The sequence below is a fragment of the Lithobates pipiens genome, unplaced genomic scaffold (assembly GCF_037356315.1).
Source record: "Lithobates pipiens isolate NorthernLeopardFrog02 unplaced genomic scaffold, aLitPip1_a1.2 Scaffold_13, whole genome shotgun sequence".
Taxonomy (NCBI): domain Eukaryota; kingdom Metazoa; phylum Chordata; class Amphibia; order Anura; family Ranidae; genus Lithobates; species Lithobates pipiens.
The window spans coordinates 189,119,944-189,264,122 of NW_027507718.1; the positions used below are offsets into that span (position 1 = coordinate 189,119,944).

General features: G+C 44.5%; 1 protein-coding gene and 1 long non-coding RNA gene across 3 annotated transcripts; one reads left to right on the forward strand and one right to left on the reverse strand.

The window, feature by feature from the left end:
- Positions 1-10,778: 10,778 nt before the first annotated feature.
- On the forward strand, positions 10,779-58,008 carry LOC143974526 (uncharacterized). The gene is made up of 3 exons (XR_013272238.1): positions 10,779-10,898; positions 50,045-50,133; positions 57,817-58,008. It is a non-coding gene; the product is annotated as an uncharacterized LOC143974526 (long non-coding RNA).
- LOC143974525 (calcium/calmodulin-dependent protein kinase type IV-like) lies at positions 21,969-103,141 on the reverse strand. 2 transcript variants are annotated; one of them, XM_077476025.1, is made up of 12 exons: positions 102,897-103,141; positions 89,930-90,064; positions 76,736-76,814; positions 62,295-62,357; positions 54,740-54,822; positions 50,043-50,115; positions 47,006-47,096; positions 40,129-40,203; positions 35,955-36,030; positions 30,630-30,756; positions 26,489-26,641; positions 21,969-23,934 (listed from the first exon to the last, which is right to left on the reverse strand). In XM_077476025.1, the coding sequence occupies exons 2-12, from the start codon at positions 90,025-90,027 to the stop codon at positions 23,707-23,709; spliced, it is 1,146 nt and encodes a 381-aa protein (XP_077332151.1). In that variant the 5' UTR covers positions 90,028-90,064; positions 102,897-103,141; the 3' UTR covers positions 21,969-23,706. The 2 variants fall into 2 exon arrangements, with proteins under 2 accessions (XP_077332151.1, XP_077332152.1); XM_077476026.1 differs by lacking the exon at positions 26,489-26,641.
- Positions 103,142-144,179: the final 41,038 nt, after the last annotated feature.

A 144,179-nucleotide genomic window follows, 5' to 3' on the forward strand; every position in this document is an offset into this window, starting at 1 on the left:
ACCTGGTGGTGCAGCGGTTCTTGGGCAGATACCCGGGCTTACAGGATGTCCTGAAGCAGGCCAGGAAAGTCTGTGTGCATTTCCGCCGATCATTTAATGCCTGTGCTCGGCTGGCTGAGCTCCAAAAGGAGTTGAACCTGCCCAAGAACCGCCTTATATGTGACATGCCCACCAGATGGAACTCAACATTGGCCATGCTGCAGCGGCTGCACATGCAGCAGAGGGCCATCAATGAGTACCTGTGCGACTACGGCACCAGGACAGGGTCAGGGGAGCTTGGTTTTTTCTCACCACGCCAGTGGGGCATGATCAGGGATGCATGCACTGTCCTGTCACCGTTTGAGGAGGCCACAAGGATGGTGAGCAGTGACAGTGCATGCATCAGTGACACTGTACCTCTTGTCCACGTCTTGGAGCATACGCTGCGTGGAATAATGGACAGGGCACTTGAGGCAGAACAGAGGCAGGAAGAGGAGGACTTCCTTGCCTCTCAAGGCCCCCTTTATCCAGACAGTGTTCCTGCTGTGCCACCCATCACACAGGAAGAGGGTGAGGAGGAGGAAGAGGAGGAGGAGGATGATTGTGTCAGCATGGAGGTGGAGGCTGGCACTCAGCATCAGCATCAGCAGCAGCAGTCTTATAGGGATGATTTACAGTCCCAAGAAACACGTGGACTTGTACGTGGCTGGGAGGAGGTAGCTGCGGATCATGTTGTCCTTAGTGACCCAGAGGACTCCGGACCAAATGCCTCAGCTAACCTACGCTGCATGGCCTCCCTGATCCTGCAAAGCCTGCGGAAGGATCCTCGTATTCTTCGGATCAAGGAGAGGGACCATTACTGGCTGGCCACTCTCCTTGATCCACGGTACAAGGGTAAGGTTGCCGACCTTATCTTGCCATCGCAGAGGGAGCAGAGGATGAGACATCTCCGGGAGGCCTTGCAGAAAGCTCTGTGCAACGCGTTCCCAGAGACTGGGAGGTCACAAACTCCTGGTCCTGGACAACGTGTTGCTGAGGCATCAGTCAGAAGGAGCGGTGGAGAAGGTGGCCGTCTGACTGATGCTTTCAGACAATTTTTTAGTCCGCAGCCCCAAGGTATGATTGGTTCCAGCACCCATCGCCAGCGTCTAATTTACATGGTGCAGGAATACCTAGGGGCAAGGTCAGACTTGGACACCTTTCCCACTGAAAATCCTCTGGCTTACTGGGTCTTGAGGATGGATCACTGGCCAGAGCTTGCACAGTATGCAATTGAGCTACTGGCCTGTCCTGCATCCAGCGTTCTTTCGGAACGCACCTTCAGTGCTGCTGGTGGCTTTGTTACCGATCACAGGGTGCGCCTGTCCACCGAATCAGTTGATCGACTGACCTTCATCAAGATGAATCAGTCTTGGATCACCCACAGCTACCAAGCACCTGAAGCTGATGTAACCAAATATTTTTTTTTGAAATACCACATCCCTTCAAGACTGCCTATGCTGATGCTGAGTGACTGTCCTGTTATGTTGATTGTCTATCCTCTTCCTCCTCCGCTGATATGTTGGAAGAACATTTTTGGTTCTGGGTGATGCCAGCAGCCCAATTTTTCTGCCCCTGTTTAACAGGGGCGTTTAATTACAATTTTTGATGCAATGCTTTGCAGCAGGACTAATTCCTGCAATAAAACTAGAGTATATGGCAGAGGTTGCAGTGTGATGGCACCAGTGCCTAAGGCCCAATTTTTCTGCCCCTGTTTAACAGGGGCGTTTAAGTACAATTTTTGATGCAATGCTTTGCAGCAGGGCTAATTCCTGCAATAAAACTAGAGTATATGGCAGAGGTTGCAGTGTGATGGCACCAGCACCAGTGCCTAAGGCCCAATTTTTCTGCCCCTGTTTAACAGGGGCGTTTAAGTACAATTTTTGATGCAATGCTTTGCAGCAGGGCTAATTCCTGCAATAAAACTAGAGTATATGGCAGAGGTTGCAGTGTGATGGCACCAGTGCCTAAGGCCCAATTTTTCTGCCCCTGTTTAACAGGGACATGTAATTACAATTCTTGATATAATATTTCACAGGAGGGCCCCTTCCTGTGCCCACCGAGAGTAACGGTGAGGACTTATAGTGTTGTGGCACCAGCACCACAACCACCAAAGGTCAATTTTTCTACCACTGTTCAACAATGGCATGTAATTACAATTCTTGATATAATCGTTCACAGCAGGGCGCTCCAGCGCCCACCAAGAGTCACTTTCAGGGCTTACAATGTTGTGGCAAAACCAACACCTTGTTCCGCCATTTCTGCAGAGCATATAGGGCAGGCCCCTACTTACTAACATCCAACTTACAAACATCAGACAGCAGCAAGTGAGATGAAAAAAGATGGACGACAAAACAAATTATACAGGGGTGATAACCCTTCCCTATGTTTTCCAAAAAGCTTAAAAATAGTATTTTTTGACTGGAGCTACACTTTAAAAATGTACCAGTTGAAAATTACAAACAGATTCAACTTAACACAACAAACCTACACAGTCCCTGTCTTGTTTGCACCGCCTGTATACTGCTGTTCTGAGTATATAGGGCCTGGGGGCCACACGCATTTCCTTTTTTTAATATGGGTACAGGGTTTCCCTTAATATGCGTACAAGACCCAAATAGGCTGGTAATGGGCAGGGAGGGCTACCCATGCCATTTTTCTGAATGATTTTCAACCATATTGCAGGAACCAGATATAACATTAAAACCGCAAGCAGTTTTAAATGGTGTTATTTCCGTTTAATGTCATTTTGTGCAGGGACTGTTCTAAACACGGGAAACACGTGGCACTTCACAGGCATACTACAGACACCCCCCAGGCACCATATTTAAAGGAATATTTCACTTTTTTTTTTTCACTTTAATCGTCATTAAAATCAGTGCTCCCGCCAAAACGGCCGTTTTTAAAACCTTTTTTTGCATTGACCCATGTCCCCTGAGGCAGGAGTCAGGTCCCCAAACCCTTTTTAGGATAGTACCTTGCATATTAGCCGTTAAAATTAGCACTTTCCATTTCGAACGTTCGAGTCCCATAGACTTCAATGGGGTTCTAACGTTCGTTTCGAACGCGGGGGTCGTTCGCAAGTTCTCGTGCGAACCGAACCGGGGGGTGTTCGGCTCATCCCTAGTCAGGATAGGTCAGGCCAGCCCAATCTGCTAGTAAGGGATGAGCATGAAAAGCCAGACGGTTCCAGGGACAGGGGCAGAATAATGCACAGAGAGTGGACTCAGTGCCAATGGGGAGCCAAATATGGGCACCTACCCACTTGATAGTCCAAATATGAGACTGTCCACAATGTTTAGCAAAATTTTAATACTAAGACGATGATGTGTGGCCCCTGGGAGACAGCCTTATGCTAGTCACAACCTGTAAACAATGTTTATTTTCATACCTCTTTGTTGTTTCCTATGCCTTCAAAGTCAGACGTAGGTTTACTGTTATAGTACACCTTTTTCTTGTTTATTCCCTTAATTTACGGATGTGGCTATGTGAGTGCTCTTCTTTTTTGTTCAATATTTTCATGTGCATCATAATGTATCTCATCCAGGAATATCTTTATTTTTTTTTCTACCACCCAGGAAATTTATAGCTTAATTAAAGTGGAAGTAAACCCTGATGGGTTTACTACTTCTTTGTTTCCCTGCAAAGGTAAAGCATAATGGGCTACTATGCATCGCACAGTAGCCCATTATGTGTCACTTACCTGACACAGGAGCCAGAGATGACTCCGCTGTCCCCTGTAGTCCGGCGTGTCCATCTTCTTCCGTGTATCGCTGCTCCGGCCACTCACAGCGCTGGAGCAGCGATGATGTCACTCCCGCGCATGCGCATGGGAGCTGCCACTAACAGCATGCCGCTGCTAACGGCAATAGTGCGCCTGTGCGCCGCTGTCTACGGCGCATGCCCCTCTTTTTGTAAATATCTCCTAAACCGTGTAGGTTTAGGAGATATTTCTTGGACCTACAGGTAAGCCTTAATCCTGTAGGTCAAAGTGGTTTGTAAGGGTTTACAAACACTTTAAACATTTTCTATATAAACAAGATACTATGAGTGTCTAAGGTACTACACCCATATCATTGGGAAGGCAAGCATCAAAGAAATATGGCTCATACAGGCATTGTACACGTTACATTTAATTTATAACTAGGTATTAGGCAGGCCATAGATGTTGCATGGGTTTGCAAGAAAGATAATTGCTCTGTTCCCTCATTAACACAGTCTGTGTTGATGGGGAATCTCACAGAGCAATTGTGTTCTCCACGGGGTGTAGAAATCAAGCAGCGCGAATTATCGCAAGAACCTTAAGTTCTCCAATCCGGACCCAACCAGTAGCAACCAAAATTATAGCACAAACACACACTGGCACTATGTTTATCACATCCTGCAATACCACCATCTACCACTGAAGTGTTTTTGTATCTGCACTTTCTGTTTGGCAGATTATTGTGCTCTCTCCAGCCGATATCTTGCATTTTGCGTACCTACAGCTGTCCTTATTTCCACTGCTACTAGCTACTGAACTTTGGATTGTTCCTTGACTATGCATCCGCTTGATTCCAAACTGCAACCACTTGTTAACGACCTTCGGTTTGTATACTGACTGTTTCTGCTTGATCCCTTCCTGCTTTATCTGCTACTGGACCCCGGCTTGCTCACCTCCTGGTGGGGCAATCCTGAGGACCACGACCTGGTACTGACTTGCAGCAAAACCCATCTCCACCATCAGGAGCTCTGGTGACCCCACGTAATCCGCCGGGGTAACTTCCTTTTTTCTTATCCTGCTGGTTGGTGGAATCCCCTCTACTGCTATAGCTACTGGTCTCCAACCCTGACCATGACACATTCACAAATGCGAATAGGGCTGGCACCAGATTCCTGCGTCAGAAATCTGTGGATCCCTGGAATCACAGGTGAGTGTGGACCACTGAGTCTATTCAGCCTGTACAAAGTAATGATAGGCTTACAGGTGCTGCAGCTGTCTCCTGCTCAATGTACATATCCTGCAGTTACCTTTGGTTAGGGACAAATGATCAATGATCAATCTTGAATGCAAGGCTGAGGGGCCGTAGATGGTCACAAACAACTGTGATCTAGCAGTAGGAATCTGCAGCTTCCTGCACCATAAATTCGCTGATGGCCCTCTTTGAAAGTTTGAATGGGGCCTGAAAGGCATTGCAGGATCACCAGGGTGTAGAAGAAAATGTGCTGGATGCTGTAGAGATTGCATCCTCATTGCCAATCTTGTGTTCTGTAGCCTGGAAGGCATAGTAGGTATTTAGTGCTTTGCAAATTCAGGCTTTCATACTACACCTGCAGTATTCTGAGAATAGCATAACAAGAATAAACCTGTACTGATTACAGAAAGTATAATACATGTAGCTACTGTAAATAGTGACATCTAGAGGCAAGAAATGTAAACACCACACCTATTAGCATAAATAGAAATGAAAAGTTATAGCATGCAAATGGCTTTCTGATAGACTGCCTTCTATACAAGGTGTTGAAGCCGGATATTAAAATAATAATGTTCTGAGAGAATATGGATTCTGAAATTCAGAATGGCATGCAAATTATAATAAATATATCCAACAGACAATGGGAAACAGTATTATACACATCTTCACAAACAGGGATTACAATTATGATGTCCTTACCATTATGTGTGTAAGAGGATTCTAAAGGCACATCAGAGTAGTGAAAATTTGACCCATAATTGTAACTGCACTGTAAGGCCGCGTACACACGCGGGGACTGTTCGCCCAACTTTGTCCGTCAAACAGTTTCGGCAAACAGTCCGCTCAAAATTAGCATGGACGGACATGCCCACACACGACGAACGAACAGTTTGCTGAAACCGTGCGCGATGACGTGAACGGCACGTACGACGGGACGAAAAATACGACGTCCTATACACTGCATTATAACTTTCGGCGTGTAAATCCTTTCTGAGCATGCGCGGAACTTAGTTTGACGAATAAGCCTACACACGGGCGGACTGTTCGCTCAAACAAGGTTTCAGCGGACAGTTTTACGGAATTTCCGAAAAACCTTGTTCGTCAAACTGTCCGCTGCAACTGTCCGCTGAAAGCCCACACACGAGCGGACTGTCCGCCCAAACACTGTTCAGCGGACAAAGTTGGGCGAACAGTCCGCGCGTGTGTACGCGGCCTTAAAGTAATTGTAAAGGCAATAAAAAAATAAAATTAAAAAAATAACAAACATGTCTGTGCTCTGTGTAAAAGAATTGCAAAGAGTGTCCCCTGATCCTCCCCTTCTCGGGTCCCCCCGCCAGCACTCCTGGCCCCTTCCTCTCTTACAAATGGGGCCTGCAACAGCATTAAGAGTCGGTTCACACTGAGGCAGCACGACTTACAGCGCGACTGCCTCAGGCGACCTGGACGCGACCGCTGCGGCGACTTGCAAAATGTCTTCTGTATAGAAGTCAATGCAAGTCGCCCCCAAAGTCGTACAGGAACCTTTTTCTAAGTCGGAGCGACTTGTGTCGCTCCGATTAGAACGGTTCCATTGACAGTCACCTGACAAGTCGTCCTATTGTGAACCGACACTCATGGCATGTGATTTGCACCGCATTGCTGTGCAGATCACATGTAAGGTCTGTGTGATGCAAATTCAGCCATACAGTTTGCATGGCTGAATTTGATCACATTAGGACCAAAATGCCAATGCCCCTTTTTTTGGTCCGCACTGGAATCAGTTAGCATGGGTGTGAACACCCATGCCATCCGATTCCTGTACCATTTAAACAGTTTGCACTGCAATCTGCGAACCGATTGGGGGTGTTATTAACTTCACAATGACATCCGCAGCAGGCAGTGTGAATTGCCTGCGAGTGACGTGATGCGGGCACTGGATCCGCACTGGAACCCGCACTGTGAACTCAGCTAAACCCTGACACAGTTTCTAGGGACACCATTATGCTGAGCAGGTATGCACAAATGCATGCAAAATCCACAAGAACTGTTACAGTTGTGCTTACAATTAATGCAACAATGTTCCTATAATATATGTTGCTTGTGCTACGAATACTATTTACAAATTATGATTGCAATATTGGTGATCTTATGAAGTTTAAAAAAAAAGTGTTTATTTCCAGTAACATTGCCGACATCAATAATGGGAGGCTTTAGAGAAGCACTGAAGTCAGGATTAGATTCCAGATTTTCTTAAATCCTAAGGATTGATTTCTGTAGGTTTTAGCATGCTGCAGATAATTATTTCTTCAACCAGCTAAAACCTTTTTTGTTGAGATACCCTGACAACTCATGGGGCCCCCGGGCAACAGAAGATCATGGGGCCCCCTTGGTCTCCACACTCAAGCCAAACCTGCACAGGGAGACACTGGAGAGAGAACATACACACAGGGGGACACCAGAGGGAGAACGCACACACACAGGGGGGGGACACTGGAGGGAGAATGCACACAGGACACTTACACAGCACACAGGGGGACATGCACACAGGACATGCACACAGCACACAGGGGGACATGCACACAGGGGAACATGCACACAGCACAGGGGGACATGTACACAGGGGGACACCAGAGGGAGAACACACACACACAGGGGGGGTCATTGGAGGGAGAATGCACACAGGACACTTACACAGCACACAGGGGGACATGCACACAGGACATGCACACAGCACACAGGGGTACATGCACACAGGGGGACATACACACAGCACAGGGGGACATGCACACAGGGGGACATGCACACAGCACAGGGGGACATGCACACAGCACAGGGGGACATGCACACAGGACATGCACACAGCACAGGGGGGCATGCATACAGCACAGGGGGACATGCACACAGCACAGGGGGACATGCACACAGCACAGGGGGACATGCACACAGGGGGACACACACAGCACAGGAGGACATACACACAGGACACTTACACAGCACAGGGGGACATGTACACAGGAGGACGTGCACACAGCACAGGGGGACATGCACACAGGAGGGACATGCACACAGGGGGACACATGCACACAGCACAGGGGGACATGCACACAGGAGGGACATGCACACAGGGGGACACATGCACACAGCACAGGGGGACATGCACACAGCACAGGGGGACATGCACACAGGACATGCACACAGCACAGGGGGACATGCACACAGCACAGGGGGACATGCACACAGGGGGACACACACAGCACAGGAGGACATGCACACAGGACACTTACACAGCACAGGGGGACATGCACACAGGGGGACACGCACACAGGACACTTACACAGCACAGGGGGACATGTACACAGGAGGACGTGCACACAGCACAGGGGGATATGCACACAGGAGGGACATGCACACAGGGGGACACATGCACACAGCACAGGGGGACACGCACACAGCACAGGGGGACATGCACACAGGGGGACACTCACACAGCACAGACGGACACGCACACAGGAGGGACACGCATATAGGAGGACATGCACACAGCACAGGAGGACATGCACACAGGACACGCACACAGGGGGACATGCACACAGGACACACACTTACACAGCACAGGACATGCACACAGGACACTTACACAGCACACAGGGGGACATGCACACAGCACAGGGGGACACGCACACAGGAGGACACACACACAGGACACACACTTACACAGCACAGGACATGCACACAGGACACTTACACAGCACACAGGGGGAATCACACACAGGAGGACATGCACACAGGGGGACATGCACACGGGAGGACACGCACACAGGGGGACATGCACACAGCACAGGGGGACATGCACACAGGAGGGGCATGCACACAGGGGGACACATGCACACAGCACAGGGGGACATGCACACGGGGACACGCACACAGGGACACTCACAAAGCACAGGCGGACATGCACACAGGAGGGACACGCACACAGGAGGACACGCACACAGCACAGGAGGACATGCACACAGGAGGACATGCAGACAGGAGGACATGCACACAGGGGGACATGCACACAGGGGGACATGCACACAGGACATGCACACAGCACATAGGGGGACATGCACACAGCACAGGGGGACATGCACATAGGGGGACATGCACACAGCACAGGGGGACATGCACACAGCACAGGAGGACATGCACACAGCACAGGAGGACATGCACACAGCACAGGGGGACATGCACACAGCACAGGGGGACATGCACACAGCACAGGGGGACATTCACACAGCACAGGAGGACATGCACACAGGACACTTACACAGCACAGGGGGACATGCACACAGAACACTTACACGGCACAGGGGGACATGTACACAGGAGGACGTGCACACAGCACAGGGGGACATGCACACAGGAGGGACATGCACACAGGGGGACACGTGCACACAGCACAGGGGGACATGCACACGGGGACACGCACACAGCACAGGGGGACATGCACACAGGGGGACACTCACACAGCACAGACGGACACGCACACAGGAGGGACACGCACACAGGAGGACACACACACAGCACAGGAGGACATGCACACAGGAGGACATGCACACAGGAGGACACGCACACAGGACACGCACACAGGGGGACATGCACACAGGGGGACATGCACACAGGACACACACTTACACAGCACAGAACATGCACACAGGACACTTACACAGCACACAGGGGGACATGCACACAGCACAGGAGGACACGCACACAGGACACTTACACAGCACAGGGGGACATGTACACAGGAGGACGTGCACACAGCACAGGGGGACATGCACACAGGAGGGACATGCACACAGGGGGACACATGCACACAGCACAGGGGGACATGCACACGGGGACACGCACACAGCACAGGGGGACATGCACACAGGGGGGACACTCACACAGCACAGACGGACACGCACACAGGAGGACACACACACAGCACAGGAGGACATGCACACAGGAGGACATGCACACAGGAGGACACGCACACAGGAGGACACGCACACAGGGGGACACGCACACAGGGGGACATGCACACAGGACACACACTTACACAGCACAGAACATGCACACAGGACACTTACACAGCACACAGGGGGACATGCACACAGCACAGGAGGACACGCACACAGGAGGACATGCACACAGCACAGGGGGACATGCACACAGCACAGGACATGCACACAGGACACTTACACAGCACACAGGGGGAATCGCACACAGCACAGGACATGCACACGGGAGGACATGCACACAGCACATGAGGACATGCACACAGGACACTTACACAGCACAGGGGGACATGTACACAGGAGGACGTGCACACAGCACAGGGGGACATGCACACAGGGGGACACATGCACACAGCACAGAGGGACATGCACACAGGGGGACACTCACACAGCACAGACGGACACGCACACAGGAGGGACACGCACACAGGAGGGACACGCACACAGGAGGGACATGCACACAGGACACACACTTACACAGCACAGGACATGCACACAGGACACTTCCACAGCACACAGGGGGACATGCACACAGCACAGGAGGACACGCACACAGGAGGACTTGCACACAGCACAGGGGGACATGCATACAGAGAGTCCCGGAGCAGAAGGAGAGAAAAGGATAAGCGTAGGGACGGCATGACAGGTGTGGACAGCACAGTCATGCTAGTAAGGGAAAAAATAATTTGTCTCCTTTAAGAAAAGGGGAGTGGCCGGAGCAGGGGAGGCGCTCGGGCTAGAAAACTATTAGGCAGGAAGGAGAGTGACGTCAGTAGTGAGCGGCGGAGGAAAAGATTCCACACACCCTCACCGCTCTTCCTCCTCGATCCATGGACGGCTGTGTTGGCGGCGGAGGAGTCATTCCTGCACAGCTACGAGCGGCTGCAGCGGTGGCACAGAGGTATGTCACGGCTGCAAGCACGGGCGGGGGGGCCTGTATGCGGAGGACGGGACGAATGGCAGACGGGGGGGGGGGGACCTGTGACTCCATGTGCTCGGCTGGCTCTCCAGCCGGAGCACCTCAGCCAGATACTTCAACGGGGCTCTGTGGCCAGCAGGGTCTCCACGTGCTCGGCGGTCGCTACAGCCGGAACACTTTAGCATGCCACCTCACCAGGGCTCGGTGCCAGCGAGTGCGGCTAGATGGGAACGCGAGAGAGAGCATCACACCTCTCCCCCCCTCCCCCACGGCGAACAGAAGCCCCGGGGTTTCAGGGGGGGTGTGAGACGCACGCAGTTGCAGGAGTGCGGGGGGGGAGCCCTACACTACTCATGGCTCCGTTCCGTTCCCCCATCCCCATTACTCGTCGCAGAGGCCTGGTGCACGCGGCCAGTTTTGACGGAGCAGGTCTGCACAGCGGCACGGGTGGTGGGTCAGGCGGCAGGGCAGGCCCGCTGTCCCACGCGACCTGAGGGAGGACAGGAAGAGCGCGGCGTTGGTGGGGAGCGTGGTCTGAGTTCGGACTGCTGTTGCGGAGACCGGGAGCCCAGCTATGCGGGCACCAAGCGGGTCGGTGTGACAGGACGGTGAGCAGGATGGGAGCGACATCACCGAACCCCAGCAACCTGAGTAGGACCCTCTGGGGGGTGCGGCCAGTGGCCTTTCGGACGGAGGAGGACGGCGGCTGATCGGAGGGAGAACCGTCCGGGTCGGAGAGGGACGAGGACCGGGGACATTCGGCAGCGGTGGATTCCAGAGTCGCGGCTGGTGGGCCCAGTCCTGGACAGCCCGGTGAGTGCAATTCTTCCTTTTCGGTTTTCTCTTTCTATACCTAGTGGTAGATCGGGGGTGGACAGCAGGGCCCCCCGTGGGGGGTAGTTTGTTAGGGGGCAGGCGGTGATAGGCCCCGCGCAGAACATCCCAGGCACCGCACACATAAGGAGCGTGCCACGGCGGCTACACAGCTGGCTTCGGGGGGGATACCAGGGGGGATGACCATCTAAAGACTAAGGTAACGGGACATGTGGAAAGGGGAATGGGTGGAGATCTTCTCATTGTTGCCGATAGGGAGATTCAGCCCCCTTCTTCGCGCTGGGTTGCAGGCGTTCGGCATCTAGGCGAGTGGGGGGGGCGGGAAGGAGGCCCCCCCCCAACACGGCTCGATGCGGTTCTGATACCTGGCAGCCTGTAGCGTCAGGCGTATGGCGGTAGGGCTGGGCTGCGGGACAGTTAATTTTTGACAACGATTGGGTGTCTGACAGACACTGCGATGGGATCACTCGGATCGTTGCCAGTGCATGCAGCTTATGACAGCGGAGCGGGCTCCTAATCCGTTTCAGGCATGGGACTGAGGTCCCGCAGCCTCGGGACAACCGACCACGAACAAGTGACTGCTGGGCGAGCTGTTGCTTTGGACGCTCGTGCTGGTCACGGGGGGTTCCCGGGCGCTGGAAGGTGGTTCGGATGTGGAGGGACGACGACGGTGGATGGTTTTGACGCTTCCTTTTTCCCAGCAGTACCCGACCGGTAATCGGCTCAGGTGTGGGAATCGGGTTTCGCGAGCGGTCACATTACCACGCGCCCCCTCCCTTCTTTAGGACGGTTCCGGTTGCTGATCGGTTGGTTTATCCATTGCTTGTGGTTCCCGGAAATGAGCCCACTATGTTGGGAGGGATTCACCACCTTTCCCATCCAGAGTGTGGTTTGATTAAGGCTTTGATGGCTCAGGGGGAGCATGCGGTTTTCAGGTACTTGTTGGGGTGCAGCGGTATCACGGGTGATGGGTGGGGGTCACGGGGTCAGACGCTGATAGTGAATCAGCTTTCCGGCTTTTGCCGGTTCATCCAGACAGTTTCCGTCTGCCAGACTGTACGTGGCAGGTGGTGTGCTTTGTGGATCATTGTCCCCCATGCGATGCTCCTTCCCATGCGTTTTCTTCACAACGTTCAGTTCCGTTTTTTGGGAACGGGTGGTGCGGGATATCACTGCGATCGACTGGGTCATTCAATATCTGGTGGACTTCAGATGCATTTGCCAACCGGGTTACACCATTTGCGCCGTCCCGTTGGGGACCGTGCGACATATAGCGGAACATTTCGGGGTCCCGCTAACAATGGGTAAGGCGGAGGGCCTCACGTCTGCCACGGTTTTTTTCAGGGCATGGACGTGGATTCAATGGGAAGGGAATGCGATTATCGAGGGACAAGTGGGGAACGTTTAAGGCTGACGGCGTGGACCATTGCTAAGCGAGAGTTATTGTTCATCAGCTACAAACGTTGTGGGTTGGACACATACATAATTAAACATATACATGAGAATTTGCTGGCTTGAATTTCCATGGGCAGGTTTTTGCCGCCGGCTGGCGGCAGACTCTGAGTTAGTCTAGGTCCCTCAGGATTTCGGAAGTCTCGACAGTGAGCCCAGGGGAGACTTGCAGGGGTGGCAGGACATCCTGGAGTCGTTTTATGGGGCATACTCTAATGTGGTCTGGGCCCATCGGTATATTCTAGGGGGATTGTCACGTAGGCTGTGGGCCCCGTGGGCTATGGGGGCCTGTTTTTCGGGAAAGGCAGCGCTGCCCTGGTCCCCCAGCGAGGGGGGAGGCTCGGTTCTGGAGGAACTTGGTTCATCTGGGACGGTTTCAGACTGTGGTAGCGAGGTAAATGTGGTGGGAATCCTTCCGTACCTAAAGGTGTGTCTCTGTTGTGACAACCTGGGGGGGGGGGGGGGGGTCTGGGTGGCATCTGCTTGTCGGTACAGTCTATGCGGGGGCCCGGTGGGGTGAGACATTGGGTGTTGGGCTGTTTCCAAGGGACTGCTTTCGTTATGCAGTGTATGTACCAAGGTTGGGTATCACCGTGGTGAATGCGTGGTCTCGTTTTCAACTGGTCGGTTGCCGGGAGTTAGCACCAGATGCGGAACAACACCGGTCATGGCTTGGGTGGGACATTGCCTTGTGGATCACGGCATGGGGGGATTCATTGATCCGTTAATAGGACAATTTGTGGGGGGCTACTTCAAGGTGAGGCGGGAATGTGCAGCATTTCGGTACAGGGTTGGTACCGCCTCCGAGGGTCGAGAGGTAACCCACGCGGGTCGCTATTGTATTATCAGGGGATTGGAGAGAGATATTTTGGCTGCCGCCATCGATCGGCATTGGCGGACTTGGAGTTTCTTTCAAACTATGAGGCGCCCGGTTTTCCGTTGACATGCTACACAGCCCATTTTGGTGGCTGAGCGACAGTTGTAATTCAGAGCATGAACGTGCCCTGTTCCGCACGGCCTTCTCGCCGGCTCTCGTGGGTGACATTACGGATACGCGAGATGGACAGCCTTTCTTAACGGTCATAAAGTAGGGCAGATGGTGTGGGTTTGTAGGTTATTTGCGGGATTCCGTCAGAAGGTGAGGAAGGCGGTCGAACTGATCGGACCGCTACGGACAGGCGTCTGGAGGGGTTCCGGATTCAGGGGTCACGCATAGGTGGCCGGTAAGAGGAGCACATTGTTTACGGAACAATTTTCGTAGCTGGGTTTCACTACTGGTTGACAGCGGTGGCTATGAGCCACGAAGTTATGCCTCCCAGTCGTTCTGAATTGGGGTGGTCACGGGGGGCTGCCAGGCCCAGCTCCAAGTGATGTTACAAATAAGTGCTTGGACAGGTGGGACTCAGGGATGGATTTGAGTTTTTTTATATTCACCCATATTCGTTGCAGATTTGGGTCTAAGGATGCGGCTTTCGGGCCTTTATCTTAGCATTACGGAAGGGGGAACTTACTGTTTTGGGTTGTCATTTTCTTGTTTGCATTGGGGAAGTTGGCCAGTGTTGATCCTGGGTCACTCATAGGTTTACTGGGGTGGGCCAGAGGATCAAATGTTCGGCTAATAGGTGCGCAATGGGGCAGCTCAGCCAGCATGGTCATGGCTTGGTCAGATATGGTGGGCAGTCATCTTGGCCTGCGGAAAAGGTTTATAGGACTCTGGGGGGTAAGAACATGGAAGTGAGTAGGCTTGTGAGCAGGAACGGGGGTATGGCTGTACGTCATGGTGAGCTGGAGGTGGATACTTGGAGGTATCTTGGGAACGATGGGGGTGCGCTGTAACGAAGTGATACCAGTCTTTGGGCTCTAGGTTTGCGGAAGGCATACATCGAGCGAGGAGGGTGTGGAGGTGCACGCAAGGGTAAGGTTTTACCCCTTTCGTGCTGTGGCAGTGGTTGGATCTTTGAAGGAGGAGAATATGGATGTTATATGCATATATAACATGGTTGGTACCCATCCGTGGGATGGGGGATTAACATGGTTGGTACCCATCTGTGGGATGGGGTTAGCATGGTCGGTACCCATCTGTGGTACGGGGTTAACATGCTTGGTACCCATCTGTGGTATGGGGTTAACATGGTTGGTACCCATCTGTGGCATGGGGGTTTAACATGGTTGGTACCCATCTGTGGTATGGGGTTAACATGGTTGGTACCCATCTGTGGTATGGGGATAACATGGTTGGTACCCATCTGTGGATGGGGTTATCAGGTACCTTCTGGTTAACAAGGGGTTAACCTGGAAGGGGTAAAAGGTGGGTCACTGCGAAAGTTGAGTACCGTCTCCGGGTCCGGGGATTTGCGACTGGAGGCCTAAAGTAAAAAGAAGTTTGTCGCAGTGACCAGTGGGGTGGGTTTCCCCTCAAAGACCCCAAAAGTACAAAAAGTTGGTTATGAGTTATTTTAAATGTTGTTTATTTAATCTCAAAGTAATTGTTAATAAAAGGCCATCAAGGCCATTTAATCCAAAATCTTGTCATGTCATTTGTGAAGGGATTTGGAGAGGGTTAGATATTATGGTTAACGGGTGGAGGAAGTGACTGTGGGTTAGGTCCTTCACATGTCAAGAGAGTCCCGGAGCAGAAGGAGAGAAAAGGATAAGCGTAGGGACGGCATGACAGGTGTGGACAGCACAGTCATGCTAGTAAGGAAAAAATAATTTGTCTCCTTTAAGAAAAGGGGAGTGGCCGGAGCAGGGGAGGCGCTCGGGCTAGAAAACTATTAGGCAGGAAGGAGAGTGACGTCAGTAGTGAGCGGCGGAGGAAAAGATTCCCACCCACCCTCCCGAGTATCGTTGATTATAATAGAGGCTGTACGGACAGCCCATGGCAGTGGTTGGATCTTTGAAGGAGGAGAATATGGATGTTATATGCATATATAACATGATTGGTACCCATCCGTGGGATGGGGGTTAACATGGTTGGTACCCATCTGTGGGATGGGGTTAGCATGGTCGGTACCCATCTGTGGTACGGGGTTAACATGCTTGGTACCCATCTGTGGTATGGGGTTAACATGGTTGGTACCCATCTGTGGCATGGGGGTTTAACATGTTGGTACCCATCTGTGGTATGGGGTTAACATGGTTGGTACCCATCTGTGGTATGGGGATAACATGGTTGGTACCCATCTGTGGTATGGGGATAACATGGTTGGTACCCATCTGTGGATGGGGTTATCAGGTACCTTCTGGTTAACAAGGGGTTAACCTGGAAGGGGTAAAAGGTGGGTCACTGCGAAAGTTGAGTACCGTCTCCGGGTCCGGGGATTTGCGACTGGAGGCCTAAAGTAAAAAGAAGTTTGTCGCAGTGACCAGTGGGGTGGGGTTCCCCTCAAAGACCCCAAAAGTACAAAAAGTTGGTTATGAGTTATTTTAAATGTTGTTTATTTAATCTCAAAGTAATTGTTAATAAAAGGCCATCAAGGCCATTTAATCCAAAATCTTGTCATGTCATTTGTGAAGGGATTTGGAGAGGGTTAGATATTATGGTTAACGGGTGGAGGAAGTGACTGTGGGTTAGGTCCTTCACATGTCAAGCACAGGGGGACATGCACACAGGACACACACTTACACAGCACAGGACATGCACACAGGACACTTACACAGCACACAGGGGGAATCGCACACAGCACAGGACATGCACACAGGAGGACATGCACACAGGAGGACATGCACACAGGGGGACATGCACACAGGAGGACACGCACACGGGAGGACATGCACACAGGGGGACATGCACACAGGACACACACTTACACAGCACACAGGGGGACATGCACACAGCACAGGTGGACATGCACATAGGGGGACATGCACACAGGACATGCACACAGCACAGGGGGACATGCACACAGGACATGCACACAGCACAGGGGGACATGCACACAGCACAGGGGGACATGCACACAGCACAGGGGGACATGCACACAGGACATGCACACAGCACAGGGGTACATGCACACAGCACAGGGGGACATGCACACAGCACAGGGGGACATGCACACAGGACATGCACACAGGACATGCACACAGCCAGGAGGACACTGTGGGATGGAGGGACCCGGGGCCCATGCATCTGTCTGTACCCCCCCCCATCACGTGTGGCGGCCCCCTGGTGTCTCGGCTTCACTCACCGAGTCACTGGATGCTGAGCCTGAGTCCTGAGACACTTCTAACAGCGCGCTGCTCCCCGCCGGCCCCTCCACTCTTTTCGTCGGCCCCAGGTCAGGTGATGTCACGATGCATACAGTACAAGCACCTGGCCTGGGATGGACGGGGGAAGGAGGGGCCGGCGGGGATCAGCGCACAGTTAGCATCTACATCTATTGGAAGGTGAACCTCTGGAGGTGAGTCTCAGGTCTTTTGCAGGTTTTCTTCTAAGACTGCCCTGTATTTGGCTCCATCCATCTTCCCATCGACTCTGACCAACTTCCCTGTCCCTGCTGAAGAAAAGCGTCCCCACAACATGATGCTGCCCAACACCATGTTTCACGGTGGGGATGGTTTGTTCACGGTGATGTGCAGTGTTAGTTGTCTGCCACACACACATATCGTTTTGCCTTTAGAAGGTCGAAAAGTTAAAATGTTCAATTTTGGTCTCATCTGACCAGAGCACCTTCTTCCACATGTTTGATGTGTCCCCCACATGGCTTCTCGCAAACTTCAAACGGGCCTTCTTATGGCTTTCTTTCAATAATGGCTTTTTTCTTGCCATTTTTCCATAAAGGCCATATTTGTGGATTACATGACTAAGCCCTTGTACACACGGTCGGAGATTCCGACAACCAAATCCGTCGGAGTAATTCCGACGGATTAATTCCGGAAGAGGTCCGGAAGTGATGTTGCATACACACGGTCGGACAAAGTTGTCGGAAAATCCGATTGTACATAACGTGATGACGTTATTTCGTTACGACGGGACTACGTTCAGGCTAGTAGCCAATAGCTTTGGTCTAGGAATTTGATCTGAGCATGCGTGGCACTTTGTCCGTCGGAGTAGGCTACAAATGATCAGAGTATGTCCGATTGGAGCATTTTGTCGGAAAATTTTACCGGCAAGTTGGAAAAGTTGGTCCGTCGGATATTCCGACAGAAACAGTCCGATGGAGACCACACACAGTCGGAATATCCGACAAAATGGTCCGATAGGACACATTCCATCGGAATCTCCGACTGTGTGTACAAGGGCTAATAGTTGTCCTGTGGACAAATTCTGCCACCTGTTGTGGATCTATACAGCCCTTCAGAGTTACCATGGGCTTCTTGGCTGCTTCTCTGATTAATGCTCTCCTTGCCCGGCCTGTCAGTTTAGGTGGACGGCCATGTCTTGGTAGGTTTGCAGTTGTGCCATACTCTTTCCATTTTCGCATGATAGATTGAACAGTGCTCTGTGAGATGTTTAAAACTTCAGATTTTTTTTATAACCTAAACTAACCCTGCTTTAAACTTCACAACTTTATCCCTGACCTGTCTGTTCCTTGGCCTTCGTGATGCTGTTTGTTCACTAAGGTTCTCTAATAAACCTCTGAGAGCTTCACAAAGCAGCTGTATTTATACTGAGATTAAATTACACAATAAAATACATTTACATTTTGGTTATAACATAAAAAGATGTGGAAAATTTTAAGGGGTATGAATACTTTTCAAGGCACTGTACAGACCGGAAGATTTTTCCCCCTTAATGACCAGGCCATTTTTTGTGATAAGGCACTGCGTCGCTTTAACTGACAATTGCGCAGTTGTGCGACGCTGTACCCAAACAAAATTTCCCCCACATATAGAGCTTTCTTTGGGTGGTATTTGATCACCCCTGTGCTTTTTATTTTTTATGCTTTAAACAAAAAAAGAGCGAAAATTTAGAAAAATGTTTTTTTTAAATAATATATATATATATAATACATATATGTGTATATATATATATATATATATATATACACACTTTTTACTATAATAAATATCCCAAAAAAAACAAAAAACAAACAAACATATTTCTTCATCAGTTTAGACCAATATGTATTCTTTTACATATTTTTGGTAAAAAAACGCAATAAGCGTATATTGATTGGTTTGTGCAAAAGTTATAGCGTCTACAAACTAAGGGATAGATTTATGGCATTTTTATTATTTATTTCTTTTTTACTAGTCCTGGCGGCGATCAGCGATTTTTAGTGGGATTGCGACGGACAGATCGGACACTTTTGACATGTTTTTGGGAACTCTGACATTTATACAGCAATCAGTGCTATAAAAATGCACTGATTACTGTGTAAATGTCACTGGCAGGCAAGGGGTTAACAAGGGGTTAAATGTGTTCCCCGGGAGGTGTTTCTAACTGTGGGGGGATAAGACTGACTAGGGGAGGAGAGAGATCGCTGTTCCTAATCACTAGGAACTGCAGATCACTCTCTCCTCCCCTGTCAGAACAGGGAACTGTCTATTTACATTGACAGATCCCCGTTCTGGCTCACTTTCCCACGATCGCGGGTGGCCGGTGGGCATTGCGGCCATCAGCCACACACATCGGGTCCCCCGCCTTGCAGCGGGCGCGTGCCTGCTATGCCTCTTAAAGGAGCCGACGTACACCTACAGCGGTTTGCAGGAACGAGCCAACTTGCCGCAGTATAATTACGACGGCTGGTCGGTAAGTGGTTAAAGGGTGGTTTTTGAGTAACAAACAGAAATTTATTTAAATTGTGCCGTCACATGAGGTTGTACAGTAGGGGCCATATGAAATACACCTATAAGAAAAGACAATGAATGGAAGACTAGTGACCTTTCTAGCATCTAACAGCAGAAAAATGTACTGTGGAGGAAATCTCTGGATTGAAGGGGAACATTGCAGCAAAAACTGGTTTTAATAATTTATCTTAATGGGCTATTCATTTTAATTTTGTAAAAACGAAGGCACATACAAAAACAAAGGCACATTCGATCATAATAATAAAAAGAGATTTTAATAATTGAAGAAAAACATATAAAACACTCATACATCACAAAGACCAATCTCTCATGGCATATTTTAAGCTTTTTTTTATAATACCAATACTAAATGTGGACATAAAATAAAAGAGATTAAGATTATTTTTTAGCATTATAGGTACATTGAAAAATATATCTGACACAAAACATCCCAAAGCAGACATGTCTCTATCAGGGTTTCTCAATATAAACTTTTTAATACATATGAAAAACTATAACCGATCCATATTATACAGAGTATACTATAGTACAGTCGTAAAACATCCCCTGCAGAGCACCTGTACATGGCTCATATTGCGCTTTCGCAATTTGTTTTTCATTATAGCAGTATGCATTGCACATTGATTTTGATGTTTCTGAAAGTTACCTCGCTTTCCTTTGTATACATGTAGTGCAGGGGTTGTGACCAAGATATCATGCTAAATAATGTGATGTTCTTTAACCACTTCAGCCCCGGACCATTTTGCTGGCCAAAGACCAGACCACTTTTTGCGATTCGGCACTGCATCGTTTTAACTGACAATTGCACGGTCATGTGATGTGGCTCCCAAACAAAATTGACGTCCTTTTTTTCACCCCCTCCTGCGTTTTTTTTTTTTGCGCTATAAACAAAAATAGAGCGACAATTTTGAAAAAAACACATTATTTTCTACTTTTTGTTATAATAAATACCCCCCAAAAATATATAAAAAAAACATTTTTTTCCCTCAGTTTAGGCTGATACGTATACTTCTACATATTTTTGGTAAAAAAAAATTGCAATAAGCGATTTATTGATTGGTTTGCGCAAAAGTTATAGCGTTTACAAAATAGTGGATGGTTTTATGGCATTTTTATTAATAATTTTTTTGGCAGCGATCAGCAATTTTTATTGTGACTGCGACATTATGGCGGACACATCGGACATTTTTGACACATTTTTGGGACCATTGTCATTTATACAGCAATCACTGCTATACAAATGCATTGATTCCTGTGTAAATGACACTGGCAGTGAAGGGGTTAACCAGTGGGTGGCAGTGTAGGGGTTAAGTGTTCCTAGGGGTGTGTCACTAACTGTTGGGGGCTGGGCTTTCATTTAGTGAACACTGATCTCTGCTCCAATCACATGGAGGGGGTCGAACTGTTCTTGGGATTGATAGGCAGGGTACAGGATTATACATACATCAGCAGCTCCTACGGGGGTAGTACTACATACATATTGCCCATTCTAATTTAATCCAGATTAGGTGCAAATGTAGGCAACTGTACTAAACAAACGCAAGCAAACACATGTGCAAAAGTGTGCTCATAGAGTCATGTTTTTAGGTATGACAGCTTTTTTAATATTGAGTTAGCAACATGAATTTGATGCAATTCAACATAATCCAGACTCCTTCAGCCAGTTTAGGAGTGATTAAATTATGCATATATATAACCAGGTACAAACTGAATAAAAAGGGACTAACACCTCCAAGATGGTGGCAGTTTGATCCTTATCATAGGTGACACATACGTGAACGACTTTATTCTATGAGCACACTCTTTTGCACTCAGTTGTTTTGCATTCATTCAGTTTGCTGTTTTGTGTTTGAAAACTGAAGTAAATATCTGAAATATCAAATCAATGTGCAATGCATACTGCTATATGAACAATAAATAGCAAAAGTGCAATATGATCAGCCCCCTGTGTGCTCCACCGCCCCCCCCCCCCCCATAGCTCTGCCAATTTCCCCCCTTCACTACCCCCCCCCCCGGATGCTGTAAAAGATGTGTCAGTATGGAGAGTGTGGCAGGGGCCAAAAATGTCATTTACTGGCCCCTTCCTTTTCACTGATCACTGACTCTATTCATTCATAACTGTAGCATATTTAAGTGTTATTCCACTGAAAAAATAAATCATAAATAAAAAAAACAAAAGTTGAATTTTTTTTTTAACTCACCTCTAAATATCTGTTGCTAGGGGGTTATTGTAGTCTGCCTCCTTCAGTGCCTGGGCTGGTGACATCACTTCCCCATTGGCGCAGGAAGGGCTTAGCTCTGCCCCCTCCCTGCTCCCAGATGACTGCACGGCCAATCACGGCCTCTCGTGCATGCGCAGGGGGTGCCCGGCTGTAAAGCCACAGCCGGGTGCCCACATTTAGCATGCCGGTGCCGCTGAGTGGAGGGGGGAGCAAGCAGGGCTTCGTTCCTCTGCATCGCTGGACCCTGGGACAGGTAAGTGTCCGATTATTAAAAGTCAGCAGCTGCAGTATTTGTAGCTGCTGGCTTTTATTTATTTTAGTTTTTTTAAGGGGAACACCTCTTTAAGATATGTTTACTATGCTTCAGTTTGTGAATGAAAGCAAAGCTCTGTACAGAGCTATTCCTGTCCATTCATTTTGTGTAGCTGAGGCTGCAGCGATGGAGATTGAGGGCTGTGTCTTCAATCTCTTCTCTCTGTCTCAAAGGTGAAACATCACAGGTCTGTTTAGACCCCTGATAGTTGACCAAAGCCCCCCAATGGGACTCCTAAAAAATAAATAATAAAATAGATTTGTAAAAATATAAAAAACAATGGTACAAAACAATTGAAAAAAATAACCAAAAAAAAACTGCTGACACCAGTGGTGGAACTTCCAGGGTCACAAAGGTCACACTTGCAACTGGGCCCTGGTATTCCACCATCGTGGGAGAGCCCCAAGACAGCAAGAAGGGGGCTCACTGCAGAACATGTAAAAGGGTCCTGCTTTGGGACTATAATAAAGGGGGTAAAGAGCCCTGGGATCAGTGGGAAGAGTCTCGGCTTGGGGTCAGGGGGCCCTTCATGGTTTCTTGCACTGGGGCCTCTGAAGTTTTAGTTACGCCTGTGATAGGAAATCTCCCCTTTGGGACATTTTTATGTCAAATATATTGGATTCTAAGCGTTTCGCCCTATCTTGGCTGGTATAGCAAGTAATACTCTAATCGTTATGTGGTTAGAGGATATCCAGTTCCAGTTGGTATTTGAAATTGTAGAATATACTCAGAATAAAGCTGATCCCTGTTTTTCAAGCTCAAATCCATAAAAAAGTTATGGTAAACCCAGGTATAACAACGTGGTTTTAACACAAGGAGATCTAATGAAACTATTACTTTAACTATATGAGCACAATAGAGCTCACTCATAAAACCTAAACTAAAGTTTCCACTTGAATAAATAACAGCTGGAAATTGATGCACTTTTACTTTCCTTTGCCCTGTTATCAGTTAGTGTAAAAGCTATTATAGTGTAGCCACCATAATTATTTAGGAAATAGCATTTCCTTCATTTAGAAGGATAGAACAGCTTTGATTTGCCCTACTGTAGTTGAAGCTTAACGGTGGCTATTAATATTTCTTGATGTATTTTTAAACAGATTACCAGTACATGATTCACACTTGGTTAATGAACATCCTTGGTATTTGACTGACCCTGCATTCATCTGCGTCATGAAAATTTAGAGCAGGAAAAGCTGGCAAAATAATGATAGTGTTAACGATCAGTTCCAATGGCTGTGACTATAGAATGCTCCTGTTGTACAGGTTCAGGAGATGGTTCTTGCAAGATACTTTGCTGTTTAGTTGTCAAATGGGGTTCTCCTGCATCAGAACCTGAACAAGTACATCTTTGTGGGACATCAGAGCTTTGCAGACTTCTTGTGGTCTCGACATGACTGTGGCTTCCTAAGCGGCTTGAAGCTACTACAGCTTTCATGGCTGCCTAAAGAGTATAAAATATTAGAAAAATACAATCATTTTGATACTTTCATTCAGAATGATTAAAAAATACACTTGCATCAGTGTTGCCAATTTACCAGATTGAAATTTGGCATTACACCCAAAATTTACTGGCTCAGCCAAGTTTTTACTGGCATTTCCAAAAATTACAAGATTACATTTTTAAGTGCAAATTTCAGTATTTAGGCTACAAGCAAGCACAATATGCAATTAGCAATGTGATTCATGGTAGATATTAATAAAAAAAAAACATGTTTCTTATTTTATTTTGTAAGTAGCTCAGGGACAGCACTCGGGAAGGCAAGACATTAGAAAGGGCAGGCACACATACAGTGACAGCAGTGTGCAGCAACACAGATGATGATGACACCTCACCGACACAACAGGTTCCTTCCTGAGTCACAGTGACAGTCTCTCTCCACGCCAGGTGGTCCCTTCAGTCCAAACAGTACTGACAGTCCCGCTCCTGGCTTGCCTTGCTCCCGTCCTGCAGACCTGTACACGAGGCTCCGCCTGCTTTGCTCGGCTCCCTTGCACCGTGACATCACATGACACGCTTAGACACTGCCTCCACTAGACCTGTCCCCTTGCCAGCGCTGCCTGAACACATTGTAGCAGGCACTCTGATGGTCTCGGTCTGCTCCACACCAGAACTGCACATGCGCAGTTCCGAGCTGAGCGTCATAGCCATATTTTTAACTGGCAACCTGTTTTTCCAGTCACAGGCATTTCCTGGCAGGAGAAAAGTGCCAGTTTTTCACTGGCTGCCAGTAAAAATACTGACGGTTGGCAACACTGACTTACATAAGAATAATTTCTTTAGCAAACCTAAGTGTTATGTGAATGTTCAGTAAGTTCACACAATTGTCTTTAGTATAAGACTTCTATGCTATGTTTAAGTTGGTGAATTCACTAGGTGTTAAAAAATCTTAAAGCGGAGCTCCACTCAAAAAGGGAAGCTCTGCTTGTCTGCCTCCTCCCCCCCTCCACTGCCACATTTGGCACCTTTTTTGGAGGGGAGGCGGAGCAGGTACCACATTTTGACAGTTTGCCACGGCTTTTAGTTTTTTTTTGGGGGGGGTGGAACTCCTCTTTAACATGTACAAAAATTTGAGTATTCTATTCATGAACTGTATTTTGGTAAACTGTATATTGCTCTCAACACAGGTTTTCTTTTAAATCTGAACAGGGCTGGAGCACAAAAATACTTTTTTAGTGGAGTCCCCCACACACCGCGAGGGTTACTTAGATGATAGCTATGTTTAGGGGGTAGAGAAAAAGACAGGATTACCCTATTCCCTGTTCTGGCAGACTCCATTGCTGCCCTCCTCACCTTGACACTCCAGCCTGTGGGCTGTCCCTCAGCATCATCACATACAATGCAGGGCTATCAAACCTGCATTGCATTTGGGGATGTGAGATGCGACCACAGTTATTAGAGAGAAGACAGAGCTGAACAGGTTGCATGGATGAAAGGAGCCAGCTGGAGTATGGAATACGGTATATATATATATATAAATATATATATATATATATCCTCATTTTGGGACCCCTAGACATAACAACCAATTTGTTCTAGCTAGGGGTTCATCTTTAAGCAAACTGACAACTAAAAGTAATGTCAATGTTAAAGCAGGTATATATAGAGATATACAGTATCTCTCAAAAGTGAGTACATCCCTCACATTTTTGTAACTATTTTATTATATCTTTTCATGTGATAACAATGAACAAATGAAAATATAGATGTTAAACTCAGCGCTGCTCCAATAAACAATAAACTAATTGCACTGAGCACTTTACATTGTTAATTAATGCTATGGGGGTTATTTATGAAAGGCAAATCCACTTTGCACTACAAGTGCAAACTACAAGTGCAAAGTCCACTTGAAATTGCACTGAAAGTGCACTTGGAAGTGCAGTCGCTGTAAATCTGAGGTATAGATCTGAAATGAGTGGAAGCTCTGCTGATTTTATCATCCAATCATGTGCAAGATAAAATGCTGTTCTTTATGTCCCTTGCATGTCCCTCTCAGATCTACAGCGACTGCACTTCCAAGTCCACTTTTAGTGCATTTTCAAGTGCACTTTGCACTTGTAGTTTGCACTTGTAGTGCAAACTGAATTTAACTGGATTTGCCTTTTCGTAAATAACCCCCTTTGTCATAGATTATACTGATGTAGGCACTTTATTATATATTACTTTATTTTGAGTATGTTTCAAAATTTTTCATTTTGGCAGGGTAAAAATCTTGTGAATAGATATAAACAAAGCAGATATGTTTGAAGTCCAGTCTGGGTGGAAACCATGGCTCCCTTCTCAGATACGCCTAAGGAGTGAATGTGTGTTTTTCGTAGATTACCAAATTAAAATGAAAGAAAAAAGGCTAAGAAAGAAAAGTGATGCTGCCATCAAAATTTAAGGATTAGTATGCTGCAATATATAATGTTTGTTTTTATGTTTATTTGTGTTTTAGGGATGCTGTATAAAACACATCTTTTAGCAGTTTGTGTAACCTCAATGGTGCACAACTCACCTTAAGTTTGCGCTTTGCATTAAATTCCTGAAGTTTCTTTTGTGTTTGATCCATATGAGAAACCTTAGCACCTCTTCCCGTTACCCAGGGATGCTGCAGAGCCTGAGGAACCGTTAGTCTTTTCTGTGGATCCAGCACAATCAGCTTCTTGACCTGCAATTATAATGTGTTTGTGAAGCTTAAAAAACATGAGAAACATACAGTATATTCTGTTAAGATTAGTTGCAGATTTGCACATCGGGATGTGTTCTTGCTTTGGCTTCTTGCTTGTTTCAACTATAGTTGCCACCTCCCTGTTTTTGAACCAAATAACTATGTATATGGCTTATGTTCTTTGGTGAAGTTTGAGTCTTGCTGACTGAAGTTTCACCCTGGCCTGGAAATTTACTCTGGGACCTTGGGGTCTAGTTGGGTTTCAAGATCATTGTTGGTGCTACAGTGTTTACAAAAATGGGAATTATAAATCTCATCACGCAGAATGTGAAAGAAATCAGTGTTAGTTGACGACCCAGTAAAGACTAAAGAAAAGGTAGTCCCCAGCAGTCTATTGGATGAGAATGCAGTCCATACAGTCTTGACCTTTCACAGTTGTCTAAGGACACCACCATTTGGTGAGATTAATATTATTCTCTACTATGCTGCCAATGACTTTGCAGACCGGTGTCTCTAACATATATCAGTAATGGCTCTAACAGCTCAGTCTCCAATATCATGTCAGTGTTTTTAATCTAATACAGCAATGTCTGTACTATGGCAGTATTGCTAACAGGGCATTCTGATGCATGCTGTCCAAAAGAGTAGTCTCTCCAACATGTTAATAGGCTCAATTCACAAAGCTAACACAGCAGGATAAGATCCCAATTTTCAATGGGATTTAAAAATTACAGTCATATGGCTGAAAAAAGGATCCTTACATAATGCAACTGCTGTTTAAGAGACAGCTCTGTCAAAGACTTTATTAGGCCCAATTCACAGAGCTTTATGAATACAGTGCCTTGCAAAAGTATTCGGCCCCCTTGAACTTTTCAACCTTTTGCCACATTTCAGGCTTCAAACATAATGATATAAAATTTTAATTTTTTGTGAAGAATCACCAACAAGTGGGACACAATTGTGAAGTGGAACGAAATCTATTGGATCATTTAAACTTTTTTAGCAAATAAAAAACTAAAAAAATTATTCGGCCCCTTTACTTTCAGTGCAGCAAACTCACTCCAGAAGTTCAGCGAGGATCTCTGAATGATCCAATGTTGTCCTAAATGACTGATGGTGATAAATAGAATCCACCTGTGTGTAATCAAGTCTCTGTATAAATGCACCTGCTCTGTGATAGTCTCAGGGTTCTGTTGAAAGTGCAGAGAGCATCATGAAGACCAAGGAACACACCAGGCAGGTCCGTAATACTGTTGTGGAGAAGTTTAAAGCCGGATTTGGATACAAAAAGATTTCCCAAGCTTTAAACATCCCAAGGAGCACTGTGCAAGCGATCATTTTGAAATTTAAGGAGTATCAGACCACTGCAAATCTACCAAGACCTGGCCGTCCCTCTAAACTTTCAGCTCAGACAAGGAGAAGACTGATCAGAGATGCAGCCAAGAGGCCCATGATCACTCTGGATGAACTGCAGAGAACTACAGCTGAGGTGGGAGAGTCTGTTCATAGGACAACAATCAGTCGTACACTGCACAAATCTGGCCTTTATGGAAGAGTGGCAAGAAGAAAGCCATTTCTCAAAGATATCCATAAAAAGTCTCGTCTAAAGTTTGCCACAAGCCACCTGGGAGACACACCAAACATGTGGAAGAAGGTGCTCTGGTCAGATGAAACCAAAATCAAACTTTTTGCCCACAATGCAAAACGATATGTTTGGCGTAAAAGCAACACAGCTCATCACCCTCAACACACCATCCCCACTGTCAAACATGGTGGTGGCAGCATCATGGTTTGGGCCTGCTTTTCTTCAGCAGGGACAGGGAAGATGGTTAAAATTGAGGGGAAGATGGATGCAGCCAAATACAGGACCATTCTGGATGAAAACCTGTTGGAGTCTGCAAAAGACCTGAAACTGGGACGGAGATTTATCTTCCAACAAGACAATGATCCCAAACATATAACAAAATCTACAAAGGAATGGTTCACAAATAAACGTATCCTGGTGTTAGAATGGCCAAGTCAAAGTCCAGACCTGAATCCAATCGAGAATCTGTGGAAAGAGCTGAAAACTGCTGTTCACAAACGCTCTCCATCCAACCTCACTGAGCTTGAGCTGTTTTGCAAGGAAGAATGGGCAAGAATTTCAGTCTCTCGATGTGCAAAACTGATAGAGACATACCCCAAGTGACTTGCAGCTGTAATCGCAGCAAAAGGTGGCTCTACAAAGTATTACCGCAAGGGGGCCGAATAATTTTGCACGCCCCACTTTTCATTTTTCATTAGTTACAAAAGTTTCAAAAATCCAATAGATTTCGTTCCACTTCACAATTGTGTCCCATTTGTTGGTGATTCTTCACAAAAAATAAAAATTTTATATCGTTATGTTTGAAGCCTGAAATGTGGCAAAAGGTTGAAAAGTTCAAGGGGGCCGAATACTTTCGCAAGACACTGTATGCGTAAAGCTCTGTGAATTGGGCCTAATAAAGTCTTTGACAGAGCTGTCTCTTAAACAGCAGTTGGTTCATATTTCTTTTTCTGTCAAGCAGTGGACAATCCATACACCCATAAATAGTGGAATGGAAACATTATGCACAAGGGGTCTTAAAAGCAGCAGCAACAGGAAAGTACTTCCTCAAGGCTGAAGGGCAGGAGAAGTAACGAAAAGCATGCACATGCAACACTCCACCTAGCAGATTCTGTTAGCACAGAATAGGATAATAATGTCAAAATTAAAATGGCTAGAAAGTGCTCTGCGGTAACTAACACAGTACACAAGGGTCCACAAAGTGCCACATTGCAAAACCCAGTGCCCAGAGGTCGCATCTTTTAGGTCTGCAGGCTCCATATGCAGCTTTTAAATGCAATTCACTTAAGTGACATGTTGCATCTGGCAGCAGGAGACAGTGGTAAGTGACATGTTGCATCTGGCGGCAGGTGACGGTGGCAAGTGTCATGTTGCATTTGGCATCAGGTGACTGTGGCAAGCGAGATTTTGCATCTGGCAGCAGGTGACGGTGGTAAGTGACATGTTGCATCTGGCAGCAGGTGACGGTGGCAAGTAACATGTTGCATCTGGCAGCAGGTGATTGTGGTAAGTGACATGTTGCATCTGGCAGCAGGTGACGGTGGCAAGTAACATGTTGCATCTGGCAGCAGGTGATTGTGGTAAGTGACATGTTGCATCTGGCAGCAGGTGACGGTGGTAAGTGACATGTTGCATCTGGCGGCAGGCGATGGTAGCAAGTGACATGCTGCATGTGGTGGTAGGCGACGGTAGCAAGTGACACGCTGCATCTGACAGCAGGTGAAGGTAGCAAGTGACACCCTACATCTGGCCATAGGTGGCGTTAGTAAGTGACACGATGCATCTGGCGGCAGGCGATGGTAGCAAGTGACATGCTGCATCTGGCGGCAGGCGACAAACTCACGGTTCAAGCATGGTGTCGGGATGATTAAAGTGCTAACACGTCCTTTAGAAGGATTATTTCATTTTCCTTGATCAGTGTTAGAAATGTTGAAGGAGCCAATGGGAGCTGCTGACTTTTACTGCATTCAAGTTCTATATTTCTTGTTTACAAATCCCTACATTGCTAAGTAGTAGAGCTGTGATTAGTTAATGCTGGTAAAAGTCAGGATGTGGTTGACATGGTTGCAGTTTAGGCTTACTGAAACAACTGTAAACTCAAAAGTTTAGAATTACCGCTGATAAGCTGATAAGCATTATCTACTCAGGTGGAGGAGGTTAGTAAGATGACCACTCCCATGTGGGGGTGCCAGAAATATATTGGTACCCTGGCGTCTGTGACCCTAGGACCCTAGGCCCTGCTTGTTTTATTTATTTACACATCACACCACCCATAGTAGCACAGAAGTTTTACCAATTTTTTTACTTAAGGTTGTATATATTGTTTAAATGCACCACTTCATAGGCATGTTCAGGGCAAAAATGTTGCATTTTTTAACATTGCCCTTATAGTATTTTTCTTACCAGGTCCTTGGCATTCAAAGAGATTTCATCCCACCAGGGAGAAATAAATTCGTAGTCACAAGTAAGGATCCTACTGTACATGTATTGATCACCCCGTAGATCAAAAAACGGTTCAAAGCCACATAACCTACAGAGAAAAGATAAAGTTTATAGTTATAGTGTCAGTATGAAACACAAAGATAGTCAAAATGAATGATTCTCTGTTTCAATTGTCTATGCATAGTACAACTGTGTAACATTTTGTACATGGGGAGGTCTAGCTCAAAGAAAATGTAATTTTGGGAAAAAAAAGAGGTCATCCAATTGGTTGCCTCCATTTTGTGTCTAATTATATCAACTCATTCATCATATTTTATAGACCAGTGGTTTTCAACCTTTATGAGACCAGAAGTGCTACATTCTTTTTAAAACCTTCCATGCACCAACAATAAAAAACAAAACAAAAAAAAAACCTCACATGCACATACAGAAAAAATTTATGTGAATGCAAAACATATACTTAAAATGTATAAAATGTCTAAAAAAAAGTGTATTCATTAAAAAATTTGAGTTACTGCAAAAAGCATGCAGAAAGCCATGCTGCACCTAACATGGCCATTCTCCACCTCCCATGTTCCAATTGCCCATAACTGAAATGTGCAGTGTATTTTGCATGGCAGTTACAGATAGTTGGAGCATGGGGGAGTGAAGAGAATTAGGTATGTAAGGGATTGGGGGTGGGTGAATGGGCATGTTGCATTGTGGTGTGTGGCCTAGGTGGAGGGAATCTGCAAACCGATGGTTGAGAACCACTGTTATAGATAATCAAATCTACATTCACTACGTTCACATACACAGCTGTAATGCTTTAAACCAAGGGTCAGCATCTGGTCAAACCTGATGCCACTTTACTGCCAGCTCCTGACCTGGGGCAATTACCAATCTGATCTGCCCAGTCCCTGGATACTGTATGCAACAACTTGATCAACACTTCAAGCAGGTTACATGATGCCCTGCCAGCATGATTGTCACAGATGGGAAATCTGTTCCCACTAAGAGCAGACTGGCTTACCAGGACTTGGTAGTTGCAGTTGGTTGCATAGGCCACAGAGAAGACACAAAGAGCCTCAGGGAGTCGCAGAGAGGCAAAGGGCACTGCAGAGGTGCTTGTTCATCAAAGGCAGGAGCCCTTAGAAGGACAGAGGAGCAGAGCCTAAGGAGCCGTCAGGTTTTCACCAGAGCAACCTGCAAGGGGAATTTTGCTGCTTATGACTCCACAGGTTGTGGTCCTCAAACTAACCCACACAGGAAGCTACTGGAGTCTCTTGTAGCACTAGGAGTAATAGCAATAGTTTCTCATAGCACTGGGATATTTGAACTCAGTGGTGAAATCTGAAGAGTGCAGGAGACACACACTTAAAGGGACACTGAAAGCAAGCTGGAGTGCTCAGAGAATCAAACAGGTTGCGGTGTGGAACATATAGGGAATCACACTGGTGCTGAGATGCAGGCTACTGGCTCAAATACAGAAGGAGTAACAGAGGAACACTGGAGTCAGGAACCTTGGGAACACACAGGAATGACTGAAGATCACTGAAGACAAACTCAAGGAGTCTCAAGGAAATACTGGGGGCTCAGTAGGTCACGGAAGACTGTAGCATGGAAGAGGTGATTGTGACAATGCCTCAGCCCAGGAATCTCATTGGCTGGTGGGTCTTCTAAATTAGCCCTTTTCAACCAGGGTGCCCAGGCTGCCTGTGGTGCCTTCAGGTTTCCTCAGGGGAGCCTTGGCAAAATCCCCAAAATTGGCCAAAATTGTATACAAGCCAGTGGGTGGATCAAGCATGCCTTTTAGTTAAACAAAGCCACAGGTTTTCATTCTGCACCATTAAAATCTTCTAGCCGTCGGCATCCTCATAACCAATGATGTCATTGGTTAACAAGGAGGATGTCAGGTGCTTGCACAGCATCCTTTTTTTGCCCCTCACCTCTAACGCTGTGTGTTCTACCTGTGTGGATATTGCTGTGTTATGTAAAACTATTACTTACATTTTTTAAATTTTAGAACAGGGTTTTCTCAACCAGGGTTCCTCCAGAGGTTGCCAGGGGTTCCTTGAGCAAGGAGCAATTTCTGCCTTTCACATAAGCTCTCATTGCACCCAAAGCACCCCCCCATGTTGAGGGCATGCGGCCTGCTAAGGCTCAGGAGGGGGGGGGCGGTCGCTCGTCCCCACCCCCTTTCCTGACTGGCCGTGCTGCGTACTCAGATAAGGGTCTGCTATGGACTTTGGGGGGAACTCCACGCCGTTTTTTCAGCATAGGGGTTCCCCTTTAGATCCATACCAGGTGACGGGGCTAGCGTGGTGTCAATCTCGCAGATGGAGGCAGCGACATTCAATTCCTTCGCTAGTTCCGTCTACCTGGAGCCACGTTCAAAATGAACAGACTTTTCTCCATGTATGCACAAGTCCGTTCATTTCAAAAGTCCGACGGACTAGCAAACAGACGGGCAGATTGTCCACCGGACTGCCGAGTCCGGCGGACAATTTTGAGTCAAGACTTCTTTCTAAGTCCGTCAGACTTTTGGGAAGAAAAAGTCAACTGGAGCCCACACACGGTCCAAGTCTGCCGGATAATCCGATCGTGTGTATGCGGCATTCCTCCCAGTGTCTATTGTGTATTGTTCAGAATTAACAACCAAGAATAGTCTTTGGGCATATAAAGGGTTCCCAGAGTCTGTGTGTCTTGGGGGGGACATGGACCTGAATCTAAAGTAACACCACCTCAAGGGTCCCCAGGCATACAGCTCACAAAGAGCACCGTTCCCCCAAATGCCAGGGCCCATAATCGCAAGGCAAGAGGATGGCATTCAGTCCTCTCCAAAAGCCTCTGCCCCAGCTAGGTCTGTCACAAAAGGTATTTTGTGGGCCCACATCCATAACCCCTTACACCTGTCCAGCAACAGTTCCCTTTCCAATATTGTTTCCCATTGTTCCATGTATAGAGGTTTTTGAAATGGCTTTTCTGAATTGAGGTTCAGAATGTCTGAATTAAGACCCCTAAGAGATGGGCTATCAACATAGGCCCATTTAAAAGGCATGAGTTCTGAAAGAATTTCCATCTGTGGTGAAAGATTTGTAAAAAGCTATAGAATGCTGTATGGGAAATTCAACATTTTCCTGTACAGCAGAAAGGGGGAGTAAAGATGTAGGTGGGTGATTGACCAAATAGCCAAATTTAAAAAAGGGACGTGTTTGACAGGTTTGAAGCAAGTGTGAGATGAGGCTGTCCCTGATCTAAGGTATGAATAAGAGTGAAGTTATCATAGATTGTGAGGTAGTCAAGTGGCATTTGCCTTGAGATCTGCACCAGAGATTTTTGGTAAAATCAACATCAGGGATTGTGCAGGATAAGCTTGACAGCATCGAGTTTGGGTACGCACGGGCTATCTATCATTTCTCAGATTCCATCCATCTGTTTTGAATTGTAGATTGGCCCATGATGTTAAGTATCACAAATGAACTGTGGGAAAATATTTTGTAGAGTCAGGTACTCCAAGGGACTTTATGCCTTCAGGGAGAACATCACATTTTTAGTTTGCCACTGGCATTTGTAGCCCCCAATGACGTTTAATATGTCAGGCTGGAGTTTTTAAGGACTCTGACTGAAACGGTCACAAAGTCTCAAAGGGGGTAGAGGGTTTTGATAGAATGGACATTTTATTCAGGGCTATGTATCCATAAAACAAGATGAAGTAGGTTTTCCATTTGTGTAACAAGGAACAGATTTCACTAAGTGTTTAGATAATATTTGATACGCGGGATTTATGAGTAATACCAGATAATTAAAAAAGTCAGTCTTCCAGCTGTAGCAATAGTTTGCTTTGAGTTGTCGGAGATGGGTTGGGTTAACATTAGCTGGAACGCTTAAGTTTTAGAGACTTATTTTACAACCCCAGTAGAGAGCAGTTTTTTTTCAAGACTTTGTGGAGATTTGGTAGGGACATACTTACCAAAGGATACATTACCAAAAATGTATACTGAATCAACACAGAAAAGAAATAACTTTTTGATCTACACATTTTATTACTGGCGGTGTAGATGCCAATTACAGGCTGGCTGGAGTCACATTCTTTTATATATATTTTTTGTGCTTAGGAGACCCCCACTATGGCCTTTGTTTTACATAGTTATATAGTAGGTGAGGTTGAAAAAAAAAAAGACACAAGTCTATCAAGTCCAACCTATGTGTGTGAAACCTGCATAGGTGTGAATCAGGCATAAATGAGAGGACAGTGTGACAAACATAAGAGTTTATTACTGTGCTGCTTCTCCTTTCACTGTTCAGTTACAGGCTCGGGTGAATCCAGGACAGCATGGGCTGTGAATGAATGGATGGGCACACTCACCATTCTAGTGAAGAAATATGAATGGCAAAAATGGTACCACGGTTCTCCTAAAAATGCTGCATTTGTAGCTGGTTGAGTGCAAACATCTTTAAGAAAGTCAAATTTGTTGATAAACTGATCAAAGTGCTTACAACTGAAACATAAAAAAGCATATTGGCATACAGAAAATAAATGTAATAAGCAGTCCGCAACACTAACACAATAAAGGGAAGGAACAAATTTAACTGGGCATTGGATAGTGAATAGATGAGAGTCATCACCCACTCTCCCACGACCAGACATGATCTATAGCGCAGTGCTTCTGCAGTGTAAAATGTCCCTTTCTATGTTGTAATATACCTGGTTGTTCATGTGTCCCCCTGTGTGCTGACCTTAGTAATCATGGTTGCTGATTCTATGATACCATGGTCAGTTTACCTGCCTCTGTCATCCAGCTCTATGCTCTGAGTTGCTCCCTCCCTGTTAGTTCCGAAGCCTGAGCATGGGAGACGATCTCCTCCCTGCCCCTCCTGTTGCTATTCCCTGTGCCTTGAACGTAACATCTACAAATAACATGCATTCCCTCTGTTTTATCAAGATACAAAGTACAATGTGTTAGTTTTTTTTTACAATTCTTATCCTAAATACCTCCTTGCACATCACATGACCCACTGCTGGCCCACTGATGTCAGAAAGCAATCTCAGCCCCTCTTGCCACTCTACTTAGATCGGGGAAAGAGAGCAGAGGAGGATACCTGACAGCAAATTGGTACTGCGAGAGAAGGTATTTAGGATTAGAGGTAAAAAAAAAAAGACACACATATCTTGATAAAACAGAGGGGGTGCAAGTTATTGACTCCTAATTTACAACCACTTTAATGCAGAAGCAATTAAACAAAATCACACTCTTCATGCTAGCATACAACACCAGTTATCTATCACATAACATACAAACTTACAAGATGTATGCAATGACTCCAACAGACCACATGTCAACTTCTGGACCATATGGGGAACCCTGAAGGATTTCTGGTGCTGAAAAGAAAATGAAATAGAAAAAAAATGTGAATGTGTAACATATAAGAAATAATATAAGTGCAACACAGCTTTAGCAAAATTAGTTCCAAATCCATAGCAGATTGGTTGAAATTGAAATTGTCATACTAAATACTGTAAATAGTGTGATGCTTAGGGGTACTAACAAAGGATGATTTTATTTAAACAATACTAAAATCAGGTAAAAATAAATCCTACGAGAGCATTATTTATGGAAAAATAATTCTATGATTCATAAATGCAGATACACATTACAAGAAAAATATATTGCAAAGTAAATGTGTGTTGGAGAACACATTTTTTTACACAGAATATACTATTTCTAAGTAATAATGTATGTGTACAGAGTTATCAGCTCAATCACCCTGAGCAATTTTATAGATGGGAAAACATTTTTGCATTCGAAGACTATCTCTATGAAAACACATTTGCTAACCTGTGAAAAATGGAAATGTGTAAGTATTAAAAAATACCAATTCTAATGACCAAATCACACCCTGTGTCTTGTTCATAAATTATATGCGAAGAACTTTCATTAACATCTTTCTATCGCCTCATACAAGACACATTTTTTTTACATTTTATTTTAACAGCTTATTGCATTTTAGATGCGGCAGTATATGTGGTAGTGTGTGGAAAACTGTCTATGTCTTTTTTACAGCTTCGACTTTAAAACTGATTTTTTTTTTCCACCTAAAACCACCTTAAAGAGATCCTGTCACCAACTTAATAAGAAATAAAGGTAAAAGCAAATAAAATTAAGTATTTTAAATGCTTACCGGCATTTTTTCCTTTACATATATGCTTTTTAATTCACTTTGTTTTAGAGAATATTGGTGAGATTATGTAAGTTGATTTATATTCAGCCCACTCAAGGTCAGTAGGTAGCTTTTGTAGAGCGTTCCTTCAGGAGGTCCAAATAGTATTTGGTGACCAGTTTAGTCAGTTTGTTTGCCTGAGAATTTGTTCTATGTGTTAGTACTCCAAAGCTACATTGTGTAAACTAAATTGTGCAAGAACCACATGTTAAAATGTGGATGGTACTTAGAATAGGCGCATGGGAAAAATTCAAAAGCCTCTTGGAATCATTAGATCGACCTAAATTCACCAAAATTGAATAGCTGTGATAGGTATTTTACCCCTGAGGAAGTCCAGTAGGTAACATTTGGTGGTGTGAGAAACTCAAGCAACAAAGTATTGAACCAAATAGAAGTATAGAAATTGGTAAATTCTAACACTGATTTATGAACAGGAAGCTAGAGGACTCCAGGGAGACATGAGGAGAGGACAGCAGCAGTAGAAATGAAATACAAATAGTGGTAAATTATGTAGAAATGATATGTGGGATCAAGCAGTGAGCATTAGCAAGAATTTTATTTTTTATGAGAAATATTATCTTCAATAAATTAATCTTGCCCATGAGTTTGATCCACTGGCTTTCTATTGAGGATTTACATTGTTGATGATATAGGTTTTTAAAGAATGTGGTATGACTACCTCTATATATTTGAATTGGTCATCTACCTGCAATTGGAAGGAGTATCTGTCTGGACTTTGTGTGGAAAAAGTGGAATTTTCCACATTCACACAGAAGATTGAGAAGGTGGCTTTGGATCAGAAACTTGACCCAAACCTATACAAGCCAGTTCTTTTCCTGATTTGGAATTTAGAAAAAGCAAGCTTGATATTTTTGAGATAGTGTTGTGAAATTAATTATTTATAGATTTAAGCATAATTCCTCTAGGGTGTGATGAGCAGTAGATTTATATAACTGTACATAAAAGCATGAAAAAAGCTCTGTAGGATTTATAGTGTTTAGGTATGTTCATGACCCAGATGGTCTAAGATTTTAGGTATAACTATTTAGATAAGCCTAAATAGCATTCCTGCTTTACTGCCAAATTAAAAAAATGTTTTGGATTAGTATAGAGCATATTTTTGTTAGTTTGTTTAAGTAGAAAGAGTTAACGTTCCCTCTTTTTTGCAAGCTAGTTTTGGTAGTTTTCTGGAGTGGGAGTCAAAGTATACAGAAATGCAGCTTGGATCATTGCTTTTTCTGTAGTTGCTATTAAGGCTTTTGCATTATTTCTAAATTTACATAATCATCACAGGGTGGCCTTGAATGCCTCCCACTTAGATTCTTGAAGGGAGGCTAAGGATATGTCTAGCCAGTAATCTGTGATGGCTCAAGAGCATTGAGCTGTTGTAATTCAATCAGTGGCGGCCCCCTATCTATGCGTCTGGCCCCCTAATCTACATGCAGGGCACCGGATGCATAGATTCCAATGGTTTTTTTTTAAGCACGTGATTAGAGCCAGAGACTTTAATAGGCTTAAAAAAAGGATGGGCTTGGGGCGCAGAGCACTGCATCCTGAGCCCACCCAGTTGTGTGACAACAGTGAATGACTATTCGCTTTTGTCACACTGATTCTTCTCTCGGCCAATCAGGAAGCGGTTCATGAGACCTGTTTATCGATTGGTTGTAAGGAGAAGCCATTCTATTAGCCTATGAGGAGGAGGAGGAGGAGTGAGGAGACGTATGGCCGCCGTGATATGGAGGAGTTGCATGGGAAGCCCGACCGATGGAGCCCGGACACGGGGGAGACTGAGGGGGGAAGACACTATCCCCGCAGTCTGGGGATAGCACAGGGTGAGTGAGCTGGTAATGGGGGGTGGTGTTTATGGTGCGCAGTGCGGGCTGGAGTGACGGGGGCCATGGTCAGGTCCGTCTGCCGCCCCCCCCAATGTAGCATCCAGTCACCACTGAGTTCAATAATTCAACAATAAAGGTTTAAAATGTACATGGGGGCATGCCAGCCAAGTTTAAAAATGTCTACCATAAGTAGTGTATGGTCTTAAATTCCTCTGGGGAGGTATGTTACCTCACCATCTGGAAGGAGGGCACGGTGTCAGTGGAGAAGCCAAGTCAATGCGAGTTAAGGTGTTATGAGAATCAGAGTGAGTATATACAGCTTCCTGGGTACCTCCATCTCCATATGTCGGTGCCATTAAATTTATTCTTCCAGTCATCAAAGCCACTGATCTAACATCCATGTGATAATAAGTGACTGCAGTAAAGTCTCAGTAGTAGTAGGGTGGAGGGGAGGGGGTCTAGTTTCCATTTATAAGACCTAAAGGGTAACTTTATCTAGGCAGTACATTTTTAATGGGGGGTGGAACATATACAGTTCATTGAGAACCATTGCGGTTTAGCCATGAAGTAACATTTGGAGCAGTACATTTTGGTCAAATTCGTTTGTTTTAACATCTAGGATCTCTGTTGATATGGACTTCGCTATTAGAATAGAGACTCCTTGGGAGTAGAAGGAATAATTATTTTATTTCCCTTTTATTGGTTGAACTAAATAGACTAAATCGACTAACTATGTAACTACCATTAAAGGATTCAGAAATCCAATAATTTTAGTGTGAAGACCTCAAGGCTTAACAAGTGTGTCTACTATGATACAAATAATATGGGTTTAATATCTTCTGAGAAGGGTGAGGACTAGAGATTGTTTAACCTTTGAGTTTAGACCTTTGTTCAAGGAAAAAATTTTGAAACAATATGAGGTGAGCCTGCACGTGGGGATTAGATGGCTGTGAGTGCTGTTGCATGGGTAGTTATGGCTGATCTTTGCCATCTCTGGTGGGTTGAACAGTATTGCTGTGGAAGGAGAGTGTTGAGCCATGTACAGATACCCAGAAATTCCTGAATATTCAGGATTATTGCAGGATCAGATGATGATATCGGAACTCCTGAGATCAATGTGCACCCATTCCAGCCACCAGCTCATGCCCCCTATAGTATTGCTGGGGTTGACATCACATTAAATATAGAGGTGCCCAGAAACAGTCTCATGGGTTTTAAAAGTCTGCACAGAGGCTTTTACAGGTAAATTCTATGCAAAGAATACATTAAATACACATACATTCTAATTGGAAGATTTGTTGAAATTAAAATTTTGGTGAGTGGGTCTCTTTAAAATTAGCTGATAGTATTAACTTATTGTAATACAACTGGATACAAGAGTTTCTCTAGCATTTGTGGAACACATGTCATGCACATAAACTTACCACAGTATCCTGGTGTTCCACAAACAGTCTTCATGGTTACATGGTCATCAACGATTTTTGACAGGCCAAAGTCCGCTTTAGTGTTTAAAAAAGTAACACATATTATCAATTCAAAATTTAGAGTGCCATAGCTAATTGTCAAAGTTACAGTTTAACTGCTCAAGTACCAGTCTGTCATTACTAGGCCATTTTTTAGTTTTTAGTGTTGTGATACTTTGATGTACAATAACTGTACCCAAATTAGAACATTTTAGTAGTTCATCGCAAAACACCTAATGAGTAAGGCACCACATCCCTAAGAATTGAAGCATGAATCTAAAACAAGGGAGGGAAATAGGGATTTTAACGGTGCAAATAATAACTAAATCATAATAGACATTATTAAACTGATAGCTATCTGCAGCCAAGGGTGACGCTTATCCTTAACCACTTCAGCCCCGGACCAATTGTCAGCCTAAGGACCAGAGGTCTTTTTACAATTTCGCACTGCACTGCTTTAACTGGTAATTGCGTGGTCATGCAATGTTGTACCCAAACAAAATTTGCGTCCTTTTCTTCCCACAAATAGAGCTTTCTTTTGATGGTATTTGATTGCCTCTGCGATTTTTATTTTTTGCGATATAAATGGAAAAAGACAGAAAATTTCAAGAAAAAAAGATATTTTCTACTTTTTGTTATAAGAAAAATCGAATAAACTCAATTTTAGTCATACATTTAGGGCAAAATTTATTCAGCCACATATCTTTAGTAAAAAAAATGTCAATAAGCGTATATTTATTGGTTTACGCAAAAGTTATAGCGTCTAGAAACTAGAGTACATTTTCTGGAATTTACACAGCTTTTAATTTATGACTGCCTATCTCATTTCTTGAGGTGCTAAAATGGCAGGGCAGTACAACCCCCCCAAATGACCCCATTTTGGAAAGTAGACACCCCAAGGAAATTGCTGAGGGGCATGTTGAGCCCATTGAATATTTTTTTTTGTCCCAAGTGATTGAATAATGACACAAAAAAAGTTTACAAAAAGTTGTCACTAAATGATATATTGCTCACACATGCCATAGTTATATGTGGAATTGCACCCCAAAATATATTCTGCTGCTTCTCCTGAGTATGGTGATACCACATATGTGGGACTTTTTGGGAGTCTAGCCACGTACGGCACCCCGAAATCCAATCACTGCCTTCAGGATTTCTAAGGGTGGAAAGTTTTGATTTCCCTCCTCACTACCTATCACAGTTTCGAAGGCCATAAAATGCCAAAATAACACAAAACCCCCCCCAAATGACCCCATTTTGGAAAGTAGACACCCCAAGGAAATTGCTGAGGGGCATGTTGAGCCCATTGAATATTTTTTTTTGTCCCAAGTGATTGAATAATGACACAAAAAAAAAACGTTTACAAAAAGTTGTCACTAAATGATATATTGCTCACACATGCCATAGTTATATGTGGAATTGCACCCCAAAATATATTCTGCTGCTTCACCTGAGTAAGGGGATACCACATATGTGGGACTTTTTGGGAGTCTAGCCGCGTACGGCACCCCGAAAACCAATCACTGCCTTCAGGATTTCTAAGGGTGCAAATTTTTGATTTCACTCCTCACTACCTATCACAGTTTCGAAGGCCATAAAATGCCAAAATAGCACAAAACCCCCCCAAATGACCCCATTTTGGCAAGTATACACCCCAAGCTATTTACTGAGAGGCATGTTGAGTCCATGAAATATTTTATATTTTGCCACAAGTTGCAGGAGTATTAAATTTTTTTTTTTTTTGCACAAAGTTGTCACTAAATGATATATTGCTCACACATGCTATTGGCATAAGTGAAATTACACCCCAAAATAAATTCTGCTGCTTCTCCCGAGTACGGGGATACCACATGTGGGGGACTTTTTGGGAGCCTAGCCACGTACGGGACCCCGAAAACCAAGCACTGCTTTCCGGATTTAAATATAAAACGCTAGCAAAAAAACCTGTTAGTGATCGCAGGGATCAGGCCTGACTCTGCGAACGCTGCAGTTATGTGTTTAGTGTTTTGTAAGTGACAGTGATCGATCGATACTGCACTTGGGTGGGCTGGGCGGAGGGGCAAAACGCAGGTGCTAGCAGGTATCTGGGCTGATCCCGCTAACAATGCGTTTTTTTGGAACCCTAAACTGCTGGGGACGCTAGTATAGATCTGATCAGTCAGATATTGATCTGTTCAGATTCTATACCACTGTGGGAGGTTTATGCTTTGCGCGTGGGTGTTAGCGGTACTGGCACTAACCTAGCGCTGCCTGGGGCGACGCAGACCCTGACCCTAAAACCTAATTGATATCACCCGCCGGGTGATCAGGGGGTTAAACCTTTATTGGGTAATAAATGGTGGGTGCCCTGATGCTATAAAAAGCAAACTAACTAACCAGAGTCACCCGTAACACTTATACGGTGATCACTGGTGAAAGGGTTAACTAGGGGCAATCAGGGGGTTAAAATCTCTATTAGGTAGTATATGGGGGTCCCTGGCGCTATATAAAAACCTGACGGGGAACCTAAATAACTAACTGGCTAACCAGTGTCACCAGTGACACTTATACTGTGATCTCTGGTGAAAGGGTTAACTAGGGGCAATCAGGGGGTTAAAACCATTATTGGGTAGTATATGGGGGTACCTAGCGCTATAAAAACCTGGTGGTGAACCTAAAAAAATAACTAGCTACTTAGCGGCACCAGTGACACTAATGCAGCGATCAGAAAAACGATCGCTTAGTGACACTGGCAAAAGGGGGTGAAAGGGTTAACTAGGGGCAATCAGGGGGTTAAAACCATTATTGGGTAGTATATCGGGGGTACCTAGTGCTATAAAAACCTGGCGGTGAACCTAAAAAAATAACTAGCTACTTAGCGGCACCAGTGACACTAATGCAGCCATCAGAAAAACGATTGCTTAGTGACACTGGCAAAAGGGGGTGAAAGAGTTAACTCTAGGGGCAATCAGGGGGTTAAACCTTTATTGGGGGGGTGGGGGCTACCCTGGACCTAACATTAACTGCCCTGACAGTTTTTCCTGTCACAACTGACACTAAATGCAGTGATCAATAAATAAATGATCACTGCAATCAGTGACACTGTGACTGGGAGGGGGGTTTGTGTGCCTATGTGTGCCTACATGTCAGTGTAGTGTTGGTGCACACTTACTTTCACTGTTCTCCTCGTAGTCCGGTCAATAAGACCGCCCCGAGGAGAATGACATCACTTCCTCCCTGCCTCTGTTTACTATACACAGTGGGGGAAGCTTCTCGTTCGCCAGGAGCGATCGAGAGGGGATGGCCAGAAACCAACGGCCATCCCCTCATCCCGGATCGCTCCTGAAGCGAAACGGACTGCTGCATCCAGCGGGAGGGGATCCGATCGGACCCCCCACCCGCTGGAAGGCGAGCACGTACATGTACGTGCTTGTGCCTGTTGGTGCCATTGCACCGACGCACATTGCCATGCGGCGGTCCTTAAGTGGTTAAGATCCCATTTACCACTGGTGTCCTTTTTGATATATTTGTTTTCTCGAGTATAAAACGTTAACGATTGCCCATATGGCTGTGGGTGACTCTTGAGGTGGACAAACTCCCTATAATATCACCTTTGTAGTGGCAAAAGATCTCTTTGAAATATCCACACATCCCCTGAAGAAGCAACCACTTTTGCGAAACGTGTTGGATAATGTGTGTTTAATGAGAACAACCACTGCATTGTATTGTCTACCGTTTGTTTTTACACTTCATTAATAATTGTTAATGAATTTTAATTTTGAATTTAATAAATATTTGTAATACAATCCGGTAATCAGTTTAATAATGTCTATTATGATTTAGTTATTATTTGCACCGTTAAAATCCCTATTTCCCTCCCTTGTTTTTGATTCATGTACCCAAATTAATTTTATATCTTTTTTGATAGAGATTATTTTGGTGGTATTTAATAACCCTTGGTTTTTCATTTTATACTATATAAAGTAAAAAAAAAACAAAAATAAAAAACAAAAAAACTTAACTGTTTCCTTTACTTTCTGTGAAAACAAAAGTGCTGCTAAGACAGTGAGAACACCCTCAGTGTTACATGGCTGCATTTTTTCTGACTGTGTAAGTGGTTACCAGATATCAACTACCTCTCAAAGTTGATATGCATACCTTTGTAATGTTGCTTGCATCCACCCTCTCTTGGTTCCAACATAACAAGGCCGGGAAGAAGACATTCCAAGGTGATTTAAATTTTTGCCACAATTTTTGGAAATGATAATACATTCTGGTACTGAGGGGATTTACATAATTTATTTGGGCCAAGTTGGTCCAAATTAACTTTTTCTTTCGCTAAGAAAATAGCAGCGCTGTTTTCCAGCAGCATTATGGAGACTTCCCGCTTGCTGCTAAGAGCTTCCCGCTTGCTGCTAAGTGCTAAGAGCTTCTCAACCATTCACGGAAGCCTTGTATTTGTTGTATCAATGAATACAAGGCTTCTTTGGATTGTCATCCTCTTCACCTCGGCCAACCAGAGGGCTTGTATTCATTTTTAAAAATACAATGCTTTATGTGAATGGCTGAGAAGGTCTCAGGCTGACTCGATTTTGTTCCAGCAGCAGACAGGAAGTTTCTATAATGCTGCGGAAACACATCACTGTATACTGTATGTAGCTGATGCTGCACGGTTTACAACAGTACAACAGTGACAACGGGCACATCTGTTACTAAAGGAGATAGTTCCTTTGGGCTAGCTTGGCACAAGCGAACTGTTTAAAGTAATACAAATTCTTTAGTTATGCTTTAAAGCATGAAGTTTGGTATCGGTCCACTAGATACAGAATATACAGATCATGTACAGAGTTAGGCAAAAAGAAATGGCTTCCTGTAAAGGTCACATATGTGACCAAAAGACAAGATTATCACTATCCCACTGTATATTTGTGAAGATCCTTATTTTCTTATGATTGCATGGTGGCACTATCTACCAATTCACTACAGCACCCTGCATGAACAGTAGGCAAGCTTGTTAGGAGTGCAACAGATACAATACAACTTCTATTTACATTACTATACAGGTCACATAGAAAGGCAAGCTGGAGATCAGATGAACAGAAGAGAAAGGGCCCAGTGAAAGTATTAAAAAAAATACATCCTTATCTGCTGCTGTAATCTATGTTTTTCTTTGGGCCTAATGAATACATAATTTATTTAGTAGTTCCTAGTCTCTCCTCTTCCTCCATTGTAAGAAGAAAAGGTAGGCCTTCAGATGTAAACACTACACTATTTACATCTATAATCATTATGAATGGTCTTTCTATGACCAAGCACAGCACATACAAGGTACAGAGCTGCTTAAATTGTCTCTGTACACAGTGTACTTTATAAATGACATTGGACATAAATATTCATCTACCACTTCACTGTTAATAAAGGTACAGAGGTGCTCTGTGGTTATATTGTGTTTATTGTGTCTGTGAAGATAGTGACAGGCAAAGCTTTGGCACGCGTTGATAGTGACAAAGCTTGCCTGCCCCTCACTGTTTTCAGTAAGGCAGCTCCTCGGTGTAATGGGCCAATAGAAATGTGAGGATGGTGGGATGTATCAGCAAGATCCGACACTACCCTGAATAGCTGAAGCTTTGCCTGCCAGAGCAGTCAAGGATTTGGCTGTGATAGCAGGGTATTGGAGGCTGCTGCAGGTACTTCTAGGTGTAGGCACTTTTTACATGCATCAGTTTTTTTCACTTTACAATTTACAAATGATCAAAAGATAAAATACTGGTACATAACATTATTAAAGAAAAAAATTAAAAGGTTTTGGGGAAACAAACAATGAAGTAGTGACCCTTTGTTTGACCCTAGCTGGCCACCACGGTGTCAAGAATGATAGCAATGAATCATAAACTCTGTTGGATAGTATGGTGTGTGGGATACTGAAGCAGGTATGTCAGAAAAATATCTTACGAGAGCCAACCAGTGCTGCTAACTCTTATGCCGCGACACACAATCGGAATTTCTGACCACAGATGTTCGATGTGCGCTTGTTGTTGGAAGTTCCGACCGCGTGTAGGCTCCATCAGACATCCGACAACAAAATCCGTAGACGTAACTTCCGAGCGTGTGTAGACAATTCCGATGCACAAAAGTCCACACATGCTCAGAATCAAGCAGAAGAGCCGCACTGGCTATTGAACTTAATTTTTCTTGGCTCGTTGTAGATGTTGTACATTAGCGCGTTCTTGACGTTCAGAATTTCCGACAACATTTGTTTGACCGTCTGTATGCAAGACAAGTTTGAGCCAACATCCGTCAGAAAAAAAATCCACGGTTTGGTTGTTGGAAATTCCAATCGGCTGTACGCGGCATTACAGGGAAGACAATGACGCCTATGCTTTTATTTGAAGAAAATCTATATTCATATTCTGACATCATGAAATTAAGCAACATTATAAAGCCTTTCTATTGATAAGCCCTAAATGTAAAACATGGCAACGATGAAAGGTTCAGATGATGTCAAATATATACCGACACATATATACATTAAAGGGTCTAATTATAAAAAAAATTGAAGGACAGTTGTCACAATTCTAATGTAGTGTGATGAATATGTTGATTTCCTATGATTGTCAGCTCCATTTAGTGGCCTGAATACAGTATTTTTGCTGAAATACCTCAATCAGGAAAATACTGCATTATGGCCACTAGGTGGACCTCAAGTTTATAGAAATCATTGTATGAAGCAAAATATGTTAAGAATTTGCAATGGTTGGGCAAATGCTTATGACATTTGTCCAGAAAGTTTTATATAAATATGACCTGCATTTGTTTAAATGCTTGACCTGCTTATCGTTTTCAGCAGTGGGTACGCTACCTATTTTAAGAAGAGAATTGGGGGACATGTCAGCATAGAGAAGATTTTCAGGTTTTAGGTCACGGTGCACTACTCCATTTCCATGTAGATACTGTAAATGCAACAAATACCATAAATTAATATACAAAATGATTGCCAGTGATTGGTAACGAGAATATATATTGTTAAAGTAATACAATGTAACTAAGCTGGCTTTGATCCCTCCACCAAACTGATTAAGCACATAAACATATTTATTCTCACTATTTCGATACAGTTGGATACGCTAAGCACACTAAGCATTGATTTTCAGTACTGTCTAGCACAATGGTTCATTATGTGCCTGTACTGTTATGTTACCGCCATGTGGTCTCATCCTCTCTTTGTGTCCATGTCAGTGTAAACTCATTACACCCATAATCTTTTTTTAAATGTGACTGCATATATTTGTAATATATGCTAATTCAATTCTAATCTACCACTAAGCATTACCGCTGACTAACTAGGAAATTGTTTGGCACATTGCCGTATTAATTAAATGATTACCAGGCTTATGCATATTTATCAAGTATGCAACTCTTTCATATGTTGTGCATTCATTAACAATGAGCATGCAGGAAACTATTTCAACAGATTTGTGTTTAAAGGAACCTGTAAAGAAAGAAATATAAAAGCTGACATTTTCTGTTCCGTTAAATCATAATTGTAGTTCTGTTCAGTGTGACATGGCTGCAATTTTTGCTGACTGTAAGTGGTCACCAGATATTAACTACCTCTCAAAGTTGATATGCATACTTTTGAAATGTTACTGTCTGTATAACTGTACGCACCCTCTCTCATTTCCCCACTAAACAAGGCCAGGAAATAGAGATACATTGGGGTTTACTCCAGACAGTACAGGCAAGAGTAAAGGTAGGTGTTATCTAATTTACTCATGCTGCTGTTAATTTATGACAAGGGTAGGTAACCTTGGAGAGGTGGAGATCTACCCTGAACAACATGGAGATCAAGAGATCAAAGGTCACCAAGATGCAGTTTTTTTTTAAGGCGATAATCTAGCAAGGCCCCATTAAAAAGTAAGAAGGATTTGAATGAAACTTAGAAAAATATTAAAATATGATTGTCACTGTAATATATTAACTTATCCTAACTTAGCTTTGTTGCAAAACTTGGCATTTACTTTCACAATTTTCTCATGTCTGGAGAGTATGCTGGCTGAATAATAGGTTTGAATACTGGCCTTGTTGGCTGATTAGCTAGGTTGAGTTCTGATCTGGCTGACTGATTTGAGTCTGGTCTGGCTGGCTGGATTGAGTTCTGGCCTTCCTGACTTACCTGAGTTCTGGCTTAGCTGGCTGGGCTGCGTTTTGGCCTGTCTGGCCGGCTGGACTGAGTTTTTGCTCAGCTGACTGACTGGTTTGAGTTTTGAGCTGGCTGGTTGAGTTCTGAACTGGCTGGTTGAGTTCTGAGCTGACTGGTTGGGCTGAGTTCTGGAATGGATAGCTGGTTTAAGTTCTTGCTTGGCTGGCTCTCTGGTTGTGTTCTGGCTTAGCCTGGTTGGACTGAGTTCTTGCCTGGCTGGCTGATAGTTTGACATCCCGAGGGCCACATGCAGCTCTTTGGTATATGATGTGCAGCCCCGAGACCTCAGCAGTCTTTAGTGGGAACATCGATTAGGATAATAGCATTGATCTTTACTAGCCTCATGTAACATGTTCCCAGCTTCGTATGGTCTTCTGTACCACATCCCTAGCCAAAAATGTATCATGTCCACACTCTCTAACCCTCATTTCCTCTTATAGGGCTGCAGTTTTTTACAGTCCTCGCAAGCATTTTAGATATTGAACTTTATGTGCAACCCTCTGGTGATGTCAGGGGCCACATTGGGGGCACCTTCAGCTTAGTTGAGTTGACAACCACTGCCCTAGGCTCAAAAAAGTACATGAGCTTTTTTGAGCATATGCAGACATTTTTGGTCCCAAAGATTTTAATGGGAAAGCCTGTAAATGTGCGATATATGCAAATGTGCGATATGTGCATACTCTACTTCTACAGAACTGCCTTCTTCTCCCCTTTTTGCCCAGCCTAAGAAATAAAACTCTAAAGGTTATTACTGATAAATATGCAAAAACGCTTGTATAATGGCTAACAGGTGTAGTGCACCTGTAGGACACCTAAAAAAAAAAAAAAACATCAGAAAGGCCCCATTCACATTATGACCTGCAACCTCATTTATCACATATATGCGCGTTTTTACATACTGATGCCCTACATGCAAATGGCAGCCTTTTCAAAACAAACGTGGTACAGTAACTTATGCACCCTTTTGAGCTTGAGTTTTTAGCATCTTACTTGCATCTTACAGCATTTGGTATGCCATCAACAATGAATGGCACCACAAGCACACTATTCGTTACATGTTCCCATGCTGCTGTAGTGTGAAGGCAGCCTAAAACCGGCCATGGACGTTTTGAATCTCAACTGGTTCAGCAGGGACCCGCGAAGATTGGAGCCATGTGTAGGCAGGCTGAATGTACCCAAATTGATCGGTCAACTTGGGTACAACCAGCCACTCGTATTTTACATGCGATTATTACAAGTGGCTATGGTAGCCGCTAGCAGTAATCACTGTGTTCTCCCATTGGGCATGCCCTCCGCCCGCCCGCCGGGAGAACACATTGGCTCCAGGAGAGGGATTCCCCCATCAACACAGTCAGTGTTGATGGGGGACTCAACTGATTTTCTTTCCTGCAACCCGCGGTTGCAAGAAAAGAAAATCACTCTATCTTTTGCTGGCTTAATATGCTGTGCTTACACTTTGCTCAGGTGTGAATGCAAACCTACCTGTGGTTGCATTCATCTATTTTTTTCACTCATTTGCTTCTATAATACAGTAGAATTTAAATGTCAACCTAATTTGATATTCAAAACACATTTGTCATATTGATTTTACATTTACATACAGTATGTCTGACCAGCTTGTGCGGGTATATTTATATTTGCAAGAAAGAAATACAAAATATGAATAAATAAACTAAATTGTATGTATTCAACTCACAGAAACTGCCTCCAGTATTTGTTGTACAACACAGGCTGCATCTCTTTCACTGTAATATCCACGCTCTACAATCCTACAATGGAAGACACAGGTATTTATACAAACATTATTTATTAATCTTTTTAAAATCTTTTCACGCACAGAAGGACACCGCTTAGAGTCGGACTGTATATCTAGCCTAAACAACAATTTTTTTGTTCTGAGAATTGGAACTCTTTAGGTTTTAACTGGTATCTGGAGCTCCATTAGCCTAGGTTCACACATACCTGTATGCTTAGTGCACACATTCTCCCACAGGCAATACATGCTGCTCTTTTGCAGACACTCCATCAAAGCGGAGTTCCACCCAAAAGTGGAACTTCCGCTCAATTGTCTCCTCTCCCCCTCCGGGGCCACATTTGGCACCTTTCGGGGGGAGGGGGGACAGGATACCTGTCTTTCACAGGTATCCTGTTCCCACTTTCAGAAGCCTTTAAAGTCATGGCCCGGGCTCCTTCCTCCTTCCCCGGCTGCCGGGCCAGAAGAAGAGTGGAGAGGGGCCTCTCACATGTGCAGTAGGGTTCCTGGCGTGAAGCCGTAAGGCTACACTTCTGGGTTTCCTAACACGCAATGGCGGCGGCAGCACCCGACAGCTGATGGAAACACCAGCTGCGGTGCTGACATAGCTGTCCCATTATTAAAAGTATGTGTGGCTGCTGGCTTTTCATTTTTGGCACCTCCACATATCAGAAAATTGCGTTGCATTTTTGGATGCATGAATGCGCATGGTGCCGCAGAACTATGTGGTTCTATCGACCTTGTTTTTAAAATGGGTCAGGAACTGTTTTCCTGCAGCTGGGGAAATAGCTAATCAAGCACCATCTGAGCTTTATTAGTTGCAGTGGAGGTAGGGGAGACATTGGGAGTTAACTGACCCCTGAAATCTCCATAAAGGGGATCTGTCACATGCTTTTTAGTACCCTTATGAAAGCAATAAATTTAAAGGGGTGTAAAGGTTTGCATCTTCTCACGTTAATGCATCCTATGCATCAAGATGAAAAAACATCAAATCATTTTTCTTTTTAAGGGATAAGTTAAAAAGGAGAATTCACATGGAATTAAGGTATAAACTGGAAATATTGTAAGATATAATTGTTAAAGACAATAAAGGCGTGTTATTAATTGTAATGTGAAATCTATGAAAAAATAAAGAATTTATAAAAAAAAAAAAAGATGAAAAAACACCTGCCGGTGACCGGCCCCACCAGCCCTCCCCCCTTTTACTTACATGAACCCTCAAACTTGTCCCAGGGGGACGCGCCATCTCTCTGTTAAGGGGTTCTCAGCTGTTGAGGGGATAGATTGATAGCAGCGCAGCCATTGGCTCCTGCTGCTGTCAATCAAATCCAATGATGCAGCCGAAAAGGGGAGGGGCCGAGTCCTGCATTCGGCATCTATGGACCTAAATGCTGGACTCGGGAGCGCACCCGCAAGGTAGCTCTGCGGGAGAGCGCTTCTCCTAGGGGGTCATCTGATGTGGGGAGGAGCTGAGAGAGCCACTAAGGGACCCCAGAAGAGCAGGTTTGGGGGCCACTCTGTGCAAAAGAGCTGCACAGTGGAGGTAAGTATATGTTTGTTATCTTTTTTTTTTTTCAAATGAACCTTTAATGTCACTTTAACTAAAAAGTGTTAAAAATGAAATCTAATAAAATACATAAAATAAAATATTTAAAAGCACCCTCAGCACCTAACGCACACGCTTGAATGAAACAATGGATGTAGGGAGCACACCTGTATACAAACACCGATTGGGTTTCATATGTGAGGTATCACCACAGATGTTGGAGTGAAAGTAAAAATTCTACGGACCTACAGTGGTGTGAAAAAGTGTTTGCCCCCTTCCTCATTTCCTGTTCCTTTGCATGTTTGTCACACTTAAGTGTTTCGGAACATCAAACCAATTTAAACAATAGTCAAGGACAACACAAGTAAACACAAAATGCAATTTGTAAATGAAGGTGTTTATTATTAAAGGTGAAAAAAAATCCAAACCATCATGGCCCTGTGTGAAAAAGTGATTGCCCCCCTTGTTAAAACATACTATAACTGTGGTTGTCCACACCTGAGTTCAATTTCTCTAGCCACACCCAGGCCTGATTATTGCCACACCTGTTCACAATCAAGGCATCACTTAAATAGGAGCTGCTTGACACAGTAAGGTCCACCAGAAGATCCTTAAAAGCTACACATCATGCCGAGACCCAAAGAAATTCAGGAACAATTGAGAAAGAAAGTAATTGAGATCTATCAGTCTGGAAAGGGTTATAAAGCCATTTCCAAAGCTTTGGGAATCCAGCGAACCACAGTGAGAGCCATTATCCACAAATGGCGAAGACATGGAACAGTGGTGAACCTTCCCAGGAGTGGCCGGCCGCCCAAAATTACCCCAAGAGTGCAGCGACGACTCATCCAAGAGGTCACAAAAGACCCCACAACAATGTCCAAGGAACTGCAGGCCTCACTTGCCTCAGTTAAGGTCAGCGTTCATGCCTCCACCATCAGGAAAAGACTGGGCAAAAATGGCCTGCATGGCAGAGTTCCAAGGAGAAAACCACTGCTGAGCAAAAAGAACATCAAAGCTCGTCTCAATTTCTCCACAACACATCTTGATGATCCCCAAGACTTTTGGGACAACATTCTGTGGACCGATGAGACAAAAGTGGAACTCTTTGGAAGGTGTGTGTCCAAGTATATCTGGCGTAGAAGGAACACTGCATTTCATAAAAAGAACATTATACCAACAGTAAAATATGGTGGTGGTAGTGTGATGGTCTGGGGCTGTTTTGCTGCTTCAGGACCTGGAAGACTTGCCGTGATAAAAGGAACTATGAATTCTGCTGTCTACCAAGAGATCCTGAAGGAGAATGTCCGACCATCTGTTCGTGTACTCAAGCTGAAACGAACTTGGGTTCTGCAGCAGGACAATGATCCTAAACACACCAGCAAGTCCACCACCGAATGGCTGAAGAAAAACAAGATGAATACTTTGGAGTGGCCTAGCCAAAGTCCTGACCTGAATCCTATTGAGATGTTGTGGTATGACCTTAAAAAGGCCGTTCATGCTCGAAAACCCTCTAATGTAACTGAATTAGGACAATTCTGCAAAGATGAGTGGGCCAAAATTCCTCCAGGACGCTGTAAAAGCCTCATTGCAAGTTATCGCAAGCGCTTGGTTGCAGTTGTTGCTGCTAAGGGTGGCCCAACCAGTTATTAGGTTTAGGGGGCAATCACTTTTTCACACAGGGCCATGATGGTTTGGATTTTTTTTCACCTTTAATAATAAACACCTTCATTTACAAATTGCATTTTGTGTTTACTTGTGTTGTCCTTGACTATTGTTTAAATTGGTTTGATGTTCCGAAACACTTAAGTGTGACAAACATGCAAAGGAACAGGAAATGAGGAAGGGGGCAAACACTTTTTCACACCACTGTAATTTATGGTTAAGGCTGCATTCACACCTGAGCGTAGCGTTTTCAAGCAGAAAATCACGCAAATTTACCGCGATTTTGCAGCGTTTTTTGCTGCGTTTTTTACCGCGATTCTCTGCGTTTTTTTACCGTGATTTGCCGCGATTTTGTGCAGGACAAACTGTCACCAATGTTAAAAGAAGAAAAACGCCCAAATCTGCTCAATTCGAGCGACAAAAAAGGGTCCGGAACTTGTTTGAGCTTCAGGCGTTCGGCTTCAGGCGACATGAAGTGGAGATGTGAACCATCTCCATTGAGAATAATAGATTTTTTTCCCCTCTAGCGTTTTGTAGCTTCAGGTTTCAAGCTACAAAACGCTCAGGTGTGAATGGGGTCTTATGCCGCATACACACGACCGGACTTTTTGAGGGACTAGGTCCGACAGACTTTCGACGGACTTCTGACGGAGTTCTGACAGAGTTCTGACGGACGTTCCGAATGAACGGACTTGGCCACACACAATCACACCAAAGTCCGACGGATTCGAACGTGATGATGTACGACCGGACTAGAATAAGGAAGTTCATAGCCAGTAGCCAATAGCTGCCCTAGCGTCGGTTTTTGTCCGTCGGACTAGCATACACACGAGCGGATTTCTCGGTAGGAACTGGGTCCGGCGGAGTTCCGGCAGAAAAATTTGAAACATGTTCCATTTCTAAAGTCTGTTGGATTTTTACAAATCTAAAGTCCGCTGCAGCCCACACACGATCGAATGGTCTGCCGGAATCGTTCCGTCGGACCTTTGATGCCGAAAAGTGCGCTTGTGTGTACGGGGCATTAGTTTAAACTAATAATCTGTAAAGGCTTTTGAAGTGTTGCCTATGGAACATTTTGTGTCTGTAGCTGTTCATCATTTTATCGGCATGCACAAATTTAAGGCTTGACATGTTTAGCATTTATTGACTCAACACAACAACATCTTTTACGTTTTTACAAAAAAAAAAAGGTTGTGTTTGTAAGCACTAAAAATCATAGCAAAAATGCAGATTTTAACATACAGTATGTGCAAAACCTTCAAAAATGGGTATAAAAAGGTAGTTAACAGAGGTCCAGATAGCAGTGAAAACTAAACAGAGGTTCCAAACCTTCCTACTTTAAAAACGTATAAAAAGGTTTTAGCTGGACTAGTTTAAGCACAGACTTACTGAATACCGATTTCTTTCAAGAAAGATACGATAGGCAATTTACCTGTCAAATAGTTCCCCTCCTGTAACCAGTTCTAGAATTAGCACAATATCAGTTGATGTCTCAAAGATTTCCTTGAGTTTAATCTAAAATAAGGAACATACGAGTAGACAACAATTAGATACATGGCTGTGTTTGCTATCTTTTTCGGGATAGTTGCATTATTTACCTTCACAACGCTCATTCAGGAACTAGATAAATGCAAAGTTTGTTGGCTATATCACATTTGAAAATAAACTGCTTTATTCACTTCAAATTTTGTACTTGTATATACCTTATGTAATAATAACTATAGGGTCTTACTAAATTAACTTTAGGGTACAAAGCCTGACAAAGTTATTTACAAATTAAATAAAGGCCTTGTAAACCAATTTTATGCATTTTCTATATGGTGCTACAAAAAGTAGTTTTAATCACTTTGGACTGTAGGCGTAGGACAGTGATGGTGGCACTCCAGATGTTTTGGAACTACATTTCCCATGATGCTCAACTGAACTGCATGAGCATCATGGGAAATGTAGTTCCAAAACATCTGGAGTGTCATGGTTCGCCATCACCGACATAGGAGATCTGATTCTGCCCTTAAAAGTATAAATCCGAGTTTCTGTGGTGTATCCCCTGTGCCCTGCTACTCGTTCCCTAGCAGATATTGCTGGCAATATTTTTTCTGTATGATGGGGGGAACTGTACTGTACATTTTTATTGTTGTGAAGAAATAGCTCTTTGTTTCACCAGACTGACTACATACTCGTTCTGAATTGGAGGGTCTGGTTCATTATTCATCAGCTGATGCTCTGTGTTCTTATGGGGAAAGCTGCAGTGTCTGCATTCCTTTACAAGTGATTAACATACACTATATTACCAAAAGTATTTGGACACCTGCCATTACACATGAACTTTAATGGCTCTTAGTCCGTAGGGTTCAATATTGAGTTGGCCCATCCTTTACAGCTATAACAGCTTCAACTCATCTGGGAAGGCTGTCCACGAGGTTTAGAAGTGTGTCTATGGGAATGTTTGACCATTCTTCCAGAAGTGCATTTGTGAGGTCAGGCACTGATGTGGCTGAGAAGGCCTGGGTCACAGTTTCCGCTCTAATTCATGCCAAAGGTGTTCTATCGAGTTGAGGTCAGGACTCTGTGCAGGCCAATCAAGTTCCTCCACCTCAAATTTGCTCGTCCATGTCTTTATGGACCTTGCTTTGTGCACTGGTGCGCAGTTATGTTGTAACAGGAAGTTTAGGGCCATCCCCAAAATGTTCCCACAAATTTGGAAGCTTGAAATTGTCCAACATGTGTTGGTATGCTGGTGTCTTAGGAGTTCCCTTCACTGGAACTAAGGGGCCAAGCCCAACCCCTGAAAAAACACCCCACACTATAACACCCCCCCCCCACCAAATGATTTGTACCAGTGCACAAAGCAAGGTCCATAAAGACATGGATGAGCAAGTTTGGGGTGGAAGAACTTGACTGGCCTGCACGGAGTCCTGATCTCAGCCCGATAGAACATGTAGCAAGATCCCAGGCCTACTTCAGTCTAATGAGAACCACCAGGGCCAGAGAAAGCTTACATCTATCTGTAGATAGTGGGTTGTGAGGCATGGTGGGTGCAAGGTGGTTAAGGTCATTGGGCACCAGACACTTCTCGAATGCAGAAGAGACTTTTATTGCTCTAAGCAAACATTTGAGGGAAAGAGTGTTAGGGCCAGGACACCCTTAAGTAGTTGCAAGTTCAATTGGCAGACTCCGAGACTTCAATAGTATGACAGCCATGCAGGGAAAGGCATGAAGCAAGACGCCACATCAGCATGTGCAGGAATGCTGGCTCCAATGGCAACAGTCTTTAACAGTTCCTGACACAAAGCGTAACAGTTACTTTCACTTCCACTACAATCACTTCTTGTAGTTCTTCAGCCCACTGAGCTTCCTGTCTCTTACTAGACCCTCTGTTTTAATCGCACCAAATCCCTTGAGCTCTTCCAATCTTCAAAGTAGTATCTTCCTCAAGTGTCACCCCCGCCTCTCTGCTGGGTCCCTAGATTGGCACTCAAGACACCTCTCAAGCTTCACCCCACTGGCCTGCTCGGTCCCTGGCTTGACACACAAGGCTGCTCTGCAATCGTCACCTCCGCTGTCAGGGTCCCTGGCTTGATACCCACTGATGTTTCCTGATTCTTCACCATGCCCAGTTAGTGAGAATGCTTCTCCGATACTTGCTTCAGTTACTCACTGTGGTCCCTGGTACTAAGGTGGATGGTCCCTTAGTGGCGACAGCTTCCCCTCTACCTCCGACCACAACAGGTTCTCTGGCCGGCAGAAGCATCACTTCTGGTTGGACTGCAAGCCACAGTCCCAACTTTACGTTGCCCTTTTGATTCTGGATAGGCCCTCAGACAGCCTAGCAGTCAGATGTGCCCTTGATAGACCCAATCTCCAGCCTAGCAGCCCGGGCAGTACAACACACGTCCACCCAGACAGCCGTCCAGGTGGCACAGAACACCGATCACCTGACTCCACTCAAATATATAGGTTCTCCCAGCAGGCCAAGGGATTCAAGAAAACCCCTGACCATTGGCTTAGATACCCCATATATCCATAATATGACATTGCATTGTCCTTCTCATATCTAATGCCACCAGATACCCAGCCATCTAGCGGCAGAAGAGAAAAGTACAGCAAGGGAGAAATCAGTTGATCCCTAACAATTAACCAAGATAGCTATTCCTGGCAGTTAAATTTAGGAGCAACCCTGCCTAAACCCCAGCGTGCTACATAGTGCATCTACTGGGACTTGCAGATAGGGAGAGGCATTGATCTATTGAGATAGATTAGATTCCTGGTATGTATACACAAATGAGTTTGGGCAGCTTGGTCTTTTTTTTCTCCCATGCTGATGTGATTTCTGTTTGGATTTACCTAAACATGTGGATCTCTTGTAGTTTAAAGTTATTGGCCTAATTGTATATTGACATGTGAATATTAATATTTTCCATTGCTTGTGCTTATACTTATGTACATCATTGTATACTTTATGTTTATACCTATACATTGTATTTATATGTGCTTTTTTTTTACTTATAGATCACATTTTGTACACACAAGGCATCTGTCATATGTGAATATGAAGTCTTGAAAAATAGGTGTAGTCCATGAAACGCGTCGACAGATAATATGACTTATGACAGTAGCCATAAAACTTTTTCACTCATTTAATCAATGTCATTTTCATCTGAATAATTTTAGGATATTGTGTAATAAACTATGATCTTTTAACTTTGTTGTGGTGTATAGTTGTAATACAGATTGGTCATCCTTGAATGCCCTATATTATTTATTTTTTCTTCCTGGTAGTGTTAAATGGATTAGCATATGTAGATGAACTTGACTAACAAATTGAAGCTAAACTCCAGCTTGCACTTTATAAGCAGTTGCAGCACAATTAATAAACCATTGTAGGCACCACTAGCAGCGTTAAATGGTTTGTTTCAACCCTCTAATTAGTACTTTGTCTGGACAGCTTGGTCTGTTAAAGTAAGTTATAAAATAATACTAATGCTGGTCAGATCACCAGGTGACAATAAAAAGAAAAAATGTCTAAAAAAGAAAATGAATGCAGCCACCACGTCTAAGAATTATTAGGCTGCAAATCAGTATATTTTGGGCTCACTACCACTTTAAGGGACACAGATTAAAGCGGTAGTAAAGCCGTTGAGTTATTTTTTTCATACCTGCAAGGGAAAAGGCATAATGAGCTAGTATGCACAGCATACTCGCTCATTATGAAATACTTACCCTATAATGAGGCCCCAACATCTCGCCCGATGCACGCCGAAGGAGCTGACATGTTCCCTCGGCGTGTCTTCCAGGTATCGCGGCTCCGGCGCTGTGAGTGGCCGGAGCCGCGATATCGTCACTCCCGCGCATGCGCAGGGAGACTTCTTCCTGGCAGGGTCCGGCGTCTGCCGGACTTTCAGCTGAGAATCCCCTGTGCGCATGCGCTGCTGCAGTCAGCGGCGCATTGCGAGGGGAATATCTCCTAAACTGTACTGCGGCAGGGTGGCCTGGCTGCGCGAAACAACATACCTGTACATTGTTTCCACCCCTAGGTCCATTTGCGGCTGCCGGGAAATGTTGATAGTTCACTGGAGAGGCAGAACGGTGGTCTGCCTATGTAAACAAGGCAGACCACCATTCTGTCAGAGAGGAATTTTGTCTTCCTGCTAATTAGGAACACATACATATACTTCCTCCACTTAAGCCACCCCCCACACAGTTAGAAATCACTCCCTAGGAGCACACTTAACCTATTGATCGCCCCTGACATTAACCCCTAACCTGTCATTGTCATTTACACAGTGACAGTGCATTTTTTTAGTACTCATTTTGCACTCCAATTTGTCCTCTGCAATGTCACAGTCCAACTAAAAATCCCTGATCACCACCATTACTAGTAAAAATAAATAAATAGTGATACTTTTACCAAAAATATGTAGCAGAATACATCTTGGCCTAAATTAATGAAGAAAATTCGATTTTTTTCTTCTTACTTACCTGTAAAATGAATTTCTTTGAGTACATCTTTGAGTACATTACTACCTGGGTTATGAGCAACCTATAGATGAAGGGACACTGGTAGAATAACCAAAAACAGGAAGTGATCTCCTATATAACCCCTCACATACAGGAAGTACTCCAGTTTTGTAGCAAACAATGAACTCCCAAAAAGAAAGGGGAAGGGCCTCTGTGTCTGGTGATGTACTCAAATAATTGGATTTTACAGGTAAGTATGAAGAAAAAAAATCAAATTTTCTTTCTCGTACATCATGGAGCACAGAGCAGCCATATACATTACTACCTGGGGCATCCCAGAGCAATAGCCTGGAGGGGAGGGAGACACATTGTATGAAAACACCATCATATTTTTACAGCAGCCCACAAGACACTACGGCCAAAAGCCGAGTCCTCTTCTGCCTTAACATCCACCTGATAAAATCTTGTGAACGAATATACCGAAGACCAAGTAGCAGCCTTGCAAATCTGCACCACTGACGCCTGATGGCGAAAAGCCCAGGAGTTTCCAACACCCCTGGTAGAATGAGCTCTAACTCAAAAGGAAGGAATTTTACCTTTCAGGCCATAGGCATGAGTGATTAATTGGCGAATCCAAAGTGAAATGGATGCCTTAGAATCCACTTGACCCCTCTTGGGGCATTCCGGCAAAACAAAAAAACACTTTAGAACTTCTGATGCTTGCAGACCTTTCCAGGTAGACTCTGACCGCCCGCACCACATCCAAAAGGCGCAACTGCTTCTCTTCTGGCAAGCCAGGCTGAGAGAAAAAATAAGGTAGAACAATGTCCTGATTTAAATGAAATTCAGAAACTACCTTAGGCAAAAAAGGATGGAACATGACGTAACGCCCCTTTGTCATGGTGCAAAATCAAGTACGGCTCCTTATAGGAAAGGGCTGCCAGTTCGGAGACCCTTCTAGCCAAAGTAATTGCAAAAAGAAAAGCCAACTTCTGTGTCAAAAGAACTAACAGAACCTCGTTGATTGGTACAAAAGGCTGCTCCTATAGCACCAACAAAACTAAATTTAAATTCCAAAGGCAAAGAGGTGATTTAATGGCAGGCAATAAGTGAGTCACTCCCTGAAGAAAAGTCCTGACCAGGGAATGTGAAGCCAAAGGTTTCTGGAGGTACACTGATAAGACTGAAACCTGCCCTTTAATTGTTGTCAAGGCTAATCTTTTATCTAAGCCTGCCTAAAGAAAACAGAGAATTCTCTCCAGCAAATATCTGTGAGGATGCCAACTTCTGGCCTCACACCACGCAATGTAAGCCTTCCAAACCCTGTGATAAACCTTTCTGGTAACCGCCTTTCTGGCATTCACCAATGTAGTTACCACTGACCTTCAGATACCACGATCTCCTAGCACCCTGGCTTCAATAGCCATGCCATCAAATTCAGCAAGTGTAATATCGGGTGGAATATAGTCCCCTGTGATAATAGATCGGGCTGGAGCAGAAGTGTCTAAGGCTTGCCTACTGCTCTCACTACCTCCGGGTACCAGGCCCTCCTGGTCCTGACCGGAGCTACCAGAATGACTGATGTCATCTCCACTTGGATCCTGCTCAAAAGATGTGGCAGAAGAGGAATCAGGAGGGATGCATAAATCAAAGAGTCCAGGGTACTACCAGAGCATCTATCCCGATCGCAAGTGGATCTCTTGCTCTGAATTCAAACTGCTGAATCTTGCAGTTGAACCTGGATGTCAGCAGGTCTACATCCGGTGTACCCCACCGCTGGAAAATCTGCATAAACACCTGTGGGTGCAGAGACCATTCTCCTGGATGTATCTGTTGGCAGCTGAGATAGTCCGCTTTCCAGTTCTCTACCCCCAGAATGTGGACAGCAGACAGCACTGGCACATGCCTTTCTGCCCAGGATAACACATGACTGACCTCCATGTGGGCTAGACGACTCTTGCTGCCACCCTGATGGTTGACATAGGCCACAACCGTGGCATTGTCGGGTTGCACCCTTACTGGGTGACCCTGTAACCAGGGCCGTCTTTAGCGCAGGGCAAACGGGGCACCTGCCCTGGGCCCAATGTTTGTAGGGGGCCCCGCACTGCTACCCGCGAATTGGGGCCCCAATGAAGGTTTTGCAGAGTGCACGGGAGGCTGTATTCCCGTGCTATCCGGCTGAGAGGGGGCGGAGCCGGGAGCTCCACTGATGCTCTGACCCCGCCCCCGTGCAGCCTGTATGCTCAGAACAGAGCGGCTGTAGTGAGAGCAGTGATCGGAGTGGGAGCATCAGTGGAGCTCCCGGCCCCGCCCCCGGACCTCTATTCTCCAGCCAGTATAGAGGGAAGCTCACAGAGAACTCAAAAGTGACAATCCACCATTTTAGACACTGGCAAAAAAACTGGAGTACGTCCTGTATGTGAGGGTTTATATAGGGGATCACTTCCTGTTTTTGGTTATTCTACCAGTGTCCATTCACCTATAGGTGGCGCATAACCCAGGTAGTAATGTATATGGCTGTATGTTTCCTGTGATGTACGAGAAAGAAATTTGATTTTTAAATTTTTTTATTGGATATGTTTTATAGCAGAAAGTAAAAAAAATTTTTTCAAAATTGTCGGTCTTTTTTTGTTTATAGCACAAAAAAATAAAAACCATGGAGGTGATCAAATACCACCAAAAGAAAGCTCTATTTGTGGGAAAAAAAGAACATACATTTTATTTGGGTACAGCGTCACATGACCGCACAATTGTCAGTTAAAGCAAAAAATGGCCTGCTCATGAAAGGGGGTGAAACCTTCCGCGGCTGAAGTGGTTAATGAATTGAGCTCCAGAGGCATTTTCCCATTTCAGCCATTAGCTTATTAAGTTTGATACTTATAATACAGAAAATATATATATATTTTTGGAGGAAAAAAGCTGTCTTTTGGCAATACTGAACAATGGAAACCATATACCACATCCATACATTCTGCTTATTGACCTCACCCACAAATACCCCTCAGTGTCACACGCCATAAAATACTTACAATGTTAGGGTGTGAAAGGCGCAGCAGAACTCCAATTTCGGTCCTTACAATTTTTTTGTCAATCTAAAAAGTCACAAATTGAAAACGTTTAGGAAACTATAAAAAGGTTGTATCCATCTAAAAAAAAAAAAAAAAAAGTTCCTGTAATACTCCTGGGTCAGGAGCTGTACAGAACGCAAATACACAGAGGAGTGTGTGTCTGAATGATCCTTGTGTCTAAATGCATAATCATTTATTCAGATAACAATATATGAAGGATTAAATTAACATGTATGAAGTTTAGCAATATAGTATGTGCCAGAAAACTGGTAAACAGTAAACATGTGCGCCGTCAATAAATTTGTTTCGTTCCGTTCCTTTTTGTATTAGCCGTTAATTCGTATTACGTAATTCGTACGAAATATGAATTTTCATTAGGTTCGTTAACTTTTTGTAACAATTACGAACGTTCGCTATGATGAATTTAAAAAGCAAAAAATAGCTTTCTCAATATGGCAGTTGTCGACTCATTATGCTCATTATGAGGGGCTCCCACCATCCCTGTGCTGTGCAGACTTCCTCCTGGTGCTGTACACCCGCTGTGCCCATTATGAGGGGCTCCCACCATCCCTGTGCTGTGCTGACTTCCTCCTGGGGCTGTACACCCGCTGTGCCCATTATGAGGGGTTTCCACCATCCCTGTGCTGAGTTCCCAGGTTTGTACACCCATTGTGCCCATTATGAGGGGTTACCACCATCCCTGTGCTTAGTTCCTGGGTCTGTACACCCGCTGTGCCCATTATGAGGTGTTCCCACCCTCCCCGTGTGGAGTTCCTGGGTCTGTACACCCGCTGTGCCCATTATGAGGGGCTCCCACCATCCTTGTGCTGAGTTCCCGGTCTGTAAACCCGCTGTGCCCATTATGAGGGGCTCCCACCATCCCTGTGCTGAGTTCCCGGGTCTGTACACCCTCTGTGCCCATTAGGAGGGCCTCCCACCATCCCTGTGCTGAGTTCCCGGGTCTGTACACCCACTGTGCCCATTATGAGGGGTTCCCACCATCCCTGTGCTTAGTTCCCGGGTCTGTACACCCTTTGTGCCCATTATGAGGGGCTCCCACCATCCCTGTGCTGAGTTCCCGGGTCTGTACACCCGCTGTGCCCATTATGAGGGGCTCCCACCATCCCTGTGCTAAGTTCCTGGGTCTGTACACTCGTTGTGCCCATTATGAGGAATCCCACCATTACTGTGCTGAGTTCCCGGGTCTGTACACCCGCTGTGCCCATTATGAGGAGTTCCCACCATCCCTGTGCTTAGTTCCCAGGTCTGTACACCCGCTGTGCCCATTATGAGGGGCTCCAACCATCCCTGTGCTAAGTTCCTGGGTCTGTACACTCGCTGTGCCCATTATGAGGAATCCCACCATTACTGTGCTGAGTTCCCGGGTCTGTACACCCGCTGTGCCCATTATGAGGGGTTTCCACCATTCCTGTGCTGAGTTCCCGGGTCTGTATACCCGCTGTGCCCATTATGAGGGGTTTCCACCATCCCTGTGCTGAGTTCCCGGGTCTGTACACTCACCATGCTCATTGTGAGGGGCTTCCAACATCCCTGTGCTGTGCTGATTCCTCCTGGGGCTGTACCCCTGCTGTGCTCATTATGAGGGGCTCCCATCATCCCTGTGCTGACATCCTGGCTTTTTCACTTCATCATAACAAATAATTGTAATTATTAATTATATGAAAATGATAAAACGATATTAATGAACATTCTTATTTTGTCCGATTCTGAATCTCCCATCGACTACCAGTGCCAGTCTCCCACTCCCATATTAAAAAAGGTAATTTTCCCAACCCTCACTCAGCAGCAGGTCAACAAACCACCAGTCAGGTTTCCGTTGTAATGGAATTTGGATCCGAAATTCGGCAACTAAATTTTGTATTTTGTATACAATTCGGAAGCATAGAAATTTGTATTTCGGATGCTTCCGAATGTATGAATTTTTGGAAAATTCGTACAAACTTTCGGAAATTCGTATGAAACTAACCGCACGTGTCTACTAAACAGATCTTACTTGCCATCTATGTAGGGTCCTCTGCTTTACCTGTATACCTGCTGCCTGCTAAATCTCTTAACAAATGAAAAGTTTGTTCCCTGTCCAGCTGGGTGCTGCCTTCAATGCTACCATTGACACTAAGGCCTGGTTCACACCTATGCTGGTTGCAGTTTGCATATTCCATGTGCATTTTGCGTTTTTCAATACACGTTTTTGAGCCATTGAAGTCTATGGAACCAGAAAAAAAGTCCCTGGCCCTTTCCATAAAATGCACAGAATACATCCATAGGAAACCATGTTAATGGACTGTAGTGTGTTTCTGCAAAACTGAAAATGCACTAAAAAATGGATAGATGTTTAGCTCACGCCAGTGAATGCCCAAGTATGCTTATGGGTAGAAAGCTCAATCAGCACTACTTCTATTCTGCCTTCATTTATGAGAATTTAGTAGCAAAAACAATTCACTGATCATTATATTTTTCTCATACACCACCAATAAGTATTGCTTCTCTGTAAAATTGAGAGATTTGGGATAGCTTATTCCAGGGGATTATGGTAAATGTAAAAACCAAAAAATGTAGCGCTTAAAATAGAAAACACCTTGTGGAGAGAAGTGTTATTATAACACACAAAAAATATAAATGTAATAGATAGCGTAGCCAAGCTACACCAAATAAAGGCAAGTACACTTAGTATAACTACACAAGTGTGAAAAAGTCTTTGTGACTCGTGACATGAAAAAACTAAAAAAGTTCAAATAATGGATGTACCAAGTGGCCTGGGACTATACCAAGACCCTACATAAGAAAAGACAATAGTCTCTATAATCCTAGATGATCACTTCACGGTAGAGAGTGTAATGGGCCCCTTAATCGAACTGTATTGATTGGTGGTTATATGTTATGTTGTCACTGTCTACTGTCCATCAGAGTGTTATAGAGAAAGGGAAGAATAGTGCTGTTCACAGGTATATGTAGTACATCTGCTAGTTAAAGTAGTTTAGAGGCAAAAGGGTATAGGCACACGTAGAGAAGACTGGCCAGTCATTATGGGCATTAAATTAAGTAAGGGAATGAAGGGTAAGAGACCCTCAAAAATGCCCAGCGCAAGAGGAGCGCTATATATGAACCGAAGGTGCGGTTCCGCCTATACTGAGCCCCTAGATTAATGGTTAAAGTGGACAGGGATCCACAAAGGGTAACTGGGTTACCACCAAAGTCCATAGGGACAAAGAATCATGCAGAGTATACAGCTAGAGAAACAGCTATTTATGTGAACAGGATGGTTCAAGAGTGACATTAACACTAGACTGAAAGGAACTTTTGATGTTAAGTTGTGGGATGAATTTGGGGTCAGGCACTACATCTAGTAAAGTCAAGAAACAGTAATGAGAGTTAAAACAGAATGCTTAATATGTTGTCAGAGAGGGAAGATGGGATTAGCACTATGGCTGCCCGTCGGATCATAGAAGGTACAGTATGTGAAGTATGGAATTACAATACATTGGATGCAAAGGATATCAGAACAAAATAAAGAAAGCAGAAATTTAAGCAAGAAAGTATTAAAAAGCGTTAAAAGAAAGTGAGAGAATGATAGGCATGTGTTGTGTACAAATGGGAATAATGTAAGCGATTTTAGAGATATATTTGAGTATGTTTGTGAATGCTGGAACCTTTAGTTCTATCGCTTGTGTCATGTACACAGATGTGGCCCCCTCCTTTGTGCTCTCCTGAAAGAATGTGGCTGACATGAGAGATTGGTGATAAGCTGGAAGGACACCATGCCAATTTCAGTTTTTTAGACAAAACATTTATAACAAAATGTGCCGGGTTAACGACTCTAATGATAAACAATGTGATCACAATTATCTTTGAATCTGTTTTCCAAACATGGTAAAATAAAGGTTACAAATTAACCGTGTCTTACACAAATTTAATATCCTGTGATAGTGGAAACAGTGCATTAAAAAAAAAAAGAGAGAAATTGAGTAAAATTAAGTAATATGTCCCCCTTTAAGGACATTTATCTGTGCATATATATTAGTGTGTGATATTGAAATTATCATATGAGTATTAATTTCTAATATGAGTTTAACAATTTTATTAATAAATATAGATATATTGAAACTGGTTTAGACAACCTTTGGTTGGAAATGAAATCCAGCTTAATGGGGAAATTGGTAAAAATGGAATTAGTTTAGATTAAGATAACAATTTTGTAATTTTACTTTTATTGAGTGGAAAGAAAAAAAAGATTAAGATGAGGTTGTTAATTTGAATACAGCTGCAATAATGTTTAAGTAAAGCCCGTGAGCTATAAAAAGAGTATATATTTATATAGATAGTCGAGATATAGAGAGCTTTTGGTTCCATTTGAAGGGCCAGAAGTTTGTTTTTACTTCGGCGGGTAAACCAATCAAGCATGCCAAGTTAATTTTATCGGCTGTTTTCAGCCTTCCAGGTTCTTGCTGAGGTAGCCATTCTAACAGTAAAACTCACATATGGAAGCAGACCAGGCGACTCTAAGGATGCTGCATTTACAGCCCCGGACACTTGCTGGATCTGTGCAACTCACAGATTCCACCCTAGTTCTGGCCCAGTATAGCTGGGATTAATAATTCAACTTTAAGGACCCCAGAACGAGAAGCACAAGTGGTCCACAGAGGACAACTTCTTAAGAAACAAGACTTTGGAAAAGGTGATCATTTATGTTTGCCAGACACTCTTTTCCCTTCAGCTTGACACGTGGACCGTGTCATCAGTCACAAGCAGTTATGGCTGCCTTAGTAAATGAGCATGGGATAGAGCCAGGGTTCAACACAGTTGTTTTTATAACATACCACTTCTTGTTTTACCTGTTACCAAAGGTGTTACCAAAAGCTGAACATCCCTTCCAGAGATAACAAAAAGATATATCCAGATGCCCAAGTCAGGATCTTACGAGTATGTATTTTGTTTGTATGGACATGTTTTCTGGATGCCCAGTGGCAAATGCTACTGCAAAGGCCACAGTAAAAAAGTGTTATCAGAAGTAGTTTGTAAGTACAGAGTGCAGAATCTACAGAGAGTAACAGAGGAAATCATTTTTATAGGAGAGTCCTTATTAGAAGTTTTGAGGTTTTATTTTTACACCCCTGCTGTCTACAATTTAGCAGACAAAGTAGAGTAAGAAACTAGAAAACTTTTGCCTGAATGTTTTATTATATTTTATCAAGCCCGTAGGGGGATGTTGGACTCTTTCCCTATGGGATTTGGTTTGGGAGTGTGTTACTCACTTGCTTATATTTTGTCTCAGCAGCTGAAGTCCTCCATTCGGATCTCACAGAGAATGTTGCTGATTTTTTAAGGTTTTTGACAAACTCATTTATGTGTTTTCTCCCCAATTCCAGATCCTAAAAGTTTGGAAGGATCTAAAACTAAAGCCAGTTGACTTGTGGATTGTTAAGAGACATTTATATATAAGGAAATGTTTGGAGACTCAATACAGCATCTATTTCATGTACAGTTTTGCAAAACTTGAAGGAAAAGTCACCTGGATCCACACCAGACACTGTACTATGACTAAATGAAAGAAATCTCTGTGTTTGATTTGTTTCCCTCTTGCGATCACAGTTTAGGGTACTTTTTGATTCAATTACTTTAATTGTAAGGGATATATATATTTGAAAAGTAGTTTAGTCATGTTGAAGTCATATTTGTCTTTTGTACCTCTTCCATTTTATGTAGAATTGTCTGTGTTTACATATGCTGATAAGTCAGCATACCAACAATTAAGCTAGAAGGCCATTCTGGCCACAGGAGTGTACAGCCAGTACTCTGTAAATATGTCTTTGTTTTTCACAATGAAAAGTCATTTTGTAATGAAAAAAGCTGCTCAGCTATTATTTTCTCCACAATGGAGTTTTTGCCTCTTTGGCCAGGACTACCTCCACCTAAGCGTGTAGAGGTTCCAGGTTAAAGGTAATAGCAGGTATGGTTAGTGATCAAAATATTGATCAAAAGAGAGGAGACTGTAATGGAAATTTGTAGGTTCTGTATATAATTGTATTCTATTTTATATGTATTGCACAATGCCCTCACTGTGCACACGGCACTAACAATGTTTTCAGTACATGTTTTGCATTCTTTCGAGTTCCATTTAGAATTAGCCTGCCTATGTAACGCCCCTTGTTACTATAAACGTACAATTGTAATATTAATGTGATACCTACGTAATCATGTGTATAAAAGCCTTCAAATGCGTCATAATAAAGGAGAACGGTTATTTGGAAAGATGCTGAGCGTATCTTTTGTGTCTGTTCCCTACTGCAGTAGTTATTAATTTGGAACCACTAATCAATATGAGGATAGAAGTTGCCTATCATCAAAATATCCATTTCAAGAGTAGCCAGGATCTGTTGCAATGCCACACGTCAAAATACCCCAGAGGTGAAGACAGCAGCTGGATGTCACCCTTCATACAGATACCACGTTATAAACAGGAAAGGTAATGGATATGCTTACCTGAAGGTGTGGACCCACGCACCTTGGTGGTGAGTCATTCAGACATCAAATTGCGATAGACAGCAATTCCTCCATCCAGGTGATGTAAACCTCAGCTATGCCAATACACCATCCAATCTCGGGGTATCCAATCCGGGACGTTTTTTTTGGTTCCAAGGTGGTAAAAAGGACAATCACACCCCCAATAGGCTTAAAAAATGCAAACAGAAAAAGAGGGAAAAAAACAAAAAGCCTCTTCATAGAGCAGATTAATCCGATAGGAAATGTTTTATTAAAACAAATTTAAAAAAACAAGATACATGTATGTACAAACCCTCAATGAAGAAGGGTACAAAAATACAGATATCAATAAAAAAAAAGCATAGAAAGTCTGCAGGCTATGTACCCGACATGTTTTGCAATAAACTTGCTTCAACTGAGGCTTTTTGTTTTTTCCCCTCTTTTTCTGTTTGCATTTTTTAAGCCTATTGGGGGTGTGATTGTCCTTTTTACCACCTTGGAGCCGAAAAAAAGTCCCGGATTGGATACCCCGAGATTGGATGGTGTATTGGCATAGCTGAGGTTTACATCACCTGGATGGAGGAATTGCTGTCTATCGCAATTTGATGTCTGAATGACTCACCACCAAGGTGCGTGGGTCCAAACCTTCGGGTAAGCGTATCCATTACCTTTCCTGTTTATAACGTGGTATCTGTATGAAGGGTGACATCCAGCTGCTGTCTTCACCTCTGGGGTATTTTGACGTGTGGCATTGCAACAGATCCTGACTACTCTCTACCGTGAAGTGATCATCTAGGATTATAGAGACTATTGTCTTTTCTTATGTAGGGTCTTGGTATAGTCCCAGGCCACTTGGTACATCCATTATTTGAACTTTTTTAGTTTTTTCATGTCACGAGTCACAAAGACTTTTTCACACTTGTGTAGTTATACTAAGTGCACTTGCCTTTATTTGGTGTAGCTTGGCTACGCTATCTATTACATTTATATTTTTTGTGTGTTATAATAACACTTCTCTCCACAAGGTGTTTTCTATTTTAAGCGCTACATTTTTTGGTTTTTATGTTTTATGCAATTGTATTATTGTCAATGTTGGCTTTGTGTTTTGAATTTCTGGTAGCACAGTTATATTTTATTTTAGAATATGGTAAATGGGCTGAAAGTCGCAGACAAATAATCGCCTCTTTGATGCACAATTCACAACATACAATTCTCAAAGCAGTCACCACAGTTAAACGTCAGTGCAGCATGTATATATGTATCTATGTATGTAAAGACATAAGCTGTCACTTCAGCAATTATGTTTTTTCTTTAGAAATTCTGCCCACCCAACTGTGGGCATTTGAGCCTGTAAATAATGATTATACACTTTTAAAGAAGTATTGCACTATTATTATAAACACTACTGACTGCTGTAAAAGAAAATAGTAAATTTCTTGCTCTGCCTCCGCTGTAGGCTATAGAATGCACAGTATGCTGTTAGGATATTTTTTGGGGAGAGAAGTTAGCACAAAATGACTAGAAACAGACTGTAGTTCCAACCAGAGACACTCTGGAAACCCTGCTATATCCAGGGCTGCTGATAGTACAGAAGGTTGGCCTGCACCTCCCTAAAACCCATTGCTGACACAATGGGGCCTAGAGAATCCACCGTACAATTTTATTCGAGCCTGACCATCCTCTTTAGAAGTGAAGGGGCATTAATAAATGGGAATTATGGGTTGTGCCAATTCTCCCACTAGTAAACAATTTGTATATCAATTGGCTCCTGGGATACTTTTCTGGTACCAGCATTGATGTAAGAACATTCTTCAATTTATTATTACAGGTTTACTGTAATCTCTGTTTTGTTAAGAATTGTTTTAGCAGTGGTGGTGTGATCATAACAGAGTTGCAGTGTTTCTTTTTGACCTTATATCTTTTTGAACTTATACTGTATCTCCAGATGTCCCAACTAGGGATGGCCTTGCGGTTCGCCCGGCGGTTGGTTCACGTCAAATTTTGCATGTTCGCGATTCGCCAAACCGGCGGACTTCTGGCGCTGTTCGCGCGGCGGACATATGCGTTTACATTGTGAAAGAACTTTGACCCATGATGACACATCCATCATGGGGTACAGGACAGCCAATTGAGACATTTCAGCACATGGACAATTGGACATTCCCCCTACCTTATATATAGACCTGATCTGGCGGCCATTTTACATTCTGTCTTTTGTCAGTGTAGGGAGAGGTTTCTGTATGGAGCAGGGACAGACTGTAGTGACACAAATCACTAGCTATTAGGTCCACAAAAGTCCTTTTAAGGACTGGTATAGGTGTACAGTATATAGGGTTCTGGTGCACTGCTGCTGACTGCTGTGCTGCTGATTGCTGAGTGCACTGCTGACCGATTCTGCAGCTGTTTTTTGTCAGTGTAGGGACAGGACGCTGTGTGGAGCAGAGACAGTCAGTTTAATCACTAGCTATTACTATTAGGTCCACAAAGGTCCTTTTAAAGCGGAGGTCCACCCTAAAGTGGACCTTCCGCTCATTGGAATCCTCCCCCCCTCCGGCGCCACAATTGGCACCTTTCAGGGGGGAGGGGGGTGCAGGTACCTGTACAGTACAGGTATCTGCACCCACTTCCGGGATAGCTCTCTGCGGAAAGGGGCGTAGATCTACGCCCCTTTCCGAAAGTCCCCCGCTGCCTGCTGGGAAACACACAGATCCCAGAGGCAGTGGGTCCATCCTTATTGTGCAGCGCGACTCGCGCATGCGCAGTAGGGAACCGGGAAATGAAGCCAAAAGGCTCCACTTCCTGATTCCCATACCCAAGATGACGGCAGCAGCACCCGAGAGACGATCGAGAGATCGGCTTCGGGTGCCGACATCGCGGGCGCGCTGGGCGGGTAAGTGTCCTTATTTTAAAAGTCAGCAGCTGCTGTATTTGTAGCTGCTGGCTTTTAAAAAAAAAAACGGCGGAACTCCCGGCGGACTCCCGCTTTAAGGACTGGTATAGGTGTACAGTATATAGGGTTGTACACGTATAATATACTTTCTTTCAAATATAGAAAGCCTATTATTATTGACTGCTGAGCTGAATGCTGACCGATTCTGCAGCTGTCTTTTATCAGTGTAGGGACTGAGTGACAGTCTGCAAATCACTAGCTACTAGGTCCACAAAGGTCCTTTTAAGGACTGGTATAGGTGTACAGTATATAGGGTTGTACATGTATAATATACTTTCTTTCAAATATAGAAAGCATATTATAGTGCACTGCATGCAGTGCTGCTGACCGATTCTGCAGCTGTCGTTTCTCAGTGTAGGGGGGACAGTTTGGTGTTTGGAGCAGGGACAGTCTGCCATTCTCTAGCTACTAGCTAGCTACTATTAGGTCCACAAAGGTCCTTTTAAGGTAAAGGACTGGTATAGGTTAGACATGGGTGCCGTCAATAAATTTGTTTCGTTCTGTTCGTATTAAAATTAATTCGTACTTCGTATTTCGTGTCCGAAATTCAATTTCAATTCGTACGAAATACGAATTGTCGTTAGGTTCTTTAACTTGTATGAACGCTCGTTACGATGAATTTAAAGGCAAAAATATACCTCAATATGACAGTCGATGCTGATGGAAGTTTGGTTTTTATCCGAAATACGAAACTCCGTTGAAGAATTTCCTATCCGAAATACGAATTTTCATTAGACGAGGGGCTCCCACCATCCCTGTGCTGACTTCCTCCTGGGGATTCGTAAACAAAAGTTCGTATTTCGTACAAAATTCGGACGCTTGGCAATACGTATTTCGGATCCTCCCGCACATGTCTAGTATTGGTGTACTATTTGGTGTGCAGTATATAGGGGTGTAAAACACGTATAAAATACTTGCACATATAGAAAGCATAGTATAGTGCATTTCCACTGTGCAGCATTGTGACTGCTGAGCGGTTCTGCAGCGATACTACAAAGAGTGACAAACGCAATTTAAAAAAAGTATTATAACTGGTGTGATAGACCAGTGGCCCCCCAAAACGACAGATTGAAGAAGGGAGTTATATACCTTCTTCCACATACATACTGCTCTTCTCTAAAGACTTTTGTCACAGGGTCCTTTAAAAAATGACAGGCAGAGGAAGAGGCAGGGGTAGGGCAGGAGCAACAGGCTTGAGCCAAAGTGGGAAATTGCAGAAGGTGCGTTCGATTACGTCAAAGGACGCACCAGACTTGGTTGAGTGGCTCACTCAGCCTTACTCTTCTGCACCCTCCTCATCCTCTCGATCTGCACCCTCTTCTTCACTCTCTGCTGTGTGCACCCCCAAAGACACTACCACCAACACCACCACCACCATATACCCTCCGCTTGAGTCACAGGAATTATTTTCCGATCCATCACAAGACATTGCCTATGCGCAGCCACTCTTGGCATTGGATCAGGAAGAGGAGGTAGCAACAACCGCCACTCAGCAGTCTGACGACAGTACCCAGATCAGCCCAAGGAGGAAGTTGGTCCCCGGTGTTGCTGCCTACTCTGAGATCTCTAATTATAGCAGTGGGGAAGGTGACGTCGATGATGACGTGTCTAGTGATGTCACGTGGGTGCCCACAAGATCTCGATGCTGGTGTCAGTACTCTCTATCTCGGTGCTGGTGTCAGTGCTCTCTATCATGGTGCTGGTGTCAGTGCTCTCTATCACGGTGCTGGTGTCAGTGCTCTCTATCTTGGTGCTGGTGTCAGTGCTCTCTATCACAGTGCTGGTGTCAGTGCTCTCTATCACGGTGCTGGTGTCAGTGCTCTCTATCTCATTGCTAGTGTCAGTGCTCTCTATCACAGTGCTGGTGTCAGTGCTCTCTATCTCGGTGCTGGTGTGGTCTCAGTGCTCTCTATCACGGTGCTGGCGTCAGTGCTCTCTATCACGGTGCTGGTGTTAGTGCTCTCTATCATTTGCTGGTGTCAGTGCTCTCTATTACGGTGCTGCTGTCAGTGCTCTCTATCTCAGTGCTGGTGTCAGTGCTCTCTATCTTGGTGCTGGTGTTAGTGCTCTCTATCTCGGTGCTGGTGTCAGTGCTCTCTATCTGGGTGCTGATGTCAGTGCTCAGTCTCTATCGCGGTGCTGGTTTCAGACAGTGAGGGAGATAGCAGCAGAGAAGCCAATCAGCAGGCAGTGCCAGCACCATGGCTGAGGATCAGCACTGGACTGGCACGTCCGGACCACCGCAGTGGAGCCCTGCATAATGGGGTAAGGGCCGGGCAGAGGGAGGGGCTCAAGCACAGGTTGGCACACTGGGACACTGGTACAGGACTGCGCTGCCTTGACTGTGGCACTGATCATCTCCTGCACCCCCTTCATAGCCTGCCCTGACCTTGCCTCTCCTCCATGGCCTTCATGCGCTCCTGAATTGTCAAAATTTCACAGATAAAAAAAGAATACTTGTTGTTGTCGATCCCAGATTCACTTAGTACTTTTGTTATGTCAGTGTCCATGTTGTGGGACTATGTGTGCACAGCTAGTAAGTATTTTGTGGCTGAAAATATGACCTGTAGGTTTTTAAGATTTGCCTGCCATTAAAGTCAATGGGGTCCGCCGCAAACTTTGCGGTTCACAAACTTTTGGCCGCGTTCGCGGTTCGCATTCGGAAGTTTGTCCATCACTAGTCCTAACAAGCCTGTAATGCTACAAGCAGTCTTGTGTGTGGACTCTGCTGTCTAACCTGTGGTCAAGGACCAGCAGCAGGCCTTTGGCAGTTATTGTTCAGCATTTGCAGACAGTGGCTTGTGTTTTCCTTTCCATCGGAACACAGAATTTGGAGTTCGGAACTGGAAACCTGAACTGTGAATATCAGAACTCGGAATTCGGAAAACGGAATTTGGAACACAGAACTTGGAATTTGGAGCATGGAACACAGAATTTGGAACATAGAACAGTTTGGAATTTGCAATTTGGAACACGTAACACGGAATTTGGAACACGGAACTTGCAAATTGGAACACAGAACTCGGAATTCGGAACATGGAATTCGGAACACGGAATTTGGAAAATCAGAACAGGGAATTTGGAATTTGGAACACGAACATGGAATTTGCAATCTGGAACACGAACATGGAATTTGCAATTTGGAACACGAAACTTGGAATTTGGAACTCGGAATTTGGAACTCGGGATTTGGAACACGGGATTTGGAACACGGGATTTGGAACATCAAACATGGAATTTGGAACACAGAGTTTGTAATTCGAAGCTCGGAATTTGGAACTTGGAATACGTAACACTGAATTTGCAATTTGGAACACAGAACATGGATTTTGGAATTTGGAACTTGGAATTTGGAACTCGGAATACAGAATTTGGAAATCAGAATATGAAACACAGAGTTTGGAACATGGAATTTGCAATTTGGAACACAGAACACGGAATTTGGAATTCGGAACTCGGAATTTGGAACTCAGAACTCGGAATTTAGAACTCGGAACACGGAATTTGGAAATCAGAATATGAAACACAGAGTTTGGAACATGGAATTTGCAATTTGGAACACAAAACTTGGAATTTGTAATTTGGAACACAGAATTTGAAAAGGGGAACTGGAAATTCTGAACACGGAACATGGAATTTGGAACACAGAATTTGAAACACGGAACACGGAATTTGGAACAAAGAACTCAGAAATTGGAGCTCGGAACATGGATGTCAGGTCACCTTGAGGCGAGGTGACAGATGCACACCGTAGGGATCAGGAGTGCACCGCAAGGTTGTGGACCCTACGGCTGACTGCTGCAGACGGGGGACAGATCCCACTGGGGTTAGAGCGTAAGATTCCCTGGGGTGCAGAGTCTAAGAGCCAGCAGGTGTTCACCATCGCCTCTAGTGGTGAGGATGGACTTGGCTGCAACTGGCTCCAGGTCGCGACCCCCAGGGTCCCCCAGCTCACACCCACAGTAGGCAACAGGAGGATAGGGATGGTGAGGGACAAAGCCAAGGTCGGGGCCACAAGCAGACAAGAATAGTCGGGGACATGCCAAAAGGTCAGGATCACAGGCAAACAGGGATAGTCGAAGACACGCCAACTCTGCTTTAAGAGGGCCTTAGGGAGCACAAATATGGATCTTTAGCAGTCTCATGTAATGTGTCTCCAATCTGAGCATATCCACAGTTTTCAGCAACTCCTACATCATGTTGCCCTCTCTGACTATGACTATCTGCTGTAGGCATGTCTGCAGTCTTTGCTCATCATCTATTGCAAGTCTACAGTCCCTGGAAGTGTTGTGTAGGGTTACAGTCACAAAATATTATGTGTGGTCCCTTGGCGTCATTGGGGATCACACTTAAGGCCCCCCCATCGTGACAATTGGGCACCACTGATGTAGATACCGTATTTATTGGCGTATAACACACACTTTTCCCCCCTGAAAATAGAGGGAAAATCACGGGTGCGTGTTATACGCAAAGCTGGTCCAATGCCGATGGCAGAGGCAGGACTGTGTATGTGACTGCCGACTGAGAGCCGAGTAAACAGACGACGGCTTGGTGATTTCCTATGAGAGATGGTGAGCTGCTTTAATGGGGGGATGGGCACAGATCAGGCTGCAGATGGGTACAGAACAAGCTGCAGATGGGCACAGATCAGGCTGCACTGAAGCTGTAGATGGGCACAGATTAGGCTGCATTGAGGCTGCAGATGGCCACTAATCAGGTTGCATTGATTCTCACTGACCATATTTTACTTCAAAGTGGTTTATTTTAAAAAAAGTTTTTTTTCCCCTGAAACTTCCCTCTTAAATTGGGGTGCGTGTTATACACCGGCGCGTGTTATACGTCAATAAATACGGTAATTCATGAAGATGGTGTTAGTGCATAACAAATCATACTACAAACATGTACAAATACTGATACATGTATAATTAATGATGTTATATGCATGCATACTTACAGTCTTTTTAATAATTTTTGCAGCATAAGGTTTTTGTGTCCCTTTCTCCTCGCATCTGAAAACAGCAGACGTGGCTCCCCTGTTTAGAAGAATTGAGAATGCTTTCTTTTAATCAATCCATATTTTTGCTAATTACAATACAAATGTTTTAGAATCATAATGCACCCTATATTCCTTGTTCTATGCAATACTTACCCCCAGTGGGTATTTCTACCTACCCATTTTAGGGAGGGTGTATAATCCTGAAAGTCTACAGTCTTCTCCAAGGAGTGTATCTCACAGATGATCAGTGACTATGCAAGGAAATACACGGTTCTTTGTGCTGTATTAAGCCTGGTATACACTTCTACACTTTTTTTGTTCTCCCCAGCAGGCTGAACAAAAGAAAAACCTGAGAGATCACCATAATAACACAAGCAATATTGGTGCAGCGATCTTCCCTGCTGTGCTATTATATTCTGACAGAGGAACTATCCCCCCACCAGAATACACTGAACAGCGCATACACACTGAGCAAATGTTGGACGGTTCCTGATGAAACCAATTTTTGGCCCGTGTGTACCCAGCATTAGGTACAGTGTTTACCACAACAATTTGTACAGATATGTCCACCGTCATTGTTAACATGCAGATGGGACATCACGGAGCAGTTAAAACACGAATCAACTGCCTATTTTCACCCCCCCACTCCTCTGCCACCAGTTTAATAGTCCACAACCATAGTTTTTCTAGTATTAAACCAAATATGATGCAATTTTTTGCCATGGCCACAGATGTACAGTATGTGGGATCACAGGTTCTCTTGGGTTAGAAGCCTAATGCTGCAAAAACACTATCTCCGGAATTTAAAGTGATACTAATCGCACACTGTTTAATTTACAGCATCCCTTCACTTTCTGTATATGGACAATGGCACTGTAATTATTTTAATTAAAAAGCATCTAAGTACCTGTTTCACTTATTGATATACGTCTGTTGTGTGACCCTGCTCTTTGCCAGCCTGTCTGCCAGGAGACAGTGGCAGGAGGAGCTTCTAGTGACTATTCCTCTGCTGCTGGTCACATATTAAAAAAACACAGCCTTTGGAATATGGAGTAAAAACAAATAATTAATATCAATAAACTGTTTTAAATTGTCGCACACCTATATATTTGAAATCAAATATTTATTATTTTTGACAATAGCATGGCGTGGGAGGATTTCTGTCAATCACAGGCTGTGTCACACCCCTCCAGCTTGCGTCTATTGTGTGTATTAGAATAAGAAGGAGGTAAAGCCTCAATCATCAAGATGTAATATTCCATCCCCATTGTGTTTAGCTGTTTAGTGGGCATGGAGGAGGGAGGGAGGGAGTGGGCTGTCATTTACCACTATGTCTACACCCATACCCACTCTGTAGGCACATGGGCTGCTCAGGTGTGATCAAGAAGGAAATGAACAAAGTTTAAGAAATATACTGAAGACTGAGCATGTGCACTAGCTGCCAACAGTTGCTCTGCAGAATCCTTAGCTGCAGTGGGGACACGGACAGAAGGGAGGAACAGAGAACAGGAGCTCAAAGAAAACAAATCCCATAGTGACTGAGTATGAACACCATGTAATTCAGTGTGGCACCCTCTACCTTAGGTAGGTAGATGCTAGAGTAGTGGGTTGTTTTTGTACTGTCAGCGCAGGTAAATTTAGGCAGGACTACGCTGTGAGCTAGGCCTGTTTGTTTTGATCTGGGGGCAGGGGAGTGGTTAGTGTAGCAGAAGGTGACTGACGTGTGCTTCAGCTCTTAGGCGCCTCCTCTGGTTTTCAAAAGGTTCTAGAAAAGAGGCAGGGCAGAGAGCTGGAGTGACATGGAGTATATGTGAGAGGCCTCCTATATGTACCCATGGTCAGCCTGCTGTGGGAGGAGTTGTCAGGTGAAAGAACTGAATGATGGCATGTTAGACTGTTGCGGTCTAAGGGAACCCCCTTTCTGGGGGGGGGGGGGGGGGTGAACTTAGGCCTGGAGCTCGGGAGCTGAGAGTGAGCCTCTCTTTACATGGTCATTGAGAGGTGTCCTGGAACAGGAGTAGGAGTAGGACAGTTGGGAGCACTGCTGGACAAGTCGTTCAGGAGGGATCCATGTCAGGGTCGGTGAGTGAGAAGCACAGTGAGAAGCTCTGGGAGACATGCCAGGATTGCATGTGGAGTCAGAGGGGGAAACTGTGGTGTTGTTGAAGTTAAAGGGGTTGTAAAGGTAATTTTTTTATTTTCTACATAGGTTCCTCTAAGCTAGTGCATTGTTGGTTAACTTACCTTTTCCTTTGATTTCCCTTCTAAATGTTTTTTTGCTTTGTCTGAATATCTCACTTCCTGTTTCTCCTCAGTAAACTTCTCACCATCATCCGAGCTGGTGGTTAGTCAGCCAGAACAGCTTACTGAACAGCTTACTGAGGAGGAACAGGAAGTGAGAAATTCAGACAAAGAAAACAAAGAAAAAAAACATTTAGAAGGGAAATCAAAGGAAAAGATAAGTGAACCAACAATGCACTACCTTAAAGGAACCTATGTAGAAAATAAAAAATTTACCTTTACAACCCCTTTAAGTCACTGCAGCCAGGAGGGTTAGCAGGACTTGCATCAAACGTGCTGGGAGCAGTAGTTAACCAAGGATCAATTAGCACAACTATCGTTTTCATCTAAAATGGTTGCTACTAGGAAAATGTTAGGACTTATTCAGAGTGAGGCCTAGCCATGTGCTAACTGTGACAGAAACCTAGATTTGGACAGTGAAGTGAAGCAGGTGATCTCAAGTGTGCTGGAGGAGATGTGCAGAGGAAGATACTGTCAGATCCAGATCCAGACTCAACCAATGTTTACAGCTTCTAGGTGAGCAGTGTAGGTAGGGCCACCGGAAAGGTAAGTAGGGCCACTGGAAAGGTAAGTAAATGCAGGCTTCATTTATTAGGTATTTTGTCAAAATGTACTTTAAGGTTGCACATACCCCCTATTTATAGTGCCACCCTATGTTCACTGCAGTATTTTACACACATAATTATTATCAGGGCAACTCCCATAATTTATGTCAAATTGTATACAACCAGGTCCAACCAAGGACAGTCAGGGCCATATGAAATCAATTCATAAACGGCATATAAAATATTTTTATATTTTAGTCCATAACACATTAAACAATGTTCCTTTTAATACATTATAGGGTAATTCATTAAGAGTATCTTAGACACCGTTATGCCCCGTACACATGATGTGACTTTCCGACAACAGAAACGTGGATTTTTGTTCGAAGGATGTTGTCTCAAACTTGTCTTGCACACACATGGTCACACAAATGTTGGCCAACAATTACGAACGTGGGAGTGTGGTGATGTAAAAGATGTACAACAAGCTGAGAAAAAGGAAGTTCAATAGCCAGTGCAGAGCCTTCTGCTTGATTCTGAGCATGTGTGAACTTTGGTGCGTCAGACTTGTGTAAGCGTTTTGTGCGTCGAACTTGTGTTGGCGTAAAATTTGAGAGCCTAATATCAAACATCTGTTGGCAGGAAAGTCCGACAGCAAATGTTCAATGGAGCATACACACAGTCTGACTTTCCGACAACAAACTCACATCCAACATTTCCTGTCGGAAAATCCGACAATGTGTACGTGGCATAAGAATTCCTTTGCTCTGAAATTTTCAGTGTTTGTGACAGATTCATGTACCTGATAGGAACAGGTACATGATTCTGTCTTAGAAGGTGGCAGCATATTGGACATTCCGTCTTCTTTGCTGCTCAGCATTACTGAGCGACTACACCAGGGATCTCCGGTTTGGAGACCCCGGCCCTGGACTACACCCATCACACTGACAGGTATATGGTCAAGGGATTTTGTAGTGGAGTGGTTGCAGCCTGCTGGAGAACTGAGAAACTATTTCCCTATCAGTACCACTTTGCTTTTGATTGACAGCACTGGCTGTGGAGTTAAGTGGCTTGAGATTGATGGGGAGAGACTAGTTCTCGTTCAGGTTTGCCTCCTGTGTGCATTGCCTTATTCGGGGAATGACAACAGTCTGTATCCCATGTCCATTTGTTTACATTCAGCTGAATAGAGTTATGGACAGTGCCGTGTAGTAGGGAAGCTGACACGTTTATGACAGCTTCCCTGCACAGACATGGGCCACTCATTACAGAGAGAGCACTGGCATCTCTCTGTAGACCAGCTCAGAGGTGGTCCCAGTTATTACCAGTTTCCTAATCTGCAAACTGCAAGTAAATCTTTATGAATCTGGCACAACCATAGCCACAGGTTCTTATGCCCCATACAGACGGTCGGAAATTCCGACAACAAAATACATCTGATTTTTTCAGACGGATGTTGGCCCAAACTTGTCTTGCATACACACGGTTGCACAAAGTTGTTGGAAAATCCGATCGTTCAGAACGCGGTGACATATAACACGCACAACGGGACTATAAGGGGCTAGTAGCCAATAGCTTTTGTCTCTTAGTCTATTCTGAGCATGCATGGCACTTTGACCGTCAGAATTGTCTACACACGATCGGAATTTAAACGATCGGATTTTATCGTCAGAAAATTTTAGATCCTGCTCTAAACTTTGTGTATCGGAAAATCCGACAGAAAAAGTCAGATGTAGCCCACACACGATCGGATTTTCCGACATGATCTGATCGCACATTTTCCGTCAGAAAATCCAACCGTGTGTATGGGGCATAAGAGTGGCGGTAGTAGGAACTACATGAAATTGTTGTATGCATTGGTACTGTTATAGAAACTGCTTCAAAAGCTTGTCTGAATTAGGGGAAATCGTTTTAAAAGGGACCTACCACCAGAAAACTGTCAAAAGGAATTGACTGAACTCTACAGAATAAATCCATGACCCAGATTACAATTACACATTTTTCTTGTTATTTATTTTTCTTGTATTCAGAAATTCTAATAGATTCTTAATGTATTCAATATATGCATATATTACATATTTAAATGAATAATGACTTATTATGACCAATGGAGATATGCACGCTAAATAAACAGATACATTCCATGATGCTTTGAAACTTTTTATAATTGGAAATGTTGCAGAGAATCCAACTAATGAAGCATGTAATCCCTTTTGTCAGTATGTAGATTAATATTCTGAATCTTGTATTACTAATGCTCTGCTGTCCTATATTTCTACTCCTGAAATACAGAAATTTAAGAACGCCACTTTTGTTCCATGAAGGTTATCATATTATTAAAAGAAAATTTCGGAAAGGAAAAAAATGACTTTAGATCAAGTTTGTGCCCTTTTGCATCGCATCCTCTGTAATATAAACTACAGCAACACCCTAATGAAAGTTACAAATTCTTTCATAACAGGCTCCCTGAAAAGCAGCATCCCTGAGCAGAAGCTGTCACATTTAGCAGTGAGTGGTAGTAGGGCTTCATGCACACTGGGGCAAGAATAAAGCAGCTTTAAAAACATGCCTAAGCCGTGTTTTTTGCAAATGCATTTAGACGCATCAAGTGCTTGGGTGATTATGTGTTTCCTTTACCCACATTTAGGCGCGTTTTGTCATTTTTTCTGCCAAAGTTCTCATCTTTTGAATACACAAGTGATTTTTTTTTCTGCCTTTAATTGCCCCATGCCTCTAAACTCCTGCCTGTGTGTGCATGGACACAGAGGGGTGTTTAGGGGCACAAAAAACCCATCAAACATCTGTAAAACAGGCACTTTTGAATTCCAGTGTGCATGAGGCCACTACCCAATACCGCTGCTAAATGTTTCACTTCCCGCTGCAGCCAGATGTCTGGTCTGCGAAAAAATAAGGTGAAAAAATTCACTAAACACTGCAAAATAAAAAAATAAAAAATAAATGTATGTGCCAATTAAATTGTTTTTTAGTGAATTGCCGCTCCTAAGGTAAATATCGCATGAATTATTTGAGTGCAAAAATTCATGCAGTATTTATCTCTTAGTGAATTGACCCCATAGTGAGGTGCTGCAAGAAAAAAGGCAGTTCTTGTCAGAAACAACTGTCTGATATGGTCTATTCACCCAAAGCGAAAGGTTATTATCCAGGCCTGGACTGGGACAAAAAAGCTTTGCATTTTAGACTGAGCAGGCAATTTTTCCAGGGACTTGGGGGGGGGGGGGGGTGTTTGTGAGGATGGTTGGTGATGAGATATTCACAAAGTCGGTCCTCCGCACCATAATGTAAAGGCATTGTGATATAAAGGGAACTGCACTATAAAGGGACACTGTAACGATTACAGTGTCCCTTTACAGTGCAGTCCCCCTTAAATATTACAGTGTCCCTTTACATTACAGTGCTCCTAGCAATCACAACCCCCCTCCTGACACCCCAGCCCTGCTAATGCCCCATCACCATACCCTCCTGACACTTTCAGGCCTCCTAATGCCCCAGCATCATGCCTTCCTGACACCTCAGCCTTCCTAATACCCCAGCAGCATTCCCTTCTGACACCCCAGCCCTCGTGTTCCCCCAGTACTGTGCCCTCCTGACCCTCCAGTAGAATTCCCCCCTAACACGACAGCCCCCCTGATCCCCCCAGTGCCATGCCCTATTAACACCACACTGACCCCACAGTACCATTCCCTCCTGAACCCCCCTCTGCACCATGCCCTTCTGATCCCCAATACCGTGCTCCCTGACCCCCTATACCTTGCCCTCTTGACCCCAGTACTACCAACTACTGACCTCTATACACTGCTTTATAGTACTACTGACCTCTGGATACTGCCCTACATACTACTGATCTTTGTACGCTGCCCTACCTACTACTGACCCCTGTACACTACCCTACATCCTACTGACACCTGTGCACTGCCCTACATACTCAGAGCAGATAGCCAGGCCTGAAACTAATCAAAAAAAATCAGCCTGCAGTACCAGAGGTGCTCAATTTTATGATAAACTCCGGCATAAGATTGTGGGGGTAACCATTTACTCCCAAGATATCAAAAAAATGTGAATGAAAGTGAATGCAGAGTTTCTCACTGAAGCTATATTTTCATCTAGGCTAAGTTTATATTTTTCAAGTGACATCAGATTTTTCTAGGTCTTCTTAATGCCGCCTTTACTTTTTATTGGGGGGGCTTGCTATGAAATTTCTTTAAAAAAAAGGGGGGAGGGGGGGCGGTCCAGGTAGATCTCCAACTCTCAAAGGTTGCCCGCCCCTACTGTAGAGGATACAGCAGTGTAAAGTTAGCCAGCAGCAGAAAATTTCGTTTTTGTATGGGAATAGGAGGTAAATATGAATGATGTAATTTTTTAGGAGCATAATGTTTTTACTAAAGACCTGATTTTTTAGAAAAAAAGGTGTTGATAATTGAAGAGCTAGCTATCCATCTGCTGTTTCTTACAGACGTTGGTTCTTTAAAGCACTTTTGAGTGTACATATCTGTGCATACATGCAGGGCACATAAAAAAAAACGCATTTCAGTTCTGCAATTCAAAGAACTCAAACAAACTTTCATAGTTTGTTAAAGTAAATGTAGCGTAATGTAAATGTAAATCTCATATTCACATCAACACCTGATGATACTGATATATAGATCCGTGTTTGGCACTGTGTTATGGGATGACAACACTATGCTTTCATTTCTGATATCTTGCCACCCTGTCATATTCAAATAAAAAAAGACATTTACTGTATGTGCTGATGTACATTGCCCAGGAAAAGCAGTTTTTTTGAAGAAATGGCCTTTAAAAATTGCAGCCAATGACATTTAGGAAATATGCCCTGTAAAAAGCACATGCAGCTGGTGATCAGTGTAGTCCATTTGGACAGGCTGTGAAAAATTCAACTGTGGCAATATTTTTTTTTGTAAATATGTCCTGTGAAAAAACACATGCTGGCTGAAGTCAATGCATGCAACCAGGTTATGAAAGCACACATCAGCAGCAGAAATATGTAAAAAACACTTCCTCCGGAATTCCCCAAGATAAACAGCATTTAGTGTAGTTACATTGAAATCCTTATATCTTACATCTAAGGGCTGCTTGGGATGCAGAAGTTCACTATAGCAGCCTGTACAGTCAGCGCTGGTCTCTCCTGGGTGCTGCTCAAGTAATGGGATGTCACCTGCTCCTCATCTCCACATCATCCAATGAGAAAATTCCTTGTATCCACTGAATAAACTACAAGACGTTCTCTAAATGGTGGAGGTACTGAGCTAGCAACCACCTCATTCCTGGAATTCAGCTTTAAACCCAAAATGTCCCATATAGCTGTAAGAAGTCAGCATGTGTTCTAGCCCACCACAAGCCATGACTAAAATAATTAAATTGCAAATTGCTTTTTAATACTCCCACTGGTCTTTTTACCCCAAACCTTATGGTTTAATTGGATACCATATTTGGCAACATACAAATGCTATTTGCATTTGTCTATGAATTTCAAAACTGCTCTGTGCTTGAAACTCCTGGTTTACTGCATCCAGCTACTGAACAGTTAATCTGAAGGGATTGCTTTTCAGAGACAGATGCTGTGGGGATTCCACACCGATCTAGCAAACAGGTTTATGAATGTCTCTGGAGCATTCTGCTGTTACTGAAAGCACTACACACAATGAATGAAATGTTTTCTGTGCCAGCAATTTGTTTACGGATCATACGAATATTAGTCTCTGCCCTAGACACTACTCATCACTAGAATGGCCTTGTACGAATGCTGAGATCTGTATTAAATGTTACTCAGCTACTTTATATGTCATTGACTCAACTGCTTTATATAATATTTTATCAAACATTAATCATTTGTCTAATCCTACCTCACTCTCATTCATCTGCTAAATAATGCTTTTCATTGCTATGAAATTCCCTTTTTAGTAAATACTTTTGTGCTTTCTAGTTCACAAGGCCAAGGCATTATCCAAATATATTCCCAAACCTTCCTCTTCCCCCCAAGGACATGTCCCAGCATTTTATTTTTTAACCTTGTTTCTGTAGAGAGAAAACGGTTGTGTTACTCCCTATAACATCACAACAAGGCTTCAAAAATTCTTGAAGGGTTGATGTAGCCAAGCCCCCCAGGGCTACATCTCCAAAGAGGCCTATTCTCTATACACAGTGTTCTCCGGAGGTAAATCAGCATTGTTTAATGAGAAATAAATCATTGTATGCATGGGGTATAGGACAGAGAGGTGTGTGAGATAGGTGGAATTCTGTAGTCTAGCAGGCAGGGTTTAAGGATAAAACATGAGATAATGTGCATGTTTTTATTTGCTCTAACATAAACTTCAAGGCATGTTTCATTTGACACATATACTGTACACTAATTAGCCATAACATACTGAAGACTTACCTAATATTGAGTAGGTCCCCCTTTTGCCACCCAAACAGTTCTGACATGTTACGGCATGGATATCACTAGACCTCTGAAGGTTTGCTGTGGTATCTGGCACCAAGCATTTAGTAGCAGATGCTTTAGGTTCTCTAAGTTGCGAGGTGGGGCCTCCATGGATTAGACTTGTTTTTTAGCACATACCACAGATGCTGGATTGGATTCAGATCTAGAGAATTTGGAAGCCCAGTCAATACTTCAAACTCTCTGTTGTGTTCCTCAAACCATTCCTGAATCCTTTTTGCAGTGTGGCAGGGCGCATTATCCTGCTCACAGAGGCCACTGCCAGCAGGAAAAACCGGTTCCATGAATGGGTGCACTTGGTCAGAAACAATATTTAGGTAGGTGGTTTGTGTCAAGTAATGTCCACATGAATGACAGGACACAAGAGTTCCCAGAAGAACATTGCCTGAAGTATCATACTACCTCTGCTGGCTTGTCGTCTAGTGGCATCCTAGTGCCATCTTTTCCTTACTACAGTTCTAATGCTCATGTGCCCATTGAAGTTTGACTGCTAAGATTTTACGATCACTGGAAGCATCTGATGTGGATACCTGGTTAAAGTTTGTTAACGTTTCCTTTAAGTGGTATTAGTGCTCAAGTGTTGAGAGGTCCATGCTGTGGGTGACCATACTATAGGGGTGCTCAACTTGTAGTTCCTTATGTGGCCCTCGACCTCAAATCAGGGAAGCACATGTCCATGCTCTGGGAATGTGGGTAGGCAAGCCAAGATTGCGATCAAGGATTTGCTGGCCCACCATCCCAGAGCATCAGTGCATGGAACTGGCAGTGTAGGAAGTAGACAGCCATGGGGGGAGCAGGAGCCCCATAAGCCAATGCTTCTTCTATAGCACTGGCTCCTGTCCCAGGCAGAAAGATACCAGGTGCACTTTGCCTGGGACTTTTCTAGCAGCCTGGAGAGCGATGCCAGCAGAAGCTGGAAGAGGAAAAGGTCAGTGTATTAAATATAACATACACTGCACTTTTGTAATGGGCAATATTAACACTTATAAAAAAAAAGGTTAGTAGGCTGCTTTTACACTGATCTGAAGCTGCAGCGCAGCGCACCTGTGGCTTTCCTGCTGAGAACAGTGTGAAAAAAACACTACTAAAACAAAATTAAATTAAAAACAGAAAACACAGCAAAAAAATCTGCTGCAAAGAAAAGTAAAACCACTAAGTGAAAATCTAGAATACACCGCGAGCAGCACATGCGCTCCACCTTGGCTAAAACAGATGTCCCATAGACCAGAAGTGACGCCATTGCCAACAGGACCCGCAGCAACGTGTATTGCCAATGGGTTGCCAGGCTCACTTGCACATCCTATGGAGTGATGGTGGCTCATTAGTTACAAGTGTTATTTGCCAATGATATTGTGCCAATCTATGGGGCACCTTCAAATTAGTGCAATGATTTATTTTGTGCAATAAAGCTCAAGTATTTATAATTTGACACAATGAGTTTCCATTTTTGTTCTCTTTAATGAGTGGATCTGGGAGGCAGAAGATTATAACACTTTTAGAAAAACAAGGCATGTAAATACCTTTCTAGAACGATCTTCAGGCCAGTCATGTGACTCGCGGCCGCTTTACATCTCTCATACACGGCTTCTGCAGGAGGGGCCGAGATCTCCCTCTGATGTCAGCTGGAGAGCTCACATAACCGCTCAGTCTCTCCTGCAGTAGCCCTTGAGACTGGCTGAGAATCACGTGACCGCCCTGATAATTGCTCTAAAAAGATATTTATATGCCTCATTTTTATAAAACACTTATAGAGTGTGGTATGCCTATCTATAATAGGAGGGGCTGACAGTGACCATTTATCATTTTTTATTTTTACTAATAGCAGAGGGAGGCGGAGACAAAGACACAGAACACGGAGCTGACAGGCAGGGAGGAGGGGGTGAGGGGGAGAGAGGAGAGCAGAGCAGGGCTGCGGATGACAAAGGGACGTACACTGACCAGGGCTTAGCAGCCCTGATTATTGTGCTCAGTGCAGAGTAGGGGATACAAGAAGTGGCAGGATCAGCCAAATTTTTTTACAGTTTAGAGAGGGGCAGATTACGCAGCACAAGTACTGTGCTGTTTAATCTGCTTTAAAGTGGTTGTAAACCCTTACAAACCACTTTGGCCTACAAGTAAGCCTGGATTAAGGCTTACCTGTAGGTCCAAGAAATATCTCCTAAACTTATATGGTTTAGGAGATATTTGCCTGAAGACAGGCACCGCTGTCTACGGTGCATGCGCCGTAGACAACGGCGCGCAGGCGCACTGAGTGCGGCATTGTTAATGGCGAAGTTGCCGCACGTGTCGGCTCCCGTGCGCATGCGCAGGAGTGATGTCATCGCAGCTTCCCCCGAATGACAGTGGCGGAGCTGCGAGACCCCACCGAGAAGATGGATGCGCCGGACTACAGGGGACAGCGGTGACATTGCTGGCTCCTGTGTCAGGTAAGTGACACATAGTGGACTACTATGCGATGCATAGTAGTCCATTATGCTTTGCCTTTGCAGGGAATGAAAGAGGAAGTAAACTCATCAGGATTTACTTCCTCTTTAAGGGACCAGAATCTCTATTTTTTTTTTTTTTTTTTTTTTGGGTTAAAAAAAACCTGGAAGCTGATTAGTTTCTATGTAAAACTGCACCAGATTTTGCACTCTCCAGTTTTAGTAAATCAACCCCTGTGTGTAGAATTTTAAGCACAAATTGCATTATTTTCTTTGAAATAATTTTGTATTTAGAACTTGTCTAAATTTATATACTGGTTTATATGCTGTTTTGGAAACAGTGAGCATTATATGATTTTTTTTCACTGCTGTGGTACTCTGGATCGTTGGGGAACAGAAGAGATGAACACATGACAAAAATTAACACATGACAAATAGAAAGAAGCGTATCAGTTTGGATATATTTATGAGAATAACGTGGTATCTGACCTCCTATAATCTAGAGGTCTATTTTAAAGGGTGAGTAAATTTACAATAGTTTGAGTAAAAGTCTTTATATAAGCATGATATTTTTGAAGGTGTCACAATATTACAGACTTTGAAATTGTGTGGATGCACAGAAAAAAACAAAACTTTATTAGAAAGGATATCTATGTATGTATGAATATATGTATCTATATACTGTATAAATTATATATATTATATATTATGGAGAGGAGTGGGGATTTTAAGTTTCCGGACTGATGGACAGGCTGCTTTGGCACTGACATCTCAGCATCCCCAAAGGTAATCCCTCTGCACCCCCACCAAGGATCGGGGGGTTGGGGAGGAGGTGGTAAACTAACACTTTAAGTATACAAAAGGTATTGCTTATCAAGTAGCTAGGCCATTGTAACTTAAGGTGCCATTGAGATGAGTGCGTTTGTTTCTCATACCAGCTTGTAGATGGTTACCTTACTATTCCTAATATTTTTGAAGACTATACTTAGATCTTAAGTCTATGCATGACTTTTTATATAAGCCCTGTACAGATTGAAGAAGAAACCTATCAAAGGTGCCAACTAGCATTTAATCATTGCTGAACAATAACCTTCATTGTAGACCACAACTCAGTGCAATAAAACAAGTCAATAAAATAACTATTTCTTGATCATACATCATGGGACACAGGAGCTTCATTACCGAAGGTGCCTATATAACCCACTATGTAATGAAGCTCTGTGTCCCGTGATGTACTCTCAAGAAAAGGATTTTACAGGTAAGCTGTATATAAAAATCCTATTTTTAAGTATATGTTTTGTATTTTTGTTCTTACTTCTCAATTACCTGAACAATACAAAGGTAAAAAAACCTATTGGTCTGAACACAAAATACAACTAAATGTAATAGTTCTGTTTTTGTTTAGTACCTTCCAAGCTCCTGACCAAGCGTGTAGAAGTGCTCCAGTCCATTTTCCCTCTGAGAGCCTTCTATCCAGTACATGTCCTCTGGTTTGCAAGTTGGCATCTTCTTCTTTTATCAAATGCAATTATTTCAGGGGGTGCTAGAGACATTGTTGAGAGAAAAAAAAAAACATCATTAAGAACAATCTCACCTAGAGAAAAGTGTAGATTCTCTCGGATTTATTAAAGCATTTTGCCACTATGAATCATACCAACAATAGAAATGCCAAACACAATTTTTGTTTATTAGCCAACAGGAACAAGTTCTATTTGGACACGTTTTGCGCTTTCTTTGATTGCTTCGGTGGAGATGAGCCAAGCCAGCACCTGACATGTGACTGTGAATAGGGGACCCTAATCTCACCTGAAGCTGTATATGAAATATTTGAAGTTGGATTTTTCCACTATGGTTTCCATCCAAATAGGTTATCCTACTCCTACCAAGTACTTCCTCATGCAGGGGTCCAAGAAGAATATTGAGCCATATGATTCGGTGCATGCAAGTGATTTAACTCTGCACTGAAAAGAATATATCTTGCTATTGCTAATGTTGATACTCCAGTCTGCTGCCCCCCTTCACTAACAGGCCTTTTGGAAGAGGACTACACTATATTACCAAAAGTATTCGGACACCTGCCTTTACATGCACATGAACTTTAATGACATGCTAGTCTTAGTCCATAGGGTTCAATATTGATTTGGCCCACCCTTGACGGCTATAACAGCTTCATCTCTTCTGGGAAGGCTGTCCACAAGGTTTAGGAGTGTGTCTATATGAATGTTTGACCATTGTTCCAGACATGCATTTATGAGGCCAGGCACTGATTTGAACGAAAAGGCCTGTCTCGCAGTTTCCAATCTAATTTATCCCACAGGTGTTCTACTGGGTTGAGGTCAGGACTCTGTGCAGGCCAGTCAAGTTCTTCTACCTCAAACCTGCTCATCCATGTCTTTATGGACCTTGATTTTTGCACTGGTGCGCAGTCATGTTGTAACAGGAAGTTTAGGGCCATCCCCAAAATGTTCCCACAAATTTGGAAGCATGAAATTGTCCAAAATGTCTTGGTATGCTGACGCCTTAAGAGTTCCCTTCACTGGCACTAAGGGGCCAAGCCCGACCCCAGAAAAACAACCCCGCACCATAAATCCCTTCTCCACCAAATGATTTGGACCAGTGCACAAAGCAAGGTCTATAAAGACATAATATAGTTTATGTAATTTACACAATAAGGTAAATTTTCTGAAGGCAATAAGACTGTTCACATTGCAAGGGAAGTTGCACTTTGCAAGGAAGCTTCGCAAATGTGCTTAAGTTTCACTTTGCAAAGCATACCTTAACACGTGCATGGAAAATAAAAAAAATGCATTTTTGCTTGCACCTAATTGGATATAAAAAGTCAGCATAACTTCCCCTCATTTACTAAGCTTGGAAAATTCTTTTCAAAGTGCAACATCCCTTGCAAAGTGAACAAGCCTATTTACCTTTAATAAATCCACCCTAATAATGTCTATTGCATGGTTACTGCTGTGCATATTCCAGTGCATATTAGTTCAGCTGAGCTCAGAGAAACAAAGCTTATGCCGCGTACACACGAGCGGACTTTTCAACATCCAAAGTCCGAAGGACTGAGTCCGTCAGACTATCCGATCGTGTGTGGGCTGCAACGGACTTATGACTCGCCAAAGTCCGAAGGACTTTAGAATATGGAACATGCTTCAAATTTTTCCCAAGGAACTCCGCCGGACCCGGTCCCCTTCGAAAAATCCGCTCGTGTGTATGCTACTCCGACGGACTAAAACCGACGCTAGGGCAGCTATTGGCTACTGGCTATGAACTTCCTTATTCGAGCCGAGTCGTACGTCATCACGTTCGAATCCGTCGGAGTTTAGTGTGATCGTGTGTGGCCAAGTCCGCTCAGCCGAAAAGTCTGTCAGAACTCCGTCGGAATTCCAGCAGAACTCCGACGGAACTCCTTCGGAAGTCTGTCGGACATAAGTCCTCTCGTGTGTACGGGGCTTTAGAGATGGACGAACTTCCGACGGGACGTTTTGCGAAATTTGCGAACCGCAAAGTTCGAGACGAGCCAGACTGACTTCAATGGCAGGCGAACCTTAAAAACCTACAGGTCATATTTTCAGCCACAAAATACTTACTAGCTGTGCACACATAGTCCCACCACATGGCCACTGACATAACACATGTATGAAGTGAATCTGGGATCAACAACTACAAGCATTCTTTTTTTATCTGTGAAATTTTGACAATTCAGGACTCAGGAGCGCATGAAGGCAATGGAGGAGAGCAAAGGTCAGGGTAGGCTATGAAGAGGGTGCAGGAGATGATCACCAGCACTGTGATAGAGAGAACTGACACCAGCACCGTGATAGAGAGCACTGACACCAGCTTTGTGATATAGAGCACTGACACCAGCACCGTGATAGAGAGCACTGACACCAGCACCGTGATAGATTGCACTGACACCAGCACCGTGATATAGAGCACTGACACCAGCATCGTGATATAGAGCACTGACACCAGCACCGCGATATAGAGCACTGACACCAGCACCGTGATATAGAGCACTGACACCAGCACCATGATATAGAGCACTGACACCAGCACCGAGATAGAGAGCACTGACACCAGCACCGTGATAGAGAGCACTGACACCAGCATCATGATAGAGAGCACTGACACAAGCACCGTGATAGAGAGCACTGACACCAGCACCGAGATAGAGAGCACTGACACCAGCACCGTGATAGAGAGCACTGACACCAGGACTGTGATAGAGAACACTGACACCAGCACCGAGATAGAGAGCACTGACACCAGCACCAAGATAGAGAGCACTGACACCAGCACCGTGATATAGAGCACTGACACTAGCACCGAAATAGAGAGCACTGACACCAGCACGGTGATAGAGTGCACTGACACCAGCACGGTGATATAGAGCACTGACACCAGCACCGTGATATAGAGCACTGACACCAGCACCGAGATAGAGAGCACTGAGACCACACCAGCACCGAGATCGAGAGCACTGACACAACACCAGCACAGAGAAAGAGCACTGACACCAGCACCAAGATAGAGAGCACTGACAGCAGCACTGATACCAGCACCGTGACATAGAGCACTGACAACAGCACCGTGATATAGAGCACTGACACCAGCACTGTAATATAGAGCACTGACACCAGCATCGTGATATAGAGCACTGACACCAGCACCGCGATATAGAGCACTGACACCAGCACCGTGATAGAGTGCACTGACACCAGCACCGTGATATAGAGCACTAACACCAGCACGGTGATATAGAGCACTGACACCAGCACCGTGATAGAGAACACTGTCACCAGCACCGTGATATAGAGCACTGACACCAGCACCGAGATAGAGAGCACTGAGACCACACCAGCACCGAGATCGAGAGCACTGACACCACACCAGCACAGAGAAAGAGCACTGACACCAGCACCAAGATAGAGAGCACTGACAGCAGCACTGATACCAGAAGCTTGCTGCTGGGCACCAAAAATATGACACCGCTCAACCTCTTTAAACAGGAGGGTACGGGCATATAGTAAGGTGTGCTTTTTTTGTACAAGGAAGTGAGCCAAATGTAGAAAAAAGGTCTGTGTGCTCGAATAAATAAATGGTTTATAGAGATATACATGGTCTACTGGTCACATGTGTTGAATTCCTCCGAGATGCATGCCTCATTCATTTTTATAAATGTGAGGTAGTCAACACTATCGTGAGCTAGGCGAGAACACTTATTGGTCACGATCCCCCCTGCTGTGCTGAACGTCCTTTCGGACAGGACACTGGACGAGGGGCAAGCCAACAGTTCCATTGCAAATTTGGCAAGCTCTGGCCAGAGTTCAAGCCTGCCCACCCAGTAGTCCAGGGGTTCATTAACCCGATGTAGTCGGACACCTGACGGTCTAGGCGTTCCCTGATGCTGGATCCGGATGAGACCTGTCGATGGGTCGGCTGAAAGAATGACCTCATATCAGAAGTCACCAACACATCTTCAAACCGGCCTCTTATTGCAGGCGCTGTTGGATTGGTACCTTCAACTGTTTCTCTGAGAGTGGGAATTCCTCCCCTGCCAGCGCACGCAAAAGCAGAATGCAGCATTTCTCGAAGCAAGGCCTGGAAGTGCTCCATTCTGACAGTCCTCTGTGACGGTGGTAACATTTCCGCCATTTTGTGTTTGTACCGAGGGTCTAAATACGTTGCCACCCAGTACTGGTCCTTGACCCTTATGCTTTTTATACGTCCCTGTTAAAACACTGGAGCATGAAGGCCCCCATTTGCACTAAACTGGAAGTGGTGTGGTGGCCTGGCTCCTGCTCATCATCCAGGATAATGTCGTCTTCCTCGTTCTCCTCTCCCCATCCACGCACAACAACAGGGATCCCAGAAAGGATTAAAGCATGCTCTTCTTGCTCCTCTTCATCTGCCCCGGCACCATTCTCCTTTGACTCCTCTTCAGACTCCTGTTGTTGACTTGTCTCAGACAGAGTAGCCCCCCCTGGGAATTCATCCAGCATTGCGACGTCCGCATCTTCCTGCTCCTGCTCCTCCACGGCTTAATCAATGACACGACGGAATGCACACTCCATAAAGAAGGCATAAGGTACCATGTCACTGATGGCGCCATGGCTGCAACTGACCAGTTTGGTGATCTCATCAAATGGCTGCAGAAGTCTGCATGCGTCGCGCATGAGCAGCCACTGGTGTGGTGAAAAAAAACAAGCTCCCCAGAACCTGTTCTGCTGCAGAGTTCGTACAGGTAGATGTTAACTGCACGTTTCTGCTGGAGCAGCCTATCAAGCATATTGAAGGTTGAATTCGGGGAATCGCAAATAAGACGTCTGACCGGCAGTTTGTGTCGCCGCTGAATGTCAGCAAGGTGAGCCATGGCCGTGTAAGATCTTCTGAAATGGGCTGAGATTTTCCTTGCCTGCCGCAAGATGTCCTGGACCCCAGGGTATTTGACAAAGAATCGCTGCACGACCAAGACGTGTACCATGCATGGCACGTGCGTAATTTTGCCCTGTTTCAATGTGCTAAGCAGATTGGCACCGTTGTCACACACCACTTTACCAACTGTCAAATTGAGCGGTGTTAGCCACTGATCTGCCTGTGAATGCAAAGCTGAAAGGAGTGCAGGGCCAGTGTGGCTCTTGGCTTCCAGGCACAACAGACGCAGCACAGCATGGCAACGTCTCACCTGGCATGTCGAATAGGTTCTGAGGAGCTTGGGCGGCGCAGCGGAAGAGACGCTAGCAGCGGAAAATGAGGAGTCAGCTGAGGAGGAGAGGGAGGAGGATGGAGTAGGAGGAGGAGGAGAAGAAGAGTCAGGCCTGCATGCAATCCGTGGCGGTAAAACCAAATCTACACGGGTGCCACGGGTTACATGCTTGACGGCCGTCAGAAGGTTCACCCAGTGGGCAGTAAAAGTGATATACCTTCCCTGCCCGTGTTTGCTAGACCACGTGTCTGTGGTCAGCTGTATCTTGGCACCGACACTGTGCCAGATACATTCACTTGCCGCTGAACATGGCCATATAGCTCTGGGATGCCCTTCTGTGAGAAATACTTCCTTCCTGGGACCTTCCATTGTGGTGTTCCAATGGCCACAAATTTTCAAAAGGCCTCCAAGTCCACCAGTTTATATGGCAGTAGTTGGCGGGCTATCAGTTCTGACAAGCCAGCCTTCAACCCTTGGGCAAGAGGGTTATCCGGTGTCATCATTTTTTTACGCACAAACATTTGGCCCACGGAAGCCTGCCTTTTTGCAGAAAAACAGGAGGATGGCATGATGGAAGGTGGAGAGGAGAGAGGAGAAGGAGAAGTAGAAGACGAGGCTGGACGGTGAGAGCCTGGAGTGTGGCTTTGTGTGTTCCGTTGCTCCCACTGGGCTCAGTGATGGCAGCTCATGTGCCTTCTTAAGGCGGTCGTCCCTAGGTGAGTGTTGGGCTTACTGCGACTTATGCGTTGACTGCAAAGATTGTAGATGGCAACACTATTGTCAGCAGCGGACACGTTAAAAAAAAAAAAAACACACCGCGGAGCCATGTGCCGGCGTCCTGGGAGCACCAGATGTGACCGTACATGGTTGATGCCTCACTCCTGATACATTAGCAGTCTGCTTTGTCCCACCTGTGCAATGTAAGTTCTGCCTGCTTCTCCTCCCTATCTGTTGGTCCATATCTCCCTCTGAACTCCCCTCCTCTTCCTCTCTTGTGGGCACCCGCGTGACATCACTAGACACGTCATCATCGACGTCACCTTCCCCACCACTATAATTAGAGATCTCGGAGTAGGCAGCAACAGCGGGGACCAACCTCCTCCTTGGGCTGATCTGATTACTGTCGTCAGACTGCTGAGTGGCGGTTGTTGCTACCTCCTCTTCCTGATCCAATGCCAAGAGTGGCTGCACATCGGAAATGTCTTGATATGGATCGGAAAATAATTCCTGTGACTCAAGCACAAGGTATATGGTGGTGGTGGTGGTGTTGGTGGTAGTGTCTTTGGGGGTGCACACAGCAGAGAGTGAAGAAGAGGGTGCAGATCGAGAGGATGAGGAGGGTGCAGAAGAGTAAGGCTGAGTGAGCCACTCAACCAAGTCTGGTGCGTCCTTTGACGTAATCGCACGCACCTTCTGCAATTTGCCACTTTGGCTCAAGCCTGTTGCTCCTGCCCTACCCCTACCACCCCTGCGGAAGGGCCTGCCTCTTCCTCTGCCTGTCATTTTTTAAATGACCCTGTGACAAAAGTCTCTAGAGAAGTGAAGTATGTATGTGGAAGAAGGTATATAACACCCCGCTTCAAAATGTCGTTTTGGGGGGCCACTGGTCTATCACACCAGTTATAATACTTTTTTTTTATTGCGTTTGTTACTCTTTGTAGTATCGCTGCAGAACCGCTCAGCAGCCACAATGCTGCACAGTGGAAATGCACTATACTATGCTTTCTATATGTGCAAGTATTTTATACGTGTATTACACACCTATATACTACACAGCACCCTATATATTGTACACCTATACCAGTCCTTAAAAGGACCTTTGTGGACCTAGTAGCTAGTGATTTGCAGACTGTCCCTCAGTCCCTACACTGATAAAAGACTGCTGCAGAAACCAGCAGTAATCTGCAGCACAGCCCTGCACCAGCACCCTACATATTGTACACCTATACCAGTCCTTAAAAGGACCTTTGTGGACCTAGTAGATAGTGATTTGCAGACTGTCCCTCAGTCCCTACACTGATAAAAGACTTCTGCAGAAACCAGCAGTAATCTGCAGCACAGCCCTGCACCAGCACCCTATATATTGTACACCTATACCAATCCTTAAAAGGACCTTTGTGGACCTAGTAGCTAGTGATTTGCAGACTGTCCCTCAGTCCCTACACTGATTAAAGACTGCTGCAGAAACGAGCAGTAATCTGCAGCACAGCAGTGCACCACAACCCTATATATTATACACCTATACCAGTCCTTAAAAAGGACCCTTGTGGACCTTGTAGCTAGTGATTTGCAGACTGTCCCTCAGTCCCTACACTGATAAAATACAGCTGCAGAAACGAGCAGTAATCTGCAGCACTGCAATGCACCAGCACCCTATATATTGTACACCTATACAAGTCCTTAAAGGGACCTTTGTGGACCTAATAGTAATAGCTAGCTAGTGATTAAACTGACTGTCCCTGCTGCACACAGCGTCCTGTCCCTACACTGACAAAAGACAGCTGCAATCACCAGCACAGCAGTGCACTGAACCCTATATACTGTACCACACCTATACCAGTCCTTAAAAGGACTTTTGTGGACCTAATAGCTAGTGATTTGTGTTACTACAGTCTCTCCCTGCTGCACACAGCATCCTGTCCCTACACTGACATAAGACAGAATGTAAAATGGCCGCCAGATCAGGTCTATTTATAAGGTAGGGGGTCCAATTGTCCATGGGCTGAAATGTCTCAATTGGCTGTCATGTACCCCATGATGGATGTGTCATCATGGGTCAAAGTTCTTTCACACTGTAAACACATATGTCTGCCGGGCGAACAGCGGCAATAGTCCGCCGGTTTGGCGAATCGCAAAACGCGCATAATTTGCAGTGAACCGACCGCCGGGCGAACAGTTCGGCCATCCCTAACAAAGCCGTTAACCCTCACAGTGCTGAAAGTTCAGCAGCAGGAACAGGACAGGGGTACCCTGTAGTGAAGATTTCTACAGAGTCCAGCAGCTTGCACATTGTGGGAGATACATTATAACAAGTAAGTAATTATACTAAAATGGTAGAGAATTTTTATTTTTTTTTGCTGTTTTTTATGATTTTTCTTTGTAAATGTCACTTCTGCTTTAGTACATTGCCCAGATACACTCCTTAAAAAGTGGCTGTAAACCCCTGGAATGAAACATGGAGAACGCACATTCTTTTATAGTGTGTACTTGCCTCAACCCAAAGCAACTAGTGTGACTGCTCTGTCATTCCTCTGCTATATGCATGAGTCACTTTTATTCACTACCCCTCCCTTCAGGGTTTATTATTCAGGGGTGTCTGTTTTAGTTTGCTTTTTGCTTGTTTCCTTTTTGCATTATTTCCATTCTAACCCTTGTTTTTTTTTTTTTCCTACTCGGTTTTATACCTTTGTCACTCATTCATCTTTCAGCGGTAATCCAGTGAATATGAGCATTTGTATTCCCTCTAACAGTTTTGTATTGGCACAATGTGGCGGTCCTTTAACGTTTTGACTCTATACAATTCATTTACCTTCTGCATTATACATTTTTTATTTATAGATATCAAGTTTACATCAACCCCCCCAAAGAAGCAAACTGGTGTTAACGAAATGCATTGGGTAACTAGGATGCATTCTTGTACTTATTTTGGACCTTCGTTATGGAAAATTGTATTTTACTGCAATACTATGTGTATAACATTAGAAATCTGTTCATATAACTGACATCTGTTTGTGGCTACTGTAGATCTTGTGTGAACCATTATGTTGGTTTGGGCCCACATTCGCCCTGTTTAACCTACCGGACTTCTTTGGATCTTACACCCTCAGCTCCTGGGACAGACATTTTCAGCGGTAATCCAGTGAATATCAGCATGTGTATTCCCTCTAACAGTTTTGTATCAGCACAATGTGGCAGTCCTTTAACGTTTTGACCCTATACAATTAATTTACCTTTTGCATTATACATTTTTTATTTATAGATATCAAGTTTACATCAACCCCCGAAGAAGTGAACTGGTGTTAAGGAAATGCTTTGGGTCACTAGGATGCATTCTTGTACTTATTTTGGACCTTCGTTATGGAAAATTGTATTTTACTGCAATACTATGTGTATAACATTAGAAATCTGTTCATATAACTGACATCTGTTTGTGGCTACTGTAGATCTTGTGTGAACCATTATGTTGGTTTGGGCCTGTGTTCTCCCTGTTTAACCTACCGGGCTTCTTTGGATCTTACACCCACAGCTCCTGGGACAGACATTTTCAACGGTAATCCAGTGAATATGAGCATGTGTATTCCCACTAACAGTTTTGTATCGGCACAATGTAGCGGTCCTTTAACGTTCTGACCCTATACAATTAATTTACCTTCTGCATTATACTTATACAGTTTTTTATTTATAGATATCAAGTTTACATCAACCCCCGAAGAAGTGAACTGGTGTTAAGGAAATGCGTTGGGTCACTAGGATGCATTCTTGTACTTATTTTGGACCTTCGTTATGGAAAATCGTATTTTACTGCAATACTATGTGTATAACATTATGAATCTGTTCATATAACTGACATCTGGTTGTGGTTACTGTAGATCTTGTGTGAACCATTAAATCTGTTGTTTTTTTATTTCATCAATATCAGTGTCACACCTCATTCAAAGTCCCAAGGGCAAAAAATTCTGTATATGTATATTCACAAGTCACTTCTCACTGTCTATACCAACAACAAGCAATAAAGGGATACCCCCCTCCCCCCCCCCCCACCTCACCGTCAACACACAGCAAGTGATTTACAGCCACAGCTGTGCATGTTTCCCTATGAGACTGTGTAGAGGGGGTTGTATCCATTCCCTCCATTCAGGTCTCAGATTACACTGTGCTCCCTGCTCCATGCTGTGTAGTGTGTAATGTCAGATCCCCGTCCCCTGCTTCTGGAAGCTCAGAAATGCTGTGTAAATTCTGTACTTTGAATGGCTGTACAACCTATGTAGGAGGAATTGTTTCATTTCTGTGTACAACCAGAGGCTAGTCACATACCTGAGTATATAGAAGGGTTTACAAGCACTTTATTAGGCAGGTTAAGACCCCATACACACTATTAGCTTTTCTGCAGATTTTTGTCTTCAGATTTACCAAAACCATATAATATGAGGTCAAACCTTAGGATTTTCAATTTGTATGCAATCAGGCAGGCCCTTGTACTACATGGTTTTGGTAAATTTGAAGACAAAAATCTGCAGAAAATCTAATTGTGTGTATGGAGCCTTAGGGTATCCTCAATCATGTTATTTGTGGTAAATGTGCATTTTAGATGTCATCTCTTACTTGTACCTATAGGTAAGCCTATAATAAGGCTTACCTATAGTTACTGTAAATATCTCCTAAACATGCACCGTTTAGGAGATCTTTACTGTAAATGCTGCCAATGTCGTCCCCGACACTTGCGCTGAAGGCACTGCCATGCATGCCATTCCTTCAGAGTCCTGTGCTATAAACGGTGGCTCCCCCATGAGTGCGCAGGAGTGACATCATCGCGGTTGCAACCAGTCACACAGCCAGAGCCCACGGACCAGGAGGGAAGACCGGGGGAAGATGGAAGTGGCCTCCAGCTGTGACAGCGCATCTCTAGAGGGCTTCATTTTCAGGTAAGTTACACATAATGTGCTAGTATGCAATACATACTAGCACATTATGACAATACCTTTCAGGTCAGAAAGGGAATGTCATAATTTTTGTTTTCGTTTTTGATAGTGTGGAAAGGGATTAGAACACTTGTCAGGGTTTTATTGCTGTCTGTGTCTCCGATAGACAGATTGATCTTTTATACTTGTCCTCTCTACTTGTTATCCATGTGTGAGTCAAAAAAAAAAAAAAAAAATTTGGGTTGTCACCAGAACAGGAATAGAGGATACATTTTCCATTGGGGACACTAGTTTTGGTGACCCTAATGACAACCAGGTGTTTCCTTCTCTTTGAAGGGATTTACTCTCACTTCCTTTTATGGCTCTGGGACACTAATGGAACGCGTTGTCGGATAATCCGACTGTGTGTGGTATGCATTGGACTGATTCCGTCGGAATATCCGTCGGACCCAATTTTCCAACTTGTTGGAAATATTTTCCGACAAACTTGTCCGATCGGACATACTCCGATCATGTGTAGAGAATTTTGATCGGACCAAGTGCCACGCATGCTCAGATCAAATTCCTACATCAAAGCTATTGGCTACTAGCCTGAATGTAGTCCCATCGTAATGAAATTACGTCATCACGTTCTGAAAGATCGGATTTTTCGACAACTTTGTCCGACCGTGTGTATGCAACAGTTTCGGACAAGATCCGATGGACAAAATCCGACGGATTTGGTTGTCGAAATCTCCGACCGTGTGTACAGGGGCTAATGGTTTCCTTATGCACTTGTAGTGTGAAATGTGTTATGGCTTCCTTGTTTCTTGATGGCTGATAGTTTGCTTATGCACTTATGCACTTCTAGTGTGAAGCATGTTATGGATTGATTGTTGCTTGATGGCTGATGGTCTCCTTATGTACTTTTATTGTGTAACGTGTAATGACTTTCTTGTTAATGGATGGTTGATGGTTTGCTTATGCACTGCTAGTAGGAAACATTGTAAGGCTTCCTTGTCAATGGATAACTATTGGTTTTCGTATGCACTTATAATATAAAACGTGTTAAAGCTTCTTTGTTGATGGATGTCTGATGGTTTTCTTAAGCACTTTTTGATGCGAGGCATTCTTGATTATAAATGACTGTTGACACCGTCTATGTGGTTAAAAAAAACTTCAAATGGATCAGCAGCATCAAAGACCTGTTTGTTCATTTTACATTAAAAATGTGCCACCAAGCATGGTCCAGGAACGGCAGATTGATATTGATACTTGGTATTGTTAATGGGAGTGCCTGACTCCCCGCTGACAGCATTTAGTGAAGTTCATGTATTTAAGAATATTTGCAGGTTTTACATTATAGAGCCTTTTCATGGTTCAAGGCTTAAACTAGTCCACCCATAACAGATATTTTTGTTTCAGAGAAATATAATTGAGTGGACTCATTGGACTATTTTTTTTAATTTCTTGTGTACCGTGGTAAGATTTAAAAGTTTTAAATGTTTCAATTCATCAGCATGGATTTACATGGCAGTTTGGTTAGAAATATTAAAATTCAAATGTATGCAATTTCGAAATAGTTTAACTTGACAAAAAAAAAAATATATATATATATCAGTGGCAACAAACAAACGAGTCAGCTTCCCTATGCAAACACACACGCCTAACAGACGAGAAACATTTCACATTTATTTTGACACATGAATGGATGACCTAAAAATTCTGGGATTGTTACGCCAGCTAGCAACCTAGATAGTTCTTACTATCTTCTCACTATTGCTGTAAATAATAAATAGTATTCATAACAGAAATGTACATCTTTGGTTCTATTTTAAATGAAAATGTGTAGCTTTTACTATTGCAACCTGTCCCCGTCCAAACACAAATAATGTTGCAATCATGGCATTTAAACATCTTTGTAATAATTCTGTATTTTAAATGAATATATCAACAATTATGTATCAGGTACCAGTAGATCAGTGTCGACACACAAGCTGATACTTAAAAAACTCTGTTTGCCTGAAATCATAAACACTTACTTGCTCCTCCTGTTAGTTCATGCAGGTAAATGTCCAATGAATATTGATAGAAGGATGACAGGTGTTGTCCTGTTTATTTTATATCCAGCCCATAATGTAGCTATCCTCTATAAATACTTGATGACCATTACTGTCTTGCTGTAGTTTTGCACATCCAGTAGTCATCATTTCCCCTGGGCTAATAATGATTTCATCACTAAAATAGATACCCTACAGAGAAGCATATCTCCATCTCAACACACCCTTATGCTGCTCCTCCCTACACAAAGGCATAGGAGAGAAAGGTTTAAAGAAGAGCTTTAATGCCCTCTAGTGTATATATTTGGCATGACATACTGAGAAAGTGAATTACTTTTTATAATGATGGTATACGGTACGGCACTTTACTTTTTCTTTCTCAACTATGGGGCTACTAAAAAAAAAAAAAAAGTTGAAATCTGGAAACTCATTACACCTTGCTTTGCGTTATATACACAGTTGTTCCACAGCATTTTGCTATGATTTCTTAAGCCCCATACGTGCGATCGGACTTTCCAACAACAAAAACATGGATTTTTGTTGGAAGGATGTTGGCTCAAACTTGTCTTGCATACACACGGTCACACAAATGTCACAACAAGTACGAACCAAGTGACGTACAAGATGTACGTGATATTTCCATTACGACGCTAGTTATATCTCTGGCTCCTTCTCGATTCTGAGCACGAGGGGACTTTTGTCTGACGGCCTTGTGTACACATGATCGGAAAGTCTGACAACAAACATTTGTTGGTGGAAAATTTGAGAACCTGCTAGCCAACATTTGTTGGTGGAAAGTCTGACAACAAATGTTGGATGGAGCATACACACGGTCAGGGCTGGACTGGGACAGAAATTCGGCCCTGGACGTCATCCAGACCGGCCCACTTACGTTTTGAGTGTCCCATCAGCATCCCCTTTACATCAGAGTCCCACCACCAGCTCCTTACATCAGAGTCCCACCACCAGCTCCTTGCATCAGAGTCCCACCACCAGCTCCTTGCATCAGAGTCCCACCACCAGCTCCTTGCATCAGAGTCCCACCACCAGCTCCTTGCATCAGAGTCCCACCACCAGCTCCTTGCATCAGAGTCCCACCACCAGCTCCTTGCATCAGAGTCCCACCACCAGCTCCTTGCATCAGAGTCCCACCACCAGCTCCTTGCATCAGAGTCCCACCACCAGCTCCTTGCATCAGAGTCCCACCACCAGTTCCTTGCATCAGAGTGTCCCCCTCCCACATGTACTCACGGTTCTAAAGGCAGCCTCTCTTCTTCCTCTCTCCAGTCATGTGATAACAAGCGATAGGGGAGAGAGGAAGGAAAGTCTGCTGACCGTGTCTATCTCCCCCTGCAGGCTGGAGGGAGCAGAAAGCCTAATGCTCTCTCCAGCATATCTCGGAGACTGCTCCTCCTGACAGGAGTGAAATCGAAATCACTCACTGTCAGAGAGGAGCGGCTCCAGGACTGCACCAGACCGGCCCACTGAGCCATCGGCCCACCGGGAATCTCCCGGTAGTCCTGATGGCCAGTACATGCCTGCACACGGTTGGACTTTCAGCCAACAAGCTCCCATCTAACATTTGTTGTCGGAAAGTCCAGTCGTGTGTCCGGGGGCATAAGGCTCCATTCACACCTGAGTGTATTGACTTACTGGAGTTTTTTTAAAGCTTTTCAGCTTTTTACAAGCTTTTCAAAGCATTTTAGAAGTGTATTACAAGCATTTTACAGCTTCAGGCATTTTTGTTTAGCCAATAGAAAGCACAAGGGGGAGGAGAGAGAGAGGAAATTAGGGATGGAAAGCTGCTATTGTTTTACAAGCGTTTTTCTGGTCAAGTCAGGCATTTCTATTGAAGTCTATGGGGCCAAAAACTAAAAACGCTTGTAATCTGCCAAAAAGAAGCTCATGTATTTTTTTTGAGCTTCAGCCATTTTTCTTTAGGTGACAGAATGCTCATACATGAACAGAGGCCACTGAAATAAATGTGATTTTGCTTGTTGGGTGTTTTTGGAACTTCAGAGATGAGTGTTTTACAAGCTGAAAAATGCTCAGGTGTGAATAGGGCCTAAAACTATAAATCCTACCATTTCAAGCCTTTCAGAGTTGTAACATATCTATCACAAAGAGATAGAAGATGCACAATCCTAAAATATTTTTGTGTTGATTCTTGCTAAGGCCTGATTCATACTTGTGTAGGTTGCAGTTTTGCATATTGCCAGGTGCATTTTGCGTTTTTTCAAGACACATCTTTAAACCATTGAAGTCTATGAAATCAAAAACCAGAAAAAAAACCCTGGCCCTTTCCATAAAATGTGAACTACATCCATAGGAAACCATGTTGAATGGACTGTAGTGTGTTTCTGCAAAAGTGAAAAAGCACTAAAAAATGGGTGTGAACCAGGCCTAATGGGTGGTGGCTTAATTGGTATCAAAGCCTTATCGCTATGCATTATCAAGCATGATCAAGATTTCAGGGTTTTTGAGTCCTAAGGTACTGACTACCCAAAGCTGGTATTTCGATTTTGGTAGATGCTAGATGGTTACATCACCTAACAGTTTCTTATAGCTCTCAAGAACTCTGGTAGATTTCTTGAAATTTATTATTATGCCGCGTACACACGATTGGAATTCCATACAGAAAAAGACTGATGAGAGCTTTTCATCGGAAAATGCGACCGCGTGTATGCTCCATCGGAATTTAGCTGTCCAAATTTCCGCCAGCCAAAAATTGATAGCATGTTCTCAATTTTCCCGACGGAAAAACTTACTATCGGTAATTCCGATCGTGTGTATGCAATTCCGACACGCCAAAAATCACGCATGCTCAGATTCAACTACGAGAGAGAAGCTATTGGCTACTGGCTATTGAACTTCCTTTTTCTAGTCATGTCATACGTGTTGTACGTCACCGCGTTGTAAACGATCGGAATTTGGTGTGACCGTGTGTAGGCAAGACAGCTTGAGCCAAATTCCGTCGGGAAAACCATCAGAGCTTTTTCCACCGAGAATTATGATCGTGTGTAGGGTTTTATTTCATTTTTAAGAAGGTGCTAGGAAGAGTGGAAACACACGTAAACATCTCAGGTGGGCAGAAACAGTTACAGCAATATGACATCAAATGTGACATTGGAATATGGGAACTATCACCTTTAAGTGGGCTGATAATTAAAATAAAAAAAAAATAAAATAAAAAAATCTGACTTTATGAAACAAAAATGAAAGTTGTTAATTGTGTTTGATTGTGTAAAGGAATGGCAACAGTTTCAAATATTCACTCAAATGAAAATTTGGAGAAAATGCCTATTTGACCTTAATTTCCAGAATTTGATTGCTATTTCATTATTCTAATCCTGAATAAAAGTTGTGTTTGTCAAATTTTGGTGTTGACCCACAATTATCTGTATTATTATCTTTACAGCAGTCAATATGATATGAAAGTAGTTTAAGTGGCTGCTGACTGTAAGCAATGATAGTTGTAGAAATCAAATTCAGTTCCACAGCCAGCTATGGGCTGCCAAAAAATGATGTTGCTGATGCTGCCCCCTGAAAACTGTGGTGCGTCTATGAGCGAAAGATATATTGGTTTGAGCTCCGACCTTACAAAAACAAAAAAGGATGTACAAAAAAAATCAGTTATTTAAGCAGGTTCCGTCTTATCTGGTCCTGCATCCTTTTTTTTATGCTTCTATGACAAGAAGTACAGCTTTAGGGCATTCCACAACCTTCCATTTTTAGGATTTGTGTATTTACCATATCACTCTCAAAGCAAAATAAAAATGAAATGGGAGGGAGGCAGAAACATATTTGTATGCATTATTATAGGTACCTCACAGCTTTGATGAACTTCCAGTGCCATTTTGGTGACACTGGCTTTCTTATAAACCCTTCAAAAGCTTAAAAGTGATCAGCCACAATTACCCCCCCCCCCCCCCCCCCCATTGATTTCAATGCACTTAAAATGATTTTGTTAAAGATTTTTAAAATTTGGTGTCCAATTAAATTTTGGCACATTCACTCATCACTGTTGTACAATACTTGTGTAGACTGACTTTTAAAATATAAAAGCACTTGTATTTAAAAATGACCATAAAAAGACATAAGGTATCTTGTAAAATTGAGTACACCCCCCACATTTGTGTAAACATTCTATCATATCTTTTCATGTGACAACACTGAAGAAATTACACTTTGCTACATTGTAAAGTAGTGGGTGTACAGCTTGTATAACAGTGTACATTTGCTGTCCCCTCAAAATAACTCAACACTCAGCCATTAATGTCTAAACCGCTGGCAACAAAAGTGAGTACACCCCTAAGTGAAAATGCCAAACTTGGGCCCAATTAGCCATTTTCACTCCCTTTTGTCATGTGACTCGTTAGTGTTTCAAGGTCTCAGGTGTGAATGGGGAGCAGGTGTGTTACATTTGGTGTTATCACTCTCACTCTCTCATACTGATCACTGCAACATGGCACTTCATGGCAAAGAACTCTCTGAGGATCTGAAAAAAGAATTGTTGCTCTCAGGGCCATATTTAATTTTGATTGGGCCCTGGGCAAACATTTTCTTGCCCCACCCATTCTGAGACATACAAAAATAGCAGGTAGACTCAAAATCAGTTTACTATTTGCCAGAGGTTACAGCCTATCCTTACTGCTTACTGGCTGGTTGCTAGAGGTTACAACACATAATTTCTGCTTGCCAATTGGTTGCTAGAGGTTAATGCACATCATTACCACTCACTGATTGTCTGCTAGAGATTAAAGCAGATCGCTACTGTTCACTGATTGGTTGCTACAGGTTAATGCACATCATTACCTCTCACTGAGCAGTGGAGCAATCCTAAATAATTGAGCAAGTAAACGGGCACATTAATACACATACTACAGGAGAGTGTCAGAGAGCGCAGACATACTACAGGAGAGGTTCAGAGACTGCGGACATACTGCAGGAGACAATCAGAGACTGCGGACATACTGCAGGAGATTACCAGAGACTGCGGACATACTGCAGGAGATTACCAGAGACTGCGGTCATACTGCAAGAGACAACCAGAGACTGTGGACATACTGCAGGAGATGATCAGAGACTGTGGACATACTGCAGGAGACGATTAGAGACTGCGGACATACTGCAGGAGATTACCAGAGACTGCAGACATACTGCAAGAGACAATCAGAGACTGGGGACATACTGCAGGAGACAGAGACTGGGGACATACTACAGGAGACAATCAGAGACTGCGGACATACTACAGGAGACAATCAGAGACTGCGGACATACTACAGGAGACAATCAGAGATTGCGGACATACTACAGGAGACAATCAGAGACTGCGGACATACTACAGGAGACAATCAGAGACTGCAGACATACTACAGGAGACAATCAGAGACTGCGGACATACTACAGGAGGCAATCAGAGACTGCAGACATACTACAGGAGACAGAGACTGTGGACATACTGCAGGAGACAATCAGAGACTGCAGACATACTACAAGAGACAATCAGAGACTGCAGACATACTACAGGAGACAGAGAATGCAGACATACTACAGGAGACAATAAGAGACTGCGGACATACTGCAGGAGATTACCAGAGACTGCAGATATACTGCAGGAGACAATCAGAGACTGCGGAAATACTGCAGGAGACAGAAATTGGGGACATACTGCAGGAGACAATCAGAGACTGCAGACATACTGCAGGAGACAATCAGAGACTGCAGACATACTACAGGAGACAATCAGAGACTGTGGACATACTGCAGGAGACAATCAGAGACTGCGGACATACTACAGGAGACAATCAGAGACTGCGGACATACTGCAGGAGATTACCAGCAACAATCAGATTTGCACTCAGCAGACTAAAAATGCCTTTCTTTCTGAAGAAAAGGCACACAAGCTCAAACTATCTCACAAGGAATACTCCTCTGTTAGCATGGATGTCTGTTGTCTGGAGTATCTCCCCTCCTCAATAGAGTGAAAGCAGACTCAAGCTGTCTCTTAAAGTGGTTATAAACCCTTACAGACCACTTTGACCTACAGGTAAGCCTAGATTTAGGCTTACCTGTAGGTCCACAAAATATCTCCTAAACCTAAATGGTTTAGGAGATATTTGCAAATGACAAGCACAGCTGTCGACGGCACATGCGCCGTAGACAGTGGCGCGCAGGCGCACTAAGCAATCATTCCGTTAGTGGTGGCTCCCTCGCGCAAGCGCGGGGGGGACGTCATCACGGCGCCGGCGATGTGACCGGCTGGAGCCGCGATGAGGTTACCTGGAAGTCACTCCGGGTATCATGGTGGCGTCGGAGGAGGTCGTCAAGGGTCGATTCGGGGGCTTCCATCTCAGGTAAGTGGAATCCTTCTATGTCTATGTGGATGGATGTTCCAGACTCCAAAGGAGATTGATTCTCCCACCGAAAGGAAATTCTCGCATACAGGCAGTCCGTGAGTTACGAACATCATAGTTACGAATGACTTCTACTTACGAATAGAGGAAGAGTGACATCACTGCCAGCCGCTTGCGCTGCACACTGGACCTGGATACCACCGAGCAACCACCTTGCAGCACCAGACACATCCCACAGTGCTGTACTGCATGGCCACAAGAGACCCAAATAACATAACTGCATACATAGAAGCTTCGGGAACATCACACATCACTGCACAGGTTGGTATTACACTTATGTACAGTTCAGACTTACAAACAAATTCGATTTAAGAACAACCCTACAGTCCCTAACTTGTTCGTAACTCGGGGACCACCTGTAGTGTAATACATTCTTATACAGTCATTTATTAACAATTGCATCAACAATTAACAACAATTAACCACTATTATACTCACAAGTAACAAGTGAATAAAAGACATCAAGACATAAATCTGAAATAAAAGATTGAAGTGGAAACTTTTTTTGGTTCACGTCTGTTTATTGAACATTTTGTATCTCTATTGGATTTGTTTTTCTATGTAAGCACAGAACGACATTTTAATTTTATCTTTGTTTTTTTTGTTGCATGTAATGCTTTAAGAGATGGCAGATAGAATATGCTGTCAACACATACTATTTTCTCTGAGTTTTCTATCACCAGTGCTGACTAGCACTGCCCTGTATCATGTGCATTTTAGGATATACTGCCTTCTCCTTGCTTTTCCTCCTCACAAGCCAGGTGTCATTTTTCCACTTGTCCTCCTCCAATGAGTCAGCTAAGTTATTCCTCATAAGAGTTGTCCACCTTGCATCTCCTCCTCACATTAGTAAGGTTTCACCTGCCCTAATCATATGAGCCAACTTTGTCCTCCTTGCAATTTTTTTTTAACATCGGTAAAGTGTGACTTTTCATCATCATATGAGTCAACTAGATTAGTCCTCACATTAATCAGATGTCACATATCCTCCTTTTTGTTGAGTCATCTGGTTTGGTGGATGATTGATAGGCTCCCCCTCCATTCACAGAAGGTATTTCATTCATAGAAGCTGTAGTACAGCTTCTATGAATGTAGGAGCTGGGTGGTAAGGGTGGACAGTCAGGCAGCCTCAATGAGTGCCGGTGAGAGTTCATAATGGAAGATTATGGCAGTGGAGGTGGAGGGCAAAATTACTACTGAACTAGAAGATAAAAGCACAAGGGACATATCACGCTGAAAGTAAGCAATGTTCTTAGCACTTAATATGTATTTTTTTTAAGGTAAACTTAGGCTTTAACACTTCTACCACCACTACGGTAAGACCTACAGCAGTGGCAGTGGGGGGGGATTGGTGGAGGCAGCGGTGGGGATGGGGTGGGGGGAGCGTTACACACACTGCTGGCAGGTGTATTCATTGGGAGTGTGTGTACACTCCACAAGCCAACTGTTGTCTTTCTAATTAAAGTGATTTGGTGGCTATATAGCCATTAGATCATTTTCTGTGACCCCTGGCTTGCCCCCTGCGCAGAACTTACTTGGCGGGTGCTGCTGGGTGGAGGGGAAGGAGATCAGTGAACAATATTTCTGGTTCCCTGGTGACAGTTTGCATGGACCTGGTAGCCAGGCAAGAAGCTAATGGAACACGATCTTGACTCCATTAGCTAGCTATATTAGCTTTAATGGAAGGCAGGCGAGATATCAGGGGTGTAAAAGACCCCTGATTTCTCATTAAAGAAGACCTGTCTTAAAAAACATATCACATAGAGGACATTTCATTCCTCTATGTGATATAAAGTTTTAGTGAAAGTAAAAAAATGTAAAAAAATAAAGCTACAATGAAAATATTTGGAGCCCACTTCACCACCACCTGCATGCACACAAGCATAAACACACCCACCGGAGGAGCCTACAGATGAACAAGTTGATTGCAAAACACATTTCCAATCCCGAAGTAAGAGCAATAATTCTTGGGCTAATATTTATGGTTAACTTTAAACTGATTACCTGTAGCCTATGAAACATATAGGGTAATGAAGTTTGTTGTCATCTTGCAAGTGAGAGAAATCTAAAAACTTGACATGCTGGGTATCTATTTACTCAGCGCAACCACATCTTTTGAATTTTACAAAACTTTAGGTAATATTTTGCATTTTTGTGCCAAAAAAAATTTACTTTAATGTATTTTTACTGAAATATTAGGCTTGAAAAACCTTTGCACAAATATTGTAACTACCACTATTTTACTCTCCTGGGTCTCTGCTTTCAGAAAATATAAAATGTTTAGGAGGTTTAACCAAAACTTCAGGCCTAAAATTATTTTTTAAATGTGTGCATAAAAAAAAGAAAAATGCAAAAACAGCCATGAAAAGGGTTAAAGGAGCTTTCTTCCATATAATAAATACAATTCTATATATATATATATATATATATATATATATATATATATATATATATAAAGATATATATAATATATATATTCCTTTTCCTTTTCCTCTATCTGATCACCACCGTATTAGTTTCACTCTCTCCTTGTCTGCCTCCTCCTTGCCTTCCAACTCAGCGCCTAGAGGCGATTCAGTACGCATTGTGCGCTATACAAGTATTTCATTCATTCATTCATTCATTCAACTACCAAACAATTAGCCGTAGAAACCTTTGCCATGTAAACCCTTCTCTTCTTTTTTTCTGCTACAGATTGTCTCTACGACAAAATCTCATCCTTGTCCTGCCCCAACTTGGCTACTTCTGTCTACAACAGTTCACTGTCAGCCACCCTGGACACCTTAGCCCCCCTCACTACGCACAGAATCAGGCCCAGACCACTACAACCCTGGCAGACAGACAATACCAGAAGCCTCAAAAAACATAGTCACGCTCTTGAGCGTCTGTGGCATAAAACTAAGTCACAGCAAGATTTCAGCCAATATAAATCTGCCCTCCAAAAATACCATTCCTGCCTCCACACTGCCAAACAGACCTACTTTATCACTCTCATTAACACCCTCTCATGCAGTCCCCGTCAACTGTTTTCTACCTTTACCACTCTACTTCGTCCTCCTTTACCCCCACCCACTAACTTTCTCACTGCCAAGGAGATTGCTTATTACTTACAAAATAAGATTGAGACAATTCGTCTTGAGATCTCCACTCTACAGACATCTCCCTCACCTTACACTCCTTGTCCTCCTGCACAATCAATACTTCCCTCTTTTAACCCAGCTACTATAGAGGAAGTCACTAAACTTTTTTCTATTGCCCACCTAACCTCCTGCCCCCTGGACCCTGTTCCTTCTCAAACACTACAGTCACCATCTTACTCAATCATACACTCCTTAACTCATATCTTCAACCTATCACTCTCTACTGGCATATTCCCCAACCCTCTAAAACATGCACTGTCACTCCCATACCAAAAAAGGCCTCAGACCCCACCAATCTTAACAACTTAAGACCCATTTCCTTACTCCCTTTTGCCTCCAAACTCCTTGAACGTTTAGTCTACAACCCACTGAGCGACCACCTCATTGAGAATAACCTTCTTGATCCCCTTCAGTCTGGATTTCACCCACAGTACTCCAACGACTTACTAACAGCCAAAACCAACGGTCATTATTCCATACTCTTACTCTTGGACCTTTCTGCTGCCTTTGATACAGTCGACCACCCCCTCATCCTCAAAAAAACTCTATTTGCCTGGTCTCCATGCACTCTCCGTTGGGCCCTCTGATTCCTCTTGTACCAAATTGTAATGTCTGCCCTCATGTTGTAAAGCGCTGTGCAAACTGTTGGCCCTATATAAAACCTGTATAATAATAATAATAATAATAAATGGAAATTGCCAATGTAAATGGGATATTCTGGAGTAAGACAGACCAAAGTTGTCATGACTATATAGAAGCAATGTTTACATTTTTATCAAAAGTGGACTTTTGCTTTAGGACAAAGATCAGACATGGTTGGACCTCTAACTGTGTTCTGGAGCAAAAGTTAACTAAACTTTTGTTTTTAGTTTGGATGGAGTCTTGAAGAATTAGTTCACTTTATGTCCTATTGACACCAGGACAAAAAAACTCTGAAAAGTAAAGGCATAATGTGCTAGCATGCATCGCATACTAGTACCTAATGAAATACCTTAGAACGAAGCCCTGCACTGCTGCACTGTGAGCTCTTGCGTCCACCGGCCAACTGATTGGCCACACTGCAAATACGTCTCTCTCCCACATGTGCACGAGAGTCCCGGATCACTACACGGAGCATGGAGCACTGAATGGGCGGCACGGGTATACCATCCCTTGTTGTCTTTGTTAACGCCTTGTGGGAGGGGAGAAACGCGTTGATGCAGATTCTGGCTGCTCAGTGACATTATGTCCGACAATCGGTGGAACGCAAGCAAGTTTGTGAGAGAACCAAGCTGCTTCCTGGAGCAAGTGGACTGTCCTTTGATGTTTAACCTTGAGGTTTTTACTCTGCAACACTGTAAGCAAGACTTTTTACCTTGTACTCAATAAACCAAGAGATACTATACCATGTGGGCTCTCCCTCCTTATGTTTGAGTCTGAAATACAAAGGAAGATTTTTCTTGAAGTGACGTCTCATCTCCCTGCTCACCAGTCTAAGCCTGATTGACCCACATGCAGTACTGCTTAGGGGTCCATTCAATTTGATGAGTTTAACCACTTAGAGAGGTGTGTAAAGCAGAAATAACTTGTGTGAAATTTAGGCACCACAGCACTTTGGAATATTGATTGCACAGCAACACTTTTGAAGAAATATTGTGTTTGGGACTGGTGTTTGTAACCTAATACGGACTTTCACTGGCTACATGCTTGTCAATTCTTCTTTTGGATTTTGCTTTGTTTTTTTTACCATCTACCTTGCCCATTTATGCACTTTATTCTTTTGTATTGCACTTTGGGTTTGTTTTGCGCTGTGGTTTACATTTTTTCACAATATTTTTGACTGTGTCATGCACAGAAGCAACAAGTTAAGTACACATTGATACTAGTATATTCAGCGCGGGTGATTTATTGTTCATCCCTTTAAAGTGCATGTGCCGCTGACATCACTGGCTGCATGAAGTGTGAATATCTCCTTATTATAGGCTTACCTGTAGGTACATCTACAGAATGGCTTTACTTCCTCTTTAAAGATGTTTTTGTTTTTTCTGTCTAGAAATTGTATTGTTGCCCCATTTCCTCTAGAAGAGATTTCCTTTCACTTCCTGTCCCCCAGATCCCCGGACCAGAACAGAACAGGAGAAAGAGGATATCCCCTTACTGGTGGATACGCATGCAGAGTGAGTATAACGCTTACCCATGTTAGCCACAAAAACAAAAATTTGTCTGGAGTCGGGCTTTAATGATCATATCAAAACATTAAAGTGTTATTAAACCCTTATTTGAGTAGTTTCCCATGTACATTATATGATGATTCTTTAACCTTTGCCGACCACTCTTTAGCAGTTTTACTGCTACAGGGCAGCAACTGTGCACTGGATCACATATATGCGATTCTGGACTTTCTGGATACCCCCTACACACAGTGGAAGCCGATGGTCGGGTGCCAGGTACTCGATGTCCTCCGGCTCCTGCCGATCGTCAGGCAGATGAAAAGAACTGCCATGTAAACAAGACAGATCTCTGTTGTGACAGGTGGGAAGGAATGGAGCAAAGCAGGTAATAAATTCCATCTCTTCCCCTAGAAAAAGCACCTCACACACTACAGTAATACACACGGTCACATAATGTTGTCGGAAATTCCAAATGTCAAGAATGCGGTGACGTACGACGAGCCAAAAAAATTTAAGTTCAATAGCCAGTGCGGCTCTTCTGCTTGATTCCGAGCATGCACAGAACTTTGTGCTTCGGAATTGTGTACACACGATCGGATTTTGTTGTCGGAAAATTTGAAACCCAGATCTCAAATTTTGTGCGACGTAATTTCCGATGGAAACTGTCCGATGGAGCCTATACACGGTCGGAATTTCCGACAAAAAGCTCCCATTTCTGTCTGAAAATCCGACCATAAGTGTTACTATTTTTCAAAAAGTGACAGTTAATGTCAGACTGTCCACCGCAATATTGCAGTCCCACTATAAGTCGCCGACTGGCGCCATTACTAGTAAAAAATATACATTATTTTTTTTCCGTGTATAAGACGCCCCCATGTATAAGACGCCCCCCACTTTTGCAACCCAGAATTAAGAAATTCATATTTTAAACAGGTAAAACAGAACACAGTTTTATTTAGTAATTAAAGTTTACATACCAGTATATTATGCATCATATCACTTTATTCAACCTCTGTTGCATCAATGTTCTCTTCTTCATCACTAGTTCCAGACAGAATTTCTTCAACTTCTTTTGCATCACTGCTGTCTTCTGAGTCACTGTCTAAATATGTGAGATCATCCTCAGTTCCGTCCATTTCATTGCTGATTCCACATTTCTTGAAGGACTTCACAATCACCTCTTGTTTGACGCCATGCCATGAGTTTAGGACCCAAATGCAGACCTCGGTAATGGTTAGTTTTTTCACTCTTCCTGCCGGGGTCAAGTTATCACCTGCTTTTTGCATCCATCTGCTCCATTCTTCTCTCATCAGGACCTTAAATGGCTTGTTGATTGAAACATCGAGTGGCTGTAGCTGACCTGTAAGTCCACCAGGAATAACTGCTAGGTGTGTTCGCAAATCTGATGCAACCCTTTTAGTCTTTTCTGTTAAATGTGCTCGGAATTGATCAAAGACAAGCAGAGCTGGCTTCTTTAAGAGCCCTCCAGGTCTTCTGGACCAAACCTTTGCAAACCAAATGGCCATAATGTCTTCATTCATCCATCCCTTCTCTTGAACTTGCACAATAATGCCAGGTGGTATGGTCTCTTTAGGATAGGTTTTCCTCTTGAAAATAAGCATAGGAGGCAGTTTAGTACCATCTGCACAGCATGAAAGTACAGCAGTATAGTGTGTCTTTTCATGGCCACTTGTTTTTATTGGCACTGTTTTGATTCCTTTCACATCAACAGTTCTGTTGGAAGGCACATCAAAATTGAGAGGGACCTCATCCATGTTTGCAATCTGACTTGGTTCAAAATCATATTTTTTCCGAAGTTTTATGACATAGGTGTGAAACTGTTGGATTTTATCCTCGTAAACTGGTGGCATTTTCTGAGCTAACTTTGTTCGTGTTCTCATGGCCAGCCCTTCTCTCCTCATGAAATTGAAGCACCATTTTGCCTTTCCTGTAAAATCAACAATGTTCATTTCGCCTGCAAACATTCTTGCCTGACATTGAATAAGTTTGGTTGACACACATAAGCCACTCTGGCGCTGCTCCAAAATCCAAGTTTTAAGCCTCTGCTCCAAATTTGGCCATTTTGCTGGTTTTCCCCTTAAGGCCTTCTTCTTTTTTGGCATCTTAAGGAGTTGCTCTTCCTGTTTTCTCCACTGTCTGATCATACTCTCAGTGGGGGGAGGTCCAAACTGTCTCTCTGCAGCTCTATTCCCATGCTCTTTTGCATAGCTAACTACACTGAGTTTGAATTTTGCAGAATAAGACAGTCTCTTACTTTTATTACCGGTATTCTGTGACATCTTGGGCTCAAAACGCTCCGCTCTCTGCATCTGCGCAGTCTCCATGTCGAACGGGATCGCATCTGCGCACTCTCCACCTCCATCTCTACCTCCAGCTGACGTCACTAGCATACAACTCGTGATTGGAGGAAGCCGTTCGTAAGCTACGCACCATGCGCGGCTCTCTCCCAGGCTGACTGACCGTGTATAAGACGCTGCTCGAATTTCAGCCTAACAATTTAAGGATAAAGTAGCGTCTTATACACGGAAAAATACGGGTAAATAAAAATATTCCATAGTTTGTAGACACTATAACTTTTGTGAAAACCAATCAATGCCTGTTGGGTTTTTTGTTTTTACCAAAAATATGTAGCAAAATTCATATTGGGCTAAATCTATGAAGAAATTAGATTTTTTTTCAATTTTTTTTAAATTGGATTTGTTTTATAGCAGAAAGTTAAAAATATATTTTTTTTTTCAAAATTGTCAGTCTGTTTTTGTTCATAGCGCAAAAAAATAAAAAAATGCAGAGGTGATCAAATACCACCAAAAGAAAGCTCTATTTGTGGGGAAAAAAGGACATTGATTTTATTAGAATACAATGTTGCATGACTGCGCAATTGTTAGTTAAAGTAACACAAAACCGTATAGCAAAAAATGGCCTGGTCATGAAGTGGGGGTACATCTCCAGTCAAAAAATTTCTCCTATGACTAGTCCTATAACTAGCCAGCTTCTCAAGAGATACGTATACATACATGCTCCTGTTCATAGACAGACACTGTACCCAGCAAGCCAAGCCCTCGCTCCCTCTTTCTTGCAATGTGACTGACAACAGCAGGAGCCTATTGCCCCATTGCCTGCAGCAAGCGGTACAAATCTTCTGGTCTGGCGATTGTGGCAAAGCACTGCAAGTAAGTGTTTGGTGACAAAGGGGGGCATAGAAAGGTACGAGGACATTTTTTATTTCAATGCTGGGAATGTGTTAAGGCAAAAAATGCCTAACATTTAGTACCACTTATAGTTTATATGAAAACACCTGTTGTGGTGCCAGTCTGATACAAAGGTAGAGCAGAAAATGGGTTTTGAAATATTCTGATTGAGTGTAACTGCAAGTTTTATTTCCCACTGGGTTGCGGTAGCACTTGTTACAAGATAATATTGCTTGATGTAACAAATGGAAATTGGTTATTTACACCTGAATTTTTTCCATTGTGATTGTAAAGATACACTTCAGGCAAAATTGAAAATGAAACATTGCAATGCATATGGGAGCACAACCAATCTGCTCAGTACTTGAATTTTCATCCAGGCATTGCTGTTATTATTGTTATGATTATTATACAGGATTTATATAGTGCCAACAGCTTGCGCAGCCAACGCTTGTACCTTTTTTTTTGTAATCTGTGATCTAGGAATATATTTTTTTATGTAGTACAGGATTTCCCAAATGTACCCCCTTTTCAGGCTTTATCTCACAAACAAAGGCTGAAGTTTCTGTAGCGGCGCCCCCGTGGGGTCGCTGAATGTTGTAGTTCCACACGTCACCCTGCTTGGCCAGGTATTCACTACAGACACACATTGCCAGTCAATGAACAGTCCTTCAGCTTGTTTTTGTTGTTTTTATTAGGGGATTCAACTTGGTTTGGGGAAAAGGGACATAGTATGCCCAGATAATTGATCTTGTTGAATTGAACAAACGATTGTAAATCTATATTGACAGTCTCTAAAGCTCACCATACTCCTCCAGCACATAACTTGTGTACTCTCTACTTTTTCTACTGCGCAATCATAGTTTCCTGATACAGCTAGCACGTGTTTACTCTGAAGTCCGAACAGTTCAATAATAGCCACTTGCTGGCAGGGATCTGCAGTTCCCGTTGATTTAGCAACCAATAACAATGAAAAGAATACTTCTTCTGCTAGCTGTAAAGCTTGGTGGACTACTGGTTCCAGACAGTCCTGTGCAAATTCTGCCAATCCTCCTGGCTGCAGCAACCTAACTCCAACAGCTATGACATCACAGCCTATCCTTCTGGCTTCACATCCACTCCTGGCATGTCTCTTCCAGATTTCTCCACTGTGCCTGTCACTCACCAACCCCAGAATGGATCCCTCCTAGTAACTTTCCCGGCAATATTCCCCACTGTCCTCTTCCTGCTCCTGTTCCAGACAACTCCCTATGACCGTGTATGGAGAGGTTCCTTCCCAGATCCCAAGCTCCAGATCTGAGTTCACCCCCATTAGAATGGGGGCTCTCTCAAGGGCCACGATAGCCTAACACTCCATCACTAGTTCTTCCACCCGACAACTCCTCCCACAGCAGGCTGACTACCAGTTTACAGCAGGCCTACCCCCCTGCCAATCCTATTTGGGGATTGGTTAGGGCTCCCAGATACACTCCATGCCACTCCCATCCTCTGCCCTGCCTCTTTTTCAGAACCTTCTAGAAACAGAGGAGGACACCAGAGAGATGATGTACACGTCAGTCACCTACTGCTATACTCAAAACCACTCCCAGCCCCCAGATCAAAAACAAACAGGCCTCGCTCACAGCTAGGTCTGTCTAAATATACCTGCACTGTCTGTAACAAAAACACAACTACTCTAGCAACCTACCTACCTCGGGTAGAGGGTGCTACATTTCTAACAGCACCACTCAGATTCAAACTTGCTCTGAAAGTTTCAATGTTATGGTTGAGGCGCTGGCTCCTGATGAGCAGGAACTATGTTTTTTTCAAAGTTAATTTTGCTGAAACCGAAGTTGGGTTTTGGGACTAATTTTCTAAATTTCTGGCTTCAGTACCAGTCCAGCTGGCTTACACTGGGTTCTCCTTGGCCGCAGGTGTCGCTGTCACCACCGGCAAGGTTAGAATCGCTGTCTGGCTGGGTGTATTGAATGCAACTATTCCCTCGGAACCAGCTCAGTGGGAGTGTTCTCCTATTGTGCATGCTGTGGGGTGGTATTTAAGGTACTGAGATCACGTTTCAGAGTTCCGTTCCGGAGATAATTTTCTGTCTCTTTGGTTCTGGTCCTCCTGACCAGCCCCATGGCCCTCCTGGCCTGGGGTGCGGAACCGTGCATTCCAAGTCTCAGGGCTGGCTGGCCTGAGGCGATGCAACTGCAGGGACAGGCCTGAATGGAAGCCCAATAAAACCAGCATCTCCTTCAGGGGTCAGTGCTACATGGTGATACAGGTAGCAGAGACAGATTGAAAGCTACACAACACAGGCGTCAGGAAGCTCCCAGTGAACCCGTGATAAGCTAAAAATCATTATATATTGCAGCTTCATATTCTTATGATGTGGTGGTGTGCTTACCTTTTTCTATTAACAGGCCTTTTCCCTTTTGTTTTACCTAGTAATTTTGTCAGTAACACACTTCATGTCCTAAGGTAGGGTAACCAGGCGTCTCTGGTTTCTGGGGACAGTGCCCAGAGTGAAGACACTGTCCTCGGACCAAGTCTGCCCCCGGTTTTGTCCTCGCTTTGCAGGGCCGATCCTGGGCGAGTGCACCGCGAGCTGGGGCAGGGGGGCGGGGGACCAGGGCCAGCCCTACCATGGGTCTGGCTGGGGATCTCCTGCTTATCCAGCTGTCAGGTGAAGTCCTGCCTCCTGGGCCGGCTCTTATGATAGGCTGCACACTGGTGATGTCCATCATAGGAGGCGGAACTTCGTCTGAGGACAGCAGCCTCTAATCCCTATGCACTTGCCTGGGGACATTGATAACCACAGGTAAGGCTGAGCTGATGGACACTGAACAGCCTGCATTTATGGGCACTTGACAGGCTGCATTGATGGCCACTGAACAGGCTGCATTGATGGCCACTGAACAGGCTGCATTTATGGGCACTAGACAGGCTGCATTGATGGTCACTGAACAGGCTGCATTGATGGTCACTGAACAGGCTGCATTGATGGGCACTGAACAGGCTGAGCTGATGGGCACTGAACAGGCGGAGCTGATGGGCATTGAGCAGGCTGCATTGCTGGGCACTGTACAAGCTGCATTGATGGGCACTGTACAGGCTGCATTGATGGGCACCAAACAGACTGCATTGATGGGCACTGAACAGACTGCATTGATGGCCACTTAACAGGCTGCATTGATTGGCATTGAACAGGCTGCATTGATGGGCACTGAACAGGCTGCATTGATGGGCACTGAACAGGCTGCATTGATGGGCACTGAACAGGCTGAGCTGATGGGCATTGAGCAGGCTGCATTTATGGGCACTGAACAGGCTGCATTGATGGACACTGGTGAGGCTGCATTGATGGCCACTGAACAGGCTGCATCGATGGACACTGGTGAGACTGCATCGATCGGCACTGATGAGGCTGCATCGATGGGCACTGATGAGGCTGCATCGATGGACACTGATGAGGCTGCATCGATGGACACTGATGAGGCTGCATTGATGGACACTGATGAGGCTGCATTGATGGACACTGATGAGACTGCACTGATGGACAATGGTGAGGCTGCACTGATGGGCACTGATGAGGCTGCATTTATGGTCACTGATGAGGCTGAGCAGATGGGCACTGATGAGGCTCTATTGATGGGCACTGGTGAGGCTGAGTTTATGGGGACTTGTGAAGCTGCACTGATGGGCACTGTTTAGGCTGCACTGGTGGGCACTGCTGAGGCTGCACTGATAGGAACTGGTGAGGCTGCACTGATAGGCACTGATCAGGCTGTGTTGATGGGCACTGGTGAGGCTGCATTGATGGGCACTGATCAGGCTGCATTGATGGACACTGGTAAGGCTGCATTTATGGGTAATTGTGAACCTGAGCTGATGGGCACTGGTGAGGTGCATTGATGGGCATTGGCACTGGGGGCGCTGCATTGGATGAGCAATGGTGAGGGTGCAATGGATGGAGACTGGTGAGGCCGCATTGATGAGAACCGATCTGGCTGCATTGATGGGCATTGGTAAGGCTTCATTGATGGGCACTGGTGAGGCTGCATTGATGCGCACTGGTGAGGCTTCGCTGATGGGCACTGATAAGGCTTCGCTGATGGGCAATGGTGAGTATAATACACTCTTCGAATGTGCTTTAAAATGCATGGTTTTCCCTTTTATGAACAAGAAAGTAATATTGTTATGCTGTTCGGCTGGTATAATAATGCTATGGGGCTGGTATGAAATAATTTCCAGGGGTGGTTTTTATACCAAGTTTGGCCCTGACGGTTTCCCTCTGCAGCCGAGCCAATGCTGCTAAGTAAATGTACAGCACTGCCATAAAATTCAGCGCTGCTATGTGATTACAGCACTGACCTGAAGTCTCCTCCCTCTGCCTCTCTTCGCACTCCCCAGCCCCCCCCCCCCACTCACTGTCCTCCAGTGCTGCTTGCAGAAAGACTAACGCCGCATACACATGATCAGACTATCCGGCGGACTTAGGCCGCGTACACACGGGCGGACTGTTCGCCCAACTTTGTCCTCTGAACAGTGTTTCAGCGGACAGTCCGCTCGTGTGTGGGCTTCAGCGGACAGTTTCAGCGGACAGTCTGACGAACAAAGTTTTTCAGAATTCCCGTAAGACAGTCCGCTGAAACTTGGTTTGAGCGGACAGTCCGCTCGTGTGTAGGCTTGTTCGACAAACTAAGTTTCGCGCATGCTCAGAAAGGATTTACACGGCGAAGGTTGCATTGCAGTGTATTGGACGTCGAATTTTTCGTCCCGTCGTACGTGCCGTTCACGTCATCGCGCACGGTTTCAGCGGACTGTTCGTTCATCGTGTGTGGTCAAGTCCGCTCATGCAAATTTTGAGCGGACTGTTTGTCAGATTGTTTGACAAACTAAGTTGGGCGAACAGTCCGCCCGTGTTTACGCGGCCTAAGTCTGGTGGACAAACCACCGGATAGTCCGCCGGGCTTTCCGAACGAGCGGACCTGCCCACACACAACCGGACTTTTCCGGCGGCGACATTGACTTCTTTTGCTAGTCCCGGCTAATTGGAACCACGTTCAAAATGAACGGACTTTCCTCCGTGCGTGGGGAAGTCCGTTCATTTCAAAAGTCCGGCAGACTAGCACACACATGGCCGGATTGACAGCCAGACTTTGGGGGGAAAAAAGTCCGCCAGAGTCCCCACACGGGCAGATTGTCCTGCGGACTCTGGTCCGCCGGATAGTTTGATCGTGTGTACAAGGCATAAGGTGGTGGAGCATCCGGCTGCTAATGATCCTACTGGAAGGATGCCCGCAGAGTTTGTTCTGTACGATGTGTGGAGGGAGGTGAGTTGGTGGGTTTTGCAAGATTTTAAGGATTGTGTGCAAGGGCTTGAGATGGGGGGGTGGGGCAGTGACAGCACTAGTACTTGCAGCAGGGTAGGTGACAAGTACTAGTATTGTACAGCTAACTTCAATTGCTCCATGCGGGCCATGCCAAGTGCCAATGAATTACGACTCATTCACACCATATACTTTTATATCCTCTGCACTCATCTAATACTTTAAAAAGTTTTTCTCTATCTTATCTTCTTAACATTTGGCAGTCATATCCCCAAAAATTCTAAGCAGTATCTTTTTTATTTTTTTCTCATGAACAAATTGTGAGAAATAACGTGTATATATATCATACAATCATTCCATAAACACATATCACATACACTGCATAAATAATTTGAGGAAAGTTTGCTTATAAGATAGTTTATTATTTGCCAATATAAGTGGCGGAGCCTGCAGTAGGCAGCCAGCCTCAATGTCAGGGGGAGTGATTGTTATTTTTGCGGTATGATTAACGATGGATTTACATTGGGGGACACTGTTTTTTTTTTTTTTATCTTTCAATAAAGGCATTATCAAAAACTGTGTGTGTATTTTTTGCTCCCAGTACACCTCAGTACTCACACTGCTCCCAGTACTCCTCCGTACTCACACTGTTCCCAGTACTCCTCAGTACTCACACTGCTCCCAGTACTCCTCAGTACTCACACTGTTCCCAGTACTCCTCAGTACTCACACTGCTCCCAGTACACCTCAGTACTCACACTGCTCCCAGTACTCCTCCGTACTCACACTGTTCCCAGTACTCCTCAGTACTCACACTGCTCCCAGTACACCTCAGTACTCACACTGCTCCCAGTACTCCTCAGTACTCACACTGCTCCCAGTACACCTCAGTACTCACACTGCTCCCAGTACTCCTCCGTACTCACACTGTTCCCAGTACTCCTCAGTACTCACACTGTTCCCAGTACTCCTCAGTACTCACACTGCTCCCAGTACACCTCAGTACTCACACTGCTCCCAGTACTCCTCCGTACTCACACTGTTCCCAGTACTCCTCAGTACTCACACTGCTCCCAGTACTCCTCAGTACTCACACTGTTCCCAGTACTCCTCAGTACTCACACTGCTCCCAGTACACCTCAGTACTCACACTGCTCCCAGTACTCCCCAGTACTCACACTGCTCCCAGTACTCCTCTGTACTCACACTGCTCCCAGTACTCCTCAGTACTCACACTGCTCCCAATACTCCTCCGTACTCACACTGTTCCCAGTACTCCTCAGTGCTCACACTGCTCCCAGTACTCCTCAGTACTCACACTGTTCCCAGTACTCCTCAGTACTCACACTGCTCCCAGTACACCTCAGTACTCACACTGCTCCCAGTACACCTCAGTACTCACCCTGCTCCCAGTACACCTCAGTACTCACACTGCTCCCAGTACTCCTCTGTACTCACACTGCTCCCAGTACTCCTCAGTACTCACACTGCTCCCAATACTCCTCCGTACTCACACTGTTCCCAGTACTCCTCAGTGCTCACACTGCTCCCAGTACTCCTCAGTACTCACACTGTTCCCAGTACTCCTCAGTACTCACACTGCTCCCAGTACACCTCAGTACTCACACTGCTCCCAGTACACCTCAGTACTCACCCTGCTCCCAGTACACCTCAGTACTCACCCTGTTACCAGTACACCTCAGTACTCACACTGCTCCCAGTACTCACCAGTACTCACACTGCTCCCAGTACTCACCAGTACTCACACTGCTCCCAGTACTCACCAGTACTCACACTGCTCCCAGTACTCCCCAGTACTCACAATGCTCCCAGTACTCCCCAGTACTCACACTGCTCCCAGTACTCCTCTGTACTCACACTGCTCCCAGTACTCCCCAGTACTCACACTGCTCCCAGTACTCCCCAGTACTCACACTGCTCCCAGTACTCCCCAGTACTCACACTGCTCCCAGTACTCCCCAGTACTCACACTGCTCCCAATACTCCTCCGTACTCACACTGTTCCCAGTACTCCTCCGTACTCACACTGTTCCCAGTACTCCTCAGTACTCACACTGCTCCCAGTACACCTCAGTACTCACACTGCTCCCAGTACACCTCAGTACTCACCCTGCTCCCAGTACACCTCAGTACTCACCCTGCTCCCAGTACTCCTCAGTACTCACACTGCTCCCAGTACTCCTCAGTACTCACACTGCTCCCAGTACTCCCCAGTACTCACACTGCTCCCAGTACTCACCAGTACTCACACTGCTCCCAGTACTCCTCTGTACTCCCACTGCTCCCAGTACTCCTCAGTACTCACCCTGCTCCCAGTACTCCCCAGTACTCACACTGCTCCCAGTACTCCCCAGTACTCACACTGCTCCCAGTACTCCCCAGTACTCACACTGCTCCCAGTACTCCCCAGTACTCACACTGCTCCCAGTACTCCTCTGTATCACACTGCTCCCAGTACTCCTCAGTACTCACACTGCTCCCAGTACTCCTCAGTACTCACACTGCTCCCAGTACTCCTCAGTACTCACACTGCTCCCAATACTTCTCCGTACTCACACTGTTTCCAGTACTCCTCAGTGCTCACACTGCTCCCAGTACTCCTCAGTACTCACACTGTTCCCAGTACTCCTCAGTACTCACACTGCTCCCAGTACACCTCAGTACTCACCCTGCTCCCAGTACACCTCAGTACTCACCCTGTTACCAGTACACCTCAGTACTCACACTGCTCCCAGTACTCCCCAGTACTCACACTGCTCCCAGTACTCCCCAGTACTCACACTGTTCCCAGTACTCCTCTGTACTCACACTGCTCCCAGTACTCCTCAGTACTCACACTGCTCCCAATACTCCTCCGTACTCACACTGTTCCCAGTACTCCTCAGTGCTCACACTGCTCCCAGTACTCCTCAGTGCTCACACTGCTCCCAGTACTCCTCAGTACTCACACTGCTCCCAGTAGTACTCACACTGCTCCCAGCACTCCTCTGTACTCACACTGTTCCCAGTACTCCTCTGTACTCACACTGCTCCCAGTACTCCTCTGTACTCACACTGCTCCCAGTACTCCTCTGTACTCACACTGTTCCCAGTACTCCTCTGTACTCACACTGTTCCCAGTATTCCTCTGTACTCACACTGTTCCCAGTACTCCTCTGTACTCACACTGTTCCCAGTACTCCTCTGTACTCACACTGCTCCCAATACTCCTCAGTACTCACACTGCTCCCAATACTCCTCCGTACTCACACTGTTCCCAGTACTCCTCAGTACTCACACTGCTCCCAGTACTCCTCAGTACTCACACTGTTCCCAGTACTCCTCTGTACCCACACTGCTCCCAGTACTCCTCAGTACTCACACTGCTCCCAGCACTCCTCTGTACTCACACTGTTCCCAGTACTCCTCAGTGCTCACACTGCTCCCAGCACTCCTCTTTACTCACACTGTTCCCAGTACTCCTCTGTACTCACACTGCTCCCAGTACTCCTCTGTACTTACACTGCTCCCAGTACTCCCCAGTACTCACACTGTTCCCAGTACTCCTCTGTACTCACCCTGCTCCCAGTACTCCTCTGTACTCACCCTGCTCCCAGTACACCTCAGTACTCACCCTGCTCCCAGTACACCTCAGTACTCACCCTGCTCCCAGTACTCCCCAGTACTCACACTGCTCAAAGTACTCCCCAGTACTCACACTGCTCAAAGTACTCCCCAGTACTCACACTGCTCAAAGTACTCCCCAGTACTCACACTGCTCCCAGTACTTCCCAGTACTCACACTGCTCCCAGTACTCATCTGTACTCACACTGCTCCCAGTACTCCTCTGTACTCACACTGCTCCCAGTACTCCTCAGTACTCACCCTGCTCCCAGTACTCCTCAGTACTCACCCTGCTCCCAGTACTCCCCAGTACTCACCCTGCTCCCAGTACTCCCCAGTACTCACACTGCTCCCAGTACTCCCCAGTACTCACACTGTTCCCAGTACTCCTCTGTACTCACACTGTTCCCAGTACTCCTCAGTGCACACTGCTCCCAGTACTCCTCAGTACTCACACTGTTCCCAGTACTCCTCTGTACTCACACTGCTCCCAGTAGTACTCACACTGCTCCCAGCACTCCTCTGTACTCACACTGTTCCCAGTACTCCTCTGTACTCACACTGCTCCCAGTACTCCTCTGTACTCACACTGCTCCCAGTACTCCTCTGTACTCACACTGTTCCCAGTACTCCTCTGTACTCACACTGTTCCCAGTACTCCTCTGTACTCACACTGCTCCCAATACTCCTCAGTACTCACACTGCTCCCAATACTCCTCCGTACTCACACTATTCCCAGTACTTCTCAGTGCTCACACTGCTCCCAGTACTCCTCAGTACTCACACTGCTCCCAGTACTCCTCAGTACTCACACTGCTCCCAGCACTCCTCTGTACTCACACTGTTCCCATTACTCCTCTGTACTCACATTGCTCCCAGTACTCCTCTGTACTCACACTGCTCCCAGTACTCCCCAGTACTCACACTGTTCCCAGTACTCCTCTGTACTCACCCTGCTCCCAGTACACCTCAGTACTCACCCTGCTCCCAGTACACCTCAGTACTCACCCTGCTCCCAGTACTCCCCAGTACTCACACTGCTCCCAGTACTCCCCAGTACTCACACTGCTCCCAGTACTCCCCAGTACTCACACTGCTCAAAGTACTCCCCAGTACTCACACTGCTCCCAGTACTCCCCAGTACTCACACTGCTCCCAGTACTCCTCTGTACCCACCCTGCTCCCAGTACTCCTCTGTACTCACCCTGCTCCCAGTACTCCCCAGTACTCACACTGCTCCCAGTACTCCTCAGTACTCACACTGCTCCCAGTACTCCTCAGTACTCACACTGCTCCCAGTACTCCTCAGTACTCACACTGCTCCCAGTACTCCTCAGTGCTCACACTGCTCCCAGTACTCCTCAGTGCTCACACTGCTCCCAGTACTCCTCTGTACTTACACTGCTCCCAGTACTCCTCTGTACTTACACTGCTCCCAGTACTCCTCAGTGCTCACACTGCTCTCAGTACTCCTCAGTACTCACACTGCTCCCAGTACTCCTCAGTGCTCACACTGCTCCCAGTACTCCTCTGTACTTACACTGCTCCCAGTACTCCTCTGTACTTACACTGCTCCCAGTACTCCTCAGTGCTCACACTGCTCCCAGTACTCCTCAGTGCTCACACTGCTCCCAGTACTCCTCTGTACTTACACTGCTCCCAGTACTCCTCAGTGCTCACACTGCTCCCAGTACTCCTCAGTGCTCACACTGCTCCCAGTACACCTCAGTACATACCCTGCTCCCATTACTCCCCAGTGCTCACACTGCTCCCAGTACTCCCCAGTGCTCACACTGCTTCCAGTACTCCCCAGTGCTCACACTGCTTCTAGTACTCCTCTGTACTTACACTGTTCCCAGTACTCCTCAGTGCTCACACTGCTCCCAGTACTCCTCTGTACTCACACTGCTCCCAGTACCCCTTAGTACTCACAATGTTCCCAGTTCTCCTTGGGAGTCACAATGTTCCAAGTAGAAAACAGGTGTACTAAAGCGTTGTTAGGTAATTAAATATAAAGTTAAAATAGAACATACCTATCTAACATACCTGCAACCAATCTCAAAGTGTTCTGACACCTAAAATGTGAATGATATATATAAAACAATGGTGCGCTGCAAATAACTTTCTAATATAGTGCAGAGTCCCAAAAACAGTGATATATTAATACTCAAAAGTGCATAAAGTGCTGAGTGGTAATAACAAATGATACGTGCTAATGATAAAACAATATAACCAATAAGCGATTGTCTTCAATAGCCAGTGTTGAGGGTAAACATCACCCCTCCAGACTCAAAAAGGTTAGTCCAGATAGCAATAGTCCCAAATACTAAATGATGGAATGGTTCACAGGGTTAGGCAAAAGACAGTTCCTCAGTGCCTTTCAGTGAGAAAGCTACTCACAGCAGGTATGCACAGCAATAGAAGTGCTCAGCTGATTAATCCCGCTCCTCCTCTCACCTTCACTGTTTATGATAATTGTCTCATGGAACAAAGAAAATAGATCATTGCGCAATGATCAATAATTAGGCTCACTATCAAAACGACAAGCGGATCCACTCACATGTGTTCTGTGAAAAGCCCAGCACAGAATTCCTATCCTCACACCACATTCAGTGTGCTACACACCGACACATCGGATGTCTTCACCTGCTCCTCCCAAAATGCTCCAAGTACTCCTCGATACTCACACTGCTTCTAGTATTCCTTAGTACTCACCCTGCTCTCAGTATACCTCAGTACTCACACTGCTCCCAGTATTCCTTAGTACTCACCCTGCTCCCAGTACACCTCAGTACTCACACTGCTCTCAGTACTCCTCAGTACTCACACTGCTCCCAGTACACCTCAGTACTCACACTGCTCTCAGTAATCCTCAGTACTCACACTGCTCCCAGTACACCTCAGTACTCACACTGCTCTCAGTAATCCTCAGTACTCACACTGCTCCCAGTACACCTCAGTACTCACACTGCTCCCAGTACACCTCAGTACTCACACTGCTCTCAGTAATCCTCAGTACTCACACTGCTCCCAGTACACCTCAGTACTCACACTGCTCCCAGTACTCCTTAGTACTCACCCTGCTCCCAGTACACCTCAGTACTCACACTGCTCCCAGTACTCCTCAGTACTTACACTGCTCCCAGTACTCCTTAGCACTCACCCTGCTCCCAGTACACCTCAGTACTCACCCTGCTCCCAGTACACCTCAGTACTCACCCTGCTCCCAGTACACCTCAGTACTCACCCTGCTCCCAGTACACCTCAGTACTCACCCTGCTCCCAGTACACCTCAGTACTCACCCTGCTCCCAGTACACCTCAGTACTCACCCTGCTCCCAGTACACCTCAGTACTCACCCTGCTCCCAGTACACCTCAGTACTCACACTGCTCCCAGTACTCCTTAGTACTCACCCTGCTCCCAGTACACCTCAGTACTCACACTGCTCTCAGTACTCCTTAGTACTCACCCTGCTCCCAGTACACCTCAGTTCTCACACTGCTCTCAGTACTCCTTAGTACTCACCCTGCTCCCAGTACACCTCAGTACTCACACTGCTCTCTGTACTCCCCGGTATTCACCCTGCTCCCAGTACTCCTTGTACTCACACTTTTCACAGTATTGCTCCATACTTACACTGTACTCCTCAGTACACACACTGCTCCTATTATTCCCCAGTACCCCCTCTGTACTCCTCAGTACCCACACTGCTCCAAGTATGCCTCAGTAATTATAGTAAACCTTACATACACCTCCACCTACTCCAGTGGCCCTCAGCATCTCAGGCACCTGTCACCCCAGCAATCTGACAGTCTGGTTCGACAAAAACAAGAAATAAATGAGTTTCCCCAGCCCTGTCATAGTCAATAAAGCTACAAGCCCATGAATAGATAACATCTAAATTCACTTTAATATAAAGTTAAAATACATGACATACAGGAGTGCCCAAACTGGAACTGAATATTTATATTGGGAGAGTTGCAGGGGGGAGAGATGTACTACACTGGGGGGGGGGGTAAAGGAGGGCAGAGATGTGTACGAGGGGGTTGCAGGTGCCAGAGATCTGTAATGCAGGGGGCAGAAATGTATTCTGGGAGTGGATAGGTTTACTGAGGGGTTGAAGAAGGCAGCAATTAGTACAGAGATGATTACTGGGGGAGGGGTGGAAGGTGGAGACCTGCACTCTCTGTGTAATATACTCCTGACCCCTGCACTCTGTTTAGAATATACTCCTGACTCCTTCACTAGTGACCCCTGTACAATACACACTCCTGACCTATGCACTGTAGACTACTACACTGTATTACTTATTACTTACTTATTACCTGACCCCATGCACTCTGGGTGTTACCTACAACTGACCTCTGCACTGTGTGCTAGCGATGCCTTTCCCCTGACTCTAGTGCCCTGTAAATACGACCAGTTTTCCCACTGGAATAAACTCTGAAGGTTTTTACAACAGTGTTCCGTCGGAATTCCACTGAAACTGTCTTGCATACACACGATCACACCAAAGTCTGACCGCTAAGAACGCAGTGACATACAACACGTACAATGGGACTAGGAAAAGGAAGTTCAATAGCCAGTAGCCAATAGCTTCTGTCTCCTACTTGCTTCAGAGCATGTGTCGTTTTTGGTCCGTCAGAACAGCATACAGTCGAGCGTTTTTTCCGATAGGAATTGGTTCCATCGGAAATATTTAGAACATGTTCTATTTCTAGGTCCGTCAGAATTTGATGTAAAAAGTCCAATGGGGCATACACACGGTCGGAATATATACGATGAAAAGCTCCATCTGACTTTTTCTTTCGGACATTCCGCTCGTATGTATGCGGCATTACACTCAGTCCACGTGTAGTACATACTCCTGAACCCTGCACACGTGTTTCTTGTCTCAATAGATGGTGGTTCTTAAGTAGTTACTGGCTATTTTAATTAAATCATTTTTTAAGGTACCGTATATACTCGAGTATAAGCCGAGATTTTCAGCCTCTTTTTTGAGGCTGAAAGTGCCCCCCTCGGCTTATACTCGAGTCATCGCCGTCTGACTGCTCGATCAGCGTATCGAGCAGACAGACGGCGGACATACTACAATTCGAAAGCCGCGCCTCCGCCTCCGCCTGTGATAGGCGGAACACTCAATTTCCCAGCAGTCAGTGTTCCGCCTATCACGGACATCCTTTCATCCTCGTACTACGGACGAGGATGAGAGGATGTCCGTGATAGGCGGAACACAGGCTGCTGGGAAATTGAGTGTTCCACCTATCACAGGCGGAGGCGGAGGCGCGGCTTTTGAATTGTAGAATGGCCGCCGAGAAGAGCAGCGATCCATCAGCACGGCACGGGACGGGACGGAGGAGGCACAGGACGACGGAGGCTCGGGACGACGGCTCGGGACGGAGGAGGCTCGGGACGGAGGCTCGGGACACAGGTAGGCTGGACACACACACAAGGCTGCACGGACACACACACAGGGATGGATGGATGGATGGACACACACACACACATACACACACACACACACACACACACACACACACACACACACACGCACAGGGATGGATGGATGGATGGACACACACACACACACACACACACAGGGATGGATGGATGGATGGACACACACACAAGGCTGCACGGACACACACACAGGGATGGATGGATGGATGGACACACACACACACACACACACACACACACACACACACACACAGGGATGGATGGATGGATACACACACAGGGATGGATGGACGGACACACACACAGGGATGGATGGATGGATGGACACACACACAGGGATGGATGGACGGACACACACACAGGGATGGACGGACACACAGGGATGGACAGCCATGTCTCACCCTCGGCTTATACACGAGTCAATAAGTTTTCCAGTTTTTTTGGGGGTAAATTGGGGGCCTCGGCTTATATTCGGGTCGGCCTATACTCGAGTATATACGGTACGCTGTGTGTGAAAAAGCATCTGTAATTGAAGTGGTTACTTTTTTTTTAATTGTGTTGATGTTTATGCTTGTCTGTGAGACTCTAACTTTGGTCACAGTGGTTCAAAGCATTTTTTTTTTAACCAATGACTGTGACAACTGTGTGTCATGTATATATCAAGTAGGCTCAGGTTTAATTTAACCATGCCCCCTTTAAGCCTCTCCTAGTGCCTAGTTTGGCCACACTCACCATATGGCATCGCACGCTTTGCTTGCCACCTACTTCATCATCTTATTTAAGTGCCTAAGTATGGCCCAGGTCTTTTACAATCCTACAACACCCCTGGTGGAGTTGATCATTGACTGAACTAAGACCTGCCATACATGGAGCAAATTTATTTCCTGCAACCCTTGGTTGCAGGAAAGAAATTAGCCGGATTCCCCCATCAGCACAGACTGTGTTGATGTGAGAATCCCTCCTGCCGGGCCATTGTCTTCTCCCAGTGGGGGGCGAGGGAAGTGGTCCCCACTGGGAGAAGACAGTGATTATTGCTAGTGGCTACAGCAGCTTCTAGCAATAATCACAGTGCTGGTTGTACCCAAGTTGATTGATCGACCAACTTGGTACATTCAACCTGCCCATACACAGTTTGAATCTTGAACTGTGTATGACCTGCCTTAGTTTGAAAACCTTTGGTCTAAGTCACAGGACCCTGTCCACCAATGATTACCACGTATGCCCCGTACACATGATCGGACATTCCCACAACAAAATCCATGGATTTTTTCTGACAGATGTTGGCTCAAACTTGTCTTGCATACACATGGTCACACAAAGTTGGTCGGAAATTGCGAACGTCAAGAATGCGGTGAGGTACAACACGTACGACGAACCGAGAAAAATGAAGTTCAATAGCCAGTGCGGCTCTTCTGCTTGATTCCGAGCATGCTTGGAACTTTGTGCATCGGAATTGTGTACACACGATCGGAATTTCCGACAATGGATTTTGTTGTGGGAAAATTTGAGATCCAGATCTCAAATTTTGTGTGACGGAAATTCCGATGGAAAATGTCTGATGGATCCTACACACGGTCGGAATTTCCGACAAAAAGCTCCCATCGAACATTTTCTGTCAGAAAATCCAACCGTGTGTACGGGGCATTATTGTTTTCCCATCAGCAGTGGATTCAGAAGAACAAAAAAAGACTGCCCCATGTGCATAGGTAGTTGCAAACAATACAGAGAAGATTATTAAGACATTAATAAACACACTGATAAAGACTATAGTTCTCCTTTAACATTGCAGTGAGTACCCAATATCTGCAACCCCACTATACACTTGCCTATTGCTTGTGGCATCCACTATCAGTGTCCCTCATGGTATTGCAATTTTTAATACCTAAAGAATATAATTAACTGCTGAAACAATTATTTCACTGGATTGATATTTCGCTCAGATAAATGTGAACCTTGTTCTAAATCATGCAGAGATAATGATACATGTCTTGCTTTGTTAAATGATATGTGGTGACCTTTTCCATTGATTTCAATAGAAAGTGTCATCCTACACAGTTTTATAGCACATATAATGTATCTTTGGTCACAGCATGATTTTGAGAAGGGTTAGGAATGCTCTCAAATTGATTCCCTTCCCTTGAAGTAAATCCAGTCTACAGTCTGTGATTACACAACATGTGCTTTAATTTCAGCATTTGTTGTACCGAGGATGTGGGTGGCCTTTGATATTATCTGTGGCTATAGCAGACACACTCGGTTGTATTTTTCTTCAATTTTCTGCTTCCAGCCTCAGTTCTCTAGCAAAAAAAAAAAAAAAAATATCACCAATTCATAAATCTGTATGGTACATTTGTAACTCTGCTACATTTCATAGGAGAAATGAGACATCCGCTGTGCTTGAGATACGCAGCGAGTCCTACCGGTGTGCTCCAGCGGCGAAATGGTAAATATTGATTATTAACGAATAACGCCATCTGCAGAAAACTCAATTTTCACGTAAAAATGTGAAAGAATCTAGCAAAACAAATTGATAAGTTTAGCTCACATCTGTTTGCTTCACGCTTCAGATATACTTATTTAAAATTTCCTAGAGGGAGATTTAAGCCCGAAACAAGTATTTGAGATTTGCTCTCTGATTTAGATTTGCTGGATAAGTGAGAAATCAACCCGATAAAATAATGGGTAGGGAAGGACAACTACAGCTGTGAGAATTGATATAACTGGTGAGCTGAAAATAGGCCCATTTAGCCTGCAGGGAGAGATTACACTTCAGAACTGCATCTACTCTGTGTTTCCGTATCCTTGCATATCCTGATAAAATAGGACACAGCACGGAGTCCTGTTTCCAGTTCTCCATTTCTTAGACAAGTTATTGTTTTAATATTCCGCCTGCCTGCAATGATCTATGACAATAATGCAGATACATAGAGATCTTATATATTCGCTGCGCTATACATAACTGCATATTATTATTTGAAATTGTGCCCTAGATAGGCAGCCAACCACATCTCTCAGTGCAATGGATATTTACAAAACCTGAAGCAAAGAAAACTGGGGCAAATTAGGAGCAGTTACCCGTAGCCATCATTTCCCTTGCTACCTTTGAAAGGTCCTTCTTTGTATCTCCCCCAATCTTTGGCTCAGTTATTGTAAATCATCCCTACAATCTTAAACATAGTTCCATAAGTTGGCCATACAATGGTAGATTTCTGAACATTCATATGAATATTCTCAGTACATTCAATTACTTTTCCAATGTCGTTTGAAAGTTTTGCAAATTTTAGTTTTCTTTTAACATTCAATTTTGGAATGAATGATCTTTCCCAAAGGAAAACCACATTTACTGTTACAAAATTGTTAATTCAAGAAATATTTTCTTATCCTACTCCTTTGAATTTTATCATCACTATTGCCAAAAATAAATGTTGATTTGAACTAACGATTAGAATATTGAAACATTCTTAAAACAAAATATTTCATATTAAATTCTACTGGTGTATAGCCAGCTTTAGTTTATTAAAGAGGAAGTAAACCCTGTTGGGTTTACTTCTTCTTTGATTCCCTGCAAAGGTAAAGGATAATGGACTACTATGCATCGCATAGTAGTCCATTATGTGTCACTTACCTGACACAGGAGCCAGCAAAGTCACCGCTGTCCCCTGTAGTCCGATGCATCCATCTCCTCAGTGGGTCTCGCTGCTCCGCCACTGTCATTCGACGAAGCTGCGATGACGTCACTCCCGCGCATGCGCACGGGAGCCGCCACTCGCGGTATATCACCGTTGACAGCGGCGCGCACAGTGCGCCTGCGCGCCTCTGTCTACGGCGCATGCTCCGTAGACAGCGGTGCCTGTCTTTCGGCAAATATCTCCTAAACCGTGTAGGTTTAGGAGATATTTCTTGGACCTACAGGTAAGCCTTAATCTAGGCTTACTTGTTGGCCAAAGTGGTTTGTAAGGGTTTAAAACCACTTTAAACTACTGCTTTCAAAAAAGCCTGAAAACCTCCAGTACCCATTCAAAAACTTTTTTTTTTTACTGGAAAACTTTAGGTATTGTATTTGTAGAAATGTAGTATTGTAGTAGAGCTCAAACGGATTTCCCCACATAAATTACCAATCAATGATATGAGGAATGGAAGTATAGATCCCACTGTAGGTAATAATAGTCCTATTTATTTATTTTACCTCTGTATATAACTGTTTGGCTACAGTTCGGCTGTTGGCATTCCTTGTAACAATGTTAACATTGTAGTTTACCAAGATTTGTTACTGGAAGTGGAAAGAATTGAGTCTAAAGCCCACCTGAACTTCCAGCATGCCGTAGGGAAGGGCCTTTGTTTGAAAGTAGTGGTCTCTCTGCAGGGGTCCAGCACCCCCTATGCTGAGTCAGAACCAGAGCTCTACAATCAGCAAGAAGCATGTGCTTTACTGATTGCAGTGCTTTATGTCTGACTCAGCATGGGAAGTCAAGTTAAAATGTACAGTAGCCACTGAGATGCTTCGGAGTCACAATGTTGCTTCTGATTTTGGTCTTGCAATTTACAACAGTAGTTCTTTCAGACTTTTCTAGCATGTTTAAAACTGAAAAGATTTGGACTGAAAAGTTAAAAATGTAACTGTGGGCATTCAAATATTTTTTTTAGCTACTGGGAGCTGTTGGTCAAGTGCTTATCACTGCAATATCTTATGCTCCTGAATATTAGTAGTATGAAGCACTCATACAAAAGATCATATTTCTTCAATATGCAAAGAAGCAGTTGTTGGGAGAGGCTCATGTTGGCCAGGTTTTTTTTTTTGGTCGGTTGACAGGGAGAGGGCATAGGGATTGAGGGCAATTTGAATCACTGGATGAAATTATTGACGATGATGATTGACGGCTTACATCATGGTACACTTTTTATTTTAATCTTTGTTAAAGAATTTTTCAAAAAGTGTGTGTGTTTATTTACTGTTTATATTTTTTTTTTCTTGGGTTGGTGTACTATGTGCCCTTATTCATTCACAAAGGGAGGAGGGGCTGTATCTGGGGCCCAATTATTGTTAAAGGGGGGCTTCCAGATATGGATCAGCCCCCCCGCCCACAGACTCCCATAACTACCAGACCAAGGTTGTGCAGAAGAGGCCCATGTCCTCATCAACATGGAGACAAGGTACCCCTCCATGTTGATGGCATGTGGTCTAGTAGTCTAGTATGGTTCAGTAGGGTTTGGGATGCAAGCTTGTTTCCCCCTTTCCTGGCCTGCCAGGCTGCATGCTTGGATAAGGGTCTGGTATGTATTTTTGGGGGTGAGCTCCAAACTTTTTTTCCTAATTTTAAACCCATTCATTTAACTGTTTCCCAAAACTTTTACATTCAAGGTATTTCACGAATGTTACATTTAACAGTTGCTAATGCTCTCAACCAAACTGCCAAGCCATCAAATGGCTTAGGCGCTAACTGATTACATGTGCAATACCAAGGGAAATGCAGATCTAAGATGAGAGCTACCTTGGCTGTAATGGATAGGAAGGTTTAGTCCTGAAGGGTCTAGTATAGAGTTTGGGGTGACCCCACTCTGTTTTCTTTTCTTTTTTTTTGAGGGTTTGGGGGGGGGGGGGTTCCTGTGTTGCTATGGCTATTTTAGCAATTTTTATGGCATACATTTTTAAGACCATGTATTGCGGCATACACTGGCAAAAGCAAGGCTACAGAGGTTTTTGGTGTCCATTAGAAGATGTGCTACCTGCCTACCTGGGCCAGAGACAGTAAGTGGATGTCTGTTGCAAGGGAGCCAGGTGTGCTTCTCTGCTCTGCAGATCAAATAGAGGCTAAGATGAGAGCTTCTTTGGCTGTAATGGATATGAAGGTTTAGTCCTGAAGGGTCTAGTATAGAGTTTTGGGGCAACCCCACTCTGTTTTTCTTCTTTTTTTTTTTTGTGGGGGGGTGCCTGTTTTGCTATGGATATTTTAGCAATTTTTATGGCATACATTTTTAAGATCATGTATTGCTGCATACACTGTTTGGCAAAAGCAAGGCTACGGAGGTTTCTGTGGTGTCCATGAGAAGATGTGCTACCTGCCTACCTGGGCCAGAGATAGTAAGGGGATGTCTGTTGCAAGGGAGCTTGCCAGGTATGCTTCTCTTTTGAACAAAGCTTGGGCTGATGGAGTCTCTGATTCTTCCTCAGATTTTAGTCCTAAAATTTTGGATTCAGTAAGGGACAGATACAGGAAGTTGCTGTGTTTGGTTTGCAACTTCCTTCATGCTCTACACGCAGAACCTATATACAGCGTCTTAGAAAAACAGAGGTAAAAAGAGACTTTTTGAAAGAGCAGCTTGCAATGGCTACCAAGTGTTTGCAAGAAAAGAAAGAGATTTAGAAAGTAGGGCACACAAAATGAAACCTGCTGTGGCTTTGAAGTGTGTTCAAACAACTGCAGACAAAGCTGGAGATTTGAATGAGCGGTGTGCAGCCCTCATAATCATGATGCACTAACAAAGAACAAAGGCCCAAAGCCTGTAAGCAGAAGTAGAACATGTGCCACTGTTATTTCCTATAAGCTGGAACTGTAGATCTGATCAACTCAAATAGAGATTGCTGAATTCAAGTAGACAATTAGGAAGACAAAGGCAAAGATGAAGACAAATAATCTCCAGGAGACAAATGTGGACTGATTTACTTAAGGTGGGGGTCCTTAGAGAGGAAAGAGATGGGATTCCTACACCAGATTAAGAGGTGGAAGTAAGTGTCTGGGAATGATAGATTCAGCAGTGGCGGCCCGTCCATAGGGGGCACGCAGGTACCCCCCCCCCCCCCCATGGCTAGTCACAAAAAAAAATGCCCTTTTAAAAAAAAAGAAAAAAGTCCTTTAAGTGCACTGTGTTTGGGCACCGGACACAGTTCACTATGGGAAGCGTGATGTCAGTGCAATCACATGATTGCAGATGAGATGCTTAATTTTTTTTGTTTCCTTGTGGCGCAATGCAATGCCCCTGAACACGCCATGCATTTTGATGTGTTTTTTTGATTGCCACTGGCGGGCTGTGCTTTCCACTTCTGTTTTTTCTGTGCTAGTGAGAAACCAGAAGTGACACCATGGATGGAACGCACGGCCTGAGCGTTGCCTAAACTCATCCTGATCCTACAGTGTGAGAGAGTTTCCTAACAGTAAGTTGATCTGTTACCTACAAACATTTTCTACAATTGGACGTTCCGTTTCTGGATGGCCCTCTTGTCCTTACTGCTTTTGAGCAATGCTGCCTATCTGACCTTCAAACACCTGGTATGATCACTTTAACATACTCCTTGCTATCAGCTTCCTCCTCCCATCAGCCCCCCATATATCCTCAGAAATGGGTAGTTTATCTGGATATAGGCTTGGGTGCACAGGGCTATTTTTTACACTTTGACTTATAAATGCTCTCTTTGGACAGTGTGCACTACACTGAGATTAATGGGACAAAATGCCATCAGACTCTAGACTATACTCCACTGGTCAGTGGCTTAGTAAAGGACTGAGACTTGTAGATATGTATTTTTTCTTCAGGTCAATTGTTTTCTATTCTGTTAACACATTGCTTGTGCCAGCACTGATGTTTGTTCTGAATGCATTGTATTTGTCAGAAGAACCTTGTGGCTCCTAAGTATACTGAATGCAATGCATATATAGGATGTGTTTCCCTGCTGTTTGTGCTTTCTCTTTCAGATGTTCCTGCACCCATTGTGTCTTCCTTGAACAAGGAGAGACAGTGACTTTAACTTGAACAGCAATACTAACCTTTTGTTTTGTTTTGTGTATAGAAAGATAATTAGAATGTAGGCTACTGTTTGCATACGTTTCTTGGTGTTTTACCACACGTAAAATTGTATATAATGCCTGTTATTTGTTTGCGCTTGTGTGAGCTATCACTTACTCATGTATACGTTATGCATGTTTGCTCCATGTGGTGTGCCACATGTATCGTTTGTTATTATTATTCCTATCCTGTTGCCCTACCATTCCCAGTGTTTTCCAGGACATTCACTCTTAGGCTTGGGAGTTAAAATTATTTTTCCTCAAACTCTGAGGGGTAGTTACATAGGCAGGGTGAGGATGTAACACCCTGATGCTTTGGCAGGGTTGCTCTTAAGTTTATTTGCCAAGTGATAGTTGTCTTGGTCCATTGCTAGGAGGTCAACTGACTTTGCCTTATATCTGAAATTGCTGCACTTCTCTCTTCTTCCGATAGGTGGCCAGGAACCTGGTAGCATTAGATAAGACAAGGGCATTGCAAGGACAGATTAGGAATATATGAGGTATCTCAGCCAATGGGCAGGGATTTTCTTGAGTCCCTTGGCCTGCTGGGGAGCCTATTTATATGGGTGGAGTCAGGTGATCGGGGTTCTGTACCACCTGGATGGCTGTCTGGGTGGACGTGTGTCGTGTTGCCCCAGGCTGCTAGGCCAGAGACTTGAGGCCTATCCTAGGAAAATCTGGCTGCTAGGCTGTCTGAGGGCCTATCCAAAAGCAAGAGAGCAGCCTAGGGTTGGGTTTGTGGCTTGCAGTTCAACTAGAATTGATGTTTCTGCCCGCCAGAAGCTGTCGCCACTAAGGGACCATCCACCTTATTACCTGGAACCACTGTGAGTAGCTGAAGCAAGTACCAGTGCAGTGTTCTCACCAACCAGGGATGGTGAAGAATTGGGAAACTTAAGCTGATGCCAAGCCAGGGACCAAGCCAGTGGAGGTGACGCTTGCAGAGCAGTATTGTGTGTCAATCCAGGGACCAAGCAGGCCAGCGGGGTGACACTTGAGGATTATCTGTTAGTGCCAAGCTAGGGACCCAGCAGGGACATGGGGGTGACACTTGAGGAAGATACTGAGTGAGAAGATTGGAAGAGCTCAGGGGATCCAGTGGCAGTGGATCAGCAAGTCTAGTGAGAGAAACTGGTAACTCAGTTGAGTGAAGATCTACAAGAGGAGATTGTAGGAAGGAAAGGAGTCATTGCAACTTGTGTTAGAAACTGTTACAAGACTGTTGCCATAGGAGACAGCGATCCTACTCATGCAGATGTGGTGTCTTGCTGGATGCCTTTCCCTGCATGGCTGTCTACCTGTAGAAGTCTCGGAGTCTGCCAATTAACATTGCAACTACTAAAGGGTGACCTGTCCCTAACCCTCTCTCCCACAGTTCTGTTTAAGAGACAATAAATCTCTTTGCATTCAAGAAATGTCTGACGCCCATTAATCTACCTAGCATTGCACCCACCATGCTTCGTAACCCACTCTGCATAGAAGGATGTAAGCTGTCCCTAACTCTGGAGGTCACCATTAGGCCTGGAGAGGCCCGGGACTTGGCTACATATATACAATATCTCACAAAAGTGAGTACACCCCTCACATTTTTGTAAATATTTTTTTTTTATATCTTTTCATGTGACAATGTACAGTAGTGAGTGTACAGCTTGTATACAAGTGTTGATTTACTATCCCCTCAAAAATTCAACACAGCCAGTTATGTCTAAACTGCTGGCAACAAAATTGAGTACACCCCTAAATGAAAATGTCCAAATTGGGCCCAAAGTGTCAATATTTTGTGTGGCCGCCATTTTCCAGCACTGCCTTAACCCTCTTGGGCATGGAGTTCACCAGAGCTTCATAGGTTGCCACTGGAGTCAGGGCCATCTTTAATTTTGATTGGGCCCTGGGCAAACATTTTCTTGGGGCCCCCCCCTCCATTCTGAGACATACAAAAAATAGGTAGACTCAAAATCAGTTTACTGCAGCAGATGACGCAGTGATTGCAATTGTTTGCCAGAGGTTACAGCCTATCCTTACTGCTCGCTGGCTGGTTGCTAGAGGTTACAACACATAATTTCTGCTTGCCGATTGGTTGCTAAAGGTTAATGCACATCATTACCACTTACTGATTGGCTGCTAGAGATTAAAGCAGATCACTACTGTTCGCTGAATAATTGAGCAAGTAAAGGGGCACATTAATACACATACTACAGGAGAGTGTCAGAGAGTGCAGACATACTAGAGGAGAGGTTCAGAGACTGCAGACATACTACAGGAGACAATCAGAGACTGCGGACATACTGCAGGAGACAATAAGAGACTGCGGACATACTGCAGGAGACAATCAAAGACTGCGGACATACTGCAGGAGACAATCAGAGACTGCGGACATACTGCAGGAGACAATCAGAGACTGCGGACATACTGCAGGAGACAATCAGAGACTGCGGACATACTGCAGGAGACAATCAGAGACTGCAGACATGCTACAGGTGATAGTCAGAGAACTTTCAGCAACACACAGCTTGACAGTTGAATAACACAGCTCAGGGTTTAAGCAGTCAGGCATTTTATGGGTGCAAGGACATACCTGGGCAGCCAAACTCACTACATACATTTAGAGGTATGTGGGCGGGGCTTCCATTCTCTGATCTCACTACAACAGCCGGGAGCTCCACTGTTGCTTTGTAGGGAGGCCCCGTTACCCGTGAATTGGGGACCCAATGAAGGTTTTGCAGAGTGCACAGAGGACACGGGAGGCTGTATTCCCGCGCTAGCCAGCTGAGAGGGGGCGGGGCCAGGAGCTCCACTGACGCTCTGACCCAACCCCGTGCAGCCTGTATGCTCGTGAGAGCCAGTGATCGGAGTGGGAGCGTCAGTGGAGCTCCCGGCCCCGCCCCCGGACCTCTGTATTCCCCAGCCAGTATAGAGGGGGCGGGGCCGGAATCTCCACTGACGCTCCCACTTCGATCACTGGCTCTCACTACAGCCGCTCTGTTCCAAGCATACAGTCTGCACGGGGGCAGGGTCAGAGCATCAGTGGAGCTCCCGGCCCCGCCCCCTCTCAGCTGGCTAGCAGGGGAATACAGCCTCCTGTCCCATGTCCTCTGTGCACTCTGCAAAACCTTCATCGGGGCCCCAATTCGCGGGTAGCAGTGCGGGCTCCCCTACAAACATTGGGCCCAGGGCAGGTGCCCTGCGCTAAAGACGGCCCTGACTGGAGTCCTCTTCCACTATTCCATGACGACATTACCGAGCTGGTGGATGTTAGAGATCCACAGATGCTCAATAGGGTTTAGGTCTGGAGACATGCTTGGCCAGTCCATCACCTTTACCCTCAGCTTCTTTAGCAAGGCAGTGGTCATCTTGGAGGTGTGTTTTGGGTTGTTATCATGTTGGAATACTGCCCTGTGGCCCAGTCTCTGAAGGGTGGGGATCATGCTCTGCTTCAGTATGTCACAGTACATGTTGGCATTCGGGGTTCGCTCAATGAACTGTAGCTCCGTAGTGCCAGCAGCACTCATGCAGTCCCAGACCATGACATTTCCACCTGTGACTGACTGTAGGCAAGACACACTTGTCTATGCACTCCTCATCTGGTTGCCACCACACACACTTGACACAGATCAAATAGGTTTATCTTGGTCTCATCAGCCGACAGGACATGGTTCCAGTAATCCATGTCCTTAGTCTGCTTGTCTTCAGCAAGCTGCATGCCTTCTTGTGCACCTTCTTTAGAAGAGGCTTCCTTCTGGGACGACAGCCATGCAGACCAATGTGATGCAGTGTGCGGCGTGTGGTCTAAGCACTGACAGGCTGATCCCCTACCCCTTTCAATTCTGCAGCAATGCTAGGAGCACTCATATGTCTATTTCCCAAAGAAAACCTCTGGATATGACGCTGAGCATGTGCGCTCAACTTTTTTGGTCGACCATAGCGAGACCGGTTCTGAGTGGAACCTGTCCTGCTAAACCACTGTATGTTTTTGGCCACTGTGCTGCAGCTCAGGTTCTGGGTCTTGGCAATCTTCTTATAGCCTAGGCCATCTTTACATAGAGCAACAATTCTTTTCTTCAGATCCCCAGAGAGTTTTTTGCCATGAGGTTCCATGTTGAACTTCCAGTGACCAGTATGAGAGAGTGAGAGTGATAACATCAAATTTAACACACCTGCTCCCCATTCACA

Coding starts and splice junctions, on each gene's coding strand:
- LOC143974525 (XM_077476025.1), bottom strand. CDS start 90,027: ATGCCAACTTGCAAACCAGAGGACATGTACTGGATAGAAGGCTCTCAG. Junction 76,815..89,929: donor CTTGGTCAGGAGCTTGGAAG/GTACTAAACAAA, acceptor TCTTCTAAACAG/GGGAGCCACGTCTGCTGTTT. Junction 26,642..30,629: donor CTTTGAATGCCAAGGACCTG/GTAAGAAAAATA, acceptor TTATAATTGCAG/GTCAAGAAGCTGATTGTGCT.